Source organism: Siniperca chuatsi, linkage group LG13 (assembly GCF_020085105.1).
Source record: "Siniperca chuatsi isolate FFG_IHB_CAS linkage group LG13, ASM2008510v1, whole genome shotgun sequence".
In the NCBI taxonomy this organism is placed as follows: domain Eukaryota; kingdom Metazoa; phylum Chordata; class Actinopteri; order Centrarchiformes; family Sinipercidae; genus Siniperca; species Siniperca chuatsi.
In genome coordinates this window covers 6,055,582-6,163,211 of record NC_058054.1, presented here as the reverse complement: position 1 = coordinate 6,163,211, position 107,630 = coordinate 6,055,582, and the positions used below count along the sequence as shown (strand labels likewise).

The 107,630-nt window shown below is 40.6% G+C and overlaps 2 protein-coding genes across 4 annotated transcripts; both read left to right on the top strand.

The window, feature by feature from the left end:
• The first annotated feature begins 5,456 nt into the window (after positions 1–5,456).
• On the top strand, positions 5,457–73,526 carry LOC122887453 (zinc finger E-box-binding homeobox 1-like). Of its 3 annotated transcripts, none has more exons than XM_044220704.1 (8): positions 5,457–5,604; positions 50,053–50,232; positions 60,786–60,938; positions 61,600–61,802; positions 62,610–62,733; positions 63,645–65,443; positions 67,102–67,279; positions 69,452–73,526. In XM_044220704.1, exons 1-8 carry the CDS (start codon positions 5,547–5,549, stop codon positions 70,369–70,371), a joined length of 3,615 nt encoding a protein of 1,204 aa, XP_044076639.1. In that variant the 5' UTR covers positions 5,457–5,546; the 3' UTR covers positions 70,372–73,526. The 3 variants fall into 3 exon arrangements, with proteins under 3 accessions (XP_044076639.1, XP_044076641.1, XP_044076640.1); XM_044220705.1 differs by lacking the exon at positions 5,457–5,604 and adding an exon at positions 6,839–7,248; XM_044220706.1 differs by lacking the exon at positions 60,786–60,938.
• Positions 73,527–75,987: 2,461 nt separating this feature from the next.
• On the top strand, positions 75,988–85,884 carry LOC122887454 (zinc finger E-box-binding homeobox 1-like). The gene is given in 7 exon segments (XM_044220707.1): positions 75,988–76,339; positions 77,990–78,169; positions 79,288–79,490; positions 80,313–81,809; positions 83,244–83,421; positions 84,106–84,517; positions 84,519–85,884. Coding segments are annotated over 7 exon segments (2,601 nt in total). The 5' UTR covers positions 75,988–76,338; the 3' UTR covers positions 84,649–85,884.
• The last annotated feature ends 21,746 nt before the right edge of the window (positions 85,885–107,630 follow it).

Genomic DNA, 107,630 nt, shown 5'->3' with positions numbered 1-107,630 from the left:
ACAGACATACATCTATAAATGCTAAATCCATCAAATATTTGAACATCATTATTTTATCCAAAGAAACCATTTGTATCCTCTTACCATTTGTATTGCACTAGCTTTCCTGTGGTGTTTAGACTGTTATCAGACAAGCAGAATAGCAAGCACACACACACAGACACACACATACCTGGGAGAGTGGTCAGCCAGCTGACCCCTGGTTTACCTGTGTACAACCAAAACACCCCTCCAGACTTTGTCCTGTCAAACACAGCTCTTATCTCAGGTAACAGGATGAAATGAAAATCTGAAGCTCAGGTCGAACTGTCTCAATCAATGAGTAATCAATATAACAGTACTTTGCATGATAGGAAACCCAATAAACAGGTTTGAGAAATGCTTGAGGTTGTCTTTACTGTAATTGACAGATTAATGAGTCACTTTAAAGAATAATTATAGCCATATCAGTGTGTGTAAAGACATTTACATGCTAGGTTACAACTGAACAGGGGCTTGAAAACTAACCCTTTAATTAACCTTGTCATAAAGTAAACATTACCCAGCAGATAGTTTCCTGTATTCCAGGTTCATGCCCTTCTCTTTATTCATAATGCCATGCAGCTACACGGCCTTTACAGCATATCATTAATGGAGAGAATGACAGAGAAAGAGGATGAATTATCTCCCTCTCTCCTCCTGCCTTATAAACCCAATATGAGGACTCACCATTATCAACTCCCAGCCACTCATCCAGACAAGTGATTTGTGCCCGCATTACTCATACTGACACAAAATAACATTATTCATCTGTTGGTCACAGTACCCCTCTATGGTGCTGCTAGCTAATAGAGCTGAAGTTAATTGATGTGTTCTGAGGAAATGTTACATGTTTGGGCTGATTAACATAACAGAGACAGCTATACTGTACCTTTGTCCTCACTTTTTACTCAAAAGCTTCATGTTAACCTACCACCTGACAAACATGAAAAAAAAAAACACTGAGGAGGTAACCAAAAGGCATTTAGCCTGAGAACAGATCTGCTTCAAAGGGCAGCATCTATTAGTTTATATAATAGTAATCTATAAGTTTATTACAGTTCAAATACTGGTTTGTTGGTCTTAGCATTTAACATTAGCATTGTATTAGCATTTGAAAAGTGCTCCTCAACTTAATCTGATCTATTGTCCTTATTCAACTATTTACCTGAACACATATTTAGGTTAAGAAACTCTACCTGAAATGGACATATTGTACATAGCATTACTTGAACACCATGTTGTGCAATAGCGGTCAGTTGGTCCACCACTTTGGTCCAGACTGAAATATCTCAACTATTGGAAGGATTCCCATTACATTTTGTACATATATTTATGTTCACGGTCCCCAGAGGATGAATCCTACTAACTTTGGTGATGCTGCTGACTTTTCCTCTAGTGCCACCATCAGGTTAAATTTGAATATGTTCAGTATTTTGGTTGATGACCAAATGCCAACAAAATAAATTATCAGTCTCAGCTGTACTTTGTTTTGTGCTAATTATCAAATGTTAGCATGCTAACACGCTCAACTAAGTTGGTGAACATGGTAAGCATTATACCTGCTTAACATAATCATGTTAGCATTGTCATTGTGAGCATGTTAACATGCTGATGTTAGCATTTACTTCAAAGCACCACTGTGTTTAAGCCTCACAGAGCTGTTAGCATGGCTAACTTGTCCGACCACTTTGGAAGGTTATAGTTGTTCATAACAGGTAATGGTGCAGTCTCTGCTGAAAGGCTTTCATAGTGTTGCACATGTGTTGCAAACACAAAAGGTGATAGAAATAGTTGTGCAACTAATGAAAAAACAGAGTTTTAGATAGACACTCAAACACTGTTTACTTTTTCACCTCTACACACACGGCCAATTGCGACGCTAAGTGGGAGTGAATGTCGGATTTCCAAAGATATTTGACATCATCATCAGACATGAAGTTATGATTAAGTATACTGGCGTCTTCAATCTTGTTAATATGTGTTTCAGTGAGACTGTCCTCACCAGAAAAATTACAAGAGGTTAGAGATGTGAACAGCAGACACTGGAATTTGCTGACCACAAGCTTTCTCTTATCCTAACCAAGTAGGTTTGTGCCTAAAGAGTTTCCCACCCAAATTTCAAAAGAGCTGCCATGAGAATAACGTCCATTCTTTTTTTTTAAAACTATATTATATCCCTCACTGTAGAAAAGTGTCATCCTGTGTAAATAAATGGTTAGAGCAAAGTACTAACTCTAATAGGTTTAGGGGTTAAATTCCCTGTATAGCTCAGTCAGATCCATAGCTTTACTCTTAAGGTAGAACCCCTACCTGACACATGACAAAGGAAACTGCTGAGGAAGGAATAAAAAGGCATTTAGCCCGAGGGTTCCCCTCTTCTTCAAAGAACAATACTCATAGTCTATTGGATGACTACTCACTGAGAAGGATTTACCAGCAGAAATACAAATTAATTTACTAAAGAGGGGAAAAAAGCCCCAAAGCCCTCTGAGCCCAATATTCATGTCAGTACCAAATTAGCATTGAATAATGGCATCCATTTCCTCTCTCACATCACAGGCATCACATTGTGATGTAGCAGGGCAGGACTCTCCAGATAGGAGGGGACTCTTTAGTCCTTCATATCCTGCCAGTGGGAGATTCAATTAAAGCATTACTGATGTGGTTGGTTGTGGTTTGGGGGGTTAGAATGATAATATTCAAGTACTCAAATTTGTACTTAAGTGCAATACTTGAATTCTGCCACTGAGCGTGTACCTCTTAAACTGCACCTGTCCCACTGCTGAGTCATTATTAGACAGTCATGTCATACACAGAACATTATTTTACATTCTGGTCAAGATTATTTAGTTTCCAAATATTTCAAATATTTCATACTGAATTACAGGGGAGCATGTTTGAAATGACCTGCAAGCCTTGACTAATTTTCCATTTAATGGTGCAGTAATAACAAATGGCCCCTAGGTTTTACATATTTATAATCCTTAAAACAAGCATTTACAGAAAAAGTGACCTTGCCTTGTCAGACAGTGTAGAAGTGGAGAAATTTGACTAAAATATTATGGAGATTGAAAATTAAGACTTTAAACTACTAAGTGATAAGTGGCCCACTGCAGCAGTACATCAACAGTAACGCATTTTTACCAGTGGTGGAAAGTAACTAAGTACATTTACTCAAGTACAATTTTGAGGTACTTGTACTTGAGTAATTCCATTTTATGGGACACTTTCGAACTTACTCCACTACACTTTTCATTCCATTACATTTATCTGACAGCTTTAGTAACTAGTTAATTTGATTAAGATTTTAATGCAAATATAATCAACTAATAAATTATGATGTATTATTATAGATTAAGCTACCCAGCAGTATATAAAGTAGTATAAATTAGCCTCACTTTTACCAGCTGCAACATTAAAGTAATGCTTGCACATTAATGCATCAATAGTTACAATTCAATATACATGATTCTGAAATGAGCCATTCTGCACAATGAGCACTTTTACTTTTGGTACTTTGAGCATATTTTGATACTAATACTTATGTACTTTTACTTAAGTAACATTTTGAATGCAGGACTTGTAACCGAGCATTTCTACACTGTGGTTTTGCTACTTTTACTTAAGTAAAAGATCAGAATACTTCTCCTGCCACTGTTTTTTGCTCCACGTTTTTCTCCTGTATAAAACCTTCACAATCCAATCTGAATTCATTCATGTTGTCACTGTTCTCGCCGATAGTGAAAAACATTTGAAAAACGCATATAATCTCAAGCTTTCTGTCCCCCTTGTTAAGCCTCTGTGATTTCATTTCATCCCGTCCTCAACACAGTGTCAGGACATCCAGAGGAGTCCTGTTGGCTGTGAGAGGCTCTCAGCAGCACCTGGTGTGTCTGAACTGGAAACCTGATCATCGGCAGGTACAAGAATAGCTCGACGGGACCATAAAGGCCTCTCCCCTGACCTGCGGTGAACTGTCATTGAACTTCTGTCCCTGCTGAGGACAAAACCGTGCTTAGTGTTTGTGTGGACATGTATCTTTGGGCTCAGCTTTCCTTAACTCACTGCTCAAAAGGTCTTGACATTTTGATAACTGGTTATTTTCCATAATAGGTGTAACATGTTGCATAAGCAGCCTCTGCTAGCCTCTATGGTACATTTTACATTGCAATGGATTTTATTTGGCATAAAACAGGAAGAGGAGACTTTTCTTCCAGTGCAAATGGGGACTGAGCTTTAAGAATATCTGGAGAGAAATGAAACACTCAACAAACAGAAACAGAAAACAAGAGTGATGACGGGGAGGGGAAGGTGGGACAAGAAGCTACATATTTTTTTGTGTGTGACGAGAGGTAACAGGATAGAAGTGTCTCCATTTTGAGAAACCTACTAAAAAATATTATCCTGGCAACACCACAACTTGTTTTACTTGTAACAGAGTATTTCTACAGTGTGGTTTTGCTACTTTTACTTAAGTAAGTGATCTGAGTACTTCTTCCCCCACTAAAACCCAGTGGCATGGACTGTGTTGGTATAAGAGATGACATATCGTCACAGATAAACATGATTCCTGCCTGCTCTCTTTACACTTTATCTTATACAGTCTGACTGGAGGAAGCTAAAGGAAAAAAGGTCAAAAGTGATTATAGTGTTGGATGCATGACATCTGAGTGTATTCTGAATTATGCAATTAAGCCATTGGTCAGTTTGCAATGGTGGAAAGTAATTAAGTACATTTACTCAAATACCTCACTTAAGTAAAGTACAAGTACATCAAAACTGTACTTGACGTATTCTGCTACTTTATACTAAATGTACTTTTTTGTCCACCACATTTACTACCGGTTACTTTGCAGATTAAGGTTTTTCATACAAAACATCTGATATAATCAGTTTCTAAAATATGATGCATTGTTTTAGATTAAACTACCCAACAGTATATGAAGTAGTGAACATTAGCTCCCCCTCAAACAGCTACAACAATAAATTGCTACAAGTATAAAGTAGCATTAAATGGAAATACTCAAGTAAAGTACAAGTAGGCCTACATTAAACTTGTTCTTAAGTACAATACTTGAGTAAATGTACTTTGTTACACTGCTGCTTTTAGCTAGCTACTTAAGTAAATGATGTGACCACCACTGCTTATCACTGGCACATTAATTTTCCTTTAGCTCTGCTGTCTAGATATGTTTCTACATTTACACCTGTGGAGAAACACCTTGCTGTTATATTTTTCTTTTTTCCAGGTAGGACCACCGTTTGGAAACGACTTCCAGAGAATACACACCCATGTGCGGCCAGTAGGAGGGGCCATGTGCTGAGGTGTTTGAGAAGGTGATGCCGTAAAAGCGGCCAGTGTGTCGCAAACCAGGTGTCTTGCGGGGGAAGGTGATGTCGTAAAGCGGACAGGGGAAAGGGAGGGGAGGGGTGAGGCAGAGGAGGTGGTGGTGGTGGTGGGGGGGGACAGGAGGAGGAGGGAGGTGACTCGCGAGCGGCTGCGGTTCAGACTCAGCGAGAGGATCATGGCGGATGGCCCCAGGTGTAAGCGCAGAAAACAGGCGAACCCGAAGAGGAGCAGCGGTAAGTCCAAACTCTCCCGTAACCGCCGCTGAGCGAGCCGGGCGGGCTGACGGCGAGCTTTTCACTCTGTAAACTCCCTCTGGAGACTTTCTGGGAGTGAGTTGGACTACGTTTCGGGGAGTTTTGGGGAGTATTAGTGTGTTCATTTCACAGTGTGGTGGTGTACCGTTATACCTGGCTGGCTTCTCTCTCCGCCTAGCGGTGCATGGAGCCGCCTTACGGAGTGAACCGTTATCCGTCAGTTGTAATAACCCGAGGAGCGCTTGATAGTTGTCTGTATTTTTAGTTTCCTTCACTTTTCCTCTCTTTGTTTCTGTACTTTTCTGCCACTTTTCCTCCCTCGACAACACTTGGCGGCAGGTTACGGGGCTTTCACATAACAACGTGGCCCGTTGAGCGCAGTTTGTAGTTTAGTGTATGATTTTTTTTTAGGGCGAGGTTGTTGCGGTGTTAGTTTCATGCTAACTTGCTGCTCACTCGGCCCCGGACGGTGCAGTTTCTCTTTCCCGTTCACAATATTTCAACTTTATCCGTTTGTGTTGATGGCCGGATGGTAAATCGTGCTGTTGCGGTGAATGCATGTGGCTTTTGGTCGGGTTCACTGCTGCCCCGGTGATGGCAAAGAGATGGGATGTTCATTTTATCTCCACTTCACCCCTCCCTGCTAAAACAGGAACACCATATGTTCCCTTAGTTAAGGTAAGAGTGGAAATTGTATTTGTAATTATCATGAAGTAAATTGCCAAATGTATCTCCATGCATGCATGCATTTCCTCATCGCCCGCACCAGTTTAGCTTTATTAATCTAGCCATTTTTGATATTTGGCGTGTTTTTTTTTTGTTGCTGTTGATTGTCTTGCAAATTGCTCCTATTGCACATTTTCGGCTGTTGCTCTTTGCACCTGTCAATTCAGGTTTGTGAACCGTTAGCAATGCTGAAAATAGATGCATTACAATTTTTTTGTATGTATTTTATTTTTAAGCATAGGTTTCGAGCCACTTCATTCCAAAATATGGATTTATTGTATGTCTTTGGTTGTCAGTGTTGACATCATATTTTCCTTATCTTAGTGGAATTTGTATCTGCTGTGAGATATTTGCAATAATCCTCTAATATCACCTACAGCGAGTTTATCTCCATGACATCATTATTAAAATTACCTCAGAATAGGTGTTTGTGGGCTGGAGATTTTTTTCTCTGACTTCAGATGTAGGTTGGTAATAGCCTAACTTTAAATTTACACAGCCCTCTGGAGCCAGAGTCCCTCATTGGACGGTTTCTTACCTGTACTCTCCCCCTCTTACATCGTATCAGCCAATAAAAGAAGTAAACCCATAAATATATATATTTTTGGACACCGTTATGAGGCATGATGTGTGAGCCGAGGGGCTGGAAAGCACCTTTTTTTTTTCTCCTGCTGACGACACGACGGTGACTCTGCGCGTCCGTACAGGAGCCATCATCATCATCATCATCATGTTTACCTGAACGCGGATAACGGGGCTGACAAATGGCCTAGAAATAAACAGAAATAGCACCTGCGGCTCTCGACCGTTAACGGAACAGGATCTGCTCGCCGTTTCCTAAAGGCTCTGGGTCTCGTCAGGAGCCAGGAAAACCGCTCCAAATGTCAACTTGTGCAGGTAGAGATGATTTTTTTTTGTAGTTTTCACCGTGTGCCATGCCAGCTTCGCATGGATGCTCGCCTCCCTTCATTCTCGCGGGATCTATCTCATCGACACGCATTTCTGACCCACTTGTGCATGTTTTGTCTTCCCTTTTATGTATTTATTGTGTGCAGACTGGTTGCCTTGTTTGGTCGAGTGCTCTCTGCAGCTCTGTGTGTGTCCCTGCACGGAAAATGAGCGGTGCATAAGGTGGTTATACCTCTGTTATTCCCACCGTGCACAATAACAGTGTGTAGATCTCACCGTCAAACCTCTCGTTTCCATCTATTGTGTTGCGGTAATTCGTTATACAATTTCCTGAGCGGTGTGCGGAAGGAATGGCGGTCAGTACCATTACTGCAGTGAAGGGTTGGGGTTTTTTTTTTTTTTTTTTTTTTTTTTTACTGGACCGGAGACAGCCAGGTACGCAAGGTGATGCAACACCTATAAAGGTGTATTTTAACCGATTTTTCCCGTGATATCCTTGCCGCGTAAGGCTCAAATACTTGATGGGAACATTTCTGAGCGTCTCGGTTCATGTAATTTCCAAACATACAACGTTAAATGAGATTATAATGGGAAAGGAGCGCATCCACGTCTGTGTTGGGCGCACAATCAAGATGGCAAAAGGTGCCGTGATTCAGTGCGCATCTCTGTCATCTGCTGCAAGTGAAACTCATCTGCCTCTTCGTTTCATTTTTAACCTGCCTCAATTCAAACGTGTATTTTTATTAGTTTGCATCCACATGCCACAGACTGCTTGTTCACAGCCTTCTCACTCCTTTGAATTTCAAAAGAACTGACGGGCCAAACATTAGCCTGTGCTAATGTACCATGACCTCCAGCCTGTCATCACCATGATGTGGCAAACAGGTGCTGATACTATAAACTATATACTGTCACAAAAGCTTTAATTTGTGCTTGTAATTTCCTGTAATTGACTGTTCATATGCTGGCATTACTTGATACTTGATGTAAAGCCAATCTAAAAGATGGACAAACTTTCTGCCATGTATTAGAAAGTGAGTAGACAGACTGTAGATGAGCTTAACTGATATTCCTCAGGTGACCGTGGATACATTTCACTTTGCACATTTTAATGCTTTTAGTCATCATGAAGCCAAATCCCCTAACGATTGTTTTAATTACCAATTAATATACAGATTACTTTATCAATATAATTATTTTGTCTATAAAATGTCAGATAATAGTGAAAAATGCCCATTATAATGGGCATATTCAAATTTCATGTTTTGTCCGACCGACAGTTCAAAAGCCAAAGATATTCAGTTTACTGATATATATATATATATATATATATATATATATATATATATATATATATATATATATATATCTCCTAATAGGGAAAGCAGCAAATCCTCACATTTGAGAAGCTGGAACCAGAGAATGTGTAACATTTTTGCTTAGAAAATTACGATTTATCATTTATCAAATTAGCAAATTCAAATTATTCAAATTACTAAGCAAATTATCAAATTATTTGCTTAGAAAATTACGATTTATCATTTATCAAATTAGCTAATTCATTTCCTGCATTAATTCATTAATCGATCCATCTCCTTTCCTCACTTGAGAATTTTGCTAAATCATGTTTATTAGAACTGAGAACATTGTAAGGAAAAGTATTACACAGTTGTCCCCAGATTACAGCACATTACACACAGGAATCTATATTAAGAAAGACTGACAATACTGTAAATGGTTAATAACAATTTAGCATCTTAAACGATACGCGTTAACACTCACACCTACCAGTGGTTTGGTCCAAACCATAGTGTCAAAGTAGCTTTGCATTGTTTTTGTGGCTTTAGTTTCACATTGCACAATTATGCTTTAGTGAACCAGAACTGTTAATAAAATTATAAATAGATCGTTATCAGACGGAGTGGGTAATCTGTCATTATTGCTGGTTAGAGGCAGAGTTGGGTAGTTAGATCATTAAAATAGTTAGGAACATATGAAGAAAAGGCTGGATGTGAGCAAAAGTTCAGACTGCAGTTTGTCCTTGAATATTTTTTAATGCACGAGCAACGCTGGCAATCACACTCATCTCTTCATACCCATAAAACCCTGTGTTTTGGAGTCATTTCCTGTAGTTATGATGTCATTCATAATGAGCCACACTGCAGTTTGTTTGAGAGGGGACAAACTGCATATTCAGGTGTCTCGGTGCTATTTTAGTGTGACAGCCAAGTTCAAAAGGCATTGTTCTCACCTATCTAAACAAACTAACCATAACCCGCCTGGTGTTATTAGTAGTTGACAGTCAGTTGGCCTAGCTCTGCTTCTTTACAGAGATGATTTCCCACCAAGCAACGACTGTAAACATGCTGGTGTATAAGCCCAGCAGATGATGAGTGTCATCTAGCTATAGGCCTGCAGAGACCCCCAACAACCTTCACTTGTCTCTTACTGTACTTGTTTTTGCCTAAATTAAACCCTTACCACACATTACACTGTACATTACAGTGAGTTGTAGCAGCATGTGCAGTATATAAAAATAGTTACCCCCCCTTTTTTTTAAAGTAAGTATATATAGACATCCTTGTAAATAAAAAAGAGCGGAGGAGAAAGTATGAAGTTGTTTTTGTTTTTTTACCTAAACCTAATGGACTTGTTTTCAGCTCCACCACATATTAATCATCTGTAGTTCTTCTGTAAATGGCAGGTGTCTGCCCTACATGCACACCTGTTGCTGCTGCCACTTTGCAGGGTTCCTGTGGATCCTTAAAAAGTCTTAAAAGGCATTAAAGTCTTGCAAATGCTACATGGGAATGCTACATGGGAAGTAGGATTTTATGAATTGTTTTTTTCTGACATGGCATTGTAAAATCTCAAAGGAATTGGTAACATCTATTTTTTGATTGATTTGAATGATTTACTGAATGCCTCTTGTATTAACCAACAACACTCTGTTTTGTTCCTGGCCGGGATGCTCAGAGCAGAGGATCCACTGTCTGCTGGTTAGGTCTCACTGTAACCTGGACGACATGGGGAAGTGCAAATTCAATGAAAATTGGCTATTTAACCATTTTGCGGCATGGCTGAAACCGTTACAAGGCAATGCATACGAGGCTTGTGTATTTTATGCAAAAAGTTTTTCAAACTTGGCACGATGGGAATCAAGGCAGTGAAATCCCACATGCAGATCAAGAAACACAAAATCCCCAAGAAAACCCGCCAACAAACGGCAGGTATTTCCCAGTTCTGTTCTACCCTCGTCTCCGCGACCTCCACCCCCATCTCTGATACTAGCACCAGGGTCAGCAGCAACAGATCTCCGAACAACATTTGGGTGTACGCCTTCACAGAAAGCAGAGGTACTGTGGTGTCTGAACATAGTGACAAAACACTAATCATACATGTGTTCACTGTTTTTCATGTGTTCCACTCTAGAAAGTTTACATTTTTTTCAACATTTGAAGTAGAACATCTAACTTTTTCACTGGACCAAAAAGTCATGTTTTATGTTATAATTAACATTTGGGCAAAATTGTCCCTAGCCCTAAGTAATTGATGTAGGTTCATGTTTTTCCCCTTCAATTTTGGTTATTGTAAAATTGTTCTTAGATTTGATTTCCAGTGGCATTAAAAAAAGTCTTAAAAAGTCTTAAATCTAACTTGCCTTAAGCTGTAGGAACCCTGCTTCGTCATCCAACGCCTTTCCTCTTGCTTTAAAGTGCTGCATGTTTGTGTGTATGAGTGTGCTTTCAGCTGGGCTGTAATCTAACACTGCAATTTAGGGACTACAGGAATGTGGCCTGGTGTTAACATACCTTTACAGGATAAACACAGCGGCCTACTCCCAGGCTTGGACTGCTCATATGTACAAGCCTGCCAGGGCCCTGGCCTTCACCAGCGTCTGTCGGCCCGTCCTGGTGAGGTTTTTGGATAAATAAGGAAAGGGTTGTTTAAAGGTGCCCTGTGGAGTTTTCTTGTAAACAAACAATAGTTATGTTCCCATTCAGAGTTACTCACCAAAATTCATTGTGTGTATCCTTGAGGTCTAACAAACATGTTGAATGCATTTCCTTCCTCATAAAGTATTTTAAATCCAGCATTGTTTACATCCATGTTTACTTGCTAGTCTTCTTCTTTTCTGCCTTTGCTGGTGCTTTGCTACATTTCTTGGTGTGTTACCGCCACCTGTAGATCAGTGGAATAGTGTGAAACCATTGGCGGGAATGTGTCTCGCGTCACCTGCTTGCATGTGCGACCAAAAAAACTCCACAGGCAACCTTTAAGTTTAGGTTTCCTGTTGATGTGCCAGTTATGGTTCTAGAGCAGCTTCTGTGCTAAAAATATTGTTCATTGTCATCTTAATAATCCTTAGGCCTCCGCTTATTTCAGTTGCAGATGTACGTTTGGTTAAATTATATTGTGCATTTTCATTAGCAATGATAGTGGTGCGTTAACAGACAAGTGTAGTGTTTACAACAGTGTTCACTAACTGCTGTTTTATACAAGTTTTATGAGGTCGGGGAAACATTTGTTGATATGGAAATGCTTTGAATTACTGTTTTAAAGGAATACTCTTGTCTCTTTGGTGATAAGCTCTTTGATCAGCTTACCGTTGTTTGATGCGTAGATGAGTAGCATTTTGTCTGTCTCATATTTATTCAGCTCTCCTCTGTAGATGTTGAAGCTGTAATGCTCTATTTATGCATGTTGTACTTGCATCATCTTATAAGGACTATGGTCATTCAACTGAGCTTGTTGCTTCAAGTGCTGTACAGTTCACTGTGTAGGACTATTTTCTGTTTACCAGTGTTTCTAGACCATGACACACTGTGGCATGGCTCAACCTTGTACAGTCACACTCTCTCAAAGGAAAAAAGGGTTAAATAAAAATGCTGCACCGTGTTTTGTAGTCCTCTTTTGTCTTGGGTCTTTGTATGAATGAGGTCACCCTAAGGTGCTCCAGTACAGCTGTCCTACAGGGCAGAGGAGTCATGTGAGTGTCTTGCCTCAGAAATAAAATCAAGCATTTATTTGTAGCTAATAGGCCTTGCCATAGGCTGGGTTCATCCTGGTACACTCATTATATAGTCTGATAACAAATAATAGATGTTATAATGTTGTATAATCACGTTTAGTAAATGCAATTACACAAAATCCAATATGTTATTATGCTTATCCAATAACCAAAGCTATTTTATGTAAAAGGTCTAGTAATTTTTTGTTTTCATAACTTTTTGTGTCAGAAGGAAATGGTCCTGAGTGTTATTAGATGTGGTTGTGGTCAACAGTAGCTGTTAATTGATCCATGACAATTGGTCATTCATGTTAATTGATCCATGACCATTGGTCATTCAGGTTACTTTCTCCTTGTGCTAAAGAGCCTGGGGCTGTGTGTGTGTGTGTGTGTGTCTATGGGTGTGCGTGCTGTTTCCCTTGCACAAATAGGCCTGTGGAATGACAAAGCACTACAGGATGTCTTTAGCAAGTCAGCATTAACCCCTCCCATTGCCTTTTATGGTCCAGAGGGGGAGGTGCGTCAGGGCTTCTGATGCTGCTGCTGTGACTAATTGAGTAGTGTGTGTGTGTGTGTGTGTGTGTGTGTGTGTGTGTTTGTTTGTTTGTGTGTATACGTGAGAGAGAGTGTGTGTGTGTATGTGTTAGCATCAAGGTGGGAAACTGCTACTTTTCTCTAGGCTTTGCATAACAACACAGGCCTGCTTGTTTGGATTTACATGCATTAACGTGGTGCCTGTGAGGGAAAATCAGCAGTTCCTGCTGATGCTATTGCGTTTCAATTAGATGGTGTCGGCTGATAAAGGCACCTTGACAGATCAGGCGTAGGAAGATGTCTCAATACAGCCTAATAAAGGCATACGCATCAGCTTTAAACTGGTTTAAACAATGTACACCCGTGTCTGACTTGTACAGCAGTTATAGCAGGTTAAATTAAATAAAGGAGTCAGAGTCTGGATCATTTAATTCATTATGAACTATACAGCAACTTTTAGTATTATGTAACTAAGTACACATAACTATGCGTAACAAACAAACAAACAAACAAACAAACAAATAAAGCAAACATGGAAGTTATACTTAATGAGAATGAGATAAAGAAAACAATATCAACTGTGGCATTAATAAGTTTATCTGATGGATTTTAAAGGCAGAAAGTGGGAAGTTTGTTTCTATAGAAACATAGTGATGAGGATTTTCACAGCAGTGATGTAGACTGTAAATCAGCAGATGTTCAGGGTGTGTTTGGGAAAGTTGCTGAGGTAAGCTATGCCAAACAAAACAGCCACAATCACAATCACTTCATTAACTAAACTACATATTCAGAAAGAAGCCTCAGTTATGTCATTTAGGCTGCACTGCACAGAGGAGTCTAAATACATCTGAATCATGCGTGGCAATGTGGATTTTGAAACTCAAAACTATAAGTTGTCTGTATCACCAGTGTTGACAACACAGAATTTTGAAAATAGCCCCCCCCACAGAGCCACCAAGCCTTCCACAGAGAGGTCAGAGGTCAATGGAGCAGCCCTGGAGCTACGTTACACCAGAAACCACATGAGCCACATGTGCCGAGAAGCACTGTGTCAGTGAATAGCATGTAGATGCTCAGTAGAGATTCGGTGTTTGGCATATTTTCTCTGTGTGCTGCAAAAAGATTACACAGAAGTACACAAGGAAAATGTACCATGTATAGCTTATTTTGCTTCAAATCATAACAAAATGTTGTGTACATTTAATAGTAAAGCTAACTGTGTCTTTTCTGCACTGATGTTACTTTTAAGTCTCCCCTGAAAAATGGTTTGGACTCATTTGTGTGTCAGAACATAAACATGTTTTTTGAACAGGTTCATTAGCCATCCCGGTCCTCAAGTGTCAGTCCGTGCACACCTAAATCAATTCAGGGCTAAATGACACCTTAATTGTATCAAGTGCGCAAGACTAGAATTGCATTAAAAAGACAGGTGGACCTTGAGGACAAATTTGGGAAAAACAAATTTGGGTGGCATTATTATCCAGTTCTTGTTCTAAGTCTGTCTAGGCTGCAAAAATGGGTCTTGTCACACATTCAAAACTCCAATAATCAAATCACAGAAGATTACTTAATTTAGATGGCTGTTATTGTTAGACAACACTATCAATGCCTTCAAGAGAAATCAAGAATGTAATGTCCATTTGTTGCTATAATTTAATGAAAGACAATCAGTGTTGATATGTGTCATGCTAAGAATGAAGATCTCAGAAGAGTGGTAGAAAAGATCCATTTTCGTGTTAAATTGAAAATAAGATTATAGTAAAGCCAGCTCCTCCAAACTTACAATGCCGTTTAAAATTGATGTTATGAAGACTGAGTTTGCTCACTGCCACCTACACTCAAAACAAAGCCAAATGTGGAACCAGAACTGAAATTTTACTTCCAGCGCCACTGGTGCATAAAATCTCACAGGAACTGCCAAACCCGTATTAGCACTTTTCTTAAAGGTGGCCTAACCCATTTCCGTTAGTAACCTGCTTTGCTGTTGCCTTTCATCGTTCTCATTAAACTACCTGCATATTCATGTATTCAAGAGGCTTCGCTAGCAGCTAACAGCTAAAACTTAAATCTATACTGTGGTGCTAACCAAAGCTGAGCAGTGAAAGACAGCCTGTGGTGAAGGGACCCAGTTTATTCTGCTGCTGCTGGTAACTAGCATCCCACCTCACACCATGCATATGTCTGTGTTTGTGTGTTATAACTTCTATATATGAGTGCATGTGTGCCTTTGCATGAGTGTTAAATAAGGTTATACATTTATACATTTGTGAGTTTGTGTGATTGTGTGGGTTATGTGTGCGTACAGGCCAGTATGTGTCAAAAGAAAGAGTCCCATTCAAAGTCCTGTGTGTAAGTGGGAGAGGGGGAGCACTCTTTCACACTTAACTGGTGGGAAACTCCTCTCCCTCTCCTTTGGTGGTGGTACAATTTGCATATCCTGCCATCCTCCATTCTCTTTTTTCTCCTGCCGCCTGAGAAGCAGAACAGAGGCCGCTGGCTCCTCGAGCTCAGAGAAAATCAGTGAAAATGCAGCCCAAAGCTGCTGCCTGCTTCCAGGCATAACACCGAGCCACTTCCACATGTGCTGTACAGTAGAGACTGGTCATTGAAGTGGAATGCCGCTTGCCTGTGATAGGCTACTCGCTTTGATTCGCTTCCATTAAAATTGGAGCACATCTCAAAGGTAAACCAGAAAGAAACAGGTGTAGGAAAGCTGAAACGAAAGGAAATGTGGTGCTGCTGAGAGGGGAGAAGGAGTGGAATAATGAAATGGATGAATTAAAGAAAACAGTGAAACAGTACAACGTTAAAGCCCAACTTAACATTAGAATATGACCTCCATGTTTGTCTCTGTACTGAAACATCTTCACCTTAGTAAAAATCCATTTCTGTTGGTGAGATTTCTTTAGTCTGTGCTGTCTTGACCAGGACACTAGTGGAAAAGGTTTTTACTCTAAAATAGCATGCTTACTAAAGATCTATAGTATGTAGTAATGGAAAATGTTTCTTTAGGCTTGTACCATGGCATATGCCCTTTTGAGCTTTTACCATGCTCAAATGCCTTTTCACAGGAACCAGATTATTTTCATAGGAACATTATGTATTAAAATAACTAAATTAAGTGTTTTTTACTCTGATTTCACATTTGATTACTTACGTACTAACAAACCAAAGCTATATAAAACCAAGGAATTCTTGAAAGATTCCAACTTATTTGTGATTTAATAAAGCTTAAAAAACAAAAAAAGAGTCAAATGTAAAACCTACAGTAGGAGCAGGGGAGGCGACCTCCCAGCAGCCCCACTGGTCTCAGGAGACATAAATCATGAGCGGTGGACAGGTGGGTTAGGAGGGGCCTGGACTCACTAAAGACCCCCCAGAGACCTCAGTGGGTAGGGCAGCAGCAGGACAGGTGGGAGTGGAATAGAGAATTAGATTAGAAGCACAGAAGAGTGATTTATTCTCCTCTTTAACACTGTAGCTGGCTTTCCATTTAAGTCTCTTTTGTGTCTCAGATCACGATGTGCATCAAATGAGAAGAGTCACACAAAAAATCAGAAAATGAAAGTGGACAGCACTGAAAATATGTGGCACAAAGAGAGGCATACTCACCTCACTGTTCAAAAACTAGTTTGCTAGAAAGCTATATTTATATACCCTACCTACCATTTATACACCCACCTTTGTTTGAAATCAACCACGCCCTCTCTCTGGAGGGTTGTTGTAAGGCATTTTGGGAAATGCCTGTTCTTACTAACCTCTTGTTCACACATACAAACGCAAAGGCTCTCTCCTGCCTCTCATGAGCCTGAAGCTCGGTGACATGTTTAGCATTGAGTTGGTAATCTACATACTAATTATCTCCTGTCCTGTTGCTACTATACTGGCAACCAACAAAATAGTTAATTTCTGTAGGGATGTGCTTCCATGTTTCTCATCCAAGTTTTAGTAGCTTGTTAAAATTACATCTCAGGAGAATTGGGAAGCCATTGACCACGGCGCTCAGCTTTACCTCCATTTTGTTTACTTTTACGCACTTGAGTTGGACTCACAGAAAACAATTCAGTTTTCCCAAAGGAATTCATTTTACGTGATTGGTTGTTGCCAGGTTGTTGCGCCCACGTGTCAGAGCTAAAACAATTAGTCAATTAACTGATTAGTCAACTGACAATTTATTGAAAACTTTCTTCTTTTTTTAAGATATTTTTTTGCCATTTCTGCTTCATTAGATAGTCACAGTAGAAAGAAAGAGGAAAGGCAGGGGAGAGAGAGAGAGGGGGGAACAAGCAACACAAGCACATTTGATAGTTCCAGCTTCTCAAATGTGAAGATTTGCCCCTTTTCTCTGCTTTTTATCATTGTAAATTAAACATCTTTGGGTATCGGATTGTTGGTTAGATAAAACAAGCAATTTGAAGATGTCACCTTGGGCATCGGGAAATTAGAACATATTGCACATTTTCACTATTTTCTGCTGTTTTATAGCTAACAATAAATCGATTAATCAAGAAGATAATTGGTAGATTAATCAATAATGAAAAGAATCATTAGTTGCGGGGTCAGTTGCACTGGTTCCTGATTGGTCTCCTCCTGGGCAGTGCTGCTATTGGTATTTGAACATCATACCGTTTGCTCAGTTTTGAATAAATGTATCCTCTACGTGTGGACCTGTCTGTTAATAATGATATGACTGTAAACGGTGCACCACTATACTGTGGTTCTGTTTACGTTCTGTGGACAGGTTTCTCTTTATTCATGTGATTTTATATTTGTTTCATAGTTGGATAGCGGCTGTCTGTCTGTTCCCTCTCCCATTATGCAGGATGGATGGCGAGTTGAAATGGAACAGAGGATTTGATTAGAAGCTGAGTTGAGATGTGCAATGTGGATTCTCTCTTTGTGTCTCTCCTCCATCCTGTGTCCAGTGGGTGTGATTTGCAGTGCATGGAGTCAGAGGGATGATATATGACACTTGTCAAAGTGAACACCGGGAGGAAGAAGGGAGAGGAGGTGGAAGACACCTCTTGCTTGCAAACAAAATATGTAGGTCTATTCAAATCCCTTAATAAACTGTCAGCGTAGATTTAGATTTGATGTAGGAGAACATTAAGAGTTGTCCTTTTTAAATCATGCAAGCAAATTCACAGTTGAGTGAAAGAGAGAGCTGGCGAGGCTAAAAGAAAGGGAGTGTTGTTATTGAATTACAGGTGATGGCTGCTAATTGGGCCCTCCAGAGGTTGTGTGTGTGTGTGTTTGGTGTGAGTGTGTGTGTGTCTGGCTCTAGGGATGCAGAGTTGATGAAGCTGTTAGGGTAAAGTGCGGGGCCCCAGTGCGCTCCCTGAGTGCTGTGCTTTAGAAGCTGTCCTGTCCCTGCAGAGGAGCACTAATGGAGGCCACCCAGCCCTGATGAATTACACCCAGACTGGATGGATGGAGGGACGACAGAGCCGGTGGTGATGCTGCTGTAATTGAGGTGGCTGCTGAGTGAGAAGGGTGCTCGGTTTTTGATGAGCTGTAGGCAAGAAGCAACACGTTTGCACCGGAGCCGTGACAATATCAGCATTACCACCCCACTGAGGCTGTTGGCAGGGTGACGGCAGGGCCTGAAAGTCATACTGCACAAGCTTTTTATCTGAATACATGTTATTCTACTCACTGATTCGTGTGACACAACAGTGACTCAGTCTATAGCCAGTCCATGAAATCGAAAAAATTTGATGTTTGATCTCATATCTGGGAACGTCCTCTGCTGTACAAGAAGCAAAGTGTTTCATGTTTACTGTAGTAGCAGTTTGTGCTTGTTTGGAATAAATAGAAGATAAACTAGTAGCTAATATGAGCAGGGATAGCCAACAGTACTGAAATTACTTATTTGACAGAAAATTGATAACAATCGATTTTATAATTATAGATTAATAGGTTAAGTAATTTATCAAACAAAAATACCAAATATTCACTCGTTCCAGCTTCTCAAATGTAAAGATTTGCTGTTTATCTAGTTGCAAATTGATTATACTTATGTTTAGAATTTTTTTTGCCAGACAAAACGAATTGAAGATGCAAACTTGGGCTCTCAGAACTTGCCATGCCCATTTATCACACTTCGTTGACATTTTATAGACAAAAGAAGTAGTTCTCACTGCATATTTTCCATCTCTCTCTACTGTGCCCATAAGTGATTAGCTCTTGAGCACACATTGAACACACCTAATCCAGCTAACCAGGTGTTGGTTGAACAGGAAAATACAGTGCCTATGAAAAATATTCAAAATTTTATTGTCTTACAACATTGAACCAAAGTAGATTTAACATTTTAACAGCATTTTAACAGATTTAACAGCTTTTTTGACACTGATCAACAGAAAAAGACCAATTAATGTCAAAGTGAAAACCGATCTCTACAAAGTGATCTAAATTAATTACAAATATAAAGTACTTTTTTGCACAAGTATTCACCATCTCCAAGTCAGTATTTAGTAGCTGCATCTTTGGCAGTGATTTCAGCCTTGAGTCGGTGTGGATACAGTATGGAAAATATGCTGTGTATATGTGTTGGGGCTGTCCAGGACCAGGAGTGAGCATCACAGGACTAAAAGAGTAATAAGTGCTAATGAAAAATATTCATTAGTTGCAGCCCTAATAGCCAACATGACTCAACAGACAATTGTTTGATTGTTTGATAGAGAAACAGGGACATGTGAAAGAGACAGGAAATATCACAGACTAGATTTGAGCCTCACTCACTTCCCAGTTTTACGTTCCTACTTTTTTATCGAGTCATGACTGTGCTCTTCCCTGTGAGTTAATGGAGCTCTTTTATATAAGATTGCATCTCGTATTTCCCTGGATATTTTCCAGGGAAATTATTTGGCACAAATGTTATTACATGATTTTTAAGCAAATTGACATTCTGTCATGATGTGTGATTTCTGGAGTTTTTTGTGTATCTCTTTGGGTAAGATAATGGCACCAGCACCACAAGGTTTTGGGTTTCATTTCCTTGTGTAATTTAGAACTGAAACAATTTATTGATTAGGTAATTGACATACAGCTAATCCAGCTTCTCAGTTGTAAGGACTTGCTGTTTTCTTTATTTTATGCAATAGTAAATTGAATATCTTTGGGTAGTGCATGGTACTAACACTGAGTAGTAACTCATGAAACTACATGGCTTTTTGGATGAAAACAATCACCAAAACCTACAATATTTCTGCCCTTTTCACATCATTTTTGTATTCATTATCACATCCAATTTGCTTTCTCTCTGTAATTGTTATTCTTTTTATCTGCTGAGCATACAGGATATCTGCAGTCACTGAGAATGCCACCATGCTTATCCACCTTGGTAGATTTTTGTTGATCAAAGCAGTTTTGGCATCAGTGTTGCAGCTGCAGTGTGATTGCTGAGGTGTCAGCTGTTCAGTCTACTAGAGATGTGGACAAACGACACTGCAGGCTTTCTCATCATTTTGTTTCTGTGTTTGTGCTTCTGCCACAATCCCACAGTGGGATTTTGGCTCCCTCTACCTTCTCTGAGGGAGACCTGTGGGGCAAGGCTAACACACCTCCATTTGTGTTTTCTTTGCATGTGTACTGTATGTGAGAACATCAGAGCAGTCCTCTGTTAAGCCATTTGCATCCACATACTTGTCTGTTGTGACGCCTCGTTGTTAAAGGGTTACACGACTTAAGTTATCAACCATAAACAATTATGTGCGTGAGAGTTTGAGATTGTGTGGCTTGTTTACTTCCAATGATGTGTGTCTGTTATGGCAGGATGTGAGTAGCGGGGTCTACTGTCTGTCCTTACAGGGTTTCCTCTGTAATAGTACTGTAACAGTGGTGGCTTGGGTCATTTAGTGGCCTTGTTGTGACTCTACTGATTGCAATATTTCTATTTTGTTTCCTTAATTTTCAACAAAAAGCTGATATTCTTAATGTTGCATTATTCTTGCAGTGATGTTTTTTTTCTTGGTGCACCAGTGCTGAGTGAACGTAGAGGAAACTCTGTTATCTTTACACCTGCGTAGGTAAACTGTCATCCTCACTTTGCACTGTGAAGTACAAACATCAGATGTCAAACCACATAACCAGCCTGAATAGGTTACAGTTTATTGACATGATAAGAAAGTGACAGCATCCAAAGCAAAATGATGGGTCTTGTCTATGGATGGTTAGTCTAGGTAAGTTTTCAGATGTACTACTAACAAGTGTTTTAAGTTAAATTAGTGTTTTGGGGCATTAAAATGATAATATGTTAAGATTTTGACCTTGGTCTTAAAATGTGGGGATCAGCCATGTTACTCCAAATTAGCTGTTGACTTTTGGAAACCAAGAGCCAGTGCAGTCAATGGGCAAAAACTTTAATTTCCTGCCTTCATCAAGTTTGTAACCTAAGCAGTCTGGCTGAGATGCAGTTTTCCTTTTTGGGTTATCGGTATATTAGAATTGGCACAGGTGCAGCTCACAGGTTCCATCTTTTACGTCTTGACTGGGTTTCATCAACAGTGTTTGTTTTCCCCCCTGGTCTCATGCAGCAGGTATCTTAATGTGATCTCAGAGATACTTGGAGATAGTCTCACCAACCTTTAGTGAGCTTGACGTATTAATGAATAATGAAATTAACTGTTAGTTGCAATAATAGTTAGTTGATAAATGTGTGACTTTGCTCTTGAAATAAATGCATGCTAATTTGGAAATGGAAAAAGGTGCATATAAAACTAATTAATCCAAAATAGGATAGGCATGTGGAAATATGTTACTGGGACATGACCTAAAAGTTTTACTTCTTTCTTGGTTAAGCTGTTGAAGCTCTTGCCAGCCTTTTTTCTCTCCCACTCAATCCATGTCAAGACAAATCCAGTTTATTTATGTACATAGTGCCCTCATCAGATTTGTCTAGCAACACTGCACTTAGCCTAAATACCGCCAAAACAACAGCTGAAAACAAGCAGAAACAAGCAAACTCAAGGATTTGCTGCTAGTATATGTGTGTTTGTGTGTGTGTGTATATATACACCCTTCCCAGCGTAGCAGGTGTGCCTAGGCTTCAGCCCCATTACAAGTCTCATAAATACCACCTGACACCGTTACAGCAGGCAGGCTTCGATATAAAACTCTCCTCCTGTGGCGTGAGCATGCAGCCCTTCAGCACAATTATATTATACCGCACTTCAGGGGAGGAAAGCTACACCCCTGCCCAGAACCTCTTAACAGACCGAGCTGGTCTGGGCACACATACTCTCTCTCAAGCTGTGTCGTATGACTTTAAATCTGAGCTGTTTTTATTTTTGTATTTAAAGCACTTTGTGACAAACCTGTTTTCTTAAAAGCATTTCAAGAATTAATTTGACTTGACTCAAAATTAGTTGACTCCTTTTTAGTTATTTTTAAAAGGGGATCCTCCAAAGCTAGAATGTGAAATGTCCATTGCCACACATGTTCATTTGAGACTTTAACCCTGGACAAAACACACACATACTTTCAGAAACATTAAGTATGCATCAAATTTAATGGTGCTTAATGGGAAAAAAAACATCATAAAGGTCAAGGTGTTCTGGAGTTTAATCCCCCTGTATGCTGTAACAGTTAAAGCAAATTTGGCACATTTGTGGCCAGAAGGTGTTGTAATTATAAATATTTGTCTGGAATTCACTTTGTGCAGATACACCTGTGCTGTGTTTTCCCGTTTAGCCTCTTTGCTGCCTCGCCTAGATGACATTTCAATCTGAACGTGCTTGACATTTTGCTAAACTGCATTCGGAAAGGTTCTGCCTGTCCCTGTGTTTTCCTTCCCCTCCTCCCTGCATTGTGTGACTGGGTAAACAGGCGCACACACACACACACACACACACACACACACACATATCCTCACAGACTGCCTATACATCTGGGGAGTTTGCTTTGTACGCCTGCAGGTTTAGGATTATGCCTTTGTCTTTATAGCCTACCACGCACAGAACAGCCTTGAGATGTTTATTTTTGATGTTTTCCCTAAACACACCTGTAAAGAAAAAGTAGGCTAGCATCTCATTATGGTCTCAAAACAGGTCCGTTTTTTTCACAGTCTGTACACGGAAGGTTTCAACTGCTTAGTCTTTCCTGTGTCCAGACATTAGGAGTTGCACAAAGTGGGTGGAACAAGCATTTTAGCAAATAGGACTGTTTGATCTGTTTGCATGTAAGTTAATAGACTAAAGATTAGGTTTCCAGATAGTGCAAACCTTTTGAATTCATACCAAACACATTGCTGTTGTATAGTGAGGTAAGGGTCTTTGAAAACATCATGCCTGTAGCTTTGCCTCCTCCAATCATCAGGTTCAGTTGAACTTTTAATCCAGTGGCTGAAAGCATATGGGGATCGTTCCCATGCTCTGGTTCTGTGCCACTCAGATATGAAATCTTCCCGCTGCCAGCTTTCTGGTACCCGGGCACGGTCTCATCTCCCAGCTTGACGCTTCCCTCGCTGTCAGCCGTTCAAAGCGAGCTATCGAACTGCCCGGCATCCAGGTGGCAGCAGCATGGTCTTCATTTAGTGAGGACAGAACTGCCATGCCAGCCGAGGCTACGTGCCAGAGAGCTGCCTGCAGAGCTTGCCACAGCTGCTGCCAACTCCTGACATACAGTAGACGAGCGATTTTGCGCCGGCAGTGCCAAAAATACAGTGGTCTGACTCTGATTAAGTAATATGATGTAAGATGGTGGGATGGTGTGAAGTAGCCTGCTGGATTTGGAGATGGAGATATTGTTAGTGGGGAAGGGAGGGGGAGGCTGCAGCTCTGTCCGTTCTCCATCTGTGTTCTGATTATGAAATTAGGCTGCTGACTGGATACACAGACCCATTCATAAAGGCTTAATCTGCGAGGAAGTTGGGACTTTGCAGTTACACAGGTGGATTACAGTTAATGAAGTACGAAAATGATGCCATTTTATTGTAGGATTTCAAATTGGTTAAACCAAATTTCAGGAATAAAGTAACATTGTTGATGCTTTTCAAGTAAAAGTTGCATTTTTAAAAGTTTAATTTAACTATCTGTATGTATTTGTAGTCAAGTCTGCTCTGGTTTCTTAATGTGGATTACTATAGTACAAACTTGGTTATTTAATAAACCATATTTAAGTAAACAATCACAACTGCTAGTGTTTTAAGGACAGTGAAATGTCAGTCAGAGCATCTTTAGCTTTTGTAATGTAAAGTATTTCTGACAGAAATGAAAACGTTGGGGTATTATGAGATGGATTTGAGTAAATTGCTCAGAGATTTGATTTGATTGCTCGAAAGTGGGAATGACTCCAAGCATGGAGTCTCCGGAGAACAACAGCGACTAGGAGCACAGACAACCGTCCATCCACACCTACCTCATCTGAGTTGTTAGATAAGGAGGCAGGAGAGAGAAACTAATAAATCAGACATGATATCCAAACACACCTCCGACCAATGATTTGGTCATTTGCTCCATTAGTCACTACGACCCCACGAGCTAATAATCACAGGGGTTAGCTGTTCGCCCCAAATCACATTTGATTCTAGAAAAGAGAAGAAATTTGATATATAAATGCTCAAAAATGCTTTACATATGCCAAGAGATATTAGAACAGTGAATGCAGGGACACAGAAAAAAAACTTGTGAATGTTATATTTTTTGTCACTCTGCCCTTAAGGAACCTGTATTACTGTATGTGTTTCAGGAGGTAAAGTTTGTGACTGTGTACTTTAACTTCAAAGCAAACATTTTGACTGATGTACCTTACAGCTGACCTCAGTTTGCCCAGACTACTGAGGTCAGCAGTGTTATCCGAGAGCATTTTTCACATGACAGCAATAGCCTGTGTGTGCTCCAGCATGTTTACCCTAAAGCTCAGGGCAGACCCACATAAGGCTTGTCTGGTGTAGTGTTAAGCTAAGCGTTTAGTTTAGCATAGCCTAGCCAATGAAGCATAGCACAGATACAGAAACTGCTCATGGCAATACACACTTCCCCCCACAGGCTAGCTTGTGTTGCAGAGGCAGCTATCTCTAGCAGAGAGACAGCTAAACACACAGATGTCATGTTTTGCACATCACAATGCTCAGCTTTTACTGATGCTAAGCAGCTCTTTGTAATCAGTGAAAGTCTACAGTTCTCCGACCTATTTCCCAAGGAGTTTTCAGCCAGAGAGAGAGTGTGTGTGATATGAATACTGAGCAGGTGAGAATAGGAGGAAAATGTAGTGGAGCTGGTAGTGAGTATTAGATCATGACCACAGCAGTACAGAAGTACCTGCTGGGGCATAAATCAGGCTCCCAGAGATTATTATTGATAAGAAGGAAGTGTTTTTTCCTGTTGAAACTCACTGTGACCAATGTAAGGGAGAGGAGAGATTAATTCTGCAGGCAGGACTTGAAAGCAGAGTTTCATGCCAAAATGAGAAAACCACATTTTTTCAAATGCGCTGCTAAAAACAGGCGAAGGAAAAAAAAGATTGTTGGCTTAAAAGTAAAACCAGCTATTAAATATATTAAGTTTTCTGCTACCTCACAATGTTTTGTTTGGAAAACGTGTATTTGTGAGGAATGAGCAGTAACCATTTGGGAAAGGCTTTTTTCCAGAGGAGAGGGTAATCATTTTAGAAATGTATGCATCGTCACGTCAGTCATGCCAGGGGCTTGTCAACCACTGAAACAGTCTCCACAGGGACAGAAAATGTGGAAAATATGTTGACTCTAGCTTATTGATCGGGTGTATGATTAGCTGAATGCTTCTACATTACCTGATTGCTTATAGGATATCCTCTGATTGGCATCAGTGAAATAGAAAGCAAGGCCTTTTCCAAATTGAAAATACATCATGAGTTGCAACTAAAGCATGTCTGGAAAATCTGGGTGTGGATTGAAACACAAGATGTGCTGGAGGTAAGAGAGTCCTCTGCTCTGCACTCTGCATTTGGGTGGCTCTGAAGCTCCGTCTCTCCCATTATATTTTATGATAATCATTATATTATAAATGGTTTTTAAGGCTGTAGCAGGCAGGGTGAATCTCAGGCAGTAGACAGAGTGTTATGTGGGATTAAAAACTTAAAAGGTGAACCTGAACAACATTTCCAGTGCGATAACCTCAATAGTCTTGAAAGGAAAGGTCAGTGCAGAGAGTATTAGCACCCAGAGCAGAAACCAAACAGAAATCACCATTGTGCCACCATTGTTTCTCCGAACGACTTGTTTCCAACTGTCCTTTTAGCTTCCCAGACAGCTCCTCCTGAGCATCTTTTTTTGCTGGTTTGATCCAGAGGTGTCACTCTGAGCACTTACTGATGACGTGAGGCTTGACTGAGAGGATATTAACCTTGTTGCACCCACCAAAGATCAACCCAACCCCCACTTGTAGTATAGAGTGACAGGAAAGATGGAAGACAGAGAAAGGGGGTTGAGCCTTGTGTTAAAGGTCATAAAGCAGTACTGCACCCACAGTACATGGCACATGCCCCAGTCCACTGAAGCAGCCTGGACAGATCTTTTCTGTCACTCTGTTTTGTGATAATGTCTAATGTAATGCTTGATTGATGCCTGTTGGAAAATTCTACCTCTTGCACATGGAGGTCACAGGTCAGGATCAGCTGCATAACAGCCCCTCTGGAATAAGAAGGGATTTACTGTCAAGGTCACCTGAGCAGACTGAACCTAGCTGTTTGGTCCCCACAATGACACTGCACTGTCCACCAAACCCCTGCTGGCCATGCAAAGTGGCCCTGAAACTAGATTATAGATTATATTATTAATTAATCTGCCAGTTTTTTTCTTGATTAATCAATTTATTGTTTGGTTTTCTATATTAGAGTTGCAATCCTACTTGATTAATCTATTAGTCGATCCAAATAACCGCCAACTATTTGGATAATCGATTAATCATTGAAGTCACGAACTTCCCCCAGCCTCTCATTTGTGAGGATTTACTGCCTTTCTTCGTACTATGTGATAGTAAATTTAATATCTTTGGATTTGGGACTGTTGGTCTAACACAAAAGCAATTTGATGACATCATCTTAGGCTTTAGGGTTTTAAGGGCATTGTCTACTATTTTCAGATATTTTATAGACCAAGCAATAGGCAGATTAATGGATAATGAAAATAATTATTAGTTGCAGCCCTAGTCTATATATCTATCTATTTATATCTATCATAGAAGACAAAGAAAACCAGCAAACCCTCACATTTGAGGAGCTAAGACTAGTGACTTTTTGGCATTTTTGCTTGAAAAATTGTCTGTCATGTTTCAGCAGCATCATTATTAGAATCACAATCGCTTGAATGACTAAGTACTATAAAAGACAAGGTCATTTGTCTGAGAGAGGTGTATTCACAGATAACACAGTGCATGCATACCTGCTTGGTACAAAGATTACAGTACCTCATGAACAGACCCAGGGAACACCGAATGACATATGATAGACAGTAGAAAATAACTGTAATTTAAAATGAAGCATGGGTGGTTGACGCTGGAAAACCAATGAATGCTGTTTGCCATTGAGCAGGGCTGTCTCTCCCCTGAGATTCTCCACAAACTGTATGAAATTGCAGCAAAAGTATCACATTTCTTTAATTAAAACCCTGCTGAGAGTCTGATGTCATATGTTGGGATTCAGGTAGGGCAGGTTTGGTTATTAGCATAAATATCAAAGATATTTATGAATATTAAAAATGTTGATGATTAAAGTATTATCTTACATTAAAAAGGGGGACAATGAAGGGTGAGGTCTGAGCACTGACCGTCGCAACCAACATGTTCACACAATAACCACAGGCAACTGCTCTTTAAAAGATACAATAGCGTTTATTTAACCTTAGCACTGATTAACAATCAATAACTTTAGCCAAAAACCACTATTGTCTAGTCTAAACAAAATAAGCATACAACAATCAGCAAGCATATAAGATGTCTGTGTGTGTGTGTGTGTGGGGGCAAGAGAGAGGGGGGTGCAAGGAAGATGGCGGCCACGTGGGTGGTCGTCATGCACAAAGCCAAATGGCGGGCAGGCCCACGAATCTTAAACAAAGGGACAGAGCCAAAATGGGAGGACGAGCTCTATTTGTCCTCAAGATAATGTGCAGCTTAGCTGGCTAAGCTACCACATTATCTGGGCCGTTTGAGATGTGTGTAAGCGTGTAAATGTACGTGCAAAGGTGTGTGGGTTAGTGGAGAGAGAGGAAATCACACAGAGAATCTCAAATGCAGTGGGAAAGTGTAATAGCTGTCCCTTTATCACTCAGTAATCTGGCAGCAGACTTTCGTTCAACGGCCATGTTACTTAGTGTGATAAAGCACAGTTATTAGCTCCCACAGTGGCTAAAGCTAACACAATTAAAACGGCACCTCGGTGTGGCACCGATACAAAATGGAACGTGCTCAACACAAAGAAAAAACCCACAGTCGGTAGGGAGAGGGGCTCAGCAGCGATGTTGCTCTCTGTGAAGAGAACGGTCGGTCCGTGTCTTTTCCTCCTGCAGGTACGGGATTGAGATCGGGATCAGGGAGTAAACGATCAGGTGTTCAGCAAACACAAAACAGTCTGTTTCTCGTCCAGCGAGTTAAGACTCTTCCTAGGGAAATTAAAGTTCACGTGAAAAGCGTCTTCTTGTGGTAACGGCAGTTACCGTGGAGAGAGACGTGATGCGCCTCCTGTTGTAAACAGAGTTTACTGTTGAAAGATGTAAGGCGCCTCCTGTTCTAAACGGGTTACTGTGGAATGGCAACAGCCAGTGTGGAGCGGCAGGCTTTGTAGAGTTGGTGTTGTCATAGCTGTGCGCCGAGATTTCATGCGCTGTCTTGCGCGCCTCGTCCAGTAGGATTCAACTGAGATCTTGCGTTGGGTTCAACCGAGATCTTGTCTCAATTTCACATTCAGGTACGAATTAAGGCTTGGCGCCTTCCTATTGTCTGTTCTTTGTTTCTCAGTAAAGCCTCTTAGTGGAGGCTTTGGCCTTTCCAGGTAGGCCTGTCTTTTGTCCTTCACACATGGTGAGGCTAGGCAAGGCCCAACATGTACGTAATATTCACCATCTAATTACAGTTCAGCTTTCATTTTCTCATTTTTATGCAACCACAAGGTCCGCTTGTGTCAGATTTCTATACTTTTATCCAAGGAAAGTTTACTCAGCACACAAGCTCAGCAGCTACAGCCCACTTCACATTCATACAGATGGACACATTCGGACCTGGAAAGTGCCCAGTGTAATCAGTCTTTTTTCCACTCACTGAGAAGTTTGAAGTTTATTACCTGCTAAAGGAAGGCATGAAGAAGTTTAGGATTTTTTTTAGAAAGGCATGGAAGCGCTGTCGAAAATGGTAAAATATTAAACTGTATCATCGTTGTAGTGGTCTGCAGGAAAATCCTGTATTTTTCACTGCTTTTCACATGGCCCATAGTTTTGATGATTTATCACAACCAGATATGAAGGGCCACTTGCTTGGGAACTTACCATCCACTTCAATGATGAGCTGCTCTCTGAATATTTTTCATTTGAATGTTTAATATGATCTCACCGAGAGACAAACATGGAAGCAGCAAAATGCGATTACCTGCTGACAGCCAGTGACCCGCATGACAGGCTTGATATAGAAGATGACTTACCAACTTCTTTGGCTGGGAATGTGAATGCAGGACTCACACACCCCACAAATTTTGGAAAACCACCGTGCTGTTAAACTACTGGGTCAAATACTAATGCTGAACATCCAAAACACAGTGATGACCTAGATTTGCTCCCACCAATAGCTCTCACTCCAGCAGAGCAACAGAGGCTCCTGAAGGACTGCAAAAACAAATAACAAATCCCCAGTTCCTCCGATGCTTTATAAAAGTGTCATCCGCTGCATGTCTGCCTGTTTGTTTTGTCGATCATAAGGCACACGGTGCAGCGTCTGTGTGCGGCAGGTAAAGTGTCGCGTAGGCACATTTCACAGGACTCTGGGCTAGATAATAACCTGGTTACAGGACTTCCTGCTCCAGATGTGCACCAGGTCTGACAGACACCAGATACTCAGGAGCTGTTTTTATGGTGACATTTTAAGCATTTAGCTAATGTTCACATCCTGATTGATTTGGGTTAAAAGAGCAGAATAAATCTGTATTCATGAATCAACAAAAATAGAAAACAGGCTGGTGTGATACAATCTGAAACAGAATCAACTTGTCTGGAAAGTAGAACAAACTTACATGGACTGCTCTCTGTGATATTATAGACGAGATGCTGTCCACCAAACCACTGCTGGCCTGAGAGGGATGTGTATTTAAAGGCAAGTAGTGATAGAGCTGAAAAGTAGTTGTTTGAAAGAAAATGAACTATTTTGATAAAATTGATTAATCATTTCATCTTTGTTCGTTTATCATTTTTCAAGCAAAAATGTCAAAGAATTGCTGGTTCCAGCTTCTCAAATGTGAGAGTTTTCTTTCACTTTGCTTTTCTTTGTCTGTATTTTTAGACATTTTATATACCAAATGATTAATTGAGAAAATAATCTGTCAATAGCCAACATTTTGTGCCAGTAATCATTATCTTTCTATGTTAATTTAGCCATTTTTATTGCAAAGTATGCATTTTCCACTGAGAGTACTGGCAGAACACAGTTAATTTTATTCAGTTTGTTAACCACCCCTTTAAGGCAAGGTGACCTACTCACTAATTCTTCGACAGGGAAACTTTCTATTAGGCCTTTAAATTAAGAGGTACTACCAAACTGTTATAGATTATTTCCATGACTACAAAATCAAATGTGCAAACAAAATAAAACTGCTTTGCATGTTTTTATATAACTGTAATCAGAGAAGAACCTCACATCACATTGGAGACTGATATTTGGTATTAAATTAAAGGCCAGTATTGGCAGATAGACACAGTATATCAGTCTACCTTTATCAGGAACATGAGGACAACTGGACGATAGTACAAGAAATATAATAGTCCTGGGAGTATACAAGTAGTATTAACTACATATTTGTAGCGTGGCCGAGTGGTCTAAGGAGCTAGATTTAGGCTCCAGTCATTACCATTCAAGTCCCACTGCTGACAGTACTTTCATTTGAACAATTTCCCTTGTGATAAATTAAGTTCTATTGTATTCGTAAAGTCTAAGCTGCAGTAATATCATAACAAAGATATAATTGAATGTGAGCCAACAGTCTCATATGTTGATATTTCATCATTAAGGCCATTACAGCCAAGTGAGCTACTTTTACTACATTTGCTGCAAAACAATGCTCCCTGTTCAATATGTGAAATTGTAATTTCATGTGTTGCTTAAAAATAGTGTAATTTAAAGTTTGAGACAGTGGGTGGGAGTTTTCCAACATATTTTGGCAGACGACTAGGCTGCTCATTCTGGAATACAAAATCTCATGTAATGCTACTGTGAAATTGTGTCTGTGCTGATGCCACCAAGGAAGATTCCCCTGCATCTGCTGCTGTATAAACTGATTTATATTCAAATGAATGGATTCAGGAGCAGCTCCAACTCTACACATTGTTGCATTTCAGCCACAAGATAGCTGCCCTGCTTTCTTCTCTCCTCCACTTTGTCATGTGGCTAAAGGCCATGTGCTCAGAGTTTCTCCTTCCCCCAAAGCAGAGTGACCTGTCCTCCTGCCTCCTCCTGCCTCCTCCAGCCTCCTACCCCTCCCCTCATGAGGTGGCCTCTCCATGCTTAGTCTCTGCTCGTTCCCAGTCAGTGGGCGCCAGTGGCCGGGTAGCGACCTTTCTGACCTCTTTAGCACTGATCGGCAAAGCATGGCTCTTGCCTTGGCTGCACACTCTCCTCTCTGGCCTCTGGTCTTACACTGAAACATGGCTGCTTAGTGGGGGGTGGCAGAGGCTGTTGGTAACCATCAGCATGATGGTAACCAGCTGCACTTCATGTTCATCTAAACATCAACTAAATATCTTTTGGTGTACATAAATTGCACTTGATTTTAAGTCAGTTTTTATAGTGAGTAGTTACCAATTGTCAAATGCTCATTAACTTGCCTGCCAGGATAAAAGCTCTTTATTATTAGGTTCCAATGCATTAAAAACTAATTAGACTGGTAAAACAATAAATGTGGCTCTCTATATATAACATTCTCCAGCCACTGCATCCAGTGAGCAACCAAAGTTAACTTCCTGACATATATATATATATATAAAATTTACACATTTATATTCCTCGGTGTCCTGCTGTAGACAAAACTTTTGGAGAGTGTGCAAAGTACTTGGAAAGGATTGACCTCATTACCTAAAAAGACAGTCTTGTGAGTGCATCAAGCAGAATAGAAAACAGCAGGTCTGACCTCATTAATCACATGTATTGATCTGATGGTGCTGATATTGGCATAACATACAATATGCAAGAAAAGCAGTTACAAAAAAAAGATCTAGGTTGGATTTAAATTGCTGATTCACCACAGAAACACCTCCTTTACTAACACTAATGCTATCAGAACAGGGTTTTCTTTGCACCGTCTGAAATCTCCAAGCAGCATAAAACAAGTGTTGTACAGCAGCATGGCGCTGTGTGGTCTTGCTCTGAGGCTGTGAGGACTCTGTATTCCCTGACCCTTTCCTGCTCCGGGTGCCAGATCTCATCTTCCTGGAAGCATAATTAGCCTTTGCTCCGAAATTGTGTTTTCAGTAAACATGTGGAAGGGGATCTCTAGTGTGGAGACTGGTTTCACTGTAGGACAACAGCAGGTGAACTGCAAACTGTTAACATGGATATCTGATTCCGTTGCACCAGCAGGATTTTTATGTATAACTGTAATACTGTTATTGTAGCAAGAAGCAGGGAACAGGGAAATGAGTGTTGAGCAGCTTTCTAAAATGAACCTGTTTAGTGTGGGTCATGCTGCGCATGCACTGCAGTCTGTTTGTGCCCATAATGAAATCAAAGAGTCACATGCAGGTGACGTATGGATAATATATTGCCTGTCATGAGCCTAACCACTGTGAAAGAGCATGCGCGCACACACAGTCATTTAGCAAGCCAACAAGATTTAATGTCTAAGTCTTGAATCTCATGTCTGCCAAAGTGGAGACATAAAATGGAATTACAAAAAGAAAGAGAGAAGAAAGTGCTTGTACAGCAATTCCTCTTGGCGCAAACACACACACAGCCACACACACATTCTCCCTGTCTCTCCCTCTGAGTAACAGCTGGGCTTCTTAGGTAAATTGAATCAGTCGCTGCCCGTTTGCTTGGGCTCTTGTGTGGCCCCTGGCATAGAAACTCAAGCTATCAGATTGATTTTTGCTCTCTCGCAGTCGGCCTCCTCCTTGTTCAGCATGGTGTTCCAGGGATGGTCTGACTAGTTGACTGGATCCGGCAGAGTTGAAAACCTGGGAGTTCACTAACTGGCTGCTGCCTGCTGGACCCACAGGAGCCTCCTCTCTGATTTATCTCACCTTATGCATGAATTCTGTCACCAGTAGTGCATGCAGTAAGTCTGCACTGTCAGTCAGTCTCTGTGACTGTGACAGTGCCTGCTATACTGTATATGTGAGTCTTCTGGTCATAGAGCTTATGTAACCTTCCTAGTCTTTTATCCCCATGGGTCTGCTTCAGAGACTAGTAGAAAACGGGGTCAGTCCAGCTCCTCTTAATCACTTATTCTTGGCGGGGCAGCCTTGAGACAGCACAGACACACACGCACGCACTCACACACATACACATGTATCTTTTTGAGCTTTTTTCTGTGTGACTTCAGGTCCTGCCCTCATACCTGTCCTCCAGCTACGCCTTCAGACTCTAAATGCTATTAAAAAGATATTTCACCAAAATTCAGCCTCTTGTTCCCAAGGCTGTTTGTCAAACTGCAAGGAAGTAGGTCAGACAGGCAGGCAGACTATAGCACTGTGATTAGCCTGCTAGCCTCTTACTCATGGCTGACTGATATTACACCAGCAGAGAGCCCATTAGCTACACTGTTTGTCCTAAATAGTATTTTGAAGGTGTCCTGGGAAATAAAGTATCAGTGGTGGGAGGGGCCTACAGTAATGTACCCAGCCTTCATGTCTTTAACATCAGAGCTGTGAATCTGTATTGATGCTGATGCTGTGTAAGTTTGTTTTTGCTGTGTGTATCTGGCTAAACATAGGCGATGTAAGCTGAAAGGATTAGTCGATTCATTGATTAGTTGATCAACAGAATCATCAACAAATTTGCTAAGCGGTTGATGATTCAAGTCATTTATTAAGCGAGAAGGACAAAAATAAATTGGTCAGCTTGGAAATGTGAATATTTGGTATATTTAGTGTTTTTAGTCCTCTGTGATAGTAAACTGAATATCTTTGGGTTTTGGACTGCTGTTTAGACAAAACAAGCATTTTAGGTATGTCAACTTGGGCTCAGCATAGTGGGCAAAATTATATAGACCAAACAATTAATCGGAAAAAATAATCAGCTGTCTCATTAACTATGACCTTGTCATCCTTTGTCCGCAGCTTCACTCTAATTTGTGACTTAATTGACACACAGGAGGTAAAACCACCATCACCCATAGGTTTCTGAAGAGCCGGTGTGAAGCTCAAAGTGGGAGTGGCTCCTGACGGCTCTGGCTGTCGCCATCTTGGCAGTCCCAATGAAGTCTGGTTGCTGAACCACCTAGCGGCTATAGCCACCTGTCACTCAAAGCATCCACGTTCTCACCCTCCTCACAGTTGTCATGAAGGGCTTCATTTTTCAGCCCCGGAGGTTGCCGCTTGGGTAAAACCCAGGGATTTCAGTGTACAAACAGTAGCTGTACACAATAAATCATCCATGATAGATTACTGTTTAAACCCCTTTAATCCAGGTGTAGAGCTGGTATAGATGGCCTTTTGGCAGAGAAGATTAGTGTGTGTTTAAAATGTGTGTGTGCGCTTTCTGATGCGGCAGATTAATGCATGTACTTGAGTATGAAATTTAATTAAAGCTACAGTGTGTACTCTCCTCTGCAGCCGCTGTGGTGAAGGAAGATGGGAAACGCCCTGCCCGAGTGGTTGTAAGAGTGAGGACGAGTGTGTGTGTGTTAGAGAGCTAGAGAGTATGTGTATGTGTATTTGAGTGGGAAGGAGTGAGTATGACAGTGCAGTGTTATGTGACTGACTGACTGCCTGCCTGCTTGCCTCATCCCTCACACACACACACACACACACACACACACACACACACACACACACACACACACACACACACAATGACAGGCTGCAGGCTTTTAGGTACTCATTGTTTTGAAGTGAGTACTTCTGTTTCTCCTCCCATGCATTTAAAAGAACTGGACTGGCAGCAGGGAGTTTCCACCAGCGGCCTGGTGCTGTTAGTGATGTTCTTCTTGTTTTCTAGATGTGAATCAGAAGTGAGCCGGTGAACAAACGAGAAAGGAATTGGTCCATTAGGCCACAAAACAGTTACAGACCTACAGCTCTGTGACTCTGTCTGTTTCTCTCTGTCATACTTTGTCTTGTCAAGTTGGTTTGTGTAACTAGGACTTGATGAAAAGTGACACAAATACCTAGATTTTTTTTTAGGTTTTGTTATCGACACTAGTAATTAGGGCTGGGTGTTTTGAATTATGAACCAGTCCGATACTGTGGATTGGTATTGTTGCAGATATTGACCTATTAAGCAAATTGGGTATCGGCCATGAAGTGACCAATCCACATTAAATGCAGTCTCTTTGTCAGTGTCACTATAAAATATTTTTTACAGTTTTATCAGTTACATTTATTCAATCACACCGGGCACCAACTCAGGTTTTAGTGCCACCACAATTCCTGGCCTCATTTTATCTTGGATAGAAAGGGTCCCAGTGAGTTCCACACCCTTCCACACCTCCTAATTTTGGATTTAAAGATAGTCCAAGTGCTAAACGAACAGTATTTTTTATTCATGTTGTAACATGCATCCAATTTCAGTCAAGTATACTTAAATGTTGATGATGCATAAAGTAAAAATAATTTATATCCAGTCATTGCAATTGAATCATAATGTCTGGCCTTCACATCCTTCTTGTGAAACACCACTTTCAGTGTAATCTACATTGCAGATTGAGTCTTGTATTGTACGAATATCAGCTGAATGAAAATATGGAAAATGCCTGTAATGCCCATTAAACACTAATGTTTGGAGTGAAGGCTGATCTGTTCTGTAGATCTGATAGTGGTGGGAAGCTGTTAAGGTAAACAGGAAGTGACCAATCAACACTTTAACCCCCCACTTCCCCATATGTCACATCCTGTATGTGGACTGTGGTCTGCTTACTAAAAGAGCGCTCAGGTTACATTTGTCACCAAGAGAGGGAGAATACCTACCTCCTGTCACTGAACCAGTTGAAGAGCGAGATCTGACATGTTTTATTATACAAGACAAGTTTAGACTATCGGCCTCCGATATGTTGATATGTAGGTCAAAGCTGTGTTTATAGTGTATGTCCCTATATACGTGTGTGGGAGTAAAATCCTAACAGCATCATGTTAGCGTGTGACCCAGTTGTTGTCAGAGAGAATTAAATCCTGCTGATCCTACACTTGTCACACACACACGCGCACACACACACACACACACACACACACACACAAAAACAGTGGATGGATTGTGTGTGTGTGTGTTTTGTCAGGCAGGTAGCAATAAGTCAGTGTGGCAGGTGAATGTTAAAGATGCATCTAGTTGGCAGATCGCTTTTTACCGACTTCCAGGCACAGCGGCACTTGGAGGAACTGCAAAATCCAACTCCGTGCTTTTGTGAGGGGAGTTCCACAGTCAAAGCGCTTTCTTTTGTCTTGCGACCGCCTCTCATGGGGTCAGATGTCAGAGTGCAGGTCGCATGCAGAGAAATGCCCTGGAACTGGCAGCAGCAATAGCAGACTTTTTAGTTGACAACCTTAAATTATTTAGGCCCTTACAGTAATTTTTGACAAATTTAATGATCAGATATACTGCATTCTCATAATTGAAGACTTTGACGTCAAGATGAGATATAAGCATTTTGTGTGGTTGTACACCAATTTATTTTTAATTTTTAGCTGGTGTCCAGTTTTAGTAGGTGTATTAAAACACCTGTCAATCAACTTGGGTTTGATAGGAAGCTTCAATCCTGTGATTTGTTCACATTCAGATCACAGATTGTGCCTTTACATATGCGTTTAAAAAAGTTGTTAGAGGCTCAATTATTTTCTCTGCGCCATTCTTATATTAATACAGGACAGGATTAGTAGTGCAGTATGCATCCTGTCTGCTTTACCAAACACAGATGGGCTTCATGGTTCCTGTTTTCTTATGAGCTCCATTTAGCCTATAGTATTAGTACGCTCAAACAGAAACAGTCAGATTTCAAAACTTTGTCTAGATATTTAAAACTTAAAATGTTGCTCTCTGAAATCTTCAGATTCTCAGTGCTGAATAAGCTTTGCTCATTGTCACATCTGTGGGGTGGATTCTTGCTGTCTTGAACGCTGCTGTTACATATCTGAGAAGTAGCAGTGCACTGGAAATGTGTTGTACAGAATATAAAGTGGTTTCAGTTTGACTCGCTCTTATGTTAAATAGAAACAGAAAACTTCAGGTGAACAGAAACAAATACTTCTTCATTTTTGTTGCTTTTCCTGTTTTCCTCCACCTGAAATTGCTGTTTTTCAGTATTTTCCTTACTTCACATTTATACTTGAGTATTGAACTCCATCTGGTATTCTATCTTTGTACTGTACTCCTACTTTAGTTGACATTAAAGAGGCAGATTTGTCCAAAGTATTTGCTTTTACAGTATGTGTTTGCCCACCTGCTTTACCGTAGTGCACCTTTCAGAGTGAAGCAGTGCTGTTCTTTCTGTCTTTTGAATAAGAAAATAATGTTGCATTTCTAACATCATGTAATACTGATAGCCTTTTTTATTGTTAAGTGGCTGATTATGATTCATTGAGTTATATACATTTCAATCAAAGCTGCATCATGAGTGCACATTGGTTTAATGATGTTCCCCATTCTGGCTGATCTGTGTGTTTCTATAAAAAGGACAAGAGAGGAAATAATTTAGTGTTGGTGAGGTCAGCTTTCTCTAAACAGAGCACTCACTTATTGCTGTTAAGAAGACAGTTTGGGTTTCTTTCTTTAGGTTTAATTCCCTTCTTTTCACAGAGAAATACCCACACCTGACACCAAAATTGAACTTGGTCAAAATGAGCTTCTTAATTAGAGTTAACTCTTCAACTTGAAACCCCACTTTAAAGAGACTTAATGAGACAGGAGGATTTTTCATATAAAAATCTGGCCTAGAGCAGTTTTAATCCATACCTCCTCACCCATTAGTGTTTATATGACTCACTGATGAACTCCAGTTGGTTAGACAGATGATGATGTAGCGCAGAGGTGCAGTATAATCATTGGTTTTTCCAGGCAGCTAACAGGACTGAGATCAGAGCTGAGAATGTTATGTAATACCCCGGTGTACTGCCACCCCCTGTAGGGCATGACTCATTACACACACACACACACACACACACACACACACACACACACACACACACATAAATACAGCACGTCAAAATGGACTGATCGTACACAAAATAGATCATTCAGTCACTGTAAGTATAGTACATGTTTTTGACACTGATGCACACCTGCTTGACTGAAGACTGAATTTTAATAGACAGACTTCCTTGCCGTATAGGGATCAGCTCTCAGCTCTGACCTCTGACTCCTTTCCAGTAAAATACACACAACAGTATAAAAGAAATAAAGTAGACTACTAAATACACTGTGTACTGTGGCAGTTTAATATGGAAACAGATAATGGCCCATAAAGATTTGCTTATATTTGGTATGCCGGATGTTCACGTCTGAATTTCATATCTTGAATTTTAGGGTCTGATGGAAATGTCTGTTTGAAATTGGCAATTGAAAATTTCAAAGATTCAGACAAAATAAATTCAGAAAGACAGTTTTCAACATTAAGAATTCAGTAGTGATCACAATTAGGTATTCAGTCACTTTATGGCCATTATTTACATAGTTAAAGCACTCAAGAAAAACACATTAACACTTTAATCAATCCCTCACTCTTTTAACACACTTGTACACAAAGACCTTGGCAGTGATGTCAGTGGTTTCTCAGGTGTAGTGTTGTCTTGTGAGTCACGGCCTAGTCAGCTGCACTTGCAGCAAATGGGAGCTTTGGGGAAATTACCACGGTGTTGTACCACCTATCACCTGTAAGTCACCCAATAACGTCTGGGAAGTTTGAAAGTGATGTAAGAGTCACTTTAGGCCTGTATTCTGCTTTCAAGAGCAGTAAGTAAGAAACTCTGCCTAAAACAGATTCATTTCCAAAGGTGATATTTACCTTTTTGAAACATGAAAAGACACTGACAAAATTATTGCTGGCACAATAACATTGTATGGTTACTATTGCAGTTATGAATAATTTTAAATGGGACCAAGTTATATTGGAATTCATCCCTCCATGTTTCTCTGCCTTTTGTGTGTTTAATGTAGACATGGAAATATTATTTTGTTTGAGTGGTTAAATTAAGAGTTACTGCTTTTTCAAATATTACATGTATTTTAAACAAAGTCTCCCAGTTTGATGGCAGAAACTGGTGCAGTCGACTGATAGGCCTAACACCCGAGTGCTGGTTCACTCAGGCAATAAGAGTATCCTGTTATTGAATTTGATATATCACACCCAGTGTTTCCCCTCAAATTGCTGTCCACAAGCAGAAGTGTTCTCAGGTAAATGTAATACATTTTTATTTAGAGGCTAATGAATGTCAGTGATCAGCTGAAAGTTTACTGGTCTGAAACAAAGTTATGTTTAACTTTGATGAAGATTCTTGAGAGATGAGATGAGAACTGGTCCGTTAAACATTTTGTCCGTTAGCGCCAGCTTTACTGATAACACCGCTGTATGTCAGCAGTGTTAGCTGTTGATAAAGTTTGGCGCTAATGCTCTTAAAGTAGAGACCTTAATCTAGTAAACCCTTTCTGCTTTTTTGGCTTCTTTCACAAAACTATTAAAATCTTTCTTATCTTGAAGGTTTTCACCACCCGCAAATCATAAATGTACAAAATATAAGTACGTTATTATGTCTCGTCAAATACATTTAAAACACCATAAACAAAATGCAGGTTGGTTGTCAAAAGTTTAGGACAGTTGACTGGGAGTGAACACAGCATAGTAACTGCATCTCTTAGATTCTGTTCATCCACTCATTTGTTCTTACATGTTCTGATTTCACTAGTCCTCAACTAGGAGTGTATTAGAAGTGTGTTTGAAATCAAAATCATGAAAACTAAATAATACTAAACCTTGTAAGACCTCTGCTGTGACATTGAAATGTGAAATTCAGGTAGCTTTTCGTTTCCCCCTAGAGTGGAATGAAACTTTTAAAATCAATCGCTCACACTTGACACTCATGGCAATGTGCTAAAAGGTCTACCTTGTTAAAGAGGATCCTTGATCTCAGTGGGACTAACCTAGATTCATGATGATTCTCTCTCACAGAGAGACTTGAAGTGGGTAGATCAGGTAGTCAGTCTCTCAAATTAACCCTTTTGGAAACCTGCCAAGACTGGTAACACTAAATAATAGAGGAAATGCAGAAAATATATTGCTGTTTTTCATTCAAACAGTAATTCAATACAGACATGAAAGGACATGAAAAGTATTAATTTTAAGCTTGAACACTTGTGCATTTTTAATTTTTCCTTTTTAGTTGAGTCACACCTGTTTCAACCAGTGCTCACCGTTGTGTAGAGCAGTAAAACGAGCCAATTAGGAGCTTATTTGTTATAGAGCTTGTTGCTTTTTGGTTTTATTGCCATATGACGTAAAAATGTACTTGTTCAGAACTATGTGGAATGTCTTTTGTCTTTTTCTGTTGTTCTGTTCCATGTTGTTGTGTCTAATCCACAAGCGTGCAGTAGGAGTAGGTTATATGACGATATGTACTGTGAGAGGATATACATTTTTTGACCATAATAGTTACTCTTTATATCTTGGTAGCTCACCCTTTAATATCTCTGGGTGTATTTGGCCATTGAATATGATTTTTGCAACAGTGTGATCGAGTACCTTGATTTGTCATCAGTTATTTAATTTGTGGATAAAATAACCAGATGGGAACATCTGGTTTTGGATAATCCAGCAAAGAGTCTCTTAATAGATTTTTTGTTGTGATATGTATTGATATTGCAGTATAAAATGATATACTGTCTACTGTGATTAAGGATTTTATCCGTATTGCCCGCTACTAATGTGTTTATTGTTGGTTATTGTGAGGGTGGGGGGAAAAAGTGGGATGAACACCCTTTTACAGACAAGACTAGTTCCTGTCTATCTCAACTAATCGTTACTGCCCTCAGTGGCCTGTGTGGGGAGTGACTTTAATTGATTTATGTGCCAAAGATGTATTTGGTTAGACAGTTTAGTGTCTCTTTGATTCTTTGCGAAACCTATGTCCTTCATAGGAAAAGTTTTACATTTGGTAAATACACTTATTCACTCAGTATATAGCTAGAGCTAGCAGGCAATTAGCTTAGCTTAGCATAAAGATTTGAAGCAAAGGGAAACGGCTACCCTGGCTCTGTTCAAATGAAAAAAATCTGCCTACCAGCACCTCTCAAAGCTCATTAGTTAAATAAACAAACAAGATGTAACGTGTAAAGTTGTGGTTTTACGAGGAGTTACGTGAGTCCAGGAAGTTGCTGCCCCGGCCGAGAAATAGTTCCAGCATGTAACCCTCTTGTAAACTTGTTTTTTACACTTAGCAAACCCTAACTGCTAGCTGCCTCTCCCTGTTTTCAGTCTTTCTGCTGAGCTAATTGGCTGCTGGCGGTAGCTTCAAATTTACCATACAGACACGAAAGTGGTATAATAGAATGTGTATTTCCCAAAATGCCAAGCTATTCCTTTAAGCTACATGACAGACCGTCTAAGCTCTAGCCCTTTTGCATCCAATTTAAAGTCTCAGTGTAGATTGTAGTCCTGACGCAGAATGGTGAGGCCCTTCAGATTTCTATAGTTCCTGCTGTTGTGTACTGAGAGGCCAACCCTGCAGGGAGAGGGGGAGAGGGAGAGAGGGAGAGGGAGGTCTGATGGGGTCTGATTGAGCACCTGGGCCGAGCAGGAAGCAGCTGGAGAGTCCTGATTACTCTGTGGACACACACAAACACAAAAATTCCTGAAACACGTTAGACTTCGGTGACTTAGCAGGGTGAATTATAAAGATTCACTGTACAGTTATTAATCACACACATGCACACTGAAGTTTTCCCTTTCTCTCTCTCTCTCTCTCTCTCTCTCTCTCTCTCTCTCACTGTAACGATCACACACAGATATGAACATACACGTGGCAGATGCTCTCTCTTTTTGAAATGGCGGGGGGAGCTGGTGCATTTATAGCTCTGCAGTGTGCTTGTCCAGAGGTTGTCGGCTGTATTAAGGCAAGGTGGGCATGGAAACCCGGTGTGGTGTTCCAGGGAAATAAGTGACTACATCCCTCCTCTGCTGCCTGTGCGGATGACGCAGCCTCAGACTTACCTCATTATGTTGACTTTTAAACTAACAATACCACTGGCTGTAGAGACTACTTATCTATCTTACCAGTCTTAACATGATCTCACCAGCGAAGTTGTCAGATTGAAATGTTTAATCATTGTTGAATTGATTGGCCAATTGATTGTTAAGTGATTAAGGAAAAATGCCAAATGTTTGCTGGTTGCGGCTTCTCAAATGTAAGGATTTACTTGTTTTCTCTGTTTAATATTATTGTGAAATGACATCCTCCCACTTCCTTCCACAACATAAGCCACATGTCTAATATTACGGACCAGAAAATGTGCGACTGTCTCTTTAAGTGGGCTGACTTTCTCTGCAGCTGCTCACCATGTTAAAGTCTGGTCACATCTAGTAGCAGACAGACAGCTTTAGTGATGTACACTCTTGTGTTTGGTGCCACACACACACACACACACACACACACACACACACACACACACACACACACACACGCACACAGTGGGGTAATTGTCTGTTAGGGGCTTGGCAGAGGTCCCATCCTGCACAGCTGCACTGGGTCAATAGTACACACACACACACACACACACACACACACATACACATCTAGCAAACTAGCTGTGGTCTCGTCATGCGGTCTGATGTTTTGCTCACATGTATTTCTTTGGTCAGTGCTTCTCAATAACACATCACAAATAAAGGACTTGACTCATTTTCATTCATGCACAGTATAATGAGTGTTTGCTCAGCTGTAGGAGGTAATCATCAAGTGTTAAGTTAATAATTGATGGTGATGAGTCATTCATTATTATTTAGTTATCTTGTACTGTTGAACTTAAAAATATGCAAAGCCAAGTTGATTGATGTCTTGAGCCATACTGTAGAGATGGCAATGTCAGTTTGTCGGTTGGTCCACCACTTTGCTCCAGACTGAAATCTCTCAACAGCTATTGGATGGATTGCCATTAAATTTGGTACAAACATTGGTACCCACTTCATGGTTTACAGATGATGAATCCAAATGACTTTAGTGATCCCCTGACTTTTCCTCTAGCGCCATCATTAGGTCAGAACTTTAATTTGTCCAATACTTTAGTTTATGACCAAATACTTGCAAAACTAATGACATTCTGCCTCAGCTGCACTTTGTGTTTAGTTCTAATTAGCAAATGTTAGCATGCTAACAAGCTAAACTAAGCTGGTGAACATTAGCATTAGCATGTTAGCATTGTCACTGTGAGCATGTTAGCATGCTGATGTTATGATTTAGCTTAAAGCACCGCTGTGCCCAAGTACAGCCTCAGAGCTGCTAGCATGGCTGTAGACTCTTAGTCTTGTTATAAGGTAAATGTAGTCCTGATGTACTGTATCTACAGACTGATGGTAGTCTATTTCTAGCTTGTCCCCCCTCACTCTCCCTCCCCCTCTTCCCACTGCACAGCAGTCAACCTTTGACCCAGATACCAGGCCATGTGGTCCAGTCAGGGTTGTGTTGTTGTATGTCAGACACACATGATTTCCCCTCCAGGGTCACATGTCCCGATGTGAGTCTGACGCTGACACTGTTTAAGTCAGATGCTTTGCTGCTCGCTCGGTAAACTGCTGCCGCTGTATTCTGTCTATTTTCACTCGAGGAACTGTTTGTAGACATTATTTATTTTCTCCCTTTCCAGTCATTGAAAGGTAAAAAGAAGACACTATATGAAGGGGCAGTTCAGTGGATACAACTGTATACAGTGCAGGGTAGATGCAGACGTGGCATTAAGGGGCAGCCCTTATTACAGTAGTGATTTTTGGAAGTACCTGTTTGTGATTTAGGTATATTTTTTATTTTACTTTCTACCATGTGTATTGTACCAGTTTATTGACTTTGTTGTTTATCACTGGTGCTGCTTCCTTGTTAAGGTCTTATTGCAAATATTTTTTTTTAATTTCAGTCTGACTACCTGATGAAATGAAGGTTAGATCAAATAAAGTCAGATGAGGCAGACAGGATATTATGAATTCCGTCCTCTGACTTATTGCTGTCATTCTCACTGTAACGTTTTCCTTGTTTTAATTGAGGGGAAATTTCACCCTGCTAGCAGAGTGCTGTTGGCAGTGCACCTTACAATTAAAGCACAGTTTTATTATTTGGTGGTGTATGTCGCTCGTTAATGGATAACTGACTTATTGTAAACAAAGTCTTTGAGTGTCAAAAAACAAAAAAATGTCAATAAATGCCATTTTATCAATATATAGCCCTTTTCATGTTTGTACCAAGATGTGTTTCAAAACATGTCTCACTATTAGTTTTGTCTGAAAACGAAGACAGGTACTACTACATCTACTGCAGAAAAAACTAAAGACACACCTGGTGATAATTTTTCCTCTTTACCATATTTGGAATCATTTTTCGCTAAAAAATTAAGTGAATACAAGTCAGTTTAGAAGTTCATGCTGCAAAACTAGTTTTCTCTTAGTATTGTTTTTATTACTCCTTTGCTTGTTTTATTGCCTCTTCTGTAAGCTACTTCAGTTTTGTGAAGTGCAATATACATAACGATTGTTGTTTTATCAATCATATGAAATGCTGGGCCAAGCCTTCCAGCCAAGAGTTTGTTGAGTGAAATCATGTTTCATTATTCAATGCACTAAACAGAAGAAGGCACAGGAGAAAATAATGCTTTATGGCAGATTTCAGACTTGAAGTGGCAGAAATCCTATCAGTAATCAGAAAAAAAATCTGAATAAACATTAGTTCATAGTAATAATGAAGGGGCCTGTTATGAAACAGATTGTTAATCAGAGAGATGGATGGCAGGAAGAGAGGAATGCTATCGTCTAGACTTCCCTCCTCCTCTCTTCGCTGGCCTCTCCTCTGTACAGACCTCCAGATGGAGGATTAACAGTTCACTTGACGCATTGTTGTGATGATGTGGACAGGTCTCTCTGTCTAACAAATACACACTCATACACACACACGAAAAGTTGTTGCAAGACTCCCTTGTGTCTCCTCAAGTGTGTTGGGAAGTTTTTTTGTCTCTCCTAGTCTGCTCACTGCTGCTCCCTGTCTGTTATTATGGTGATTGCACTCTGACCAAGAGAGCAGAGCAGAGAAAGCACAGAGTTGGCAGAAATGATGAACTCCTGGATTATTTGTTGTCAGGGTGTGTTGCTGTTATTTTGATTATCATTTATCGCTAAGATGCCTTCAGAGCATTTGTTGGACTTGAGATTGAAATTATTCTGAAAAACTGTGATATGTAAACCACAGCAGGGTAGGTTTGCCCTCTCAAAATTGTACTGAGAGGTAACCTGACTGCAATACTCAGAAATCCTGAAATTTAATGTCATTAAACCACACAGAGCATGTTCATGTCTACTAACCTGATCAGTCTTTAATCAAATCAAAAGGAATAAGAGAGGATCTAATGCTGCTGCATTCAGCTTTCTTAGGACAGAGTGCTAGTTTGCTGTTGTTTAGCACAGTTTATATTTAATTTTTAGGTTTTGCTTTGTCACTCTGTATTAGAAAGCAGGATCGATGTACATACCTGACACCAGAATTTTATTTTTAATTTTAGTTTAATTTAGTTTAATTTTAGTTTAAATCAATCAAACTCGGGGGCGAGCCCCCCTGGGGGCATGGAGCCATTGTGGGGCGGCGTGGTTGACCAGGGGAAAAATATGGAGTGGAGCTAAGTTAAATAAACATGATTTATGTAGTGAAATAAAAAACAAGAGTTTGCTGATGCTATCGTGCTGACCTGAATACTGAAAACTTTTTTTATTTGTCGCTCCCCTAATATTGTTAATGATTGTGAATTGATAAGAATTCAATCCGTTTACGTGTGGTGGGGAGGCATGAACTTTTTTTGGCTTCTGAAGCGTGGCATGGCAGAAAAAAGTTTAAGAACCACTGGTTTAAATGAACATTGACAAGATTTACTTATCTGCTTGATGCACATTTTTAAGCACCAGATTTACTCAGCAAATTAAATATCACTTCATCTGCCTCAGTGATTATTTTTTAATGACAATATTATCTGACTGAAGAGACTCATTATAATATTGTAGACACTGAGTACAACAGGAAGTCTTTCAAGTCAATCAAACCCTTAAAAGTTTAGGAATTGAATTTGATTAAAAAGATTATTTAATCAAAATATGGAAGTAAAATTGGGTCAATAAAATTAGGGTTTTATCCACCAATAATCTGATATGATTCAGCCTTGTACTATTAAGGTTAGTTCCATCAGATACTATACAACATTTTGACCAAAATCAAATTCAGTGAAGGAATGCATACAGAATATAAGGTAAGGTTATTTGGTGCCTTCTCCAGTATTCTTTATTATCTGGAGCTCAGCTGGTTGCTGTTTCCTCCAGCCAGCACTGTTAAGAATGACTCACCATAACAGACACAGACTGTTTATCTGAAAGTATAGACCTTTCTATTATTGGAATTGCCACGAGCCTGTCTGGTTAATAATGTGTGTTTTTGTCTGAATGAAGAGAGACACAGTTTGTTGATTTTTAGGAACTCGCTGCCTGCAGTATGGGTGTGTTTGGGCTGACTGTCTGCAGTGTAGTTATTAACTACTCATCTTGTCTGTCTGCATCTGGCCACACCACAGAGGTTCACTCAAGTTACCATTTAGGTTTTTGGTCACACTTTACTCTGGTAGTCAAATATTGATGGTCAGCTCACCATCAACTGATGTAATGTGTTACTAAGAAGGCAACTGAGCTTCAGGTTGTTCAAAACTGTAAGAAATACTCTGCCTCAGGGTCAGATTAGGTAGCAATTAAGCAAGTGACTCTTTGACCATTTCTTTTTATTGCAATATTTTGTCTCCTGATAACATGTTTTTATGTCTTTATTTAACTAGCATGATCTTTTAAGATTAAAGTATGGCTTTCAAGACAGTCAAGGCCAAAATGGTAGCGGTTACACACCCTAGATGACTTTCATGTGAATAGGGGCTGTAGGCTAATATCTGCGGCAAGACGTTGCCGCATCTCAATCTCCGAATGTAACTGATCATTTGAACTTGTGGTGCAGGGGGAAGCTGCAGTTGCAGGTTTTCAGTGGTTATCTGTGTTTTTATTTTAGCTGACTGTAGAATTGACACGATTAGTCATTTAATTGATTTATTCGATTGAAAATTAATTGGCAGATATTTTGATAATCAATTTATCGTTTAAGAAATTCACTGGCTACAGCTTCCGTTCTGGTTCCAGATGTGAGTATTTGCTGATTTAACCAGTCTTCCACTGATGTTTGGGTTTTGGACTTTTGGTTGGACAAAACAAGATGTTTGAAAATGTCATCTTGGATTCTGGGAGACTGTGATGGAAATGTTTCACCATGTTTTAGAAGATTAATCAAGAAAATAATCAGTAGATTAACCGATAAGGAAAATAATGGTTAAATGCAGCCCTAGTTGACTGTGACCGACCGCAGGTCTGTCACAGTAGACACATGGAGGTTATCATTTTGTTCTCCTGCTCCTGCTATCACTGACTATCTATGAGATACCACAGCCATATATTTCTGTACTGATGTAGGATTAAGTTGTGGCCTTTAACATACAGACATGTCCAAGGATTTGTGTACATGTCATGTTTCTTCTCTCCATCATCTGGCCTATATGAAATCACAAACCAGAGCTCCTGCAAACCAACATATTATGCTCCTCCTTTTGCTCCAGCCTCTTACATCGATCCAGACGTGCATCGATCCCCCCCCCACACACACACACACACACACACTTAACACACACACACACACACACACACACACACACACACATTTTTGCATTCCCAGCTCATCTGTCTGGAGCAGTGACAGAATCTTCATCTGCACTGTGAAGCACCGCATCACTCCTGGAGGGGCGATGTAGGAGTCTCTGTGTGTGTGTAGAAAGTGTTTGTGCTCAGGGTGAGTCTTAAATGTAGGTGGGTTACTGTAGGTGTGTGTCATCTGGTCTGCAGTATATGCTTGCTGCAAGGGTGTGTGAGTGCTTAACGGCACTACTTTAAATAGCTTCCCATTTCATGCAGAGGTGCAGAACTACACTTAGCACACACACATAGAGCTTGTTTTGTGGTTTGGGACCTGTGTGTGTGTGTGTGTATGTGTGTGCAGCTGTCACCTGTGAACAAACTACCCAAGTTTTCCTCCTCATTAGGCGTCTTCAGCACCTCCGCCAAGACATACAGCTTCCCTGAGGGGAGCGTACACACGCTTGCGCACTCTTTTGTTCATTCACATACATATATACTCATGTGTGCTCACACACAGTCATAAGTGCACACATGCTGATAGTGGAAAAGCAATTAAATAGTGCTCATCATCATCTTACATCCCCGTATACCCACACATCTCCATCATCTGCAACTTTTGTGCTAAACACACACACACACACGACACACACACCTCCTGCTAAATTCCTTCAGACCAGTCCAGTTGGTCCATTTTTCACCCTGAGCTCCCATTAAGAAGCTGTAGCCCACAGACAAACTCACTGACTGCAGCACAGTGTAAAATAAATTTGCTTTCTAAGGCTGATGTACAAGTGATTATTTTTCCTCATGGCTGCAGTTTGTCCTTTTTTATGTCTTCTCCGTGTACGTGAAGAAAAGGAAATTGTGTGTACCTCGAGTCAGAGATTGATTGATGTTATGAAGATTATGTTTTGTGGTTTGGAGCAAATGATGGCAGATGATCTGGGTTTACTGGTTTACTATGTTCTGGCTAGTTGACTTGAAACTGTTTTGGTTTGAGCTAGTTAATCGGTTTTTCAGACACATTTCATTTCAAACGTTTTCTATGAGTGTTCTTTCCTACACAATTTTTTTGTTTTCGTCTAGCAACTCCACCAGTCACATGTGCATATCGTTATCTCTTGTGGAAACCCTGATCTAGAAATTTTGGCTCGTAGCAAAGGAGGTTGTTTTTTTTACATGTTGATCCAACATATTAGCATGTGAACATACCGGACCGATGTCTATTTTCTGCTTTTTTCTGTGATTTCATAGGACTGCAGTCCTGCTTTCCTTTCTCAATTCAGCTATCTAGGTTGATTTTTAACATGAAAAGACATAAGATCTAACCTTTGTGTCTCATTTAAACCATTGCAGCAGATAACAGGTACAGTGTTTTTTCTGATCTGCGGTGGCCTGCAGTCCTGCTTGGTCGAGGTGGACTAATTGAGGCCGTGCATCGCTGCTTTTGATGGATCCACCTTTCTCTTATTGGTTACCAGGGTTATGTATACACTTGGCACACACGTGCATGGTTCCCATAAAGATCACAGCATCATCGGCCACTTTCTTTAACATACCTTTGACTGCATTTTAGAGTGGCTTCAATTTGGAGGGTAAGCTCACACAATGCCGTCAACATGCACTGTTGATTCTGCACTGTTGTGCCATTTACCATTTTTATTGTGTATTCTTGTAGAACAAAGGCTGTTTGGCTTCAGGGTTAAGAGTTCCAGAGGTGCTATCTATGTTAGAAATGGAGAGACACGTAAAGGGCAATCAGTGACTCCCGCTGATCACACTGATGTCATGTTTGCCAGTCAGTAATTGCAGTTAATTTCCTTTATTCTTCATCCCAGATGTAAATCAGACACTAATTACAGCAGCAGGGTGCTGACTCCTCAGCACTGGGAATCAGAATGAGCACTATAAGGTGTAGCTGCTAAAATCTTACTCTAAGTGGTACATGTTAGATCATCCTCCATCTCTGTTTCTCTTATCTGCAGTGACAAACTTCAACAATGGCTTGGAGGCCAGTTCAGACTCTGATGACGAGGACAAGCTACACATTGTGGAGGACGACAGCCTGCAGGAGCCGGAGGTCGCTAAAGCTGATGTGACCACGCTGCAGGACAGCCATGACGCCACAACAACAGTATTACCCCACAATGGCTCCTTGAATGGAGGTGAGATGCCATCATAGAAACATGAAGATGAATTGTTTATCAGTATCAGTATGTATTTTTTCATTCCAGCCATAAGCTGTGCAATATTTTTATAAAAGTAAATGTATGTCAGACCTTCCCTGGCTTTAGACTGGACTTTCAAGATTGATCTTCATTATCTCTGTTAATCCTGGGAAGGTTTGCAGAGCATGTTTGCTCTTTCTCAGCAGTGCCCTCTTTCAGAGCTGCCCAGTACACCCGCAGGCTTACACAAGCTGTCTCACACAGCTCTGCAGTAGCACTTGGAAGATAAGTTAAACTTTAACCCAGCTGCACCTTAGTAGTAGTAGTTCAGGGAGTTCAGAGTGTTATACACTTTAATTGCACAGATCGTCCCGGCATGTCTGCAGAGTTGAACCAAAAATACTGAACCCTTGCCTGTTTCTGTGACATTCAGGACTATAATCAAAATGGACAGTGATAGCCAATAGTTTGCACAAAAATTTCCATATGGCTGGCATGTATAATTCATCTCCATCGCTGCTGTAAATAAACCTTTAAAAAAGGTGCATTAATTAAAACGACAGGAGGAAGGACTGATACTGACTGATGTCTGTGTTATTCATTCTTTCTAAACTTCACTATGTATTTTAATGTCAGGAATATGATTTATTTTATTGACATTTTAGATTTGTTTTGAGTGATATATTGAGTTTATATAGTGACTTTGTTGTAGTAAACTTTATTGTTGCTGCTCTAGAAACAACATATAGTTATATTTAAAATATTCAGTTCTAAATTTAAAACAACCAGGTTGACATAGTAACTGTATAGTTAATATGCACACTTCAATATTTGTTTATTTATCACAAGTCATATCGCACATACACACAGTGCAGTTTTTTAAGTCCTTGCCTCTTTATTGAATAATGTGATGGCAAGATGACGCCAGGATAAAAAGACAAAAACTAAGCATTCTGCTGCCACTGTTGGCGTATAGAAAAGCACAAGTCAGCTGAACACCATCACAGCTCAGTGTGGTGGGACATTTTCAGGTCAGATCAACAGAGAAGCAAAGAGCGGTCACAAGGGAGAGAATTTGAGCAAATGAGAACATTTGAAAGGCAGAAAATGTGAGGTATGCAGATAGAGAAACAGAAAGAGACAGAAGAAGGGAAAGTAAGCAGACACGCTTCAATAACGCCTTAAGTGATGTATAATCTTGCCAGTCATGCAGAGGTTTTTCTGTATAATCTCCAGCTCTCACATCCTTACTAACAAACCCGGATAAATCCCATACGTTCCTTAACAAGCTAACACACCTTTCAATAATATAGTACCATAGGTCAATTATTTACAGTTTTCTACAGTTTTTATTGACATTTCATACCCCAAATCCCTGACAATACAGCACCATTCACACCAGCTATATGATAAGTTCCTCGTTTGTGATTTTGGTCTGGCTTTTTACTTTTTAACTTAACTAGAAATCGTTCTGTAGCGTGACCTTGCTACCGAGGATTCCCTGGCTACAAGGCAGACGCCAAGACACAGCTCGCAGGCAATGTATTTTATTATTTGACCGCTCACACACACACACACACACAATACTCCAAAAGCAGACTGGTGTTTGGTCTTCACAGCACCTCTGCTTGCTGTGCTGGTCCAGACGTTTCTCTTTCTCCAAAGGTTCATGCCATGAAATCTCAGCCTCTCTGGCTGTCTGGCGTGGCTCAGGTGTGTGTATGGCAGCCCTCAGGTCCAGCACGCTACTGAATATAAAGGGGAGAGCATAATAGTCAACACGACACAGCTGTGACAATTAGCTCTCCCTGACACTGCTCACCTGAGCCACACCCCCACCTCTCCCTCTGCAGCTGAGCTAACCATGCCCACCTCCACACGTTCCTTTTGTTTTCAACTGCTATCAAGATTTTTTTTTTACTTCTTTGTTGCTGCTGCTGCAGTGTCAGTAAACATGACCGTTGTACGATGCAACTTTTACACCCATGACAGAAAATAATGAACCAAAAAGATTTAAAAACAGCAGAGATATATACTGTTATCAACTGTCTGTGTGTGTTTTTTATTGTTTGTTATGACAGCAGTATAAGAGGCATTTACTGCTCTGTTTTACACAGCATGCTGCACAATGCAAATACAAGAGATGCGCGGATGAGATTACTTAGCTCAGATGAAAGTGATGACTGGTGAAGTGAAAATCAGAGTGAAACTGTAATCCAGTCAAGCAAATAAATGAAGCTTATATAATATATAGAAAATACAATTGTTATGTTTTGTCAAATGGCAGATTGTTAGTACATCAGTATTGATGTAACGTTGTTATAATGATAGGCATACTAATACTTATGCTAAATCTTTCTGGTATTGTACAACCTGCAACAGGTTTCTCTGTATTTCAGCCTTTTTAGGTCAACTTTTAATGTGTTTTATCTTCTCACAACCTGTGGAAACATCCTGACATCAAACTAAAGGCTACTTGGGCTGTGCCAGATGAAAGTTGGCAGTTGTGAGAGAAATGTGAAGTTTCAATTGGAATACAGAATGAACAGATCAAGAACACACCACCTGACGAAGCTGCAGTGCAGATCTGCTTGCATATTTTTTTTTTACATCTCAGTGCTAGGATTCACCAGGTATTCCTCGCTCAATCTGACATGCCTAAAAATAGAGATTGTACCGTCTGACACAGACTGCAACCAAGATTCTATTAGATCCATCTCGGAGTGTGGCATGCAATGAACCTGCAATATCACTGTTTTCACACAGCATATAGGGGGTGTATTCTTTACTGTTGATGATTTAGAGGCCAGTGTATAAGTATAAGATTGTTTGTATGTGCACATCTACCTGCTCTCTCTTTGATGAGATTAATTCAGTCCTCCTCTCAGCCTTGGGGAATGCCTGGCCGCTCGCACAGCCAGATGTTCTGCTCTCTCTCTTATCTCTTCTCTGACTTTCTGTACAACACTACATCCTAAAGACTAATCTGTCTAAAGCATGAAGACATCCTCACACATATATTCTCTCCTCCTTCTGAATTGAATCCCCCCCTCCTCCCTATCTCCCTCTTTGATAAAACACAGTGATGAGCTTCATCATTATTCCTTGTCATCTCTGTTCTCAGATTGGTGTCAAACTGCTTGTCCGTTAAAAATGAATGACTCAGTTTTTCCCAGAACAGTGCCTGCCTAACTCTCAGGGTGCCAAGTCTGAAGAAATATGACACTACTTAAATGTAAGGTATTAGAAATGTTAACATAAAAAACAATATTTTTTTGTCCTGCCTCTTGTTCAGTACTGTTGTCTTGGTGTGTGGCTGTCCACATGTTCCCTCTATATTAATTAGAAATTGATGTTCTTTGCTGCATAAATTAACATATTCATGAGGAAAAACAAACACCTGCTAATACCCTTTTTATATCTCTATTGCAACATCTTTTGAGTAGGGCTGCAACAACAGTGATTTTATTGATCGATTGATCTCCTGATTATTTTCTCAATTAACTGATTAATTGTTTGGTCTAAAAAAAGCCCGAGGTGAAGTCTTTTTTGTCTGACCAACAGTCTAAAACCCTAAAGTATTCAGTTTACCATCACATTAGACAAAGAAAAGAAGCAAAAATTCACATTTGAGAAGCTGGAAGAGAGGATATTTGGCATGTTGCTTAAAAAATTACTTCAACAATTAATCAACAAAATAGATTTTTCTATTGATCAACTAAAAATTTCATCTCTACTTTTGAATTCATATGATTCCACCTATGTAGTATGTACAGACAGGAATGTTAACTGAGATATTACTGAAATCATTTTTTAGTGAGTTTCCTCATTAGCACTGCTGCGATTGTGTTTGACTGTGGGGAGTTGAGTCAGCTAAACTGCATCTTGTTTGTCTGTGTAGACATGTTTTATTTGCACTGCATGTCCACTTGTAGATTAACACAGAACAGGTTTAGTCATGCAGGACGCATCACGTCTGCTTTATTAAACACAGTTGGACCAATCAATTTCCTGCTGTCCTTCCTCTTATTCTGCTCATTTATAGTTTCAGAAGTTTCACCAGCTGCAGGAAGTGCTGACAGAAATAGACTTTTTGGAAGCATTGTTTTTTTTTTTAAATGGCTTTCGTTTAACTTTCCGACAGCTTTGGAAAGCTCTTTAAAACTCCAGATAACCTATAGTAAGAGAGTTTGCAAGACCAGTGCTTACCCATACAAGCACACTTTCAAAAACATGACACACCTCAGCATTCAAACCAAACAGCAAAAGTACCCTAAGATTTAATAAGCAGAGGCAGAACCAAGTCTGTATTCAACAGCAGAGATTGATTGGCTCGTGTTTACACCGCTTCTCAATGCCCTTTTAATCCTCGATTCCCCACAAACAGCTCAGCCTACGCAAGCATCTGCCTTCATCTCAACAGCAGTCAGTTACAGCCAAGCAGGAAATACTAAAACCATGGAGACGACGAGAATGTGACACTCAGAGATATTGCTCTCAAGGCTTGTTTCATTGTTTCTGAATAAAGCCTTACATGGTGTGAGCAGTGCTCATGAGTGCTGCTCGCTCTCTTTCACTTTGTTTCTCTCCCTCTCTCAGCTCTCTCCTTTCTCCTCTGTATACCCGCTATTTTTCTTCAGTCACTGATCCCTTTTCATCTCTTTGTATTCTTCTACCCAGCTTGCCTCTTGCCTTCTTTGCCTTTGTTTCCCCTATTTTCTTCTCCTCTTCTCCTCGTTTCTTCTTCTACTCAGAATCCAACTACAGATATTGTATAAAAGTCTCTCCTCAGTGTTTGAAGTGATAGGTGGTGCTCCGACTTTGGATATTGTTAGCTGTTAATTATCCACAGAAGGTTTGCTGAGCTTGGTGTTGTTCAGTAAACCCTGACATTAGCTTATTTGACTTTTTCGGACAAACTAATTTCTCAAACTTTTTAAGCCTCATCCTCCCATTGCTCTAGCAGGTAGGAAAGTGCATACAGCCATGATTATTAGAGCCTGACATCAGCATGACCTTGAAGTAGACTATTAGCAGACTATAGCTGATAAGTAACAATGAATTACAGTACTGAAATGCAGAAGATACCATTTGTTTGAAGTAACCTAAAGAAACAGTGTCACCATTACATTTATTTTTCCAGCTGTAAAATGTTTCGCTCAGAACATATCGTCACAATTCTTAGATTCGTTATCAAAAGTGTTTATTGCTATGTGTTTATGTTAAAAAAAATTAATATTGGCTGATGTATCGCTATTGGAATATTTAAAGTCTCATATATTGATATCAAGTTCTGCCTCAAATATCCAGTATCGGGCAAGCTCTTATGGGTATTCTATATTTGCTTTTTCATTTTTTAGAGCACTTTGTAAACTCTTCAGATGATGGCTATACAAATAAATGTATTATTATTTTTGTTACTGTTAGGCCTGATGTCTGACGTCTGTCTAATAATTGGCACTGCATCATCCAGCTAACCATCATATCTACAGATGAATACAGTATGTAAACAGATTTATCAGGATAAAACTCTGGTGCTATGAGTGAGTGACCGATACTGGAGGAGATGTTTGTCATTTGCTGTCATAACTCCTCCACATAATTTCCCAAACAACAAATTTTTTAATCATTGTATTTTGCATGGTTGTCTTTTCTTTGTGTCTTTTTCTAATTAGCGAACATACTCGTCAATTCTTAGGACACTAATCAGTTGTAGATTACTTCACTTTCCATCTCTGTAGGAAAGGTGTCTTTGGTGTCAACCTCCATAGAGGTCAGCTTCAGAACAGTACTGGTGGATCCAGAGCTTGTGCAGCTACAGCGACTTGCTCATGAGCACGTCAGCAGGAACTTAAACAAGAGATCTGAAACCTGGCTGTATTACCTCGGCTTGTGGGCTTTTGATAAGAAAGCAGTTCTTTCTGGATGCTGTATGGACTTTTTACTGTTTATTGCCAGTGTTGCTTGTAGCACTTTTGGAGCAAAAGCCTGAGTAGAGTACGTAGTGTTGAGCAGAGAGAAATAGTTAATTTATTGCCTGAATGCTGTGTTTTTCAACCCTTGAGCTTTTTACTATCAGGTGCTTCTCATGGCAATGATGTAGTATAGTAAACTTGTGTGTGTACTTGTGTCCACATTTTAGTTATTCTACAGTACATAAGAGCAGTTAAATACCAACATAACACATACGTGTGACTAATGATTACTTTTTTTTGCATATACAGACCATATTTCTGGAAAAATACTGAATTTATAAAGGTAGTCTGGATGAGGAAATTCAGGGAATCTGATCAGTTCTTTGTGAGCACTTTAGTCAAATACATTACCTGTACTGAGACTCAGTTACTTGAGTCATGTGTTTGTGGTATTACCTGTTGTTTTTTCCACTGCACCTGCAATATAACCCAGCCTGTTCACTTCTTTAGCAAAACATTAACAAACCAGGAAGGAGTAACGTATTTTAGTGTGTGTGGAAGAGCGCCGACAGTGTTGGAGGGAAGTCATGGAAAAGTCATGAAATGTGGCAGCACCGTAGAGCCACGTTGGGAACTCTTCAAAGGCTTTGCGTGATATTTTTGGATTGTCTGACTTTCACTCCTTTCTTTCCTCCGCGTCTGAGTCTAGAGGAGAAAGCAGGGAGAGCAGCTGGTGTTGAATTGGTCCTCTGGTAAGAGATTAGCGTCTGCTACTCCCCCTGCAGTCTGGGCCGCACTGCAGCTCCAATCCATCCTGCCTTATAAATTCACCATGGACTCACAGTGACAGGTTCTGGCAAGGTATACAAGTGCAGTGCTCTCTGTATGTGTGTGTCTTTAGTGGGTGCTTGTGCTTGCGAATAATTTTGCCAATGTGTGTGCTTGTGCAACTGTGTCCAATTGAGTGTGTGTGTGTGTGTGTGCACCACATGATTTCCTGTTTTCATTCCATTCTGATAATTCACGTGTGTGTTGCGGGGTGATGGTCGTCATTACTGCGTGGCTTTTTGTGAGGCATTAAGTGTAATTGTAGAGTGTGGTGGGAAAATCTGCAGAGAGGTGTATCAGCGGAGGGTCAGAAGGAGGGGTGATGGAGGGAAATTAAGCAAGCAACTAAAGGAGGGAGGTGGGGGCAGAAACAAAGAAAAAGGCAAGGGAGGGAATTTAAAGAGAAGATGAAGGCGCAGAGACAGATAGAGGTAGAAGGTAAAAGAGAAAATAGAGTGAAGAGAGAGAAAGAAGTGCATGGTGTAGAGTGAGAGAAATGGCAAATGAGTAGGGAGGAAGAGGGAGAATGAAAGGTTGAAAGAGTGATGGAGGGAAGTGAAGTTGGCAAGAGGCTAGACAGAGGAGGACAAAAGGTGTAGAGGGGAGGTTAAGGAACAAGTGAGACTATATCCATACCAAACCCGAATCATTTTGAAAATGCTTCTTATGTGTAAAAACCACCTACATCCATACTAGTGTTTTCAGGTTGTATTGTCCATCCACACTAAATGCCCAAACAAAAGAAAAAACAGCTAAATCTCTTCTTCTTCAGTCTATGAAAGGTAGATGAATGTGTCTCTAAGGGGGGGGGGGAGATTTGGAAAGCTTTTGGTGAGATCATGGGAAGCAGAGATCTGTGTGTTTGAAATGAGGCTTAACAGGACTTGGCCTGGTCCCGCCTCTTCTTTATGAAGACACACACACTCTCACACACACACACACACACACACACACACACACACACACACACACACACACACACACAGCTGCACCTGTCCCTGACAAGGCTCAGCAGGAAGAGGCGTGGCCTTTGGCACCGGTCCTGCCTGCATTTAAAATGCTTGATCTCCATGGCAATCACAGTTTCACCTCACTGCTTGTTTTTAATCAATGTTTTTTACACACAGAAAGTGAGGTAACGTCTCTGCCCCAGATACTTTACTACTGTTGTTAGAAACAGTATAACAGTATAAAACACCAGATCTTAAAACAAGACAACAGACATCAAGAGACATAAAGAGGTCATCCACTACAAGTGATGAAATTCTGTTCAAACCAATGAGTAACAGATACTCTGTCGCTCATGAGAAGAATGGAAAGAAAGTTTATTGATACAGCACCTTTTAAAACAATGTTACAAGGGGCTTTACATAGGCCAATCAAGAGCAAAACATTTTGAGACTAAAAGAAGAGAATAAAGACAAAGCAAACAAAATAGGATAACAAGACGCATGGAGCAAAACAAAAAAGCTGAGACAAATAAATCTCGTTACTAAAGTACAAAAACAAAAATGAATGAAGTTATGTTGCCTTGGCTCTTGCCTCACTTGACTTTAAACCTGAGATTAATGATTAAGGGGCACTTCACTAATTTTACTCATAAATTCAGTTTACTCTTGCCACGAGGAGCACAACTCAGCCTGTGAAAACTGTTCAATAATGTCTTCTGTGGCTCTGAAGTGAGCTTTCTAAAGTTTGAGAAAAATAACAAATGATGTCATCAAGGTTATCTCAGATTGGTCTTGAGAATTCAAAGTCTTAACAGAAAGCCTGCGTTATAAATTGGAGGTGTGGGCTTCAAAGAAGAGTATAAAATAAGAGACAACTTGAGAATGCTTCACTGTCTTTAGTTATGACACACTGTCACTTTGAGCTACAGTAAATGTGATTTTAAACTGACATTCTCAAACATACTGTATTTTCCACTTTGACCTTTATTTGCCATTGGTTGCTTGTATCAATGATTAAAAGCTAGCCATTATAAATCTTGATATAGGCAATTGAAAACATTGATTGTACAAAGATAAATGAAATAAAAGCCTGTCTTCCCTTTCGGCTCTATAAACAGCCTTATCACTGTAATGCCTTGGCAAGTAATAACAGCAAATTCCAGCCTTCATGTCAAACTCGCTTACATATTATTGCATAGAGGGCCTGTTGAAAAAGCTTAGACATTTAGCTTGAGGTGGGTGATAACACTTTTGTGAGCTCATGCATTCCTGTCGGTGTGTCTATGAGTCTCTTACCTGAGGTTCATTTGAATAGAGAAAGGTGTTTGGTTTAATGAGAGGAAGTGTTGGATGGAGGACAGACTGTCAGTGTCATACCACTGTTTCATCCTCAGGTCACTTTCCTCTGAAGTGCCACATCAGAATCAAGTCCAGCCGTCTAATTATTCCTCTTAAGGCTCATTGTGGTTACAGGGAAACACGTACTGTCTCTTTTATAGCAAACCAGCTGTTCCAGGTGAACTCAAACATCATCAACAGACTTCATCAGGACAGATCAGCTGCTGTGGTATCAGATGAGATGGGTGTAGCTGTATGTGTGGATGTTTTTTTATTCCTGAATTGCTATTTGGGAAAGAAAACATTACAATATCAGCAGGGCTCAATGTTGGTTGGTGTTATAAGAGGTAGGAAGGACTTTTTTTTTATAGCAAATATCGTCCCACAGGTCATGGCTTTCTGCACAGTACAGCTATTACATGAACAGCAATTTTGGTGTTTTTCTTTTAACCTTTCCCTGTTAAGTAATTTTGCACTTGAAAAGGTCAGTGGAACAAGCTGTGATTTTAGTGGGATATTTTCGTGTGTGATTTTGAAAATGGTAGCACTTGGTTTTGTACAGAAATGGGGTCTAGAAGAGTCATGAAAGCTGAATCATTTGAGTGGTTTTTTATATGATGTTCCTTTCACCTTTCTCATCTTTGAATTTAAGAAAGTTTAGTGACTATTTGTGCCCTTTAGACGGATTTTTCCCCCTCTCTTATAGGTGTGAAGACTTTTAAATGTTTGGCCAATGTCTAGCTGTCAAAAACTCCAAAAACCAAATTTGGGGATTTTCCTCTTTATAATCTTTCCTCTTGACTTCATCCACATTTCCTCCCAGCTCACTGTTGATGATATGAAACTGATCTCTGTACTTTCAAAACACCAACAGTGCGGTAGGTGGAATTTTTCAGATTATGGGCAGCCACCAGAATTATTAACGAAATCAGGGCATGTACCTTTAAAAAAGTTTTTCAGAGCCATTTGGTTAATTTTTCAAAATGTCCAAAATGTTTTCCTCAACTATTTTGGAAAATTGTACTCTCCAGGCTTTGATTTTAGAAATAGAAATTGCAGACCTTGCAGAAACATGAGATAAATAGTGTTTGGTTCACGAGAGAAGATCATGAACAGCACAGAGAATTATTACGAAGCCCTTTGCCGCTCTCTACTGGTGATGTTGCAAAACAGCATCACATGCAGCTGCTGATTCAGTCAATAGAGACCAGATTCTTCAGAGGGTGAAAATACAGTTTCAGCTCTTTATCCCACAAAAAGAGAGGCTATTAAAATGTGTATGGAAAATCAGTCAATCCAGGAAGTATATTCATTTTTCATTTTCTGTGTCCGTTGAAAACTGATGGTAGATGTTTGTAACATCCAAGTCAAGAAATAACATATGGTCTACGTTATCAGTAGGATGGATACTTGTTGCAGGAATAAACCTGTGCTTTCTTTTCAAAGACCCGTCGTCCTGCTGCCCATTATACATCCACTCTCCAGCTGCTAAACGTTGTACATGTGTGTGTGTTTTTAGTGAAAGAGGAGTGTGTGTCAGAAGAGGAAGAGGAGGCTGTGACGGATACTCTAGTGGAGGAGATTCTCCAGCAGGGAGACACAGCCATCATCTATCCAGAAGCCCCTGAGGATGAGCAGAGTCCGGCAGAGACAGGAGGCGCTGATGAAAACGGTAACATTTACACACTAACACACTGCTGCTTACTTATTTCAGTGTCTGTGCTGTGCATATTCATTTTGTATCCAAATTTTCTTAATACTGGACTCAAAAACCTGTTTTCTGAATGCCCACACAATCTCTAGTTAAAGCTTAACTAGGCAAGATTAAACAACCGTCACATAACTGGAAGACAAAAGGCATGTCCACTAATGCAGGTACTGACTTTCTGTTTTATCAAATTGCTTTAGAATTTCACAGTCTTTGATATTAAAACCAAATTTCAACTCTTTCATGTTCATTGGAGGACTAAGTGAACACGTTCAACATCAAAGTACAGTTTACATGAATCAAGTTCCCCGTTAGCAGCTATTAAAGCCAATGCTGAAGTTGAGGCAACTCAGGTCAAAGAAAATGATGACTGACTAGGCTCACCAGGAGAATACACAGCTGGCCAATTACAGCGTGTAGTGGGTGTGATTGACCTGATCATCTGTTACAGAAATGCTCGGTCACAGAACTAAGCAGACGTTGGAAAGGTGTGGGTGGGTGGAGTCGGGTGAAGCTATTCGACCATCTGACAATCACTTACAATGAAGCATACTGGCAGGTTAGGTCAGGTGAAAGATGGCAGAATTTAAGCATCACCCTCCATGTACCTCTCCCTGATAAACAGGCACACCAGATTCCTTCTCCCAGTTGCACACTTGCCCCTACTGCTCCCGGGGCTACAAGCGCAATGCCTCGCTGAAGGAGCACATCAAGTATCGCCACGAGACCAGCGAGGACAACTATAGCTGCTCACACTGCAGCTACACCTTCACCTACCGCTCGCAGCTGGAGAGGCACATGAGCCACCACAGGGGCACCAGGGAGCAGGTAACATCAGAGCCTGAAGGCATCAACTCGTCAAGTGCAAGACAAGAGAGTTTTTAAACTGTTTGTTATAGGATGTGTCAAACACAGGATCAAATCTTTCCTGATAAAGCAGTGACCATGACCTGTTTTAGGGAACTTGTGGTTCTTAAGAGTCTCAAATATTTAAAAATAAATATCATCTGGTTTCAAGGCTGGAAAAGTCTTACTATATTTAGTTTTATTTCTTTTTGGAAGTCTTATTTTGTGGCTTGTTTATTCGTATTGGACTTTAATTCAGATAACTACAGACTAGACTTGTTTCTACTTTTGTATCTGCTTTACTAGATACATTTGGATCTCATATTCGCAAACAATTAATTTCCTGTTGCCTTTTTTCCCAGTTCATAGTAACTTTAATTAGCTGTGTTGAAACTGAAATTAGCTGTAAGTGCTGGTCACCTGACAAATGTATCGACTTCCAGGTCTCCTTTAATGCACTGTGATTCATTATTCATTCAAAATCAACATGCAGCTTTGCAATCTGCAAATCTATCCATTAACAAAAACCTCTGCATAGATAATCAATGTTCCCTTTAAACCTCTGACCGACAGTAAAACTGAATAAAATGTAAATCTTTACTGTGTTTTCTAAAAAGGTCAAAGCTTTTACTCAGTGTTATATTTGATCCTTCACCCCCATGAATACTAAACAGCTCATGCTGACAATAGAAAAATTAGCGCTTCTTGCTTATTTCTATATGGACACATCTTATGCTGCAGCTTCTCATCACCGTCCTCATCGTCTATTTTTTTATTTGTCCGTCTCAGCGTCACGTTTCCCAGTCGACAGGAGGATCAGGGACAGGTGGAACCCGCAAGTTCAAGTGTACCGAATGTTCCAAGGCCTTCAAGTACAAGCACCACCTGAAGGAGCACCTGCGCATTCACAGCGGTGAGCTGTTGCTGCGGAAACCACCACTCTCATTCATTCATTCACTTACACACACACACACACACACACACACACACACACAGCCTGGCACAGTCCGAACAGACCACTCACGTCTTGTGGCAGTTATTTATTATCTGTAATCACTGTGTTTGTAGTTGAATGATAGTTATTATCAAATCTACACACTCATCACCATCATCAGTAATTTAGTCATCTCTTTCTGGAGTGCTGTGTTACATCAGGTTTTCCAAAATACTTTTGGCTTTTTGGTTAATTTTATGTAGTTTAAAAACAAAGGCATGAAAACATAAAAATAATGTTTACTATTAAAAACAAAGACAAAATGTTGGAAGATGTAAAAGGGACTATAAAAATGATACAAAGAGAAACGAACAAATCACTGGCAACTAAATTGCACAGAAACTGGCAACTATGACTATCTACAATAGGGTATCTTTGATATCTTTTAATACTATAGTAGTATAATATATAGATACTATAGAGTACAATACCTGAATTTTGGTATTTGATACCAAAACAAAACATTTTTCAATGTTTATTTCAACCTTATTTTGAGAAAATCATGTTTTTCCCCCAAAAGTTAAAAAGTATTGTCTAAACACAAGCATCAGTACAATATCTTTACCGTAATAAATTAAATTTTGATTTAAATCAGGATCTGATCAAAGATTGAGTAAACAAGATTGCAAATAAGCCAAGACATTTAATGCCAGCTTTCAGTACTTTATTAGTACTTTGGTACTAGTTTTTGATATTCTAGGCTATAAGCACATTTTGGTCAGGTTAGATATCCAGCCCTACTGACAACTCAACTGTACACAGAGGAAAGTGGCATACAAGAAAACTTATTTTTCAACAGGTTTTGTAATTTCTCTGTGTGCCCCTCTTAGGTGAGAAACCGTATGAATGCTCAAACTGCAAGAAGCGATTCTCCCACTCAGGCTCCTACAGTTCCCACATCAGCAGTAAGAAGTGTGTGGGTGCAGCACCTCCTAATGGTGTCCCTCGAACATCGATCAAATCTCCACCACCCACCACCCAGACCGCACCAGTCGTAATTGCTCCGGCCCGCGTGATTCTTAAAGAGAAGACTGAAAGCAAACCCCTCCAGGAGCAGCTCCCCCTCACCCAGATCAAATCTGAACCTGTGGAATACGAGTGCAAGCCTGTGATGGCGGCACCGGCAACTTCAGCTGGTACCAACGGAGTGGTGAACGGAGGGACGGCACAGCCAGCTGTGGTTCCAGCTGCAACCCTGCCTCAGGGTGTGGCTATGGTCGTACCAACAGTCGGTCTGATGTCACCCATCAGCATCAATCTGAATGACTTGCAGAATGTGCTCAAGGTGGCGATGGACGGAAACGTGCTCAGGCAGGTGCTGGGTACAGCTAATGGGGTGGTGACGCAGGGGAAGCAGGGAATTGTAGTCCAGCAGCCCCAGCAGCAGATCATCAGCCTGCCGGCCTTTGTGGATCACGACGGCACCACAAAGATCATCATCAATTACAGCATTAGCCCTGCAGCCGCCACCACTGCCACTACCCAGCCTGCACCGTTTATTGCCAAAAACAATCCTCCTCCCCCTCCCACTGTCACCACTGCTGCAGCCCCCACCCCAACCAAAACAGATAAACCCCCTACTCCAGAGGTAGCTGACCTCACCATTGTAAAGGCAGAGCCAGAATCAGTGCCCATCATGGAGACAGAGGCAGTCACACAGACAGAAACTGTTAAGACTTCAGACACCCAAACAGCTCAGATGCCAAAAGTCAACAGCACCAGTGCATGTTTACTATGCGACGACTGTCCCGACAACCTGGAGGCGTTACACCTCCTCCAGCACCGCAAAGCAGCCAATGGGGAGGCAGTTGACTCCGCCGCTTTGGACCCCTCATTCGCTGCTCTGCTAAGCGAGGCCGGGGTGACGCTGGAGGAGCCACCTGTGGATGACCTCCTCTCACTCCTGAAGACATACTTTGCCTCCAATGCCAACCCCAGCGAGGCGGAGCTGACAAAGATCTCAGAGTCTGTCAGTATTCCCATGGATGTGGTCAGAAAGTGGTTTGCCAAGATGAACTCTGGGAAAAATGTGGGCAAATACAGCAAAAACGCTACAGTGGTTTCCAAAAAGACTGAAACCACAAATTCCAGCTCAGAGGACGCCTTGAATCAGAATGGAGAGGCAGAGGAAGACAGCACTCAAGAAACATCCAACAAAGCCTCATCAGAATCTGGCAGCGCTTCTCCGTCAGACTCTTCACCACTAAGCCCCAACACCGGGGACCTCATCATCGTTAAAAGTGAGCCAGAAGACCCAGAGGACCCGGACTCCCAGGCAGAGCCGCTTGATCTCTCCCTTCCTAAACATATCGCAGCAGCGTTGGAAACAAAAACACCCCCGGCTAAGCAGCAGGAACAGCCCCTGAACCTGACCTGCCTGAGGAAGGAGGATCTGGAGGGTCAAACCATCTACGTCACCACGCCTCAGACTGGAAGACCTGTCAACATCGTCACTGCCGCACAGCTGCCCACATTAGTGGCCATTGCTGGTCAGGGCACAGTGGGCTGTCTCAGCGCGATGAACACCACAACGAAGCGCACCATCCTCATCCCCCAGCTCACCTACACCTATGCCACTACGGCCGGCAACGCCACTGGAGCAAAGACTGTCGTACTAAACGGCCATAAGGTTGGTTGTTTTAAACATTATGTATACCAAAGAATGTTATTTCTGTGGGCTTTTAGACAATTTAATTTGATTTCTTATTATAAAGCTGTTCTAGAAGCCACTCTGTCAGGTAACCACTTTTCCATCACATGTCTAAAACTACTCCAAAAACATACACTGGATGACCTGGAAACAGTGAAAGTTGTGGATTAATTTTTGAATGCATTAGCTACTGTGACAGATGTTCCTAGTAATAAATTTGATTATTATTCAACTGCAAACTGCTTTCACGCTTTAGGGTCTTCGGTCCCGTAAATAGCTAGTGATAGCTAGCTGTGAGTTCAGTACATAGCAGTAATATTCAGGCTATAATAGCATCCATGTTTCTTGTGGCTGCAACTAACCATGATTATCATTATCAGTGAATCTTTCAATCATATTTCTCATTGATTAATCATTATCAAATGTCAGTGAAAGGTCACAATTTCCCAGAGACCAAGGTGATTTTTACTCTTAAATCCAAAGATATTCCATTTACAATGACATAAAACAGAGAATGCAGCCAATCCTCACATTTGAGAAGCTGGAACCAGCTTGATAAATGACTTAAATGGTTAATCAATTATGAAAGTTGATTAATTGTCAACTAATGACTTCTTAACTAGCATTGCAGCTGGTGAGCAAGAAGTTTCTAATAAGTCAGGTATCTTAGCATCTGTATTTGTAGTTATTCAACTGAGCTGACATGGCAGTAGTTTCTTTACTGTAGTCAATAATGATATCATCATACACGCTAGATACTCATCTATGGAGATGACTGTTGCTAGGCAGACAGAGAAATGTACAGAATGAAATCTCAAATTCCATCTATGACTTAAAGAAACAAACAAACAAAAGAACTCAAATGTGTTTAGATAGTATGATAGGCACAAACCAAATTTGGTAAAACATGATAACTTGGATGCCCCCCAAAAAGACTTTATATCCACGCACTCTGCAGAATGCATTTTACCCTCCTTTCAGTGACTTTCTCTCGAATGATGCAGGTGAGGCTGACAGAAACCATCTGCATGCCCAGGCTGCTGCAGGGATTATGTCAACAGATGAGAGTGGACTTTTTCCTAGTTATCTGGAAGTCATGCAGGCAAACCTTAAACCCCCTGAGGGATTCTTGTAGAGAGATTTTGTCTCTGAAATGGTTGGCAGTCCACCTCTACCTGACTGTGCTCTTTTAGATAGCATGCCAGAGGACTACATGTTTAAACCTCCTGGTTTCTTTGACTTGCTAGTTAAATATTCCAAATGAAACTTGAATCCAAAGTAACCACTTTTTAATAAACTATCAGGGAAGAGTTCTGTTTAGCAGGACATCTTATTGTTCAAGAGCACCCTGCCTCATTCTTACTGAGTTACATACCTTCACACTTTCAGACTTAATCTAGTTTTTAAGCCTTGACCACAGAGCAGCTCCTCTGCAGCACCTGAGGTATCATTTTCAAGGACAACTCAAAGGAAGAGATTTATACATTAACATTCACCATCCAGACCTCTCAGACAATCTGGGGATTCCAACAGTGATCACTAAGCTAAATTTCCTCACTTGTAGGTTATCGCCGCCGCCTTTACACATTAATTATTTTGACCACAATGATAAATGTATTTTTTTCCATTTGCAACAGGAGAAGAGGCTGGACAGCAGCTCTGACTGTGTTTCCACAGTGGAGGAGCAGAATGACTCCGATTCGGCCGCGCTGATGAAGAAGCGACGGCTGGAACACGGCGTCTACCCCTGTGATCTTTGCTCCAAAGTCTTCCAGAAGGGCAGCTCCCTGCTCAGGCACAAATATGAACACACAGGTATGCCTTAAAATTAAAAGTTGGCTAAGACATAGGAACACATTTTTCTGTTTTGCCCAAAGTAGGCCGTGATTTTACATGTGACATCATCTCTCATTGAATGTGTTTTACTTAGTGTGAATCCGTATTTATCGAGATGAGACTCCTGAGGTGAATTAACTGGATAGTTTCCCCCGAAACCTGTTAGCAGTTAGCTGTACACTGCACTACTGTGCACAAGTGTGTGTGTGATTGTTGTCAGTCATGACATTATCCACCTAAAACACAAACCATAGACACAATTTCACAGGCATTGTCTTACATATGTATGTAATACATCATTTTTGTTTATTAAGAATCCTTAAGGGCATTTTGAACCATTAATTGCTAGAGGTGTGAATCTTCACTGGCCTCACGGTTCGATTACGATTGTCAACGATTCAAATGCATCTCAATGTAAAGCATCCTCGATTTCTATATTACTGCACATGGTTACTTTTTCATCAGTTAATACAAGCAGTCAGATAAATCTGAACTACATTTTAATTTAGAAAGTGCTTTCAGACTACAACAGTCTACAATAGAAAAAGCTGTATCTTTTCAATGCCAGTAATATCTGTGTGACCCACCTCAGTACATAAACCTCTCTCAGAGTTGGACGGCAACGTTGACAGCGCCTCCTCAATTCTCGGTTGATTAGCTGGGCTCGCTGTATTCTTTATGGTTGCAGACGTTAGCTCAGGGTGAAAACAGCAAACATGATTCCTCAAATTCGTAGTATTACCAAAGTATTTTATTTTTGTGAGGCAGATTTTACACACAGTGTGCGTCTTGTCCAGTTCGTGCTTCCCAGTCCGAAATGTGCCCAGATGTCCGCTTTCAAAATACGGGTGTGTTTTTAATCACTCGGGGCTGATCTCTGCCTCCCTCTGCCATATCTCCCAACATATAAAAGTAACATTAGCCTAGCGTTCGCCCACAATTCAACGCAAGAGCGCGATGTTGCAACGTAACAACATAACTTTACAACTTTGTCCAGCTGAGGCCGGAAAATCAACAATCAACGTTAGTAGGCTATAATTTTGTGTAGGCTGCAAACTCTCAAATATGTCCTGTCACTGCATCGATGCAGAAACTTCCACGTCTGCATCGCGATGCATCTTAGGTTTACAGGGTTTTTATAAATACCGATGAGTCAGCAATTACTTTGCTAGCTCACGTTTTACCTCTACTCTGAACAACTTGGCATACCAGTAAAGTGCTTTAAGAGAGTAACCAGCATCATTTCACATTATGTCTTTATAATGAAAATATGGCTTTATTAAAGGCTTATATACCTTAAAGCAGTGGCTTGTGAACCCTTAAAACTTTTTTCACCTGTAACCTGCATATGTCTACGAGCTGTGAACAGTTCAACCAGTGATTAAAAAAAAAAAAACTTTTTAGAGGCCTAAAGAGGTAAAATGCTGCAATGAATGATTGTTTACATGATTGATTAATCTGTTGTTTATTTCCCCGATTCATCATTCGCCTTTCAAAATGTCAGAAAATAATGAAAAATGCTCATGACAATTTTCCAAAGCATAGGACGATATCAAATGGCTTGTTTCGTACGGCTAACAGTCCAAAACCTGAAAGATTTCAGTTTATTCTCATTCAAAAAAGAAATGCAGCAAATCCTCACAATTTAGGAGCAAGAACAAGGCAACATTTGGCATTTTTGTTTGGAAAATTACTTTGATGGATTATCAAAATAGTTGCCAGATATTTTTCTGTCAATTTATCAACTAATTGTTTCAGCTCTGAACATGCTTAAATCATTTGTAAGGAAAAAAGGAAAAAGACTAGAGAAAAGTCTTTAAGAAGAAAAACAATCTTGTGTAGCAGCAATGTTTTTCTGCTGTCCTGTCCTGTTAATTATCTGACAACCCCTCCCTTGTGACCCTTTGTGGGGGGCCAGATCCCTAGGTCGGGTACCACTGCCTTAAAAGGATAAGCCATAAATCACTGAAGACTTTTAATGAACTTTTAAGTAAAGGCACTTTGCTTGAATATTTTAAATGTCTTTAATAACAATGTTCCTCAAATTATCAGTTGTAGTATTTACTCTTCTACTCTAGTCTGACTGTTTCAGTTATTTTGCAGAGAAAGGCAGTTGGGTCCCTGTCTGACTCTTTGTTCTATCATCTGCAGGAAAACGGCCCCACGAGTGCAACATCTGCAAGAAGGCCTTCAAACACAAACACCACCTGATCGAACACTCGAGGCTGCACTCCGGTGAGAAACCCTACCAGTGTGATAAGTGCGGGAAGCGTTTCTCTCACTCTGGTTCATACTCCCAGCACATGAACCACCGTTACTCCTACTGCAAGAAGGACGGGCCAAACTCTGGCTCCGGCTCAGGGCCACGCAGGGCTCAGTCGGAGCTCGGCAGCCCCAGCGCCGGACCGCAGTCGGACAGTCGGACCACGACCCCGCCCTCCCAACTGGACTCAGACGAGAGGGAGAGCGAGGAAGAGGAGGACGAGGATGATGAGGCCATTTGTATGGACGACATCCGGGTCGTGCAGGTGGACGACGGCGAGTGCGAGATCTATGAGGGCAACTTTGATGACGATGACGAGGACGGAGAGGAGGTGGCGGAGGACGAGACAACAAGACAGGAAGTGGTGGACGGACAGAAGGTGGAGGAGCTTGTTTGTGATGTGGTGGAGATCGAGCTGGGGAACAATCACATGGAGGACCAAGAGATGGAGGAAACAACTGAAGAAAAGGAGGACGAAGAGAAGGGGGAAATATCTGAAGAAAAGGAGGATGAAGAGAAGGGGGAAACACCTGAAGAAAAGGAGGATGAAGAGAAGGGGGAAACACCTGAAGAAAAAGAGGACGAAGAGATGGGGGAAACAACTGAAGAAAAAGAAGACGAAGAGATGGGGGAAACAACTGAAGAAAAAGAAGACGAAGAGATGGGGGAAACAACTGAAGAAAAGGAAGAAGCAGCAAGTGCGGATATAGAGGAAGTGGCAGACTGTGAAGCAAATACGGACAAAAGCATCAGGGAGAGGTCAGACAGCGTCGAACCCACAGAGGAAGTGGTGAAAAACGCTGAATAAAGGAAGGAAAATCTCTTCAGGACAGTTCCAGTGTGTCGGCCATTGAAGTCGAGTTAATTAAGACAAAACCACAGAAAAGTCACGAAAGTCACTGCGGTTGCCTGATCTTAACGGTCCACTACTGTGTACAAAAACCCAGGTGTGCCTGAACTTGAAAAAAGAAAAAACAAAAACAAAACAGTGACTTTTTTCTTGTGGAAATGAAATATCAGTGTTAAAAATTGTTTATAGAAGTACAGATTTTAAAGCAGAACTCACCCATCAACTTGTTAGACTTGTTACTGAGACATCCCAGGTTGTTTTATTGTTTGTTTGTTTTCATTTGGTCAGTGTTACTAATCTTGTTCTTGTTTTAAAACATTTTAACCTGTAAAGATGAGAAAGATTTCTATACCTTTTTATTGCCAATGAAGTTTCCTAAATCAGTATTTTATTGAGTTCTACGAACAAAAACCTCTGCACTACAGTATTCCTGGTTTACCAATGGATACATGCCTCATGCATTGTATGCCCTTCAGTGTTATATACGTACACTAGCTAGCGAGATGTTGTTTGTATTAGTGTTAGTCTTTGCTAGCTAGCATTACTTTTGTTTTCAGTTTGACTGTTAGCCTTAAAGAAAACAAAGTATTCTTGGGGAGGGTTGTGGGCGGGATGGGGAGTCCGGGATGAGAACGTGGCTTCTTTACGCCATAACCAAATTTGTCCTATCAGGGAAGGTAGAATCACAACCTCAAAGCCAGCATCAGGCGCCTATGTATTGCAACCCGGCGTAGCCTGTATGGGTGGAGTCCCCAGGTGAGTATTCAAAAGCAGCCACCTCGCCTGGCTCAGCTGTGGTTCCAAAACACATGCGCCCATTCTTACCAAGCTTCTCCTTATTTTGGTTGAATTCAGTTCTGAGTCAGTGTTTCAGTGTTATTAGCTTATATATGAAGTCATACTGTACGTGAAGGAACGGGGCCGTTTCCTGCTCCACCCCAATGCCTCCAGCCTTATGCAAGACCTGTGTGCTGTTAAAAGTGCCATTGAACAGTGTTATCATTTCTTCTTCACACATGTAGCCAGTGTTATGTCTGTCTGTTACTTACACAAGACCCATATTGACTAATGTTTGTGGACTTGCACAGAACAGCAGCTTTGTCACAATACCTGAAAGATACTTCCTGTGAAATTATTTTGGAATATTTTCGAGGCCTTTAAAAGTAAGTATGCAGTATTAGGGCTTCAACTAATGATTATTTTCATTATTGAACAATCTGATGACCTTTTTATTTAATTGAATTGATTAATTGTTTAGTCTATAAAATGGCAGGAAATAGGGAAAAATGTTATAAACTGCCCAGAGCCCGAGATGGCGCCTTCAAATGTCTTGTTTTGTCCCGAACAGCAATCTGAAACCCAAAGATTAGTTTACATTATTATTATTAGTTTACAATTACATAAAACAGAGAAAAGCAGCAAATCATCATACAGGAAAAGCTGGAAATGTTTGGGATTTTTGCTTGAAAATGACTGAAACAATCAAAATAAGACCGTGTAGTCCCTCATTCGTCCAGGAGTGTTCTATCGTAGAAAAGGTTTCAGTCGTAGTCATCTGGACACTGTTTTCAGAATCAAGACGTTTCGGCTCCCATCCGGAAGTCATTCCCAATTGAGAATGACTTCCGGATGGGAGCTGAAACGTCTTGATTCTGAAAACAGTGTCCAGATGACTACGACTGAAACCTTTTCTACGACTGAAACAATCAGTTATCAAAAAAGCTACTCCTTGTTTTCCTCGATCAACTAACTAATCGATTAGACGACTAATTGTTTCAGCTGTACATATACCTTTAACTGCATATTTTATAGGACTTGAATATTTGCTGATGAGGAATAATTTTCAGTTGTGGCCTAGTTGACAGTCTTAGTTGCTGAACAGTGTCCAAAATCTTCAAATTGTAGTTCAAAAGTAAAACATTTTGAAGCGGAGAAATGTGTGGGAACTCATTGAGAAATACAGTCCAGACTGAGCTTACCTGTGGATATAAAATGCCTTGTAAACTTGAGATAATCAGTTTCCCACTGAAATGTTAATATGTTAGACTTTATGTCACAAGTCAAAGATTTAAAAATGTTTACATAAGTGCTTAAAATGTTCTGTTGCAGCAGATTGAAATATTCGAAGCTAAAGACATGCAGGGAATGTTAGAACTGCAACTTCACCCTCTGCTCCACCAGGTTGGCTCTGAAGAAATCAAAAAATATACAAAACCAAGATCAATTTCAAGTAAAATGGAGACAGAAGGATTTTATAGTAAAATTATAAATGTATTCAGACTTGTGCACTTGTTTTCAGATAGTAAAAAAGCAAAAATTGCTGTCCCGCACTTCAGGTAACAAACGTTAGTGAATGTGGTCTGTGTGTTTTCAGTTGGTTTTACCGAACAGTGTTTATAGTATTAGTCTGTTTTAATGTGTTTGTTTTTATGTGTCCTCTCTGTTTTTTCAACAATGGCAGTATTAGAACCCTTTTCACAGATTAAAAACAATGTACCTGTTTAGTTTTTAGAAGACTTTTATATTTATGTGTCTTATTTTTATATTTTCTTTTATGGTTATTTATTACACATTGTAGTGTACATTACTGTAGTTTGAATTGATACAATAATATATTTTAGTATGAAAAATAATCTCAAGACAAACAAAAAAAACCCAAAATGTGGTTATGGGAGCTGAAGTTTGTTTTAACAAAAAAAAAAAACATAAAAAGATAAAACATGTGTTGTGTAAACATGACTTCTGTTTTAAGCTAAAAAAGAAAAAAGACAGGAATGAAGTGAGAAATAGAAACTGTTACATGTGCATCCGCTCTTGGCGTTATTAAGCTACTGAATTCTAAAACTCTGTGATTTTAAAAGCATGAGTCGTCACCGTTTTAATGAAGGATCTTGTTATGAAGCCGTTACTCCCTTTTTATTTCAAAGCCAAATTTAGATCGTCCCGCCACCCTGTTTTCTGTTCTGTGCCAACTTGTTCCATTGTACTGTCGAAGGCTGCATATCGTTCATTCTGTCCTCACCCTTTGTAAATCCACTGTCTTTTTGTATTGTTTTTATTTTAGTTTTGCTCCATTTTTATGACTCCCCATCACAATAAAATATAAGACAGCATTTCTGAGTTACTTGTTTTACTTCTCAGCTTTGTACTTCATCAGTTTACTGGAATAAAAAGTCCCTTTGCATGTTGGTTTAGCAGTTCGACCATCCAGTATGCTGAAGGTCATAGATTTGACCTTCAGTCTGTCTGTAATGTCTTTGTTCACACTAAACATGCCTCTCGATTCAGGTAAAGATCCACAAAAATGACCCTTTAAACAGGAACAAAGGGAGAAACCTCAGGGAGACCAACAGTGGAGGGATTTCTCCTCCAGGACAGACAGACGTGTCTTAAATGGAGAGTAGAGAAGAAGCAGCAATAGTATAATTACAATATGAGGAAACAGAATGACAATATTAGTTATGTATATACTATTAAGTAAATGTAAATGAGTGAATAAGTTAAAGAGGTTCAGTATGGAGTGTTAATGTATTGTGATGTTATGTTACACTACAGACCGTCTATAGAAAGAGGTCAGACACACACACACACACACACACACACAGAAGACAAAACTTGATTGGACCAGTTTATTTGAGTTCTTGAGTAAATCAACTCTCTGCTCTATAGAAACACACTACTAAGACAGCTTTGAGCAGAAAATGTCATGACATGGACTTTTCATTTGCATATGAAGATGAGACAAAAGACCTAAAGTTAGCTCTGATCCAAGCAAACCGAACTGAGCGTAAACCACTGCTCATTTCAGCTGTTTGTGTGTAGGTCATACTCATCTCTGTAATATATGAGAAAGTAGGATGGTCCTCACAACTGCACACTATCACTATACTGTAAATGTATCCTACTAAAGCTGCCTCAGTATATCACAGCTCTTCTCACATTTAAACACTGCCTTCCAGTACTTTGCACCATATAAATTAAATTAACTTTTAATTTAGGGATGTGTGTGACTGGTGTCCCTGCTCTGTTTCTCCTGCTGTACTCAGGCCTCTCCTACAAAAGAGATCTTGATGTTCTTGTTCTTGAGATCTTGATCTCACCTTACTAAATAAAAGGTTAATATATTATTTTTCAAATTGCAGAAAAATCTATTATGCTCAGACATAAAAATTCATGAACTGGAATCCGGTTTGTTTTGCTGAGCAGAAAATTTCAAACTGTCAAAAACTGAGGAAGAGAGTCGATACTGACTTATGTTCTGTATCTGAAGCAAAATGAGGATTTATCACCAGGTGGCGCCAGAAGACCATCCAAAACACCTTTACCATACCAGAAAGAATTGAAGTCTGCAGAGCACAACGTATTAAAGAGAGCAGAAATCAGCACTAATCATTCATAAATAATTGAGTCGTGATCCATGATTATTAATTTAAACCAGTGTCCTCTGAGTGCTGAGGAGAATTTGGAGCTCTATCTGAATATAAATCCATGAAATCTAACCATCAGTTTTTTTCTCCCTTGGGAAAATGGCAGATTATCTACATGGCTGATTTGAGTGTGCAAAAGTTATTATGCGCAATTAGAGGAAAAGGCAATGATGTGATAGTAAGGTGGGGGGTTATAATAAGACAAAGCAAGCAGCAGGGTTTTCTCTGAGCCAGCAAAGATTAGCTGAAAATGGATTTCTAACAGCATGTTGGAGATCCAGGAGAATAAGACAGTTACCTTTTCATTTGTCGGAGTATTCCCGCAGGGGCGTGAGCAGCTTTTTAATGGGAGAAAACTCTCCTAATGTCCAGGTAATGAAAATGTACGCTTATAATGCACTTTTACCCATAGCAAACTGCTGCACAATAAAAGCAGAATTTTGTAGTTTGAACAGTTTCAGTGTAAATGCGCTTTAACACTGTAAGTGTAATGCTGAAATTCAAAGAGGCTAAAATATTTTATTAGTGGCCCTAAATAATTTTTTCAGATAATTCATGTTCAATGTTCATGTTCCTGTCAGCCCAGGGTCCTCAGATTCATCGCGAAAGGCCCTATCTAGAGCCAGTGTTTGGTTTGTCCGTTCTGGGCTACTGTAGAAACATGGAGGTACAACATGGCAGCCTCCGTGGAACGGGACCCGCTCCCCAAGTAGATAATAACGGCTTATTCTAAGGTAAGAAAAACACAACGATTCTTATTTTCAGGTGATTATACACTAATGAAAGCTTACCTAGCTCCAAGTAGACGCATGGAGGATGTAATTTTGTTCTCCTGCTGTCACTATCTATGAGATAACATATACATATACTGTATATCTGGATTTGAAACAGCAACCAGCAAAAGTCTTGTCTCCATCTTCTGACCTATATTTAATGTTGGGACCTCACCACGTGGGTGAACAAAGAGAGGCCTAAAAACAAACAAAAGCCTGCACAATGAAACGGCGCCAAACACCCATCAGGCCTTGCGATTTTCACCTGAGTGCGAGATTTGGTTTGGATCCAATTCCTGGTTTCCCATTGGACGAGACCCACAGGAACTCAGGGAATTCCTGTGATGCGGCCATGACGTCACGACGGCTATAAGCTTCAGGGCACCCCCGTGCGACACCGCCTGTCCAATGAGAGGCAAGTTGCTGCAGGAGTTATCTTGCTTCTCATCAAGCATTTGTACTTTAACTAGCCTAGGCTGCAGTCTCCAACTCACTGGACGAGCAACAGACTGTTTTGTGTTCACCGAACACGTCTGGATCCTGAGAAAGGTCGCTGTGCATCCGGCGATCATACTTTGCCTGCAGATGGAGGATACGGATTAACCATTTTCCTTAAGAAGAAGGATACTGCTGCACCCTGCTCCCTTTTACTTGAATGTCGCTGTTTCCCCCGCTGCCATACGGGGGCCGGCGGTACAAGTAAATCATTACCCGAGGCGATCTCAAGTAAGAGGCTTTTGTCTGGGCAGACACATAATAATAGTGTTTTACTGCGACTTAAGCTTTATCTTGTTCAGGCTACTTTTGTTGTTGTGAGGTTAACGTGCCGCCGAGTTCTGTCGTTGCTGTTTTTGAAATACCTCAATATCACTGTGTTCGCTGCTTTCCAAATCGCATACTTTTAGTACGTACTGTTGCATGCGGTATGCATACAACTGGGACATTTTGGGTCTGCACCTTTACGACGCCGGCGTACGCCTGTGTTGCGTACTTGCGTAAAATCATATTGTGAACATTACAGTCCATTCTGGCAATTACTTGTCAACTAGGAAAGCTGCCATGGCTTTTGCCCTGTGGGCCGCCATTGTTGTTTGTTTTGTCAGCTGACATTTATGTGGTGGCCGCCGCTGGCTAATGCTGCGTTCGGGACAACTCGGAAATCCGACCTCCTGCTAGAAAAAGTACAGACAGGGACGCCACAGACAGTCGGAGTTCCTACTTGTGAACTCGGAGCAAATTCATCTGCCCAGACTTCATGAAGAAGCAGTTTCCTGACGTCACACAACAATGGCAGCACCCATGGGAGCGCACATTAGGCTACATTTCAATAAATAAGGGAGGGGGGTAGGATGTATTTGTAACGTTAGACTACGGTATTGTATTAGGCTAGTGAATGGAATAATAAGATACGTTTCAGTGTATAAAAGTGCCGAAAAACAATATGTATAACGGCGTTTGTTCATGCGTCGTTGTTTCCCTCAGTTTCAGAGGCTGCACCACTGAGAGTTAAATTGTGTGCACTCAGTTTAAACAGTTTTCCCTGCCCTGAACTTTGCCCCTGGGCATTGTGGGTGTGAATAGACACTGTAGGTGTGTGTGTGTCATCTGGTCTGCAGTGCATGCTGTAAGGGCGTGTGAGTGTGCTACTTGAAATAGCTTCCCATTTCATAAAGAGGTTCAGAACTACACTTAGAACACACACACAGGCCTTGTTTTGTGGTTTGGGACCTGTGTGTGTGTGTGTGTGTGTGTGTGTGTGTGTGTGCACACAACTGTCTCGTCTGAACAAACTACCCAAGTTCTCCTCCTCTTCAGGCGTCTTCAGCACCTCCACCAAGACGTACAGCTTCCCTGAGGGGAGCGTACAGACATATTCATTTGTGCGCACAGTCTTAAGTGCACACATGCCGACAGTGGAAAAGCAGTTAAATAACTATATTGCTCATCACCACTTAGATCTCCATATACCCACACGTCTCCATCATCTATAACTTTGTGCTAAACACACACGACACACACACACCGTCAACTAAATTCAAACTCACTGACTGCAGCACAGTGTAAAATAGATGTGCTTTCTAAGGCTGATGTACAAGTGATTATTTTTCCTCACGGCTGCAGTTTGTCCTTTTTTATGTCTTCTCAATTGTCTCAACATATCGTCCACTTTCTTTAGCATACCTTTTTAATTGAATTTTAGAGGGTAAGATCCTTTATTCTTCATCCCAGATGTAAATCAGACACTAATTACAGCAGCAGGGTGCTGACTCCTCAGCACTGGGAATCAGAATGAGCACTATAAGGTGTAGCTGCTAAAATCTTACTCTAAGTGGTACATGTTAGATCATCCTCCATCTCTGTTTCTCTTATCTGCAGTGACAAACTTCAACAATGGCTTGGAGGCCAGTTCAGACTCTGATGACGAGGACAAGCTACGCATTGTGGAGGACGACAGCCTGCAGGAGCCGGAGGTCGCTAAAGCTGATGTGACCACGCTGCAGGACAGCCATGACGCCACCACAACAGTATTACCCCACAATGGCTCCTTGAATGGAGGTGAGATGCCATCATAGAAACATGAAGATGAATTGTTTATCAGTATCAGTATGTATTTTTTCATTCCAGCCATAGGCTGTGCAATATTTTTATAGAAGTAAATGTATGTCAGACCTTCCCTGGCTTTAGACTGGACTTTTCAAGATTGATCTTCATTATCTCTGTTAATCCTGGGAAGGTTTGCAGAGCATGTTTGCTCTTTCTCAGCAGTGCCCTCTTTCAGAGCTGCCCAGTACACCCGCAGGCTTACACAACAACAGTGTGCTACAGCAGAAATAGTTCATATGGCTTGTTTTTGAAATTTTTTATTTACTCAGTTACTTGAGTCATGTCAGCTGCACCTGCAGTAGAAACCAGCCTGTTTGCTCCTTTAGTTAAGACATTAACAAACCAGGAAGGAGTAACATTTTTAGTGTGAGTGTGTGGAAGAGCGCTGATGCTCCTTTCACCTATTTCTGCCCCTTAGACGGATTTTTGCTTCTTGCAGTTGTGAAGAGTTTTAGAAAGGTACAATGTGTAATTCCTGGCCACAAATAGGGGGCATCATTTCACCTCCCCCTTTCTGTCTCAGCCAGCAGCTAAGTTTACAAGAATTTGCCAAATTTTAAGATACATGGCAAACTAAGCTAAACAGTTAGACTACATACAGACAGCTTTCGTTTTAGCTTGATTGTAACAATTCGCTATTGGCACAAGCTAGTGCACTGTGCTTGTGTAAAACATAGCAGCGTATGGTAGCAACGACACAAAATCCACTCAGGCACTACAACCAGAAAACAGACTTTTGAGATAGTTACACATATCTAGCTACACGTTCAATTTCAAAGTACAGTTTACGTGAATCGAGTGCTTCGTTACAAGCTATTAAAGCCAAGGCAACTCGAGTCAAAGGAAATAATGACTGAATAGGCTCACAGCTGTGACTGTCTGATCATCGGTTACAGAAATGCTCGGTCACAGAACTAAGCAGACTTTGGAAAGGTGTGGGTGGGTGGAGTCGGGTGAAGCTGTTAGACCATCTGACAATCACTTACAATGACGCATACTGGCAGGTTAGGTCAGGTGAAAGATGGCAGAATTTAAGCATCACCCTCCATGTACCTCTCCCTGAAAAACAGGCACACCAGATTCCTTCTCCCAGTTGCACACTTGCCCCTACTGCTCCCGGGGCTACAAGCGCAATGCCTCGCTGAAGGAGCACATCATGTATTGCCACGAGACCAGCGAGGACAACTATAGCTGCTCACACTGCAGCTACACCTTCACCTACCGCTCGCAGCTGAAGAAGCACATGAAACACCACAGGGGCACCAGGGAGCAGGTAACATCAGAGCCTGAAGGCATCAACTCTGTCAAAGTGCAAGACAAGAGAGTTTTTAAACTGTTTGTTATAGGATGTGTCAAACACAGGATCAAATCTTTCCTGATAAAGCAGTGACCATGACCTGTTTTAGGGAACTTGTGGTTCTTAAGAGTCTCAAATATTTAAAAATAAATATCATCTGGTTTCAAGGCTGGAAAAGTCTTACTATATTTAGTTTTATTTCTTTTTGGAAGTCTTATTTTGTGGCTTGTTTATTCGTATTGGACTTTAATTCAGATAACTACAGACTAGACTTGTTTCTACTTTTGTATCTGCTTTACTAGATACATTTGGATCTCATATTCGCAAACAATTAATTTCCTGTTGCCTTTTTTCCCAGTTCATAGTAACTTTAATTAGCTGTGTTGAAACTGAAATTAGCTGTAAGTGCTGGTCACCTGACAAATGTATCGACTTCCAGGTCTCCTTTAATGCACTGTGATTCATTATTCATTCAAAATCAACATGCAGCTTTGCAATCTGCAAATCTATCCATTAACAAAAACCTCTGCATAGATAATCAATGTTCCCTTTAAACCTCTGACCGACAATAAAACTGAATAAAATGTAAATCTTTACTGTGTTTTCTAAAAAGGTCAAAGCTTTTACTCAGTGTTATATTTGATCCTTCACCTCCATGAATACTAAACGGCTCATGCTGACAATATTAAAAGTAGAGTTTCTTACTTATTTCTATATGGACACATGCTGCAGTTTCATCACAGTCATTGTCTGTTTATTATTTATTTTTTTGGTCTGTCTCTGCGTCATGTTTCCCAGTCGACAGGAGGAACAGATGGAGCACGCAAGTTCAACCGTATCAAATGCAAGCCTGTGACGGCAGCACCAGAAACTGCAGCTGCAACCCTGCCTCAGGGTGTGGCTATGGTCGTACCAACAGTCGGTCTGATGTCACCCATCAGCATCAATCTGAATGACTTGCAGAATGTGCTCAAGGTGGCGATGGACGAAAAAGTGTTCAGGCAGGTGCTGGGTACAGCTAATGGGGTGGTGACGCAGGGGAAGCAGGGAATTGTAGTCCAGCAGCCCCAGCAGCAGATCATCAGCCTGCCGGCCTTTGTGGATCACGACGGCACCAGAAAGATCATCAATTACAGCATTAGCCCTGCAGCCGCCACCACTGCCACTACCCAGCCTGCACCGTTTATTGCCAAAAACAATCCTCCTCCCCCTCCCACTGTCACCACTGCTGCAGCCCCCACCCCAACCAAAACAGATAAACCCCCTACTCCAGAGGTAGCCGACCTCACCATTGTAAAGGCAGAGCCAGAATCAGTGCCCATCATGGAGACAGAGGCAGTCACACAGACAGAAACTGTTAAGACTTCAGACACCCAAACAGCTCAGATGCCAAAAGTCAACAGCACCAGTGCATGTTTACTATGCGACGACTGTCCCGACAACCTGGAGGCGTTACACCTCCTCCAGCACCGCAAAGCAGCCAATGGGGAGGCCATTGACTCCGCCGCTTTGGACCCCTCGTTCGCTACTCTGCTAAGCGAGGCCGGGGTGACGCTGGAGGAGCCACCTGTGGATGACCTCCTCTCACTCCTGAAGACATACTTTGCCTCCAATGCCAACCCCAGCGAGGCGGAGCTGACAAAGATCTCAGAGTCTGTCAGTATTCCCATGGATGTGGTCAGAAAGTGGTTTGCCAGGATGAACTCTGGGAAAAATGTGGGCAAATGCAGCAAAAACACTACAGCAGTTCCCAAAAAGACTGAAACCACAAATTCCAGCTCAGAGGACGCCTTGAATCAGAATGGAGAGGCAGAGGAAGACAGCACTCAAGAAACATCCAACAAAGCCTCATCAGAATCTGGCAGCGCTTCCCCGTCAGACTCTTCACCACTAAGCCCCAACACCGGGGACCTCATCATCGTTAAAAGTGAGCCAGAAGACCCAGAGGACCCGGACTCCCAGGCAGAGCCGATTTACGTCTCCCTTCCTAAACATATCGCAGCAGCGTTGGAAACAAAAACACCCCCGGCTAAGCAGCAGGAACAGCCCCTGAACCTGACCTGCCTGAGGAAGGAGGATCTGGAGGGTCAAACCATCTTTGTCACCATGCCTAAGTCCAGACGACCTGTCAACCTCGTCATTTCCGCAAAGCTGCGCACATTAGTGGTCATCGCTCGTCAGGGCACAGTGGGCTGTCTCAGCGCGATGAACACCACAACGAAGCGCACCATCCTCATCCCCCAGCTCACCTGCAATGCCACTGGAGCAAAGACTGTCGTACTAAACGGCCATAAGGTTGGTTGTTTTAAACATTATGTATACCAAAGAATGTTATTTCTGTGGGCTTTTAGACAATTTAATTTGATTTCTTATTATAAAGCTGTTCTAGAAGCCACTCTGTCAGGTAACCACTTTTCCATCACATGTCTAAAACTACTCCAAAAACATACACTGGATGACCTGGAAACAGTGAAAGTTGTGGATTAATTTTTGAATGCATTAGCTACTGTGACAGATGTTCCTAGTAATAAATTTGATTATTATTCAACTGCAAACTGCTTTCACGCTTTAGGGTCTTCGGTCCCGTAAATAGCTAGTGATAGCTAGCTGTGAGTTCAGTACATAGCAGTAATATTCAGGCTATAATAGCATCCATGTTTCTTGTGGCTGCAACTAACCATGATTATCATTATCAGTGAATCTTTCAATCATATTTCTCATTGATTAATCATTATCAAATGTCAGTGAAAGGTCACAATTTCCCAGAGACCAAGGTGATTTTTACTCTTAAATCCAAAGATATTCCATTTACAATGACATAAAACAGAGAATGCAGTCAATCCTCACATTTGAGAAGCTGGAACCAGCTTGATAAATGACTTAAATGGTTAATCAATTATGAAAGTTGATTAATTGTCAACTAATGACTTCTTAACTAGCATTGCAGCTGGTGAGCAAGAAGTTTCTAATAAGTCAGGTATCTTAGCATCTGTATTTGTAGGTTTTCAACTGAGCTGACATGGCAGTAGTTTCTTTACTGTAGTCAATAATGATATCATCATACACATTTCAGTGACTTTCTCTCGAATGATGCAGGTGAGGCTGACAGAAACCATCTGCATGCCCAGGCTGCTGCAGGGATTATGTCAACAGATGAGAGTGGACTTTTTCCTAGTTATCTGGAAGTCATGCAGACAAACTTTAAACCCCCTGAGGGATTCTTGTAGAGAGATTTTGTCTCTGAAATGGTTGGCAGTCCACCTCTACCTGACTGTGCTCTTTTAGATAGCATGCCAGAGGACTACATGTTTAAACCTCCTGGTTTCTTTGACTTGCTAGTTAAATATTCCAAATGAAACTTGAATCCAAAGTAACCACTTTTTAATAAACTATCAGGGAAGAGTTCTGTTTAGCAGGACATCTTATTGTTCAAGAGCACCCTGCCTCATTCTTACTGAGTTACATACCTTCACACTTTCAGACTTAATCTAGTTTTTAAGCCTTGACCACAGAGCAGCTCCTCTGCAGCACCTGAGGTATCATTTTCAAGGACAACTCAAAGGAAGAGATTTATACATTAACATTCACCATCCAGACCTCTCAGACAATCTGGGGATTCCAACAGTGATCACTAAGCTAAATTTCCTCACTTGTAGGTTATTGCCGCCGCCTTTACACATTAATTATTTTGACCACAATGATAAATGTATTTTTTTCCATTTGCAACAGGAGAAGAGGCTGGACAGCAGCTCTGACTGTGTTTCCACAGTGGAGGAGCAGAATGACTCCGATTCGGCCGCGCTGATGAAGAAGCGACGGCTGGAAAACAAAGTCTACCAATGTGATCTTTGCTCCAAAGCCTTCCAGAAGAATGGATCCCTGGTCAGGCACAAATATGAACATACAGGTATAAGACATCGATTCATCATTCGGCTTTCAAAATGTCAGAAAATAATGAAAAATGCTCATGACAATTTTCCAAAGCATAGGACGATATCAAATGGCTTGTTTCGTACGGCTAACAGTCCAAAACCTTAAAGATTTCAGTTTATTCTCATTTAAAAAAGAAATGCAGCAAATCCTCACAATTTAGGAGCAAGAACAAGGCAACATTTGGCATTTTTGCTCGGAAAATTACTTTGATGGATTATCAAAATAGTTGCCAGATATTTTTCTGTCAATTTATCAACTAATTGTTTCAGCTCTGAACATGCTTAAATCATTTGTAAGGAAAAAAGGAAAAAGACTAGAGAAAAGTCTTTTAAGAAGAAAAACAATCTTGTGTAGCAGCAATGTTTTTCTGCTGTCTTGTTAATTATCTGACAACCCCTCCCTTGTGACCCTTTGTGGGGGGCCAGATCCCTAGGTCGGGTACCACTGCCTTAAAAGGATAAGCCATAAATCACTGAAGACTTTTAATGAACTTTTAAGTAAAGGCACTTCGCTTGAATATTTTAAATGTCTTTAATAACAACGTTCCTCAAATTATCAGTTGTAGTATTTACTCTTCTACTCTAGTCTGACTGTTTCAGTTATTTTGCAGAGAAAGGCAGTTGGGTCCCTGTCTGACTCTTTGTTCTATCATCTGCAGGAAAACGGCCCCACGAGTGCAACATCTGCAAGAAGGCCTTCAAACACAAACACCACCTGATCGAACACTCGAGGCTGCACTCCGGTGAGAAACCCTACCAGTGTGATAAGTGCGGGAAGCGTTTCTCTCACTCTGGTTCATACTCCCAGCACATGACCCACCGTTACTCCTACTGCAAGAAGGACGGGCCAAACTCTGGCTCCGGCTCAGGGCCACGCAGGGCTCAGTCGGAGCTCGGCAGCCCCAGCCCCAGCGCCGGACCGCAGTCTGACAGCCGGACCACGACCCCGCCCTCCCAACTGGACTCAGACGAGAAGGAGGCTAATGAGGCCATTTGTATGGACGATGGCGAGTGCGAGATCTATGACGGTAACTTTGATGACAAGAACGGAGAGGAGGTGGCGGAGGGCGAGACAACGAGAGGTGGAGGGACAGAAGGTGGAGGAGCTTGATTGTGATGTGGTGGAGATCGAGCTGGGGAACGATCACATGGAGGAAACAACTGAAGAAAAGAAGGACGAAGAGAAAGGGGTTAACAACTGAAGAATTAAGTTTGTCACACAATCTTACACAGAACAACGTCAAGTGAAATTCGTTCACTGCATTTAACCCATCCTAAGCATTAAGAGGAGTGGGCAGCCGCTGGGCAGCACCTGGGGACCAACTCCAGTTCTAATGGTCAAGGGCACTGATGGGAGAATTAACCTAACCCTACTGTCCAATTAATCACTCCTACTGCAAAAAGGGCAGGCCAAACTCTGGCTCAGGGCCACGCATGGCTTTGTCGGAGCTCAGCAGCCCTGGTGCTGGACCGCAATTGGTCAAAGTTTTAAAAAATGTGTAAAATGCGTAAAAACAGAAAATGTTCTGTTGCAGCAGATTGAAATATTCGAAGATAAAGACATGCAGGGAATGTTAGAACTGCAACTTCACCCTCTGCTCCACCAGGTTGGCTCTGAAGAAATCAAAAAATATACAAAACCAAGATCAATTTCAAGTAAAATGGAGACAGAAGGATTTTATAGTAAAATTATAAATGTATTCAGACTTGTGCACTTGTTTTCAGATAGTAAAAAAGCAAAAATTGCTGTCCCGCACTTCAGGTAACAAACGTTAGTGAATGTGGTCTGTGTGTTTTCAGTTGGTTTTACCGAACAGTGTTTATAGTATTAGTCTGTTTTAATGTGTTTGTTTTTATGTGTCCTCTCTGTTTTTTCAACAATGGCAGTATTAGAACCCTTTTCACAGATTAAAAACAATGTACCTGTTTAGTTTTTAGAAGTTTTATAGTCTTTATATTTTATTGTGTAATGTAGTGTACATTACTGTAGTTTATCTTGAGATTATTTTTCATACTAAAATATATTGTATCATTCAAACAAAACCCAAAATGTGGTTCTGGGAGCTGAAGTTTGTTTAATTGACAATGATTTTTAAAAGCACAAGTTGTTGCTGTTTTAATGAAGGATCTTGTTATGAAGCAGTTTCTCCCTTTTTATTTCAAAGCCAAATTTAGATCGTCCCGCCATTTCTGAGTTGCTTCGTACTTCAGACTACTGGGGGGGGGGTAGTTAGGTAAATATGAATGAGTTAAAGAGATTCAGGACTGAGTGTTAATGTGTTTGTTGTCAACAATGTGAATCTGACCTGGGATCAGACTTTAGATATACGTCCAAATGAATTTGTTGCACAAAGCTGTCTAGTTTGACTCTAAGTATGACAACTTACTGTGAATTCTGAGTAAATAAAGACTTTTTGCTCTGGCTGATGTGAACAACAGCAAACCGCTCAGCTCTGTTCACTCCAGCAGAAAAGGTTTTCCTTCTGGAAGAATTCAACAATTTTAAGGAAATGTTACTGGGAAAATTCAGCAAAGAGTAATAATACAAGAAAGTTCCACAACCTAAAATCATATACAGTGCATGCATTAGATCTGCTACAAGTCTGTGCTGCACTATTTCCAACAGTTTATAGCACTCTAAAAAAACCAACTTTTCCTTGCCATTACTTGCTCCACAACACTGTTAGCAAACATTTCATCATTTGGTACCACCGGTCATCATGAGTCACTGATTGTTACCATGGAAACATACTAGCTCTTAGCCATCCTAAGTGGCCTAGTCAAAGTCCTGACCTGAAGATGAGATGCTGTGGCATGACCTTAAAAGGCAGTTCATGCTCGAAAACCCTCCAATGTGGCTGAATTACAACAATTCTGCAAAGATGAGTGGGCCAAAATTCCTCCACAGCGCTGTAAAAGACTCATTGCAAGTTATCGCAAACGCTTGATTGCAGTTGTTGCTGCTAAGGGTGGCCCAACCAGTTATTAGGTTTAGGGGGCAATCACTATTTCACACAGGGCCATGTAGGTTTGAATTTTGTTTTCCCTTAATAATAAAAACCTTCATTTAAAAACTGCATTTTGTGTTTACTCGTGTTCTCTTTGACTAATATTTAAATTTGTTTGATGATCTGAAACATTTAAGTGCGACAAACATGCAAAAAAATAAGAAATCAGGAAGGGGGCAAACACTTTTGCACACCACTGTAAATGGAATGAACTTAAAGAATAAAGGATATTAAAACTTGAAAGTCTCAACCTGTTGGATGAATAAACTTTTAATTTAGGACCTTTTAGGGATGTGTGTGACTGGTGTCTCTGTTCTGTTTCTCCTGCTGTACTCAGGCCTCTCTTGCAGAAGAGATCTTGATGTTCTTGAGATCTTGATCTCAATGAGACTACCTTATTAAATAAAAGGTTACAGTATTTTTTCAAACTGCAGAAAAATCTATTATGCTCAGACATAAAAATACATGAACTGGAATCAGGTTTGTTTTGCTGAGCAGAAAATTTCAAACTGTCAAAAACTGAGAGTTGATACTGACTTATGTTCTGTATCTAAAGCAAAATGAGGATTTATCACCAGGTGGCGCTAGAAGACCATCCAAAACACCTTTACCATACCAGAAAGAATTGAAGTCTGCAGAGCACAACGTATTAAAGAGAGCAGACATCAGCACTAATCATTCATAAATAATTGAGTCGTGATCCATGATTATTAATTTAAACCAGTGTCCTCTGAGTGCTGAGGAGAATTTGGAGCTCTATCTGAATATAAATCCATGAAATCTAACCATCAGTTTTTTTCTCCCTTGGGGAAATGGCAGATTATCTACATGGCTGATTTGAGTGTGCAAAAGTTATTATGCGCAATTAGAGGAAAAGGCAATGATGTGATAGTAAGGTGGGGGGTTATAATAAGACAAAGCAAGCAGCAGGGTTTTCTCTGAGCCAGCAAAGATTAGCTGAAAATGGATTTCTAACAGCATGTTGGAGATCCAGGAGAATAAGACAGTTACCTTTTCATTTGTCGGAGTATTCCCGCAGGGGCGTGAGCAGCTTTTTAATGGGAGAAAACTCTCCTAATGTCCAGGTAATGAAAATGTACGCTTATAATGCACTTTTACCCATAGCAAACTGCTGCACAATAAAAGCAGAATTTTGTAGTGTGAGCTATTCCAGTGTAAATGGACTTAATATAGTTCTTATGCATATTCATGATGCACCTGATGATGATGTTTGTGGGCCAGCTGCTGTGTGTCCATGATGAGGTAAGTTAAGACATTTTTTCTTTAAATTGGTGTAGCACAACCAAACACAACAGGTGATTTAACATAAACAGACATGACATAACATACATAGTGAGACAAGCATTACATTAAAGAACAGGTTGGGCATGAATGAGATGAGAGGTGACATGGTGCAGAATTTCATGTTTAGATGTGACGTGTGTTGCTTGTTAGTTGAGGATATGGCCTTTTTGCGTGCGGAAGCTTTATGTAAAATGAAAATAAGGGGGGAAAGAAAGAAGACTGATTAACTTGTGACTGATTGTTGTCAGAACTTACAAAAGAAATCAAAAGAAGCAGACAGATGTTAGGCAGATGTGTGTTAAAGGAGTCTTGGCAGAAAGGACTGAGTTGAGTTACTGGGAGGGGTGGCTCGTATTTTAGACCTTAGTGAAATATTACTGCAGGAGAGGCCAACGTCCTTCCATCAAAATGGTGCTTCAGTTAAAAGTATGAAAGTGCCGGCAATGAAATGCACTGAAACATCAAAAAACATTCATTTGTTTGGACAGAGTGGTTCAAAGTTACATTTTATATGCATGAGCCTTTTGTTAAAGTGGTTGGTGTTAAAGTAGTTGGATTATTTGGTGTTAGAGAAATGTATTTTAAAGTTGGTGTTGAAATATTTGTGGTACAGTGGCAATACCTTGACATTACCAGTAGGGGGCACCAAAGACAGTAAATTATTTAAAATCCTACACATAGTGCCTACTAGTGTAGCTAAAAAAATCTTTACTCATCTACCTGACTTGAGTCAAAGTAATTTTTCACCACTATTTACTAGGTTTATAAACAGGTCATGTCATTAATGTAAGCCTGATATTTGTTAATGTTTAATCTCATGGCAGACAGAGAATTTGTTCCTGATAAAAACATTAATGACGTCAATGAAGTCCTGCGAGCTAAAAAAGTGTTAAAATCTAATTAATACTGACATGCTTTCTCCACTCCTTCCTCATTAATTCTAGACAAGGACAAAAACACTAACAAGTTTGAGTTTAGTGACTTCTTTACTAACTCAAAGTCAGACAGAGATACAGGCTGCCAGTCATCTGGTCCCAGTCTAAACAGCTTCTCTTTTAAATTGATCCTTCTGTATACCATTAAAGCCTCTAAACACCCACAGTCCACCCACACGGGTGTTTTCACTTGCCTGATTAGACCACTTCTCAGGACTGTGTAGGCTCGTACAAACTGTGTTTGAATGACATCTCCCTCACTCCTCTGCACCTACAGGGCAAGACAACTCACACACTTATTAGTCCATAGAGTCTGGTGACATAAAACTCCCCGCATAGCTCCACCCAACTTCAACCTGACTAGAAGTTTAATCAACCAGAGTGATTTAAAGCACATGTGAACAGCTTTCTTTCCTCTGTGTGAAAGAAATGTTTTGACAGTTCATGTGCATTACAGTATGTAGTTTTTAGAAAGGCATGCATGGTGATTTATGTTTTGAAATGTGGGCTCTACCTTAACTTTGTGACCTTAAGAAGCCCAAAGTTTCAAAATTTCAAATTATGCTTGGGTATGAATGGGAAACTGCTAGACCACCACATAATAATGATTTCACAACACACGCACAAACACACACCTACTTAAGCCTTCTGAATTCAAACAGTAGTTGTTTTAATGTGACAGTGATAATGGTCTCTTACAGCAGTAGGTTGCACAACACTAAGCATGGAGGAATACCGATAATTTATAGATTAAGTCATGGAAAGCACAAATGGTCAAATATGCCTTGGAGCATTTTCATGCAATAAGTGATACATCTATTTCTGCACAGATGTTTAGAGATGTTAACCTTCAACAACAATATTCAGCTCGTCTACAAACCAAACGAGTCGGTGTCGGCTGGAGAAAAACAAAGCACAACATCAGAACTGTAATAATTGGCAGTAATTAAAGCTCATTTCACGCTGCTGCAGTTTGTTTTGCTGCAGACACAGAGCTATTTGTCAAAATTAGTTAGGATGCTCAGAAGCACATCACACCTGTCAATCACCGCGCAACCTTTCTGGCCGCACTGATCAGCAACACTGATGCTGACGAAGGCTGTATGGCTGAAATGAGTTGAGGGTAACGGACAGGAAAGACAGCTCATTCATCTTTGCAAAGTGTTGTCATGTTTTAATGTTTGTGAGGAACCATATTTGATCTTTTGGTTTGTTACTGTTTTTGTAGCACCTCATCCTTAGGTTTCTACAGTCATAAAATTGGTGTCAGAAGAATAAAGTGATCCTAAACCCAGATTTTTTCAGCTTGAGGGGGAGAAAGTAGTTAAATGTCAAATGAAACATGAAAATCAGCTAATTCAGATATATGCTAACAACCAGGGTCTTGACTCCAGTGTCCTCAATGGTAGCAATGTCCTTAGCAAGTGTCTTACAACCAAGCACTGAACTCCTTCCTGAACCAGGGTTGAAACTATTAGGTGATCTCTGAGCTGACGGTAATGTGGACATTTATGGATTTTTGTTTTTAAGTCTCAATAGTGGGGGAGAATCGGATGGTGGGAGAAAGAGAATTCCATAGTTTTGGGGCAGCAACAGAGAAGACCCTGTCCCCATAACACTTAGTCCTGGATCTAGGGACAGACAGAAGTTTTTGGTCAGATGATCTCAGTCCTCTTACAGTGTGATATGGGGACTGGAGTTCTGTAATGTAAGAAATGTAAGAGGGAGCATGACCATTTAAAACTTTGTAGACAAACATCAGGACTTTAAAATCAGCCCTGTAACTAATAGGCAGCCAGTGTAGGGAAGCAAGAATGGGAGTAATGTGCTCCCTCTTTTTTGACCTAGTTAAAACTCTTGCTGCTGCATTTTGAACTAGTTGGAGACGGGATAAACAAGACTGGGTGATACCACAATACAACGTGTTGCAGCAATCAAGGCGAGAGGATATGAAGGCATGGATGACTTTCTCCAGGAGTTTGGAGATGATGCGGAGCTGCATGAAGTTTAATTTTACTACCTGATTGATTGGTTTGTCAAACTTCAATCCTGAATCAAATATGATTCAAAGGTTTTTTGCATGTGATTTAACAGAGGGGGCCAGTGGGCCAAGATGAGGAGAGATAATGTTAGTCAAATGCTGTGGTCCAAATAAAGTAACTTCAGTTTGCACCAAGTTTGCAGCCATCCAGGATTTGATGTCCAGAAGACAGTTATTGAGGTCAGTTGGTTTGTTGTAGTTATTAGGCTCGTGGGGGAGGTAGATCTGATCTGATCCAGCAGGAGGTTGTTAGTGATTTTCAATTATGCTGATTCAGTAACCAGACTGGCATTTTAAAAGGAAAAATGCAGTTTTGTCATTGGTTTTTGTGTTTTATTTTCTTGTTTTATTTTGAAATATATACTTTTAGTTTTGCTTCCTATCTTTGATTGCTTTAATCTGTGTCTATTGGTTGCACCTGTGTCTTGTTGTCGCTCTTCACTGAGTCTATTTAAGTCTTGGTTTCTTTGTTTCCTGCTGTATACTTGGATTATTTCTCAGTTTCATTTGTTTCTGTTCTGGATGTTATGGACGTTCATTACAGTTTGACCTTTTGCCTGTGGTGGATTGCGTACCTGTTTTGTTGGACTGCTGCCTGCCTGTAACAGTGTAAGCCTTTTGTTTTTTCATTAAAATATCGTTGAACTGTTCCTGCTCTCCCAGTGTGTCTGTGTTTGGGTCCATTACCCTGCGTTCCCGTGTTACCTGCTTGACGAAATGTAACTAGTTTTGAGCCAGGTGGGACAACAGTTGGTTAAAAACTACATTTTCAAGGATTTTAGTCAAGTATTTTATTTCTAAACAAAGTTGAAGAAATCCTCATTTAGTGACTGATGCTTCTAAGCAGGAGGTGGGAGTGGAGGAGGTGACAGTTTAACACACTAAAAAGTACCCTGGAATACCCTCAGTAATATCAAAGTATTGAGCCCTAGCAGCCAACTGGTATTTATTCAAGCGATTTGCAATTTATCCCACTTGCACCTCTGCTCTGCCCTTCTACATGCTCTCCTTATATCTCTGGTTTTGTTATTAAGCCACGGTGAGGCCAAAGGCTTACACTTTTTAGTTTTGAGCGGTGCAACAGAGTCAAGGGTGGCCCGAACAGAACTGTTAAATAGAGAGACAAGTTCCTTTGTGATTACATGAGATGGTGCAGCCTCGATACTTTTATAATGATTGGAGCTTCTGCAAACCTAGTGGCAGTGGAAGAATTTAGAATGCGTGAGCGGAAAAGAGCAGGGTGGACAGGAGAAGCATGGGGCAAATCGAGATCTAAAATTATTGCTCTGTGATCAGATAGGTGAAAATATTGGAGATAGAGAGAACTAAGTCTAGAGTATGGCATTTAATATGGGATTAAAGCAAATTTATGAAATCACAGGTCATGGATTGAGAGGAACAGCAAATGCGGATGTTGAAATCACACAGAATGAGAATATTGTTGTATTGGAGCAATATGACTAAGGAAATCAGCAAATTCACTGATAAAATGAATAGTGCTTAGGGGGTCTGTATACTAGAAGGCAAAAGCCAAAGATTCAAAAGACTAAAAATGGCCTATAAAAATAATGGAGCACTTGAGAGCATTTTTGTGAATTACAGCAACCCCACCACCTCGTGCATGTAACCTGGGTTGATGAAAGTGAGAGTAGCTTGGAGGAGTGGCTTCAATGAGAGAGAAGATGTCATCAGGGGTAAGCCATGACTCAGTGATAAAGAAGCAATTTAGATTTTTGGACAAAATAAAATCTTGACATAAATTTTTGTTTGACAGTGATCTCACATTCAGCAGGCCAAAATTAGAGGGAAGGGGAGGCGAGGATGGAATTATGATGTGCATAATAAGGTTGTCATTATTTACTGAACAAGATACTTTGGAGACAAATTTACAGTGTCTGGGAGTTACACAGACTGGGATATGATTCACTGGTAAAACAACTGAACTGACAGTCCATGCCCCATGAGTGGTAGGGGATGAATATGGCCAGATGTTGCAGCAATGTCACTTGTAGCAGGGACCCTACCAGTGTATTTACAGTGACAGTGAACATTATTTTGATTATGTGTGTAGATTACCTCATGGTGGCATGGATTGTCTCAGAGTCTGACAGGCATTTTGCTGGTTAATCAATGCATAGTCAGTATTTGCAGAGAGCAGGTTTGGGTGATGTCTGTCGGATCTGTACAGTCGGCTACGGTTTCATAACAGGTCAAAATTGTCAATAAAGTCCAGATTACTTCGTGCTGCATTGCATTCCCCTTTCAGCCAGGTGTGCAGTGACAGTAAACGGGAAACAGCCACAACCCCGCCCAAGAGACGGGATTGGCCGAATCCCCGGCTTCCCCCAGCCCACATGTCGAAGTGTCCTTGGGCAAGAAAGACACTGAACCCCAAATTGCTCCCGAGGGTTGTGCCTTTGGTTAGTTTCTTTGGACTGATGAGCAGTTAGCACCTGCCATCAGTGTATGAATGGGGTGATATGTAGTGTGTGTGAAGCACTTTGAGTGGTCGGCAAACTAGAAAGGCGCAATACAAGTACAGTCCATTTACCATTCAACTTGGTGATCATTTATGTAATACACAATCTCTCTGTCAGCTCAGTGTTTGAAATGTGTCATTTTGTTTAGTCTTTTGGAAGACATCTACTGAGAACTGCTCATGGTGACACTAACGTCATAAGAGCAGTGTGTTCCCCATGGGACAGTATTCATGTGTTAACCTATAACTGTATATATGCAGCATATTGGAGCTCTGGCACTTAACATGACATCCACACCTAAACAGTGTATTGAGAAAGGGGCAGCTTCCTTAGCTTTAATTCTGATTTACACAGTAGTGATTGTCATATGCCATTTAAATCAAACCCTCATAAATTATTAAATCATGTATAAATAAAATATTAAAGAAATGAGGGTTCAAAGTTAAATTTTAGATCTTGCACTGCAGCTGATAAGTCAAACTCACCCCAAGGTCCCTTTTTAGAAGCTGTTCTGAAGCTTTTGATCATATCACATGATTCTCTGCAGATGAGTTTGCTCAGTTGTCGTACTGTAGAATTGCACATGTTTAAATTTCCCTCCAACCCATGTTGATTGATTTTTCAAATGCGTCTGAAGCAGGGACAATCTGAGGGGCGGTGTTTCATTATTCTTTAAACCCATAATCTCTCTGTCATCCAACCTGCCTCTTTACCAACTGAGATATCTGGAGTTTGAGCTACATCAGCTCTCACACAGAATCATTAGTTCACATAAGGGCGAGTTTGTTGCTTGCTAGAATTAATAATTTAAATGACATTACTAGGGGACTGATGTGTCTGCCAGTAAAATTACATCCATATGTTCTGAAGGGCACAATGTACAAAAGTAAATTGGTGGAGGGGGACTACATGTTATACTGTAACAGTAGGGCTGATTGTCTTTATCATTCCTGCTGTGGAGCTTCATTTTGATTTGTTGGTGGGGGAAAAAAACTAATTCAGTCCAATAAACTGTTAAAGCTGAATTTCATCCCCGAGTGAGAGACCTGAAAGGTGTATTGACGGGATGGACATTAGAGGGGGGAAAACAAGAGATGGACATTTGGCTTATATATTCCCCTGTGTGTGTGTCCCTATACCTTTTTTCTTTATATGCTTTTATCATTTCTCAGAGAAGCTGAGTTTTTTCTGTTTCTGCACAGATGAACGCTTCAGTTTCTATGTGTGCACTTTTATTCCTATTTGAAGACCCCAGCAGAGTTATAGATTTTCCAGGAGGGAGCTGTGTGTGTGTGATGGAAGATGCCTGCTGAGGTTTGTCCCAGTGATTTGTTTGTCCTGCTGAATGAGTTTGCTACCCGTCATTAAAGCAGCCAAGCGGGGAGAAATTGTCTGCCTGTCTGTGGTTGCTCTGAGTTCAGCTTTCACCCGACTCGCTCGCTGTCTGCCTCTAACTGAATGTTTCTCTGCTGCAGACACCATCTCTACATTAAACCATAGGTGTCTAATCGATGCTCTTACGCAAAGCAACTCACTTAAGTGGAACGGTAGAGCAAAGATCTTAAATACATCTCCAAGCAAGCAACCAATACTGCAGGGATAGCAAAAAACAAAACAATATATTATCCTTTTATGCCTCACAAGCATGAGGGCTCAGACGCAGGCTTTGTAGACTGTTTCTTATTACTTCTACAAACAAAATGTATTTCTCAGCAAGACTACAAGTATAATATAAATGTGGATGTAAGAAGTTGTGTATGTATTCCATTAATCATTTCATGACCTCCCAAAATAATCAGATCCTCCAGGTTGAGAGGAACAGCTGAGGTACAGGATTTATGTGAAGCTGCATTTAAAGTGGAATCATTCACACCAGGATCCGTCATTCCTGGATGGATGGATCAAGATGGACATAGAGACAGAGGGTTAAGAAATAAGTGAATACTGAATTAATTAATGAAACCAGTTTGCAGAAAAATGTTGACCTCTCTGCATAGTGTGTGCGCAGAACATGAATGTGAGAACTACCCAAACTCTCCTCTGTGCTTTTTCATGTAGTTCACTCAATTAAAAAAGACAAATATTCAGTGATTCACTACCTTTATCATGGTGAAGAGATTTGCAAGGCCCTATGACCACTGGAGCTGTATTGTCAAAGGTAATAGCTTCCCAAGGAAAATTGGTACAATTTATTTAAAAAAAAAAAAAGAAAAAGAAAAAAAAGGGCCAAACTTACCAGGCATTCACACCCAAAAAACCCTGGCGAGGGCGAGTTGCCACAAATGAGACAATGAAATACAACTGAAGAAGGCTATTTTAAGTATTAGTCCATGAGTTTTATCAGGCCCAAAAACACTGCACAACAGGTTTTTTTTTTTTGGTTTTGTTTTTTATTATGAGGAAGGCTGTTACAACACTGAGTTAGTTATCACCATACACTTTTCTCCTTTGTCACAACGATCACTCTGTAAACAGTATATACAAAGTAATCTACCAGGAATATGAGCTTGGAAGTATTTGATTGGCCAGATGCTGGATGATGTTGCATTGAGGAAAAATTTTGGCTTTTTTGCTGGATGACACTGTGTTTTTGGTGTCTCTCTGTCTGTGTGAACACCACCTAAAAGCGATTAAGAGACCCCTTTGAATTGGCTTCAGCTGGATAGAGTGACTTCACACTGAACAGGATGGCATGTCACTTTTTGCAGATGATGTAGTTCTGTTGACTTCAGACAGACGATGACCTCCAGGTTTACACGATTTGAGTATGAAGCGGTTGAGGGGCAGCACCTTCTGAGGCTATATTAGTCAGAAAATGGTGGACTGCTCCTTTCAGGTGTGAGTGAGTTGTTGCCCCAAGAGAAGGAATTGACCATTCTCAGTCTTGTTCATCAGTGAAGTTAAGTTGGAGCGTGAGATTGGTCATGGGCTGAGAGGTGACCAAAAGAATTAAATCATGAAATAGTGGTTAGAAATGAGTTTCCCCTCACAGGATTGCTGGGTTCACCCGTAGGGACAGGGTGAGGAACTTCTTGGACACCTCAGTGTGGAGGAATGTCCAACTGAGAGGAGACCCTGTGGAAGCACTGGAGCTCTCACTTGATCTGGGAACACTTCAGTACCTCTCAGAAAAGCAGTCCTAATGCTCTTCTCCACTGTCATGGCATAATACAAAATCTAGTGAGTATATGAAATAACAGCAATGTAAGGAATGTGCACTTAAGTACATTAAAATATGTACAGAAAGACAAAGGGTTCAAATCTGTATTACAACCATTTAAAAGTGTGTCCTGGAGATATCATGATTCTGCATTATACATATTGTGGCCTTATATGGAGGAAATCAACCCGATAAAGAAGTGCAGAAAGGCAGTATGGGCTGAAAAATGAAGCCAACACGGAAGTGCCAAAAACTGCTGTTTCTCAAATGGACGCTTGAAGCTCGCTCCAAAAGCGAGTCAATTCCCATTAACCCCCACGTTAAAATGCCCAACTTTACAGCAGAAATAAACATGTCTACAGCCAGGTACAAAAACCGGTTTTGGTCTCTGTAGCTAATTTCCACGTTTATGACAACCGTGAGGGGGGTGAATTTTTATATAACTCGCCCGTTTAAATTATATTAAGGCTTAAAGTTTGAGTTTTATTGGGACTGCCAAGATGGCAATGGCTGGAGCACTATTATGGATGAGATGAGGTCTGGGAACCTGTCTGCTCTTAGTATGAGAAAATCCAATTGCATGTCTGTCTTCCTGTTTTAGTGTGATGTCTTAAAGCTCAACTAATCAATTAGTATTTTGTGTCATTAGCAGTGGATCTAATGATTGTGTAATGTGAAAGGGGTCGCTCGTAGTGACAAACCGACTTAGAAAATATCACCCAACTCTGCAGCTAAGGAGCCTTTTAAGCATTTTTTTTAACTCATTGTTTGGTTTTACAGCAAATTTACTTTATGGCTCACTCTCACTGCTTTCATCAACACTTTCCAACCACAGCAGACAGCTGTTTACAGCAAATAGTGAAGATAAACCCACTGTACACTCCCAGCCCAGCACCAAACAACAAAGTTACAGACTAGCTGGTGAAGAAAGTCAAACATCTAGCAGTTAAAGAGCCAAATAGATTCTTTGGAGAGAAAAGAAATTGTCAGGTGGACACAAACATGACTGCAAATAAATGCTAATGTTTCTCTGGGTCTGCTGGATTTGTAAATAGGTAATTGTTGGCAAATATTAGCCATTACGACAGCTTCATCAGACAATTATTTTCAGCTTGTTCTTTGAGTTATTCTTTTGAGTTAGTAAGTGACCCAAACAAACAACCAACCAACCAACCACAACAACAAATAATAAAAAAAAACAATTAATGCAGCTTTAAATCAGGTCCTCCATATAACTTTTCTGTTGAAAGACCTGCTGATTCTCTATTTAGACACTTAATACACTATAAATTGTAAAGTCTAGGTTAAAGGTTGGTACATAATTAAAACATTACTATCATGACCATTTTAAAAGGGGATTTATTTTACAATGACAACACCAGTTCAGGTCATAATAAACAAAATGGTGTGTCTGTGTTTCACTATTTGAAAAAACAAAAAAAACAAAACAAAAAAAAAACTTAAAGTGCAGTCAGTCAGAATAACATTATCCTACATTCACCATGCCATTGTTTTTAACACCAGCAGCGACCTCAGACTGTTTGGCTGAACTGTAGGCCTGATCTTTGTCCTTGATGAGGTGTCTAAAACAATCTTGAGCCAGTATTGTGACTGTCAGCTAAAAGCATGTGGGCATGAGAAGTTTCATGCTTTGAGATTTTGGTAGATATTTATTGTAGTTTATTGACTGGCTGACAGACTTTGTGTGTGATCCTTTGAAAGTGAAAATGATGCTTTTAGCACCAAGAGCAAAGTGAGGAAACAAATCCAGTCCAGTATCTGATGACACACTTGTCCAGACTGTCAGAGATCAGAATAGTGGTATTGATCCTGGAAAGCTTGATGACTTTCTCTGTCAGAGAGACATACATATAGACTAAAGTACATTCAACCACATGAAAGACAAGGGGAAAAAAAAGGAGAAAACATAAATTGAGAGACAACCACAGCCTAACAAATCAGCAGAATCAATGTACATCTACAAGTCAGGTGGATGAACACAACCTCGTATGTTCATGTTACATTATGCAGATACAACCCAGAACAGTAAAATATCCCACCCAAGAGAGTCGAGTGGACAAATCTATTTAAAGAGTGTATTTTTCACATTGGGCTGCGGTCTAGTGAAACAGAAGATGAAAGCTGTTTAAAATATTGGGTGATTAGACAAAGTGCAGGGAGGACTTTGAACTTTATTTCCCCAGAGATGAAAGCCCAACTTTACTAATTACATTATGATAAGTCCATATGTGTGTAAGTGAATCTTTCATATTCATCTTGTATTGTGGTGGACACAGAGCTACAAGTATTTTTACTACACATTACTTGAGAAGAAGTAATAATACCTGTTCTACTTGCAAATTGTACACTGGCATTTTGACAGGTTTGAAGCCCCAAGTGAATGAAAGAACACAACCCCCCAAAAACCCATTGAGCATGTTTTCCTATGACAGCTGCTAATCTTGATATGTTTGTTCCTTTCTGAAAACGGGATATAAAGACAGAAGATTTCTTCATGTTGAAGGTCCCCATCTCTCATTGCATCATTTTGTTAACTCATGTTAATTTGGTGGCCTACAGTTGAGTTACTTGTATGGTCTGTAAAACTCTATAGCCAGTAACAACCTTCAATATTAAGTTTTTGTGTTCTGTATTAATATTGTGTATATATTACAATTGAGATGGCATTTTAATCTAGTTTAAAAGGAAAACAATACATTTCGCCTCTTTCAGCAAACTCAGGCTCTCTTAGTTATTTTTCTTTATATCAGCAGTGCACCTGTCAAACTAATAAAATTTAAATAAAATAAATGATTTGTAATGTCTTCTAATGAAGCGGTTTGGTGAAGCCATTTGACAAAGACATAAATCGCGCCCTCTAACGCTGATGACTCTGCTGTGGTGGGATGTGTGGGGAACTTTGTCTCATTGTGTGAGCAGAACCATCTGCAGCTCAATGCAACAAAGTCTAAGGAGGTGGTTGTGGATCTACGAAGGGCCAAGGCACCAGTGACCCCGGTTTCCATCCAGGGGGTCAGTGTGGACATTGTAGAGGACTACAAGTACCTGGGAGCACACATGGACAATAAACTGGACTGGGCTAAGAACACTCAAACTCTGTACAGGAAGGGCCAGAGACGCCTCTATTTCCTGAGGAGGCTGAGGTCCTTCAACATCTGCCGGACAATGCTGAAGATGTTTGATGAGTCTGTGGTGGCCAGTGCTATCCTGTATGCTGTTGCATGCCGGGACAGCAGGTTGAGGGTAGCGGACGCCAACAGACTCAACAAACTGATCCGTAAGGCCAGTGACATTGTGGGGGTAGAGCTGGACTCTCTGGCGGTGGTGTCAGAGAGGAGGATGCTGGCCAAACTACACGCCATCTTGGACAGTGTCTCCCACCCACTCCATGACGTGCTGGTCAAACAAAGGAGCACCTTCAGCGGAAGACTCATCCCCCAAAATGCACCACAGAGTGCCACAGGAAGTCATTCCTGCCTGTGGCCATCAAACTCTTTAACTCCTCCCTCTAAGTGTTAGTCTATATGACCCTAGGTCACTAAACTGGACATTGATCATTACATCTCTGCAATACTTGCTTAATTGTGCAATATCCGTGTAATACTCGTGCAATATTTAGCTTTTTCCTATTTATTATTCATACCTCCATTACTGCTGTTGCAATACTACTTATTACTTATATTATTACATTGCATTATTATACCTGTAAACCCACTCGACATAGGGAGGAGGTCGGGGTGGATGTATGGGTCACTTTAACACAGGACACGGCTGTTATTTTCCCATTTTAAAACAATTGGGTTTTTTTTAACATGTTTATTATTGTAACCATGACGACATAGGTCCTCTAACCTCAATGAAGTAGCCATTGTAACACAAACCACATTTCCCTAACCTTAAGTAAGTAAGTAATGTAGTTTGTCGCTTTATGGAGGACTTGCTGTCTGTAGCAAAATTTATTTCACGAGCAAACACCTTTTTATATATAATCATTAAAAGCAGTCAAGAGGTAGTAAAACCAACAGGTTGAAAATGTAATTCTACATGTCAAGTAGACCAAAGACGATTACCAAAAAAGACTGAGGTAGTAAGTTGTTTAGTAGAAGTCATTAGTAAATATCATTAAAAAGTCATTAGTAAGTTAGTCAGTAAAAATCTGTAGTAAAAGTCCTCATAGAAGTCATTAGTAAATGTCTGTGAAAGTCTTTGGTGAGAATCATTAATGGAAACCTTTAGTCAAACTTGCAGCCTATAAAATAAAAAAACCCAAAAAAACAAAATGAACGTGTCATTCTTTAGTAGAAGTCATTAGCAGTGTGTAGAATAAACAGCATCCTGCTTTCCTGCTGTGTCGCTGCAGCTCATTAGCCTCTGCTCTTCTCCTCCTACACTTTCTGCTTCCCCTCAAACCTCTTTTCCATCCTCGACCACCTCGCTTTTCTTCATCTGACAACCCTTTGTGTTAACTCTCTATCCTTTCATCCCTCCACTTCCTTCATCCTTCCATTCTTTCCTCTGTGATGGGAGTCTTATTTTCTCCAACAGCATGAGTTGGCTCAGCTCCATCTCATTGTTTTTCACATCCTGCAGTCATCAGGCTGTAAGTCAGTCCTGTGAGCAGTTGGGTGTCACAGCATAATCCCTTCGCTCAGTGTTTGCTATCAGAGTTTCTTATAACCAGAGGCAAGTCCATTTCTTTTTGTAGAAGGTGGAGTTAAATAACTGTTTGTTGCCGCTATCTGTCTTGTAAATGGAGAGAAGGTCAGGAGAGGAAGGAAGATACATTTCAGTGCCTCAGTTTGAACTGTTTCTTGCCTTGTACCTACAATAAAGTGTTTTATTGAAAACAGAGTTAAATATTTGAATGTTTAAACTTTAAACTCTTCTTGTAATTAAAGCTTCAGTTTTTGGTTGCTGGAGGACGAGATTAGCAGCTTGGGTGTATCCTGCCTTTTGACTGGAGGAGGCAGAATTTTGATTGAAGAGCAACTGCGGTGAATTTACCACCACCTGTGGTGAGAAATGAAAAGCCCAAGAGACATTTTAAATTGACATGATTATTAGTTCACTAATCAGCAGCACTGACACTCTAATTACAAGTTGTCCTTCCTTGGTTTCTAGCTGAATAACTAGATAATGAAATATGTTCAATTGAAATCAAATGTTTAGGGCTTGTGGCGATGATTTGACAAGTGTATAAAAATGTGTCTAATTTTACACACATTCACACAATACAATTATTTTCCCCTTTTGTAACTCATTTATTATTTTCCTTTTGTTATATAAAATAGTGTATAAACTTAAGGAGTAGGGGGACAAAGAGATTAGAGAGAAACAAAAATTCAATAAAATAAAATTCTTTTTGCTCTGTGAGGATCTGTGATCCTGGGATCCTTTGACCCTTCCAGTGTGGAGAGGAAATAAGTGAAGCTGCTGAAGCTTGAAGACCAGCAGACTGAGCTGACATCACCAGTTCAGACTCTTCTACAGCTTAAACAGGAAGATGACAGAAAGTCCTTCTGCAGGTCAAACATGGTGGAAAAGTAAAAGTCCAGCTGAAGGTCATTCCAATAGCAAAAGTGCATTCAAGTGCAGTGGATTTAAAGTTGTTCTATGGCTTTTTCTTAATACTCCATCAAAGCCTTCTCAGCCTCGGGCTATAATTGTCTTCTGACCTTTCCGTCCAGCTCCAGGCTAAAACTTCTGTCCAGTCCCTCTTCACTCAGTGTTAGTGAGTCCCCAATGTCATCATCCTTAACTTGACTGATGGCGAGAAACATCAGTGAGACGCCCTCTGAGGGACACAAATTAACAGCCTGTGGTGCAGAATGACCTTATAACTTGAAACAGGACTGTAAGAAATCAAATTGGGCACAAAATACCTTCAATAATTAGGAGTAAATGATTTGGCATTTTACTCTTTACACACGTTTTGTTTTTAATGGAGTCGAATATTTTTGTATGAATATTCCTACTGCACCTGTGGGCCGTTGGGAGTGATTTATGAGAGCCAGTGACAGAGATAATATTTTCTTTGCAATCTAGGTGCGAAAAACAGAGTTTGCTTTAGGCTGCATACATGTTTATGTTCTGACCAGTGACAAAACTCATGCTACACACAGTTTCTGGTAACAGATTAGAAGATTGATACCACCCTCATATCTTTCTGTTAAATGAAAGTGGAGCCAGGAGATGGTTAGCCTAGCTTAGCATAAAGCCTGGAAGGGGAAACCGATAGCTTGGCTCTGTCCAAAGGTAACAAAATCCACCTACCAGCACTTCTAAAGCTCACAAAGTAACACATTATATCTTGTTTGTTTAATCTGTACAAATGTCCTGGACTATTTCTTGGCCGGGTGCAGTGTTTAAGCTAAAATAATCAGCTGCAGCTTCAGATTGAACTGAGATACGAGAGTAGTATTGATTGGTACATAACCCTCCTTATCGCTAGAACTGCCAGGAGTCGCTGTATACCTTAAACTGCCAACAAGTAAAATTTACCCGCTATTAGAATGCATTGATATTGTGATTATTTCTGCTACACGTTGCTCAAACACACTTTGCGCAGACATTCAGGACCTTGGGTGTGCACTTCAGGCATTTACAGAATGTTTCATTGTGTTTGCATTCTGCCTTCACAGGTCTTTTTCTCCTGCGCTCTTCTGCACCTGTGAAGGTTACGTCCACTCGCTGTGGCTCTTTTGATGTCATCCACTCAGCGCTGTTGTAGTTCTATATATTCTAAACAGTCTGAATTTAAATGCAGCATACAATTTAGAAAAAAACAATTGACTATTGCAGTGTTTTTATAAGCCTACATGATAATAATGTAGAGTAAGAATTGCTGTACATTGTTCTTCCTGCTTGTTTGTTTCGGACTGGCGTGCATCCAACCAGTCAAGTAAAAATGTACAATGATCACTTTTGATAAACGATAGGCCTACACTGCGGTCGAAAACTCCTACTCTCCGCAGGTCAAAAAACAGGGACTGCAAAACTCACCTGTGTCAGAGGGAAAGACTACTTTAGACTAAGTCCATTTGATAATATAATAGTTTTGCCTCACTTTTTGCAAAGGCTCTGGATTGCTGCCGCTCCTTCACTCAGTGCACAGAGCAAGTCTAATGCCTGTTTTGCATTCATAACTCTCTCATATCCAAATTGAAGGTTAGCTTATGAGTTGACACAGCTCTATCACGCACGGTAGAAGACAAAAGGCGTTAAAATCAAGTTGATCTAAACGTGCAAAATTAATAGGGGGAAAGTGACTGCATTCTCCATTGGGGTAAATTTTACCCTCTGGTGCTTATAGGTATAAATGCCCATTTTTTAAAATCTGGCTTTATCTTGACAAATTTTAACAATAGGGAATGCTACATAACACCCTTTTAGGAAAAGTCAAAGACTGGGGAACTTGAATATTGTATTGAAACAGAGGTAAATTTTATCTATTGGTGGTTCTGTCGGCGTTTCTACTGTTAAAACCACAGTGTGTCATTTTCATACTCTTTTTATAATCCTTACAAAAAGCCAAAGTATAAAAACGACACATAAAATGTTTGAAGGGGTACCGATCATGGACTCCATCTAAAGATGGACGACATGTCTTCACCTGTGCTGATCGATACCACTCATGTCTCTCCAGCTGCATAGCTGAGCTTGGCCTAGTCACTGTGCCGGCTAAGAAATTGTCCAGTACATAACCCCCTGTACAAATTGTTGTTTTTACTCTTTTGAACAAGGATTGAACAAACAAGATATAACGTGTTAATTATTGAGCTTTAAAGGAGCCGTTTGGCAGATTTTGTCACCTTTGGATGGAGGCAGGATAGCTGCTTCCACCTGTTTCCAGGCTTCAAGTTAACCGGATACTAGCTTCATATTTACAGACATGTGTGGCATCGACCTTCTCATCTAACTCAGCTGGTAAGCAACTAAGAAAGCATTTCCCGAAATGTCAAACTATTCCTTTTAAGTTGTTAATCAGAAAAATATCATGTGGATTTCATAGTTCAACAAAAGTGCAGTTGAAAATGATCAAAAGAGATTCTTCTGCAAAATAATTAAGAATGAAGCCTTAATCCAAAACCTCATCCTGGCCTTTCCTGGCTTCAGACGCAGGTGCTCACCTCCAGCCCTGATCCTAGCCCAACCTCAACCCTTGGCCTCAAACCTCTGCAACGTCCTGGCCACCAAACAGACCTCTCCACCGGTCCTCACTCTCTGCCCGGCCTCCTGCTTCAGCCTGAGCTCCGTCTCTTACCTCTAAACTGTCAATCACCTGCAGCTGCAGCCGTGGATCCAGCAGACCGGTCGCTGTGTTTTCCACCTCTGTCAGAGACACTAATTGGTTTTGCTGCCTGTCGGCCGCAGAGCTTCTCCTCAAGTTTCCAAACTGTTTTCTTCTCTTGTGACCACAAAACAATCTCGTCCGTTGACCCATGTCAGTGCAGGTCATGCAGAGAGGAGACGCTGCAGGATACCTCCATGTTGTTATGATTCATTTGTCCCCCGACTGTCCAAATCAGATCCTGTTTGTCCTTGTTTGTGTTTCCAGAAGGGCTGTTTTGAGTCTCTGATGTGGTTTATCTTCACCCAGAAAGCATTTTTGCATTTACTGACTTAATTTTCACACAGAAGAAATCCCAGAGAAGATGTAACGATCACAGCAAAATTACCAGCAGTTACCAGTTTGTGTGAGCCTCCTAAATTGAGATGAGGCCAGACACAAATGACCCTTGTGAAACTTAATTTCCTTTAGCAGCATGTGTCTGTTATATTTTCATGTGAAATCTGTTTCATTGTTCTCTGATGAGACATTCAGCTGTGTCGCATTTAGAAAATACAGGTTTCTACTTTTGATTCCATTTGGAAAACAGGAGTGTAGCTAGTGTGATTGTTTAACTGGCAAAGCAAAATGACATGAGAACAAGTCGACCATGACATTGAAGCATGACAGCTCATCAACAATCCGCTTATTGTTGGGAAAGTCAGTAATTAAAGTTAAATCTCTGCCAGTGATTTGTTAAATCTTTCTGATTACAAAAGTCTAAGAGAAGCCCTGGGGGGATTTTTCTTATTTAGAGAGTTTTGTTCTATAATGAGCTATCCAGCGTCTGCAACAATTGACGCCTACGCAAACAAATGGATGGTGCACAAAATCCTTAAATGACATAATGATGATTGATATTTAATATTTTTAAACAGTTTTGCAGGGATTTTGAAATCATTTCCATCAAAAACCTCCGTCTTGCCTTTCACATGCTTTCCATTCAGAGAGTGTCTGAAGGAGATGTTCTGTACGTCTGCAGAGTGGGAGCTCTGATTATCTTGGGCATCAGTGAGTGAAATGACAAAAAAAAAGAAGATGTAATAATTACAGAGCACAAAAAAGATAAGTGCAATTACAAACTTTTGAGCAAGTCCTTGGGCAAAAAAACAAAAGCTGCACTCATTAGAGAAAAACCAAAAAATGGGGAAAGAGAAGGAGAGATGGATGCAGAGATACTTCCGGAAGACAAATTGTGGTTTAAGAATATTTCACCAGCTTTCTCATCATTAGTTATTTTCTTCCCTTCACCTCCAATCTCATCATCCACTCATCTGACACCAACTTCCCATGTTTTCTCTTCTGTTTCTCCAATGTCCTCGCCTACAGGCCTACAGACCCCCTCTTCTCTATAAGTCCCACTCAGTCGCCCTAGTAGTCCTTATCACTATCAGAAGTGCTCTTAAATAGTCTGACTCCTGTTTTATTTTCTCCAGCCTCTCCCACGCTGTAAGCGATGTTTCAACATTTTAAATTTCTTATTGTCTGAATCTTCCCCCCTCCTTCCCGTCAGCCCACTCAGTTAACTGGCAAATTAAAATGCACGCAAACAAATTATTCACTGGCATTTTGACTCCATAATTATTATACATTATATGCTAATTATTCATTCATTTATTGTTCTTTGTCCTTTGTCTAATTTTAAATCCTCAACCAGTTAAATGTTTTGTTGAATATTCGTCCTTTTCCAACATGTTGATTACTGCAACATGGATGATTAAGGTTTTGATCAGACAGTTCACACAGACACATACAGGCTGAATGTCTGCTCTGTTGACTCTTTGTCAGCAGTATGTTTTGAAAAAGTCGCCCAAAAAACACAACTTGTGTTTTGGAGTTTTTCACCCAGATTGCGTTTTCACAAGAGCAGGTGAGCCGTGTGTGGAGGAGACTTGTTGTTAATGACGTAGCCTATCGAAACCAACGTGGTATGGAATGACATCTTCACCAACCAGGTGTGTTCACTGTTGCTTTACCTGGTCCGCGCTTGTAAAATATCCACCGTGTCTGCGTTATACCACAGAACGTCCCTCTCTCGCACTCTGTTTCTCTGCAGAGCAAGTGTGATTGTCAGTATACCTGTATGGGAGTGGTAGAGTGAGGGGAGATTGTCCACTAGTTAGTTAATCGATAGCGGATGGCATTGGTCTCTGACAGATTTTCTCACTTGCCTGTCAGGGCTTCCCTACTTAGATGCTCAGTTTGGCCATGAAAGGAACTAGACTCACAGAAAGGAACCATTTTAATACTGAAATTTGCATAATGAACGTTTATCTGGTGAACCCAAAGTTTGTTCCTTTTTTATTTTGCATTCTTTGTCCTCTTATTCTTGGTCTTTCCCTCTCACTATCTAGCCTTTTTTCTTTTGCCCATAACAGGCTGCAGCCAGCTGATAGCAGGCCTTCAGTCAGAGGACAGAGCTGTGATGTTTCTATCAGCAGACAGACGAATGAACTTCCAGCTGTGTCTCTGAGCCTCTAAAACAACATCAGCCCTCCTCCTCACCACTCCACCCTCTCACCTCTGTTTTCTATCCTCTCCATGCCTTCTGTCAGCCCTTCCCTTTGTCTCGTTTTGTCTTCTTGTCTCACTCTGTGACTCCATCCTGCTCTTATATAAATTGTTGTCACTCCTAGAATGTCTCTGTGGAGGTGGTTATGGGTAGCTGTCAGCTGCAGAGGGAGAGGTGGTGGAGTGGCTCAGGTGAGCAGCATCAGGGAGAGGTAACTGGCACAGCTGAAACTGGTTAATTAATTATGCTCTCCCTAAATACAGTAGCATGCTGGACCTGAAGAGAGCCATGACAGGCAGCCAGGGAGGCTGGCTTTTCTGGACACAGAGGAAGAAGCAGCGGCGCAGTCTGAGGAACGGCTGATGCTAGAACGAAAAGATTGTGCGTGAGGAA

What these genes read in the sequence shown, in the direction of transcription:
- LOC122887453 (XM_044220704.1), top strand. Translation starts at nt 5,547, where the DNA reads ATGGCGGATGGCCCCAGGTGTAAGCGCAGAAAACAGGCGAACCCGAAG. An exon ending in GAACCCGAAGAGGAGCAGCG is followed by an intron (nt 5,605 to 50,052) that starts GTAAGTCCAAAC and finishes TCTTATCTGCAG; the next exon opens with TGACAAACTTCAACAATGGC. An exon ending in TCGTACTAAACGGCCATAAG is followed by an intron (nt 65,444 to 67,101) that starts GTTGGTTGTTTT and finishes CATTTGCAACAG; the next exon opens with GAGAAGAGGCTGGACAGCAG.